The sequence below is a fragment of the Balaenoptera musculus genome, chromosome 5 (assembly GCF_009873245.2).
Source record: "Balaenoptera musculus isolate JJ_BM4_2016_0621 chromosome 5, mBalMus1.pri.v3, whole genome shotgun sequence".
Classification (NCBI taxonomy): Eukaryota; Metazoa; Chordata; class Mammalia; order Artiodactyla; family Balaenopteridae; genus Balaenoptera; species Balaenoptera musculus.
The window spans coordinates 104,249,801-104,371,696 of NC_045789.1; the positions used below are offsets into that span (position 1 = coordinate 104,249,801).

The 121,896-nt window shown below is 50.2% G+C and overlaps 1 protein-coding gene across 2 annotated transcripts; it reads right to left on the reverse strand.

Moving 5' to 3' along the window:
- Positions 1-19,347: 19,347 nt before the first annotated feature.
- Positions 19,348-111,843, reverse strand: JAKMIP1 (janus kinase and microtubule interacting protein 1). Of its 2 annotated transcripts, none has more exons than XM_036853030.1 (13): positions 111,550-111,843; positions 62,365-62,629; positions 54,439-54,933; positions 46,142-46,351; positions 45,226-45,345; positions 42,023-42,169; positions 40,932-41,072; positions 39,210-39,269; positions 27,445-27,573; positions 26,150-26,278; positions 24,691-24,774; positions 21,571-21,633; positions 19,348-19,730 (listed from the first exon to the last, which is right to left on the reverse strand). In XM_036853030.1, the coding sequence occupies exons 2-13, from the start codon at positions 62,491-62,493 to the stop codon at positions 19,557-19,559; spliced, it is 1,881 nt and encodes a 626-aa protein (XP_036708925.1). In that variant the 5' UTR covers positions 62,494-62,629; positions 111,550-111,843; the 3' UTR covers positions 19,348-19,556. The 2 variants fall into 2 exon arrangements, with proteins under 2 accessions (XP_036708925.1, XP_036708926.1); XM_036853031.1 differs by having other exon boundaries at positions 19,392-19,730; positions 46,229-46,351; positions 111,550-111,626.
- Positions 111,844-121,896: the final 10,053 nt, after the last annotated feature.

A 121,896-nucleotide genomic window follows, 5' to 3' on the forward strand; every position in this document is an offset into this window, starting at 1 on the left:
GACTCCAGCAGGGGTCTTGTTACTGTGAGTGACAGAACCTGCAGCGGAGGCCAGGCTGGGTGGGAAAGGCCCAGGGCAGCGGGTAGGAGCTGACACCTGTCCAGGGCTTAATTCATGGCAGGTTCTCGTCCAAATGCTTCACAGAAATTCTCCATTGACCTCAACCCTTGAGATGTGTGCTGGCAGTGTCCCCATTCTGCAGATGAGGACACCCACCCAAGGCTCACAGAGCTGAGTACCTTGTCTCGGGTTACACTGGGCGGGGCCGGGGGAATTTGAATCCAGACCTGTCTGACTCAAGACCCTGTGCTACTAACGCCACATCATAGCTCTCCATTCGTAGCTTTAAAATGCTGTTTTTTATGTTCCTGGAGGGGAAAAAAATCACTGTGATGCATGTTTGAAATTCTCAGGCTCCTAACGCCCTTCTCCCATGTGGAAATGTGGCTTCTTCAAAATTATTTTTTTTTAATGCCAGATTTCTGGAGACTCTATCAAATTCAGGACAAACACTTGCCAAAGACAAATAGTAAACCTCAGGGAATTAGTATGACGTGAACTCAGAACTGGCCCCTAGTGGAATGGCCACTGCTTCCTAAAGGCGGGTTGGCCTTAATCAAGTTGTTTTGGCCCCTGGGCCTCTGTTTCCCATCAATTAAACTGGGTCGAACACTTAGATAGCCAAGAGTTTTACAAGCCATGTGATACTCTACAAACTGGGGTTTTAACAATGCTCATTACAACTATTGTTTCGGGTTGACGGGTCTCTTTTAAAAATCCTGTATGTGGTGGGAACTGCTTTTGAAAACTACAGCTGATGAACAATGTAAACATTTTCTCCAGCATAGTAAACCTGTTCCCACCTCAGGGCCTTTGTGCTTGCTGTTCTCTCTTCAAATAGCTGAATGGCTCACCTCTCACATCATTTTAGCCTCAAGTCTCACCGTTTCTGATATCTACGTGCATGTTGCTTGTTTCCCCTCAGTGAGATATGAAAAGACACCCTCCAGGAAAGCAGGGACTTTGCCCACTGCTCCATCTCCAGTGGCCAGACCTGTGCCCAGCTCATGATTGGTGCCCAGTGATAAGCTGTTGAATGAAAGCTCAAGACAGGAGGGTCTCTCTGTCCCCAGCATCATGCTATCATGGGGCTTGTTGTAAGGGAAGTCTCTCTACCCAGGCATCACCTGGATGAACCAAATCCAGCCCATTCCTTTAAAGGAAACACCCAGTAAAACAGATGTACTCTGAACTCTAAGCGTCTTTTGCGAAGGCACTGAGATGCTGGCTGGGGCTCCCGCTTCTTGCTGCTCTTACACGTGTGATGCTGGGCTGGGAGAGGGGGGAGCAAGAATCCGTGAACGTCATGGCATCATCGGTTACATCTGTGCCACACTGGGAGAGTTTGGCCAAGCATTTCTGCCTACAGGGTGACACAGGACCCTTAAGACAAAGCCTGGAGCTGGAGCTGCTCCAAACCACCCACGAAGAACAGGAGGCCAGGAGGGTGTAGCCCTGCTGACAGTTCCGGAGCTGAGCCCAGAGAAGGGAGGAGGTGGAACCTTTCCCCTGGATTCTGTGGCATGATGTGATGGAGGAGGGGCTCACCTGAGCTGAGTCAGGGAAGAAGGCATGAGAACTCATTTCCTTACAAAGCCAACAACGTATCGGGAACCCTGCTATGGACTGAATTGTGACCCCTCTAAATTCTTATGTTGAAGCCCTAATGAGGTCATAGGTGGGGCCCTAATCTGGTAGGATTGGTGGTCTTATAAGAAAAGGACAATCTCTCTCCCTCCCATCTTTGCCCCAATCTGCCCCCTGCATCCCCCTTGCCATGTGGGGTCACAGAGAGAAGGTGGCCGTCTGCAAACCAGGAAGAGAGCCTTCACCAGCAACCCAATCAGCCAGGCCTTGATTTTGGATATCCAGCCTCTGTTGTTTAAGCCATGCAGTCTGTAGTATTTTGTTATGGCAGCCCAAGTAAACTAATACAGACATTTACACCCCTCTCTAATTCACAGCCACGTATCTCTCAGACTAACTAGCATTTAACAACTTAACTTGCACAGAAATCTCCTGGCAATCTTGTAGACACAGAATCCTATTCAGTAGGTCTGGGGTGGGCCCTGAGAGTCTGCATTTCTAAGAGCTCCCAGGAGATGCTCCACGGACCACACTTTGAGTAGCCAGGGTGGACAGGACAGAACGCGGCCTCGGGTGTCAACATCCACGTTTGTAATTATATAAAGAGAGTCCTCCTTCTACTAGACACCTCCCAGGCACTAGGCACTCACTAACTGCTTTGCATGTCCTATCTCATTAATGCCTCAGAGTGATATATCATCTGTCATTGGTATTGGCTGACAGATGCATATCAGTGTATATTAATGAGAGTGAGGGCAGCCTTCATTTTCAGTGGGAGGAAGAGTATCTACCATTTACCCTCAGCAGAATTCTCAACTGATTTGAAAATGTTCCAGAGATAAAGGAAAACAGCTAGCAGACCTGGGTCAAGCTCTTAGTCAACTTTCCCCATGCTTAGGTACATGCAATTTACTACATAGGCCAAGAGAAATATAAAAGGAAGTGATTGGTCCCATATGGTCCCAAAACACTTGTATTTTAAATGATTTTCTTCTTTAAGGGAGCCTAGTCCTCAATCGGCCACACAGCCAGCATGGCTTGCTTTCTGCTTTTTTTTTTTTTTTTAATCACCTGAGTCCCTTTTTCTCTTAGTATGTGGGACATGGTGCTTTTCAGGGAGTCACGGCCACATGCGGCATTGCCCTTTGTCTTTAGGGTGTGCTCACTGGCCCATCCATCATACGTTCTGGACTTAGGCTGTAACCAGCACCTTCGTGAGATCTGGGTCCTCAGGTGGGCAATGACTTTTTGGTTCAAATGCACAAATGCTCTGCTTTGAGCTGGATTTGCTGAACACGAAATCAACCCCTTCATTCACACTCAGTTGGCAAGTCCTGCAAACGACACCCAGTGCTGGGCATTAGCTAAGCCAGCACCCAGCTCCTAGCCTGGTCTGGCCCTGGTCCTGCTACACCTACTCACAGTCTACACTTGGCAATAATAACGCTGCCTGCACTTACTGAGAGCACTTTCCATGTAATAGTTCACTTAAACCTTACAGCATCCCAGTGAGTAGGCATTATTACCATCTCAGGAAAGTGAGACCCAGAGAGGTTAAGTCACTTGTCCAAAGCCACACAGCCAATAAGTGGGAAAACAGGGTGCAAAGCCAGGCTGTCTGGTCCCAGGGTCTGTTTTTTCAACCACTGCTACCCCATCTGACCACCCCTGCTCTGCTGCTGTCTGAAACACTGCTCCCCCAATGGCCACATGGTTTCTTCCTATTTACCTTCAAAACCTGGCTCAGCTGGGCCCTCCATTGGGACCTTCACAGCTTGCCCTGGGAAGGGACCTCCCGCACCCCCGGCACTTTGTGTGCACTGACTGAAGAGCCCCAGTCACGCTAGATGCTTGGGATCTGTCCCGCTGGGGTGCGGTCACCTCAGGGGACTTTTCACTAGCGATGTGACCATAACAGAGATGGTTCAGTGACAGTGTCCTTGTCACACCCCCTCCATGCTTTTCCCTTCTCTCCCCTCCATCTCCATCCTCTCCCTCCTGGTGTCCCCAGCATTCCTAGCATGTGCCAGACATCATACTGGCTCAGGAGCTATGCCCATCAGAGCCAGGTCACTCAGGAGCTGGCGAGCAGATCACATTGGCACAGAGGGGGCAGTGCGGGAGCCCAGGCGGAGGATCGCGGGGGATGCCCAAAGTCCTTTCACCCAAATCAAGTGTGGAATGAAGAGTTCGCCGTCATAACCTCCAGTTACCCTTTCCCCCTTCATCACGGCTCTTTCACTCCACAACCCACTGCAGTCGGCTGTGCCCCCCACACCCCTTCCTCAAACCCACCAGGGATCTTTGCTTCTCAGTCCTAATGGGGGCTTCCGCTGCTTCGGACACAGCTCTCTACCTGCTCCTTCTTTCAATTCTCTGTCTCTGTCTCTCTCCTTCTGTGACATCGACCCCCACTGGTTATCTAGATCCTTCCTCACAGACAGGATTCTTTATGAGCTGTGTGACCTTTAGGCACATGAGTTAACCTTCCTGAGCCTCAGTTTTCTCATCAGGAAAATGGACATAATCATCCCACCCACAGGTGTGCCGTGAGGTAAAGGATCTAAAACAGTGAGCGCCCAATGAATGCCAGAGCTACTGCTGCCTCCTCATCTTCGTCCCCCTCACGAGTCCTGGGAAGCTGGTCCCCGTGCGCTCGGCAGCACATGACGTTCGCATAGGACCCCAAATACATCTCGGAATACATTTAGGTTTTCAGAGGTAACAACTAATACAGCTTCCAGGTCCAGTCCTCAAAGTAGCCGTCATCACGAGATCAGCCCCAAAGCAAACCGTCCAGCCCGCACCTCCTGGTTACAAGAACCTGAGTTTAAACAGAACACAAATGCTGGAGGAAGAGGGGACGCCTTGCTTTGGTTTGTGTTACCATTTAGCAGGGGTGGGGACTGTGTTGTTTAAGTGTGTGATTAGAAACAGTTGGCGGTATAGTGGGCCCGGGAGCCCCGCGTCTCCCCATGACCGAGGATTCACCTGTGGGCTATGAGGGCGTCCATGGGAAGACCTCCCTGCTTCACGGAAACTTGATTTCCTGCCAGCTCTCCATCGAATGTGCCCGTCAGAGGTGTCAGTGTGCCGACAGGGGACAGGAGGGGTGGAGAAGCGGGGATGGTGGCCAGTGGCGCCCAGCTGGGCCCCTGCCCCTACCTGCTGGGCCTGCTGCAGCAGCTCCATGCGTTCCCGCAGGATCTGGCTGTCAAACTCCCGGCTCTGCCGCAGGATCTGCCTGCGCAGCTTCTCCACGGCGGCCTGCAGGTCCTCCCGCTGGCCCTCGCTCAGCGCCTCGCTGGCCCGCCGCCCGGGCTCCTGCTGCAGCGCATCGTACAGCGTGGCCTCCAGCTCCTGGATTTTCTGAGCGGCCCAAATCACACAGACAGTGGGAGGTCACAGGTGGGTGGACGGGAACCCCTAGGACACTGCAGCCGAGCGAGGCCCAGCTGGGGGGTCTTGGGCAGGGAGGGGGGGCGTGCAGGGGCCGAGCAGAGCGGCCAGCGGCCTCGGGGGTGGGCATGGGGGCGGGGGAGCCCCTTTCAGCCCTGTGCACACGGTTTTGAGAACACTTCTTAACTCTATTCAATCAAGACACCCTGCTCTGTACAGGAGGGGACTAGGGCAATAAGAAGAAATAGTCATAACCGCCCCTTAAGATGTGTGATTCAAAGAGAGGTTTGACTCGACTGGGCTTTATTTTTGTCTTTGGCTTCCAATTTACTGCCTCCAGCTTGGGAACAAATCTCCCCTTTTATCTCGAGTAGCGTGGAAAATGTGTCCCAAATTGCACGCACTTGGCATTCAGCTGCCTAGTTAGAAAAGCAATTTCAACCCCAAGCAAATGGGGACAGTGTCCTCATTGCTCTCTCCTCCCCCTGAAAAGCAAGACACCCCTGGTTAGCAAAGCACATGAGAGATTAGTAGCCAGTGGAGGAGATCCTTGGGAAAGCTCAGAGTTTTCATCATGAGAGGGAAGTTATTTCTTTTCAGCCTCACGGCGAGACACTTTAATACATTTACCTTATGGGAATATCTAGGGACAAAAGAGAGAAGTATCTCCTTGTCTGCCATCCTAAATCCCCACCCACGTCCCTTGCTAGGAACAGCTCTTTCTCTTCCAGAGATGCTAGAGACCAATCACCCGTTTTAATGGAAATTGCTGTGAAGACGCAGGAGGAGGGTTGAAGCAGTGGGTCAACACGGGCGGCCCTCTGTGCCTGTGGCCACCTGCTCCTGCAGCCTCCCCAGCTTCAGCGTGGCTGTGCTAACCGCCCCCAAGGGAATTCCAGGCCCATCAGACCGAGCTTAGCCAGCAGGCATCAAATTCCCCTCTCCTGACCCCAGTTGTCGCCCCTGGGAAACTAGAAGGTGGGAATCTGTCCACTGACACAGCCAAGGGGCCCACGTGGAGCGGAAGCTTGCCTGTGCCTGCTGGCTGCCCCCTCCCCCTTCGGCAGCTGAGCTCCTAGGAGACCCGCATGTGGCCAGCTTCCAGCCAGGACCCCACCACCCAATTCTGGAAGCTCCACTGTGGCCCTGCACCATCCCACTCAGCTCAACGACAAAGGAACACAGGTGTGACTCTGGCACCTGTCGTCCTCCCTTCTGCCTGCGGCCGCGGCACTGCCACCCTCTGGAGCATGTTTCTTCCCTGACTGTTCAGGTCAGCCTAGCGCTGATCACAACTCCAATCTCGTCATGTGCCTGAAATCCCACTCGAGGCTTTGGAATATTCTTTGGGTAAGAATGTCGTTTCTACCCAGTGGCAGGATCAGCACGCCCGGGGGCCTCCTCTGTAGAACCTGGACTCAGGGTCCCCCAGGGCCTTTCTGCACATGGCACTTAGAGAGCCAAAGGCGGACACCAAGTTTTCCAAAGTGCGTTGGGAAACACCAGTCTTGCAAGATGTCCCTTGAAAGAGGGCCCCAAGAGCCACTGAACTTGGACACGGCTTGCTCTGTTCCTCTTGAAGTCTCAGCCCATCCTTTAGGACCCAAGAAGTCCTCAGAGTTTTCCAAACTTACTCTCCTGCAGCCTCTCCCTCCTTTTTTGGCTGTAAGTTTCTATGTTATCTCCTGAAATCGTATTCCTCAGAACCTTCTGGGGAAGGCCAGGGAAGGACAGAGATGGTGTATAGTGCAGCGGCAAAGGGTGCTTGCAAAAGGACGGAGAATGGGCAGAATCAAGGAAAACCCAAAAAAGGGAAAGAGGGAAGAAAAGGGTGAGTATGCTTTCATTTCTAAATTGCCCGTAACAGCGCGTGCCCAGAAGTAAGAACTGGATGGGAAAATGCCACTTCCTGACGAGGCTCAAACCGCCCTGACCTTCTCCATCTGCTGCCCCCTGCCCTGGGGATTCAAGCCTCAGAGCCTGGACATGAAGGGTCGAGGGTCACAGTGATGTGGACCAGCCTTCAAGTCCAGAATCTCCCACCTGTGCTAAGCCCAGCGTCCTACTCTCTGTCTTCATGGAGACGGGGATTTTTAGTTATTGATTCTGCATCTCTTAGGTACAAACCCACTTTGTAAAATGATGTTAGCTACAAATGATCTGAGCAAAGCCTTGCTCCAGGCTTTATATGCTCACTGCTTCTTCCTGCAAGAGCGGTGCTGAACTCCAAGTGCACTCTACTGTGGGGACATCCTGGAAATGCCCCCTCAAAGCCATAGGAACCTGAGCACGGTCCCACCTCATGTTCATCACCGGGAAGTCCAGAACCAGTTCTGTGACCCAGGCACAATGTTGCACAGGACCTCACAAGTAATTCTTGTTCTGATGATCACCCACCCTCCACTCATTGCTTTACCTTTGTTCCTTTGTGACTGTCTCTTTTTGCTATTTATGGGAAAACTTGCTCTGGGCTTTAAGCATAAATAAATATTAATAAGAAAAACTAATAAGCAGAAAGTTTCTTTTCCTTCATCTCAAATGATTACTAGAACTGAATAAGTATGCCTAAAGAAACCATCAAGCTAACTAAATGTTTTTGAAAAATCACGACTGATTTGGAAAAAGTGACAATTTATCTGTATGGTCATTCGGGCTGAAACCAGTCGAAATGTGGAGATGGCATTGGTATCGCGCCACGCAGCATTTCAAGGACCCCAAATGTGCCGTCAGCCCCCAAAGGAAGAGCAGCCTGTAACGCTGAGTCTGAAGAATCAGAACATCCAACCCACTTCCGGTCCTACCAGGTAAGCCTGGTCGAGGGCTTGCTTCCTGTAGTCTAGCTCCTCCTCCAGGTAGCCCTTCTGCCTGCTGAACAGGTCCTGAAAAAGAGGAGGTCCCCAAGGTCAAAATCAATGTGAGAACCCATCACCGGGCAGCTCTTCAGAGCCAACCTACTCACACTTGCTGGACAGTGACGGTCCCACCGAGCTGGGGACCTGCCAGGTGCTTGGGTGAGAAGGGATGTCAGGTCTGCCCTGCTTGCTCCTGCGTGAATCCCCAGCAGGAGCCTCGCTGGCCCAGGAGCCTTGATCAAGCCTGTCCCAACTCCTCCCAGCTTCCTTCCTCTCAGGTGCCTGACCTGGTTCCCACGCCCCGGGCTACAGGAATCCTTCTCGATTCCTCTTGTCACATCCTGGTGGACCCTGGATGCAGCTGGTTCTCAGATATGGCTCTTCCTCCCCACACCAATGGCATCACCCACCTCCTGATTACTCTCACTGCTGCACGCACCCTCCCCACTCTCCGGTCACTCAGTCCCTGAAAGCGTGATCTCTCCAAAACCCAAATCTTTTCTATATTACTGATTGGAGGGTTTCAGGGTTAGAGCTCAGCAGTTGCAGCCACTTGATTTTATAGAGGAGGAAACAGAGGGCCAGAGAGGACCAGTGCCTTGCCCTAGATGCCACAGTTCACTGGTGACAGAGGTGGGACTAGACACCCAGGCCTGGTGATTCAGCCCGAGGCTCTTCCCACCCAACACGCTGCTTCCAGGCCTTAGGCTCTTCCTTCCTCCTTCCCCTCTCATTTCTACCTAGAAAACTCGATTTGGTCTTTGAAGGCTCAAGAACCATCTCTTCTGGGAAGTCTTCTCTGACATCCCCAGGCTGGGTAAGATGGATCCCGCTGTACACTCACGGCACCTGGTGAAGAGCTGGCATCACTGTTTATCAGGTACCGCGTGTGCCAAGCACTGCGTGAAAACGGGCCATGTGTCCAGTATCTCTCATCCCTATGGCCCAGCGAGGCGGAGATAGGAAACCCCATTAGCAATGAGGAAGCAAAGTCCAGTGTGTCTCTCCCAAACTCATGTCCAAGAAGGGGCAAGTGAAGCCTGGAGCGCCATCTCGGTGTCCCTGAGCCCCTGGTCCAGGTGCCTCCATACCACCAAAGTGCCTCTCCTAATGTTCCCACACTACACAGCCGCTGCCAGCTCCCACGCACACATCCCCAAGGGCTTGCAGGCTAGACAAGGCAGGGACCCCGCTATTCATTACTGAACCCCTAATCCTGGCATAGTGTCCAGGATAGCAGAGGCTCCAAAAATATGTATCAAGTGAATAACTGAGTGAATGGATGATACTTACACAGAAAAGCAATGAGAGCAAAAGGAAAGTTTAGAAATGCATGCAAATCAATACAAAACACATGCAAAGCCTTACTGGGAAGCGGATTATCTGAGCTCTGTCAACCCCCCTCCCTCCTAGAGGGTTGCATCTTTTACCTTCTCTTTCTCCAAGTCTAGCATCTTCTGGGTCAGGGCCGCCTCCGTTCCCTCTATTTGCTTCAGCCACTGGAAAACAGCAGGGACAGAAGGCGCAGCTAGTGAGAACAAGAGCCCATTGGGGGCCGTCCTCCAAGAGGAGGCTCCTGGCCTGGAGGGGTCCCCATCATGTCCCAAGGTGGTCCTCGAAATGGAATTTCAAAGTCCATCCTGATGTTTCAACTTTGACAGATGTTAGCTCAGGGATCATGGGTACACACACGTGCGTACGGGCATGCAGGTGGGTGTGGGGTGTGAGCGCCCGCAAGCCTGCAAGTAGGGGAGGTTGTGGGTGTGCGTGGTGGATGCACGTGGGAGGCTGCGAGTCTGTGCCCTGGGATCCCCGCAGCCAGGCGGGCGAGCCTCTCTGGGTTCTACCCTGCCGAGCGCAGTGCTGGCAGCTTCACGCCTGGGACCTCGTCCGGCCCCCTCACGACCACCCCGTGGAGAAGGCAGCGTCTCCCCATTTCGCAGGTGAAGACATGGCAGCTGAGTTAAGTCACTTGTCCAAGGTCACACAGGTGAGAAGTGGGGATTCTGAACCCAGCCTGCGGGACTGCACCCCTGGAGCCACTGGGGCGTGTCTGAGCAGCCGGGGGCACCGCGGGATGCAGGCGTGAAAGGGGGTCTGGCCATGCAGGGTGTGAGGGCCTGAGAGCACGGGCGGGGGCACCTGCCACGGGCTGGTGATGGGGGTCCGTCTGCCTGTTCTCAGGTCTGGGCTGGGGGTGAGCAGGAGGCAGGCAACAGTTCCTCAGGTGTAGGCACGTGGGGGTCTCTTTACGAGGAGCCCACCTGAGAGACAGGGGGAGGTCCACACACCTGGCTAACGCCCTGTGGGGATGCTTTAGGTTTTAGGGGTGTCTGGGGGTGTCAGTTTGACAACATGTGTAAATGTGTACATTCAACCTCCTCGTTGCTAAAGCCAACGGACGACCTCCCTGGCGTGGGCCTGCCTGCCGCCCACCTGTGGACGCGCCCCTTTCCGACGGCCCAGACCCTTTGTCCTCCTCCTCTGGCTGCGGCTGCCCATCCTGGACTCTTGACGCCCTCAAAGTCCCCACCCTTGGCTGTCCCCTCTCCTCAGCACTCCCCCGGGGGTTCCACCCTCCCCTATGCTCTCTCCCTCTCTAAAATGTCCCCCTCCAGCCCAGATCTGCCCCACACACCCCGATGCCTCAAGCTCCCTGAGAAAGGGCTTCCCTCGAATGGGAAGAGCCCCAGCTCACCTTGACTGGGAAACTGGGAGCAGCCACGCCTCCTCCCCCTTCACTCCCCAAATGTTGGTTCTACTCCCTCCCATTTCAAAACCCCACCCACCACACTCCACGACCACCACCCAGCGCAGGCCCCCTCTCAGCCCCCAGGCTCACGTCGGACCCCAAATACCCTTCTGCCCACCAGCCAGCGTGTTCTCTCAAAAGCACTTAGCATCTCTCACGGACCTTCCCTGCTCCCACTGAAAGCCTCCCCAAGGAGATCCCATCGCTCCTGACAATGGCTGGGGGACCAGCCACGCCTTCCCTCACCTCAGGGCCTTTGCACATGCTGCTCTCTCTGCCTGGAACAGCACCACCTCTGCCATTCCCAGCTTCAGCCCCAGACCTTTATACCTACTCAGCTTCTGGACCTGAGTTAGCTGTCGCCTCCTCCAGGAAGCCTGCCCTGCTTCCTGAGTCTGTGGGGCCTGGTGCCCTCCATGGATCCCCTGTCACAGCACTCACCTGACAGACTGCTGTTTCCCTTTTCCCACGACATGGGATGTGTTCTGTTAAATTTCCTTACTCTGCACAGGGCCTGGCATGAGGCAAGCACTTAATAGACGTTTGCTTAGGGAAGGAGGATGCAGGGGTCTGGAGGTCTGTGGGGTGTGTGCTGGTTGCATAGTGGGAACAAGCCTAGATAAAGCTCTGCCCACAGAGCCTCCCCGCTAAAGTCCATGTTAGCATGGCCCCCAAGAGTGGCCCCAGAGCTAGCGGCAGAAGCAGGCACCCAATGCAGCATTGCTTTAGATGTTGCTGAGCCCGTGTGCAATGTCTTAGAAACAGGTAAGCATATTTTTGACAAGGAATGAAAAATATTTCGTTTTTTACTATCCTAATGCAAGCAGTCATAAAATGAATAAAATAAAATGGAAAAAAAATCCAGTTTTGAATCACTACAAGCTGCTCTTAGGTTTTGTAGAACACAATGTCCAGTTTTTTCTTATTGTTAAAAAACAAAGATTTGACAGGCATATTATGCACATAAAGAAAAAACTTGACAGGTCCTCTTCAGCCACTGGGAGAGTAAAGTGAGAACAGAAAATGCTGGCCCTGGGCCTCCTGGGCGTGTGAGGGCACAGATTTCTTATCGGAGTCCGGCCAGATGTCTATGGGGCCTCGCTCCAGGGTGAGAACCTGGGGAGTGGGGACAGGGTGCCTGCCTGCCCCCCAAACCCTCAGGGAGAAGTGAGTCAGCCCACCGGGCGCGGGAAGAGGACTCTCGCGGGAGGTGTGGCTGGTGCACCTCCGCCCCAACCGGCACTTTGCCCACAGGTGCAGGACCCTGATCTCAGAGCGGGGGAGTGGGGGACCTCCCCCCTCTAACACTCAACCCTCCCTTCAGAGAAGGGTCCCAAGGCCTTGACGCTGGGCCAACTATTAGAAAGCTTGCCTGTGGCCTAAGCTGCATTTTCTCATCTGTTGTTACCAGTGAGAGCATGGATTTTTTAAAACTTCCATCTTTCTGATTGATTTTGAACTCGAGGCAGAAGAGGCATGACTTGTGATCACTTGTAAGTCCCCCTGACGCCCCATGTTCTCTGCTCAGCATGTGTGGTGTGTGTTTTGGGTTGAGGCAGCAAGGCGACGTCCCCAATCTTGGACTCCGCTAACCAGAGGCGGGTCTGGAGGGCGCTGAGATGGGCCGGCATGTGTTTCTCTGAACCTTCCAGACAGAGCAGGGCTTCCCCGGGTGGTGATGGGAGGAGGGCAAGCGCCCAGGGCAAGATGCCATTTGCAGCAAGAATGCCAAGGGACATGCAAACTAGCTTGAGTCGCGCTTCACTTACAGGCTATGAAAGGAGCCTTGTGCCCCTAAGTAGAAGCTTGAAGTGGACCTCAGTACTGCCAGTCAGATACCAGTGCTGAATGGCAATTTTTTAAATGAGGTATAACTTGGTTGAGGGGGGTTGACTGAGGACGTCACAGGGGCCTCTGAGCCACACTGCGAGATTTTCTTCAGCACCCATCAGCCCCGGGGTGACCAACTCATCCCCGTTTGCCTGGAAGTGTCCCCGTTTCGGCACTGAAAGTCCCATGTGTCCTGGGGAAAGCGGATGGTCGGACACCCTGACTGTCCTGTAGGTGCTCCCAGGGGAGTCCCGTTGGCCCACTTTTCTTCCGGGGGTGCACCAAGCACCAAGTTCTCTCCATGGGGGGAGACACAGCACCTCCCAAACACTGGGCCTTCAATCACAGACATGCGGCGGAGCTAGTGTCCCTAAGGATATGAGGCAACACCAGTCTAAGTCCAGTCCCCACAGACTGTCCCAAATGGGGAACTGGGCCTCGCTCACCTGGTCCAGAGTTGGGCCTCTAAAGGCCAGCGCCGGGCACCGCCTCTCCTGCCACCACCCTTGTGGATTTCGGGAGGAGCTGGCAGGCCAGGGCAGCTGGCACAGCTCTCTGCGTTTAGGGTGCAGAGCGTAGCGCCAGCCAGCCAGCTTGGCGGGGCTGTGTGGTCACTGGCAGACAGGCAGCAGCCGGCAGGGGCTGGTACAGGTGGGCACGGGGTGGGCGACAGGGTGAAAGCAGACAGCAGCCGCATGCCAGGCAGGCCCCGTGTCCTCTGTGTCCAGGGGCCCGTGCTGCTAGCCTCGCACGATTGTTGAGGAGAAGAGGAGCCCTGAAAGCCCGAGCTGGGGCCAAGGCCGGGGGTCTGGAGCCTGGTGGGGAGGAGGGTGTCGGGAAGGGCCCGGGGGTCTGGAGCCTGGCGGGGAGGAGGGTGTCGGGGAGGGCCCGGGGGTCTGGAGCCTGGTGGGGAGGAGACTGTCGGGAAGGGCCCGGGGGTCTGGAGCCTGGCGGGGAGGAGGGTGTCGGGGAGGGCCCGGGGGTCTGGAGCCTGGCGGGGAGGAGGGTGTCGGGGAGGGCCCGGGGGTCTGGAACCTGGCGGGGAGGAGGGTGTCGGGGAGGGCCCGGGGGTCTGGAACCTGGCGGGGAGGAGAGTGTCGGGAGGGGCCCGGGGCGGGAGAACTTGGTAACTGGCAGAGGGCTGGGAACTCCCGACAGTCTGCCGCCCTCCAGGAGGCTCTGGGGGTAGGAGAGAGGGAGAGCCCCCTCCCCAGGCCCACTGCCCCAGCCCCACCCCAAGTCCCTGGCAGTTCCTGCTCTTTGCTCACTGACCACAACCATCGATCAAACACCTCTCAGTCCCCAGCCTTGCCCCAGGTGCTTGGCAGCGAGGCTTGGTCCCACTTAAAAGTGCCGTGCCCTGGAGTCCTGACACTAACTCTGCAAGGCTCGCGGCCCAGAGGGATGAAGGCGCTGGCCTGCAGCAGCCCCTGCAGTTGGCGGGTTGGCGGGGGCTAAGAGCCAGCCCAGGAGGGGCCTCCGGGGGATAAGGAAGGAGGCCTGGGTCTGGCATCGCCACATCCTCCGGGCGTGCTGGGCGCCCGGAGGCTCATTCTCAGTGAACGTTGGAGTGAACGAGGAATAAACTGAAAATGTCTGCTGGGCTCTCTGTGTGACCCCCTGGAGGCTACACTGTTGCATTTGGCTCTCCTGGTGGGAGGGATGTTTACTGAATGCACACTTACCATCACCTGTATCTGAGGGGCCACCAGCCAGCCAGGTATGAGTCATCCTCATCCCCCCACCCACCTGGGGACACAGACTCAGCCAGGTGACAGAAGCAGTGATGTGGGCATCGCCACTTACCACCTGTGTGACCTCAGCAAGGGTTTGCCATAAGTCTGTTACCAACATCTAGTGCCCTGTACACGGGGAAGGATGGACAGGTGCTCAGGGAAGAAAACTATATTTTAAATGCCCTTCCAAAGATTCTGGAAGGAATCCTGATTAAGATCATTAAGACTTCATCATTATAAAAATAGCATTTTAAAGTTTAACTCATGTGCTTTAAAAGAAAAAGATCTATAGACCAGACTACATTAACAAGTTGGGTATGCCTGAAACACCCTAAATTAATGGAAAAGGCAAACCAGGATGTATTTTTAATAAATACGGCAATAAGTTATTATATTTAGTATGTAAAGCATATAGATAAGTCAGTAAGAAAAACCATAGTTATGACCAAATACGTATTAAATAAGTGAATAGATGAATGCATGATTGAATTAATGTATGAATGAGTAAGTAACAAACAAGGGCAATGGAATGTAATTACGATTCACAAGAAAGAAGAAAATGGATAATACACAAAAAATCCATTATCACTAGCACTCAAATAAATGAAAATTAAAATAATGACATCATATAATTTCTGCCTATCCTATCAGCAGAGTTCTTTCTTAGTGGTGATATGCCTTGTTGAACAAGAAACCGGCAGCGGTAACACTCAGGTAGAGGGGAATTGGTACCACTTTTCTGGAAACCATTTGACAGCATGAAAGCTCTTAAAAACTCTCTTACCCATCAGCCCAGTGATTCCACTTCTAGAATCTACCCTGTAGAAGTGTTTTAAAATGTAAATAGAAACTTATGGGTAAAGACGCTCATTGCTGCATGATGGTAAATAGAAAAAAGAGCAGAAATGCCCTCAATATCTTAACAGCGAAAGAATCATTACTGAGGGTGTGGCTATAGGTGGAATGATGCAGGGCCGTTCATTCTCATGGTGGAAGCTTATGAAGCAGGATTAAAAACTCGGGTATGATCTTGACCAAGTTTTTTAAAAGGGCGTGGGAAAAAACTGGAAGGAAATAGACCAACTGTCGCAGATGGTTTCCTTGAAGGGGGTTTTGATTTCCTTCCACGGTCTCTAAGTTTTCTACCATAAGCATGAGTGATTTTCAATCAGAAAACAAAAAGGCATGCACGTGCGCATGCAGACACAGACGGACCAGAACCATGCTTCCAGAACAAAGCGAGACGCCAATGTACAGTTTCTTGTATGGTGCCGGGAAGCTCAGACAAGGTGTATGGACAGAAATGCCGCTGGGCTCTACCTTTTCACACAGGGCAAGCACAGTTCCAGCCTGGATTATTGCAACCTGTTCTTCATTTCTCAAATTCTAAAACACAAAAATGGGCAAGGGCATTTTACACTGATCTCACATCACGTGCAGACAGTCAGCCCTACACAACTCTGACAGCGGCCTCCCCAGGGTCAGCCCCACTCACTGACGGGACCAGATGTGACATATCTGAGGACCGGCCCTCGGGGTGGGAATGTCTCATGTAGCGGCACTGAGCCTTTCAGAAATAGGGCCTTGCTCAAGCTAATCTTTTAAGAAGGCAGAAGTCTCACTTTCTGATTTCAGAAATCTCGAGTGATTCCACTTTCTTTCTGGACATTCATTTTTAGGTTTTCTTCCCCCTCATCACTCACAGGCTATCAGGATGATCTAACTTCAGAACCCCACTTCTGATGGATGTGGACCCAGCCACCCACGCAGGAATGTGGCCATACAAAAGCCTTACATTGTACTTAGGAGATCTCTTAAATTAGGAAGAAATTAAAACGAAACGAAACAAAAGCCACACAGAGTACACCCGAATCAAAACAAGAACACGAAACCGGAAACCGATCGCTCATAGTTACCCCATTATCGCCAAGGATATCTAATTTCTTCATAAGTTCAGAAATATTCACATCCTGGAAAAGATGTCCAACGTTCATTTTGTGTGAGCTACAAAGACCATCCACACCAATCTCTAGGGCCTCAGCCCTCAGTCCTTGATAAGACACCTCTCCCTTTCTCGTCTCTAAGAGTCTAAGGCCGGGCGGAGAGTTACTCTTGGCAGTTCCTTCAGGGAGGGAGGGAGGGCTGGTAACTGCTGCGTATTGGCTGAGTTTTACGCCAGCACAAACACCGCTTTCTAGAAAGGTTCATGGAATCCTGTGGGTCAGAAGGACCCCCTCTGTGCCCGCGGGCCTAGCGGGACTCCAGGGTCACGGCAAACACTGAGCTGCTAGAACGACCACAGCTACTGTCTCTAGAATACTCAGCACGCTCTGGGCACTGCACTGAGCCCTTCATGTTCACTATCTAATTTAACTGTCACACCCACTTCACTGTGTGGGTGTTGCCACTCAGCTCTCCTAGATGAAGAGACTGAGGGTCAGAGAGGTTCCAGGCCAGAGCTGGGAAGTGGCCAAGATGGGGTTTGCCTTCAAGGCTGCATCCCAAGGCTCTGCTCTTTTAACATGAGTACAAGTAGAGTAACATTTGGTGACCCGCTGGAATAATGAACTCTGACTTTCAAAATATAGTGGAGGGACGGGGGTATCTTGTCAAAATCATTTCAACCCCTGGCACCGGCACACGATCCCCTTTCCAGCTGAGCCTAGCATTTGAGCAGGCTGTGGCCGTAGTAGAGCGGGGGCACCCCCCAGGCACGCTACCTTAACTCCTTCCTGGTGACAGAACAGCTGGAGGGCGCTGCTGTTGTTCTCGGGGAAGGTGGTGATTTGGAGGTTAAATGCTGGCGACCTCCGCTCTCTCTCCTGGGGAAAAGATTTGGTTTAAAAACAGAACTTTATTGGATTATTTACCACTTGCCATTTTCCCACGTTACTCAGCAAAAACCAACGAATTCCAGTTGGCAAAGGTGTTACTAGAAAGCACGCATTCAGGCTACAATCTTGATGGAGACTCTGTGTCCTGTCTGCACCACAGTGGATCTCCTGTGGACACGGGGTTACTTCTTAACCTAATCAGCTGGGAAGAAGTGGTTAGCAGAGCGCCATGAGTTAACCTGCTGATGGAAGCTCAGGAAGTCACACTATCATCATTAAATACTCGGTAAGAACAAGCGCGTGAAATTTCAACAGAAATCATCGTTATCTCACTTCATCCTCACACAACCCCACGAGGCAGCCATGACTGCTTCCGTTTTGTGGACAAAGAGGAGACTGGGGAGGTAAAGACCCACCGAGGTCCCACACGAGTGAGTGGCAGGGCCAGGACCCAGACCCTGGCCTCACATCTTTTTCAATGTAATCTGCTGACTTTGTTCACAATTTTTTTTTGAACCGCACTAACACTCCGATGATCGTTCTACCTCTGCCTTAGATTAACAGTCAAATCTCAACTACTCAGGAAGGAGAGCAAGCATTTTCCCAGAAGCAGTACATTAATCATGTGTAAAGTGACAAGTTTTTAAAAAGGACAGGAGAAGCCCAATTACTTACAGAGATAAAGTACAGCAGCAGAACAGTACTCTGGTCTCAAATGTGTTTTCTACACAGAGCTGCCTTTAAACCCTGAGCAATGGACAGGTCAGCCAGCAGAGAAGGCCTTTCCCAAATGATACCTTGAAATCAAACTGCTTTTATTTTCTCAAAATTATGGTAAGTAAGCTTGCTTTGGACCATGCCTGCAGAACCTAGCTACAGAACCAATGGGCTTCTTTAGCCATTCAACTAAGAAATGTAGCCAAGATGAGCACCAGATGGCAGGTCTTAAGCAGATGCTCTAAAGGAGAGAGGAAGGGTGGGGCCATTAATTCAATTAATTTCCACGAAGCCCCAATCTGCCTAACCTGGTTTGAATCAGTTTAGATAGAAAACCTTATTTCCCTTATTAGACAAGAACAACACAATTCACAATGGTTCCGTGCTACAGATGCCTTTTCTACCTGTAATGCTTACTTAAATGGGGTCTCCACAGAAAAGGTGACAAAAGAAAGCTCATGTTTTATATGAACAGAAGTCAGAAGACTGGTTTCCAATGCCTCCAAAGGATGGTGGAGACACTCAAAGAAAGTTCTAGTAAAGTGATCGATGCTTATGGAATTCTCATAAGAAGGACACAGAGCAAAGAGCCGTGAAAGGTTTTCTAACAGTGGCAGTAGTATTAACCATGACCTTTCCTAACTTCTACTTCTGCCGCATGAACGAAGGAAGGACTCAGTTCAGGTTCAAGCAAGAGCTGAGTTGCACGGCAACACTTGGTTCTGAGACATTCAGGCCACGGTCCATGTCAGCACAACAAAGAACAAGATGGGAAGTTCCAGGGCAAGCAGAATTTTAACTGAGGCCGGGAGGAGAAAACAAAATCAGAGAAACACCAACATTGCCAAGGAGCTCGCTTTTACTGAGGGTTCTGGACATGCAAAGGCTTCAGCGGAGGGAGAGCAGAGCCGTGTCACCACAGATGCTTAGAGAAAACAAGTCACAAACTCAGGTGATGTCTCACAGGTCGATGAGTTTTAAATGGAAACAAACAAAAAAGGAGTATGAAGTGGTAGCAAGGCAATACAGTAACACACCCGAGGCAAGGTTCCAGTTGGAAGCAATAATCCCATCAATATCCCTCACACTGGATCCAACTCCGTGTATTTGGGAAGTCACTGAAGGTTTGGGACACGATTTCTACCTGTGAACAACATTCAATCTCTCTTCACGCTAAAGAGTCATTCTGAGTTGCCGTTTGAGTTACAAACAACAATTGTGTTAGTCCAATACTGCTTGCAACGTCTGTATTCACTACATCAAGGAGTTGGAACAACGTTATAAGCTTTCTCAACCACCTATGCAAATACCTCCTTTCACCCTGTTAACTTACCTTGTGTTTACCTTGGCAAATAGAAAATGGGCCAGACTAGCAGTAAACACAGTATAGAGTCAGCTGCGGGCCAGGTCAGACCCCGCTCTCTCAAAAGGTGAGATTCATGCATGCAAGGTCACTTAAAAAGGTGTGTTATTAATTGCAACAGTGCTTCTGTCCGGGTTTGCAGAATGCATACCAGGTGACTATGCATGCAAGAAGGAAGTAGTTATGGAAATGAAACACAAATAAAAAAGGCAAAATATTGCAAAAACAAATTATTTTATTAAGTGCAAAAACAAGCCGTAGGCAATAAATATATTAGCTCTGGTACATGTCCAAAGACTTCGGTGAGCATTCTCTCCAGAACATATTAAGGCAGTGAAATTATTCTGAACATACAGATTTAAAAAAAAAAGAAAAGAAAACAAGTGTCACACGTCCCCTTACACATGCTTGAAAACATCTGGGACTTTACATGAATTTCAGTTTGGGCTCAAAGAGAATGTCTGCTCCGTTTGAGAGTTTACAACAGATAGAGTCTCTTACTTCGAGTTCTAGCACTCTGAATTCTAACAGCTCGTTCTGATCCTTTGCGTCTTGCATTTCGTTCTTCAGCTGGTTCTCTTCCATTTCCAGTCTGTAAATCTAGAGCAGAAACACCTGTGGGTTAACGGGTGGGAGAACCACTGTCTCTCACCAGGGGCCGTGAGAATGTGTCCCCCGATCACAGACCCCCTCGGTGTTGGCCTGAGGACACAGGGGCTGTCACCAGGGACAGGGTGGGAAGGGGAGGCTTTCAGCGAGTGGGTGAGGCAGGCCTTTTCTGCTCCGGGAGCTGGGGATGGCACAGACGGAGGCCGCGCCTGCTGCGCCCCTGCGGCCCCGAGCCTGGCCCAGCATGGGGGCCAGATATTTGCTGAATACACGAATGGTGGGGAAACTGAGGCATGGAGCAATTAAGTCCCTTCCCCAAGGTCAGTCGTGGGGGAAGCAAGAGTGATCCCCGAGCTTGTCTGAGTTCCTTCCGACCCGGCCCCCCACTCAGCCCACCCAGAGTCCGGCCAGTTGCAGCAGGAAGGCACCCTGTACTCCCCAGAGGGCCCCTATGAGGAGCCCGAATGGTAGCAGATCTCCCCAAAGCACAGTCTGGGAAGGGGCCGGCCTGGGTCCCAACACCCCTGGGAGACCCTGGGCCAGCCACGTAGCTGTCGGTACCTTAGAGGCAAACAGCTGCCCCCCACTAGGCTGCCTGCAGTGAGACTAAGACAATGCATGGAAACGAGGGCCCCGGTGGGTCACGGTCACCTTTACTCCCTCCTGTCTCTACTGGGGTGGTACCGCCCCACCCCCGGGAGACATTTCGAAACAGTGTGAGAGCTTTCCGTGCCTCCCAGAATATAGCGAGCAGGACCAAGGATACAAAATCTCTCCCAACGCACGGGGCTGCCTCGCAGGACAATACCAGTCCTGTCCCAATGCCCCAGATGCTGTGGAGAGACACGGGACAATGAATGGCCACACAGCGGGCCAGTGCAGAGCTGGGACAGGGCCGCGGCCCCCCACCCAAGGGGGCAAGGCTGGGCTCGTCCAGTTGGGGCATTCTAGGATGCTTAGAAGCTACGGCCTAACCCAGGTCCAATTCCACTAGTACGGGAGGCGCAGAACAAGCAAATCTATCGGGACAGAAAGTAGGTTGCCAGGGACTGCAGGGTGAGAGATGGGGAGTGACTACAAATGAGCACGAGGGGTCTTTACAGGAGGCCGAAAATGTTCTAAAAATTGCATGGTGGCGGGACTTCCCCGGCGGTCCAGTGGTTAAGAATCCACACTTCCACTACAGGGGGCACGGGTTTGATCCCTGGTTGGGGAACTAAGATCCTGCATGCCGTGCAGCACAGCCAAAAATTTTTAAAAGAGATAAAAATGGCATTGTGGGGATGGTTGCATGACTCAGTAAATTTACTTAAAAAAAAAAAAATCACTAATTGTTCACAAATAAGAAAAAAATAAAGCTAAGGTCTTGTCCCAAAGCTATAGATCTACTCGCCAAGCTGACTCCTTGAGAGAGCTCTGGCAAGTTCCTTGACCAGAAAGTTCCATGACCAGAGAGGGAAGGCCAAGCTCAGCTCTGCCAGCGCCACGGCCTCCGGTGCATGAACTGGACCATGACCGCCGAGGGCCTGCTCACCAACCAGTGCCTCAGGCCCCTGCACGGGGAGCAGGCAGGGGAGGAGGTCTGGAACCCAAGGCAATGGCAGAGGTGGCCTGGAAGCCCAGCATCAGAAGCATGCGTGGCCCCCATCATGTCTGCAGGGTGCTCTAAACCAGCTCTGTGGACCCCGCCCCAGAGAACAGAACCAGGACCAGAGGCCGGGAGCCCCCAGGAGGGGCGTGGGTCAGACTCCCGCGGCCAGAGCAGGCCTCTGAAGTCCATGGGGGCTCCATGATCCCCTGCGGCGGGGGTCAGGGTGTTTGTGCCACATACCTTTTCCAGCAAGTCTTGGTTTGTTCTGATGAGCAGCTGCTTCTCTTCAACCCATTTGGAATCCTAAGGAAAAGTACTAAATATGTTCATATTCATTGAAGCAAACAGTTAAATAACAAATAAAGTGGCAGTGGGAAAGGTCACTTCATAGGAAACTTTCTATGAAAACGTCAGAGAAAAGGACAGCAGTTAGAACGATCGCATCATCCCTCAAAACCTGAAAAAGAGAACCAGCAGGTCTGTGGCGCATCCCTCCTCCACCTCTCACATTCCTTGAAGCACAGGGAGCTCGTCTGTATCACTGACAGAAAAGCACCTGCACAGCGACTGAGCCGGCCCCAGAAGACCCTCCCCTGGCTTGTTCTCTGCGGCCCGCGGGCCAGCGTCCAGGCCGCGCCCCAAGGGTCTGCCCACACTCAACACACCTGGAGTCGTTATGGTAACACATTTCTGCTCATCCTAGACCCTCTGCCCATGACGCCCTAACCATGTCTCTTTGCCTGGACAAGTCCCGTCCAGGCAAGTTCCAGGAGCACAAGGCGCTAAGTCTGTCTTTACACCAGCATCCTGAGTGCCTAGCATGGTGCTTGGCACACAGCCAGTGCTCAATAAATGCCAGGGGATGGATGAAGGAGTACACAAGGGAACTTCCTTCCTCCCTTCCTTCTACCCAACACTATCACCCTGTGCCGTCCCTGGGTTGACACACTTGTAGGTCCCACGAGGCTGAATCCCTGTGAGGACAGAGCCAGTTCCATTCATGTTTTTTCCTGTGGGAGGTTGTTGGCAACGTCCCTCCCATCTCTGTGCCCCTTTGCAACGTGACTCTGCAGCTCCTTCCGTGGAGAGATGCATCTCTTCCTGCAACCTCGAGGCTGGGCATGCCTGCAGCATGCTTTGGTGACTGGGATATTAGTGAATGTGATGCAGACAGAGGCGTGGCATGTACTTGTGCTTTGGGGCCTGCCTTTTCTTCCTGCCCCCAGACCACCAGGTAAAGGAGCCAGGGTAGCTTCCTTAAGGATGAGAAACCATAAGAATCTGGCCAACAGCTGGCACCAATGCAAAGACAGGACAGAGAGGCCACTTGGGGCCATCTATCCCCAATCAATCTACCAACAATGAAGCCTCTAGAATGACCCCAGGTGAGACCAGCAGCAGAACCACCAGCTGAGCCCAACCCAAACTGCTGACCCATAAAATTGTAGCCAAATAAAATTTTTGTTATTGTAAACAACTAAGTTTTGGGGTGATTTGTTAGGTGGGATAGTTATCCCACACACCAAGCACAGAGCCTGGCGCAGGGCAAGGGCTCGGTAAGTGCTCACCATATGAATGGCCATGTGCTCTGTCCCAAACTGGCCTCTTCATTTAGCAGGAACTGAGGGCAGAGCGGGCCCACTAACAGGGCCTAGCACCCTCAGGTAGGAGGTTAACTTATTCGTAGACTGTGGTCAGGTAAGTTACAACCTGTGAGCTCAGCCTGGAAGAGGGAAGCTGAGGTCAACGGCAGGTTAGGACAGGAGTCTGAAAACAGCTTCACCTCTCACCTGGACTCCACCCGGCTGCTGCTGAGTCTCCCTACCCCCCTTCCCCTATGTGTTAAGTACTATTATTAGCCCCATTTTAAAGATGAGAAACCTGAGGCACAAGAGACCACGTAACTTGCCCAAGGCTGTGCAACAGGTCAGTGGTGGGGCTGGAATGTGGTGGGTTTGCTGCAGCGAGTGCCCTGCACTGCACTCCTGCCTCCGCGGAGGATTCTGGACCATGGTTACGTGACCAGCTCCCGAGGGCCGGCTGCTACCCTGTGCCCAGTCAGTTCTGCATAAATGCTGCCACGGTGAACTGCTCTGTGCAGGCTTGAGTTCTGGTTACTAGCCAGCTGCCTCCATTTGAATCTCAGTCACAACCTGAGCCCTCGTCCCACTGACTGGACACCAGAGTCAGTTCTAAGCCATCTGCTCTGTAGCTCTTCCTGAGCCCCCGTTAACCCTCCTGGAGTCTCTTACAACCCCTTCCCTTACACCCACCTCCCCACTCCCTGTGTCCCACCGTAGGGCCTCTAGTAGCCCGTGCCAGACCTCCTCAGGTCACCTCCTGCCCTGGGGTTGGGGCAGTGGTGCCACCACACACTCCACCTGCCCACACACTCCTTGGCACCCTCACAAGAGGCAGGAAACGTGCCTGTTTAGGCTGAGGCGTTGAACAGCCTCTCCTGGCCCCTGTCGAGGAGGATGTGCTGTGGATAGGCCAGTACAAGATGGCACTGCCTCCAGTGCTGGATCCCTGAGTGACCACATGGAGCGACAGGACAGGGTGTCCTCTGCCTACAGGAGGACAGGCAGCGCGTCAAGCAGGACAGAAACCTTGTGGTAAGCCACTGAGAAGTCCCGGTTATCTCTTTCCACAGAGAGCCTTCTGACGTGGAGAGCATGGCCCACCCGTACTGACCCCCGGGTTGGTGTTGCTTTTAGATGCTACCCTCTGAGGGGCTGGACCTCCACCCAGAGCCCCTCAGGGTCCCCCCACCCCAGGGGATGGGTCTGGGCCCAGGTTTTGCCTCTCTACTGTGTCCTGCTGTCAACATATGCAATGAATTCAAATTCAGAGAATTCAGGCCTAACCAAATTCAGAGAAAGCGCAAACGGAGGTGACTCTAATCTGAGAAGCTCGGGGCCCAGATCTTTATGTGGCAGTCACAGCATGGAATCCCGAGGCCGCCTCTGCCTGCCATCACTCAGAGCTAGCTGCAGGTACCAGTTCTTTTCCACAACTGAATCTTTATAGGCAATGCCAGCTTTTCTTCCAGATTCAAGTCAGAAAAGATTTTGGTGACCACTTTACTTTTGGAATTGTCTCCTATTCTTGTGCATTTGACAAACAAACAAAGAAAAAGCCAAGTCAGGATCTCATAACGTGTCTGATTTTTAAAAACTTGGTAAAGAGGCACGTGAGCTGGGATATTCTCGCCTGGGCTCTGCTAGTGTTTTTTTCTCTTGTCTCCGCAGTGAACGATGCAGATCCACAGAATAGTCCCCTTGGCACCAAGGCCCCAGGGGCACCACCAAGGGAACAGAAATGTAAACAGCCACAGAGCACGTGACCATTTCTGCTTACCTGTCCCTTCTCAACCAGTAACTTCTCCAGATCTTCGATTTTGGCCTGACACCTCAGCAGATCAGCTTGGAGCTGTTCCCGAGTCTGGAATGAAAAAGACCAGGAAGTGAGCACGTCACCCTAGATGGTGACAGGAGAGTGGAAAGGACCAGGCTGCAGGATCCAGTCCTAAGAAACGGGTCCTTTTTTAGGAGCACACGTGCAAACTGGCCTGCCTTGTTCCTCTGTCACCTACAGGTATGACGTGTGTAAGAACTGCAAGGCCTTGAGAGGCCGTCAGTGCTACCCCCTCAGTTTAGAAATGTCTGCAGACTGGAGAAGGGGCCAGTTTCTTCACTCACGTCAGGTCCCAGCCCAGCTGACCAAGTGCAGTGGCTGCATCACGAATGCCAGCAACACTTTCACGCTTGCTTAGCCCATCTCGTGGGCCTTTGCCACCTAGAACAAGGGCTGAATTCCAAAATACCCCAAGGACCAGGCAGGTACTATAAAGAAGGGAGTCAACTGGGTGTGGGGTAATAGGGAGTGGTGGGGACTGTGGCAAACCGGAGGCACATGTCCCATCTCAGGGGGACTGCCACTCAGTGGTTGTGGCCAAATGGGACTACGTGGAACGGGAAGCCCCGTTCTGCCAGGTGTTCTGAGCTCTCGAGAGAAGCCAGGAATTGGGATTTCTATGTGAAATCTCCTGACTTTTAAATGCTGCAAGTAGATGAAATTTTTAATGAAAACCACGATTCAGCCCAAACCACTTCCGGCAGTATACCTCCTCCAATCTATCGGTTACAGGCGGAATGCTACTGTAGCACTAGAAGCTTCCTTCTGCCAGCCTCACTTGCCACCTCCCACCTCACGGGGCTGTTGTGGGAATGAAACGGGGACGTGCTGGGGTGAAACGTTGCCCCAGCGGGTGTGCTCCCTGGGAGTCCCCCTCGCCTTCAGAAGGAATGGCCAGCAGACCCTGGTCTGTGTGACTCCTGAAGGTGGGGTGATGGCCAGTGAGTGGACGTTACTAGAAGGCAGAGCTCAGCCCAGCACGAAGGCTGGCGTGGCCGACCTGGGTGTCCAGCAGAGCGCCGTGTGGGCTGGGACACCCCAACCGTCTCTGCCTGGGCTCCTTACGGACATTCTTGAGGGCTCCTCAGCCAGGAGGGAGGGAAGTCTGTTTAACAGTGAGCCTGATTTCATCATTGAGTCTTAAATTCTGAAACCGTTCTTGCCAATGGACGGCGCACACGACACGTATGAGACGGCAGCGTTTCTTCGGCGAGTTCCACTGTCACACTGAGGATGGGCAGATAGTTCCCGTTCGGTTTGCTAAACACTGGAATGTTGCCATGGCGGAGGCTGTTAGGCGTCCCCATCCCCGCTCAGCACCCCTGCGGAATCCCGATGCCGGAAAGGGCACGAGCCACCCGGCCTCTGCCCAGCCGCTCGCCGCCCCGCCCGCCGCACCTACCCGGGCCTCTCGCTCGGCGTCCAGCGTCCCCCCCACCTGCTCCTGAAGCAGGGCGTAGGCTCGCTGCAGGGCCTGGTACTCCCTGGTCAGCTGGCAGAACCTCAGGTCAGCCTCTTCTCGGGTTGTAGTCTTAACATCATGGAAAAGAAAAGCACAAGGAAGTGCGTGACTTGACGTGAACTGCGGTGCCAGGGTCAAGTCAGGCAAAGCGCATGTCCAGATCTCACGACTGCTGCCAACAGTTACATAATGACCCGGTCACTGCCACAACCTAACTGGAACTCTGGAGTGAAGGGCTCGGGGAGAAGACGCCTCCTCTGCCGTCAGCGCCCTTCCCAGGAGCTCCCTGAGCCCCGGGAATCACTGAGTCATGTGCAGGCGAGCAAGGGTGAGCCCGCCCCGACTGCACGGGTGAGCATCTACGTTGTAAAGGGCGCCCCTCCCACCCAGCACGAGGAGCCCTCCTCATTCTGGGAGTTTCTCCTAAGGAAACCACCACTCAAAGGGCATCGCTGCAGTTGTGAGAAACTGGAATCCGTGTAACACCTCTCATCGGGGCCTGTTAGCTTGGATGCACATGCAGATGCGTGAGGATGTGCTCGTGACAGAGCGTGATGTGCAACACGGTGTTTGGTGCCGAAAGAGGCCTGTTACACATTCTTGGTGAAAAGAGCAAATCAAAAAGCACGTGTCTGACGTGATCATGTTTCATGGGGTTTCCTGAGTGAATGCCACCAGGTGGGGGAGAGTGAAGCTGTTCTTCCCTCCTTTGTGGCTCCAGCTCACCAGAGCCACGGTCACGGACGCGGCTGTGCACAGATGGAGGGTCAGGAAAGTGTGAGGGCGCTGAGCCACGATGAGAGGCTCCAGGTGGCTTTCACTCTGCTCTTTACCCTTCTCAGTGCTGCTTGGATCCTCTCCTACAATGATATGCCATCTTCACATATATGGGTGGCGTGTGTGTCTGTGTGTGTGCACGCATGTGCGTGTGTGAGCCCAGGGGGATGAGGAACAGACCGCCACTCGGCGGTTTTAATGACAAAGGGTAAGCAACAACGCAGTGGCCACAGATCTCCTGTGTGAGAGCCGTGCTGGGGAAGCGAGGGGTCCCCACGTGCTGCCGGCGCCCCCATCACCATCCTCGGAACCTGTGACAGTGGGGACCACGTTTCCTGGACGCTGGGCTGTGATCACACAGGTCCTGCGGGGTTCACGCCTCACAGCGAGGGAGCGATGCCTGCAGCGACCAGAGCCGCGGGGCGCCCCACAAGCACCCCAGGGTGAGGGCCACTTACGTCGTCCAAGTCCTCCTCGGGCGTGGCCGGAGCCCTGTCCGTCCTGTCTGTGTTGCAGGACGTCTCTGACAATGTTTCCGAGTCCACAGACTCCTCGTCAAATCCAAAAAATGTTTCCACAACATGCTTCTGTAAAAGGCAATTTGCATGACGTGAGGAGGGGACTCAGAATCACCTGGATCCTCCATCCCGTGTTCCCCGGGGCAGAGGGGGCTACGATGGGCATCTGGGCCAACAGGGCATCCCAGGAGGTGGGTGGTAGGGTCTGTCTGTGATTGCCGGGGGAGAAAGGGGGAGCCAAAGGTGGTCAGAGGGTGGAGGGTTGCCGCAGAGCGTGCTGGCCCAACCCTGGCTCCAGGCTCATGAGCTGATGGCCTTTTGCAAGTCAGCCACTTGGCCCTTCTGAGCCCCAGCTACTTCCTCCATCGGACAGACGTGGGACCCCCCACCTCACCTGTGGGCACAAAGTGAGGCCACCAAGCACCGTGCCCAGGGCAGTAACAGTGAGCAGCATCCTTGCTGTACTGAGGAGGGGAGGGGAGGGGGAGCCACGTGAGATGTGGTGCTCTAGACCAGGCACAGGGAAAGGTGGTGAGGCAGAGCGTCCTCGGGTGGACCCTGGGACTCTGGCTGGACGAGTGTGGGCCCCAGGTCCTCACCAGACGTTCCCCGTGAGGCAATTTTAGTTTGACTGTTTGTCATGGAAAACTTGGAACACTTACAAACTGAGAAGGAAGAGTGTAACAGACCCACATACACCCAGTATTCAGATTCAGAGGCAATTTAAAATGCTCTGTGTGCTGGCCTCCCGGTTACCCTGCCCAGCACTTCTGCCACCCCAGATATCACAGGAGATGGGGCTTCATTCACTCATTCATTCATTCATTCAGCAAACACCTGACTGAGCGCCTTCTATGGGTCAGACACTAGGTTGGGCCTGGGGGCTGCAACTAGACCAAAACCAGGCCTGGTCCCTACCACAAAGAGCTTCTGTCCCCTGGGGCCGCAGATGTCAACTCACAATTACCAGATCAACATCCCTCGTCCTAGAAACGCTGGCACTTTTTTTCCCCAAAATAGCTCCTGAGAGGGACTTTTATTTGTTTTTACAATCAATGAATGCTCTTGACCATGAAGAAAGAACTATAACGAAATCCAGAGCCAAGCCCAGGCTCCTACCCGTTCATCTGAACCGGCTCCTCCCAGATCCGCCCCGCCCCCACCCCGTGACACACAGAGGGAGGGGTCAGGGCGCTCCCCGCGTGCGCAGGGCACCTCCCACTCTGTTGGAGCTAATGCTTGTGTACAATCTCACGTGCCCAGATGTAAGAAAAATGTGGCCGGTGCCACCATCAGTAACGTGATTAGGAAATAATTCAGAATCAGGAAGGGAGAAGAAGGGGGGCTCCTGTGTCATCTTGTACGGTTAGTGTCTGTCATGAGGCTTTGCTGTAGGCACCTGACCACCGCTGTCACCCACAATGGCTTTGTATTTGGCATTCATGTTTCTGCAAACTGCTTTCACCCTGTGCTCCTTTTTGTTTATTTAATACAGGAGGGGCACGTACTGCCCCGTGAACTCCCAAATAATCTCAACAGCTCCATGGGTGGCTAGTGGACACCCCCAAACCAACTGTTCCCACAGTCTAACGTGCTTGTCACCAGCAGCTCCATACTTTTAGTTCCTCAGGCCAAAAACCTAGGTTCCCCCCCCGCCCCGCCCCCCATGTTCCACGCCTCTGGGAGAAATCCTGTTGGCTCCATCTTCAGCCCAGAATCCAATCCTCCAGGAACCAGCGCCTCCCTCCTGGCCCCAGCCACCATCATCTCTCACTGAAATTTTAAAAACTGCCTCCTACTGTCCTTCCGGCTCCTGCCTTTGTCCCATAACCTGGTGGTCAGATGAACTATTTTGAAACAAGAGTCAGGTAGTGTTGGTCCTTTGCTCAAAGCCCACTGGCTCTGCACCACACCTCAGTAAAAGCCAACATCCACACTGCAGTCCACAGGCCCTGCAGGACCTGCCTCCTACTCTGCTCTGGCCTCATCCCCTTCACCACTGGGCTCCAGCCACACTGCCAAGCACACCCCTGTACCTTCCACATGCCTGCTCCAGGGCCTTTGCACTGCCTAGATGCTCTTCTCCAGAACGCACAAGGCTCTCTCCCTCCCTTCCCTCAAGTCTTCGCACAAATGTGACATTAAAAAAGACCTCCCTGACCACCACATCAAAGTCCTGACTAACCTATCCCCACCCCAGCCTCTGTTCTCCTTCCTTTATTTTTCTCCACAGTGCTCATCACTACCTAACATAAGACATATTTTGCTTATGTGTCTATTAGCTGTCTTTCTCCTCTAGAATATAAGCCCTATGAGGACAGGGATTTTGCTCCATGAGGACGAGGATTTGGGCTCTCTGTTCCCCACTGTAGCCCAGGACCTGACACACTCAAGAAATACCGGTTGTTCAATGAGTATCTGCAATGAACTCAATGCCAAACAAACTTGTTTACCCACAAATAGTGTCGGGTTTGCACGTGACCTCCCTTCCCTCATTCATGCATCCAGCATCAGCTGGGCCTCCACCTGACTGTGCACCCCAGGTGCGTCCACCAGGTAGGAATGTGAGGCCCTATTAGGCTCCTGTCTGAGGGGAGGTTGGAGGAGACAATCCTACACTCAAATCCCCCCTGCCCCTGGGTTGAGAAACCCCACCTGAGTTCAAGTGTCAACGATGTTCCAGATGTTCCATCTCCAGGGAGCTGTGGCTATGACATCTGATGGCGGATGCATTTACAGCGCTCAGCTCCTCTGTGCACACGCAGTTCACCTGAGCCCCAGGCTCCTTATTTTTCTGGGCAGCCACTCAGCTGACCTCATTTCTTGTAAACACTGCTAACTGCTAGGCCTCTGGGGACAGGCCTGTTGTGCTGAGTGGCAGTGAGCCGTGATGCGGGGAGGGCCCTGCCTGGCACACCAATGGAGCCCCAGGAAACATCAAGCCTCACAGTCTCTGCACGACCAGGATGCAATGCTGAGTGGTGGTCACTCACCGCAGGCGTCATGGGCCATTCTGGGAGGCGATGACTCAATGTTCCATCACCTAGGATAACCTGCTTTTCGAAAACTTGCGGGACTGCGAGTTAAGTACTCAATTACTGAGCCCTAATACAGTGTATTAACTACAGACGCTGCAGCTGTGCATTTAACGCAGACCTGCCCAGACCCAAGTGGAGCCCCCTGAAGTATCATGTGGCCCCAGAGACCAAGAACCCTAGGAAGCATGCTGCAGTGAGGCAAGGAGGAAGCAGCTCTGAGGGTGGGGATCAAACACAAAAGGACATTCAAATTATACCCCTATAATCAGAAAGGAGACGAATCCACAAATACACAGCACACACAATTTCCAGGGCAGCAGTGAGCTGACTATGACCCGAGCCCCACCTTGTATAACATATGGGTGAGGTTAGTTAGTTTCCTCCGAGGGTTAGTTTTTTTAAGTGACTGTATTATATGGGAAGCCAGAATGTATTATGTATATTTATGCCTTTATTAATTAAAAAACCAAGATAGAAAAAGACATTTTAATGTTTCAAGTGAAAATCTGGTGGCTGTCTTCTTGGGAGACAAAGCAACCCTGCCTTCCACTGCATTTTCGTATACACAAAATAACACACCAGTCTCCGAGGAATGAGAGGAAAATCACCTGCAAATACTGTTTCCTCAAATGCTCGGCTCATAATGGGCTTTTAAAAAAAGTCAAGCATGAAAGAAACCGTCGATTTTTCGGAGCCTCCATTGTTCAAAGATTCCCTGGGAATTTCTTAAGAAAAGACACTTCAGGAGCATAAAATTTCCATCTTTGCCCATTCCAAGTGCATTTTCTATATAGAAGGGGCCCACTCCTGCAGACTTCTACTTTCTTTACCACCAAAGTCTTGCATTGCTGACACCTTTTTACTAACTAATCCAAATGCTTGAAATGCAGTTTGGGCAAAAAATGACAGAAAAATAAACATTTCTTCTCCATTTACATGCTGAATAGACGCTCATTCTTAGCAGATCACATGGGATGGAGAGGAAAAGGGGAGGCACCTCCCAAATAAACAACCCCTCAACTGACTCCAGCCTCTCTCAGCCTCCTCTCTCCTCATCTGTGTCATTCCCAACAATCGTGGTCATAGGAAGGAGCTCCCCAATCATAGCCACTTACTTTCGCATGGCCACAACCAATCCCCCAAAGCTGGCCACTTACCTTCATGCTTATAGGTCATCTCCTGGCAGCCAGAAAAGTACAGGCACACCAGGGCACAGAGACAGAGGAAAAAGGAGAAGTATAGCACAAAGAGGATATACTCCATGGCGGGGAGGGGCTGCAGGACCCGCTAGCCCATGTGTGTCGAGGGAACCGAAAGCCACATCATTGCCATCAATTTCCAGGCCTCTCTCAAGTCCTAGGAGGAAGCACCGATTCTTCCCCAGAGCATTCTCCTTCCCTCGACCACACAAGCCCACTGTCTTCCTTCTCTACTGCAGAGTTCTGAGAATGAAGATACTCCGGAAGATGCACCTTTATTAAAAGGGATGCCAGCTCTGGGGCAGATCCGTGGGCTGAGGGGAGCTGGTTTCCAGGGGCTGGGCCTGGGCGTGTCAGTCACAGAGGACGGCCTCCAGGCTGGCTTATTCTCTGGGGGCTTTCCTCCCAGACCCCAGGTTCCCTGAGCCGCCCTGCTGTCGGGGCCATTCCATGGGCCCGGGTCCCTGGATGATCGCCAGGGCCCCCGGGAACAGCGCTAGCAACCGTGAAGCCGAGAGAGGCTTCTTCAGGACCAGAGCCCAAAACGGGGAGGCTTGGGAAATTTCTCTGTTGATCCCCGTCCACCCTGTACGCGCCCCGGACTAGTTAAACTCATGGACTCTCAGCAATTCTTCTGTAAGTATTTGTTCTTATCATTTATACGAACCGAAACAAACCATCATCCAACAGAAAAACTGCAACTAGAGAGGTCTTCAGTTTCCCACCCGTGTGGCACCTACGAGGGCCTTGTGTTTCTTGCAGAAGCTTCTCTAGGCATAAGATCAAAAGAAAAAAACCCTCCTAGTGGAGGGTTTAAAAAAGGGCATATTTTACCATTAAAAAGTAAAACTTCTGTAATTTGAAAGGTAGTAAAGCAACATTAAAAGGTAGTAAAGCAACATTAATTCACAAAAGAAAAAATACACATAGGCAAGTTCATATATATTTTAACTTCAATAATGTGTGATACTCTGCTCCTTTCAAAGTAGCCATAGTATGAGCTACGTAACCATGTCATACTATGCAACTTAGTGCTAAGTCTTTAAGTCATCTTTCCAAATGAGCTGCCACCCAGGCAGAGTTGGGACTGGTTCAGGCATGGGCCTGTGACCAGGCTGAGCTAAGGAGCACCAGCCCTGGGACTTTTGCTGGAACCACTGAGGAGAGACATCCTCTGACCACAAAGGTTGCTAGACAGGTATAATGCCAGCCTGAAGCTGCTAAAGCTGTTTGGGCCACCACATGGGAGAGCCTGCTTGAGAAAGAGGCCAGCCCAGAGGGAAGTACACTTGAAAGATGGAGATAGACAGGTACCTGGCAATATCGTGTGAGCATCTGGATCCAGCCGTGCCTGAAACCAGTCTAAACTTCTCAGTTATATAAATATTTTTCTTTGTTTAAATGACTTTGAGTTTTTGACGCTAGCAACAGAAAAAATCTGGGCTAATGGGGAAGAGGGAGATAATCCTAGAAATCAAGTCATCTGCAAACTGTTGAGTTCTGCGATAAGCCTGAAGACCGATTTCTCTCTGAGCTGCTCTACACATGAACCATCAAGAAAAACGGAAGACAACCTTTGCCTTGCAAGCGGATTCCTGGCTCTGTGGACACCATGACACGCGTCTAGTGGGGCTGCCTCCTGGACCTACTTAGACCCACTTTTGCTGGAAGCTCCTCAAGAGCGGAGGCACCCCTCTGCACCCATCACCTGACGCTGTGCTGGGCCCAAGGCAGATGCGCCACGGATGATGGAGCAGTGGCGAGAGAGATGGGGGGATGGGAAGGGCTGAGAGCTGCACCGCCTTGGCCTTCACCACCTAGCCCACTGTGGACGCGAGCCACCGCAGGCCTTGGGCAGGAGGCAAGCGGGACCAGGTCCCAGAAGAAATGGGGAACCATGGAGGGTTTCTAAGAAGAAGGTGGCAGGGTCAGACTCGTGCCGCAAAAAGATCGTTCTGACAGCTCTCGGGGGAGGAAGATGCTGGAAGCAGGGGAGCAGCCAGGGAGCTGTGGCAATAACCCCAGGACAGCAGACGAGGGCCCAGAGGAAGGTGGTGGAGACAGATGAGGAAGCAGAGGCCTAGACGGGAGGGTCTGGAATCAGGGAGCTTTGCCTCAAGCCCCTCAGCACTGGGTCTGGGGTCCCCTCCTAACACCAGGCAGGAGGCCAGGAGCTGCAGACCCGCCTTCCAGCTGGCTCCTCTCTGAAGACTGAGTCTCACCCCCATGCTCACTCCCAGTGTTGGGGTTTCCTGCCCTGCTAGAATATATTGCCTAGAACCACCATCACTTCCTGTCTATGCCAAAGTCTTCGGGTACAGCCTGGATGTCCCCATGGGCGTTGCTATGCGGGATGAGGTGCCCTGGGCAGGCCCTGCAGCCAGGTCAGGCCCCCAGCTCTGCTTTCTCTCCTCCCTCCATTGCCCAGCAACCTGCAATGCTGTGCCAGGTCGGGACAGTGCAGACTGCGTGTGCGGCTAGCTACTCAGCTGCCCTGCGTCTTCAAAATCGTCCCCATGTTTTATCTCCAGGACCCAAATCTTTTCCCGAGTCCTTTACCAAACGGCCCCAAAAACCCAGTAGGCGGCACCTGGAGCAGCTCCTGGGGGCCTCATGTACTCCTGATGTAGAGCTCAGCCACCTGCCTGACCAGGTTTTGGCGGAGGGAACAAGCGACAGGGGTGCTGCCCAGCCTGGAAGGGACAAGCCCTTGTCCCTTCCAGGGAACGAAACACCCAGCGAAAGCCCTCGGCTGCACGTTGCCACGCGGGGAGCCTCACAGACCAGCAGGACTGAAAGGAAGAATAGCTCACTGAGTCAATGTGATCGAGCCCCACTGTGTGGGCCGGGTGCTGTGCTGGGAGCTGCTCATAACTGGACGAACGAGGCAGGATCCAGCCCTCTCGACACTCAGAGGCTGATGACAGAGCCACGGGGAAGGGTTGTACAGGAACAAAGTCAAGTGGAAACAACCAGAAAGGGGAAAAAAGATTCCTATGGCTACTTAAAAATGGGAAATGTATTCACATGATGGAAAGTGCCTGGCATCCAGCCAGGCTAAGGTATGGCACCCTGGCTTCTGTGCCAGAGCAGCTGCTGGCACCCTGGTACTTCCCTCCACAAGGCCGCAGGCTTGGCCTTGGAGGCACAAGGTCAAGTTTGGATAGGCCCTAGGTGTCCTATCAGAATGGATGCAGGAGCCACTGACCAGGAGTGACCTAACAGAAGCTCCCCAGGTGTGAAGTGTGTCCTGGTGACAGCAGACCCCTGGTCCATTTGGGAGAGGGGACCACAGGACAGATCCTTGAACCCAAGGAAGGGCCTATTCTCAGGTGGTGCTTTGATGTTTCCCAACCTCCCCTCAAGGGATGGCTGCTGTCTACAGGGCATCGAGATGTCACCTCACTGCTACCTGAGACTGTCTCTCTCTAAAAGATGGTGACGTGAATTAGAGTGAGGGGAGGGGCAGGGCCTGGGAACCTGCATCTAAAAGGCCCTCCAGAAGAAAGCTACTGATTTAAGATGAAGGGAGAAAAAGAAATTATAATTTATTGATCCCTGACGACACAACAGACATGGAACCAGAAGCTTCATTTAATCTCATGGATGTGATGTTCATTGTAAGAACCAGGAAACCGAGGTTCCCAGAATTCAAGGCCACACAGCTAGGAGCCGGTGTGACCCTCACGCTGTTCCAGGCTACGGTTTCTGAGCCTCAACCAAGATCCCAGCCCCACTTTCAAGGTGCGTGAGCAAACTGTACTAATTTTAGCCATTCTTCATGCGCCCAGCTCTCTCCTAAGACACAGCTCTTCGCTGCCAGGCCGCACGGGCTGACCCCCTACCACCCGCCACTCCATGGCGGGGCTCTGATTCCAGTTAGGCCCTGATCAGACCTTCCGCAGAGCAAGTCCCCCTCCCTGGCCAGGGCCCAAGGAACCGCTCAGGGTCCCTTCTCCTGCAACCTCCACCCAGGGTTGAACTAGCAGGGTCCCCGGGCAGGGACAGCCAACACCAGTCTTGTCCCCAGAAGCCCCATGAGACAGGTCAGCAGCCCTCGGGGACAGGATGGCCCCTGGAAGATGAGGGCTGGCATCACTGCTCTGCCCTCAGCACTTCTGCAGCAACTGGGCTGTGGGTGTGGAATTAGAGGAGCCCCTTCAGGGGAACTGCAGAGTCCAGGGAGGCTTGCAACAGTCAGAGAGCAGGGATGGCTGTCAGACTTCCAGAAAATTCTGGAAACTTCAATGCGTTCACCGTGACACTGTGTCATGCAAGGACCCGGACAAAGTGATAAAGTGCGTGGATGCATAAGGGACAGAGAGTGCTATGGAGGCATTTAAGGAGAGAAAAGAAAGTACTGAATCCCTGCGGCCTGTGGAGAGAAGGAAGGGAAGTTGCCCAGCTTGAGAGGCAGCCCTGCGGAATTAAAAAACTAACCGGGTCCCCGATGGACCCAGATATACATCCTATCCAGCCCCGGACAAGCTGGGATTGAGTAGACGCATAAGGGAAACAGCTGTACAGTGAACCTTGAGAAAAAGAAAGATGCTGGTGGGTCATAGTAAGTGGGAAAGACCCTGAATCAGGTCAGGAAATTTTCCACAGAAGTTCCCAAACTCCACCTTCCAGTGGCATAAAACTATTGCAATTACAGTGACCAAACATCCGCATCCTGAGAAGACCCAGCGTCAGGCAAATGTATTTTTTCCAGTAAAAGCAATTTGTTTATTGAGTCAACAACTATTTAGGGCCACCCACTCTGTGCCAGGCAGCGACCAGGACATGGTGAACAGGACACAGATGCTGCCCTCCTTGCCTGCTGTACATGCAAGCCTAGCAAATCCTAAGCCCATTCTAGGCCTTTGTAAACTTTCTTCCCATAGACACATTCAGAAACAGGAGAAGGGGAAACATAATCTTTTCTTATTCCAGGCATTCTGATAAGGTTTGAAAAATATAGTTACAGCCCAAACCCAAAGTGGGTTTCCTGAAAACCTTTCTGGGGTATATGAGGCCACAGCATATCCAGTTCATGCAACAAACTGAACACCTTTAGATCGTTGCTTTTTAAACATATGTCCTGTGGTGAAAATGGCATTGGTGTATATTACTGGCAACTGTGCAAAATGACGCAACCCTTCTATAAAGCAGGGGTGGGGGGCTGGGGGCGAATGTTCTTGACTGAAGCCTTCGCACCCTCTGACCCACATTTCGACTTCTGGGAATCTACCCACGGGAACGATCCAGACTATGGACACAGTTTTCTGGACAAAAGGAGTTCGTTGTGGCGACATTTACAGAAGCAGGAAGTCCAGGAAGATGGAAAGGGTGGTCACCTAATGAGATGTTTAACACTCAGGGAATCCAGCAGAACTGGCCCGTGAAGAGTGGTCCGCTAAGCATAGACACATTTATTGCAGCATTATTCACAACCATGAAGAGGTGGAAGCAAACATGCCCGGCAGACACAGGACAGTAAACAAATTTATAGCCCATCCACTCAATGGATTATGTAGCCATGAACATTCATATTTATGATGACAGCATCATAACATGGATAAATGCTTTATAGTATAGTAGTAAGTAAAAACCCAGGGTGCAAAACTGTATTCTACAATTATAGTTACATTATTTAAAAAAATGGAAGCAGAGTGAGGATGGGGGGAGCGGAGACTGCACTAAAATGCCAACACTGATTGCACTGGGGAGGTACTGCTGTGATGGACCACTTGTCTCCCAGATAGTTGACAATGTGGTTACACTACTTCCATAATAAAACATATATATTTAAAAATAACCAAGTTCTGCTGAACCACTTCCCTTTTCTAAGTTTCTAATGTCAGTGCATAGAGATTTGCACCTCGTTCAACTTCACTTGGTGGCACGAGCTTGGGCCTTGGAGCCCAAGACTAGAGTCTGAAGGTCAGCATTGTCAATTACTTTATCTCTTTGACTCATTTCTAAATTTTATATCTATATACTTCCTGTAACTTTAAAATGAAAAAAAAAATAACACCAATCTCACAGGGTTGCTATGAAGATTAAATGAGATGGTATAAATAACCACTTCTCCATGTGTCCAAATTCGGTCCACAGGTATATTTTATTTGGCCCACAGAGTGTACTATAAACAATTTGCACCAATATTTACAACCCTTAGATTTTACATAAAGGTGTTACGGGTTGAACTGCGTCCCCCCAAAAAGATATGTTAAAGTCCTAATCCCCCAGTACTTCAGAATGTGACTTCACTTGGAAATAAGGTCATTGCAATAATATGAGGGCACACTGGAGTGGCATGGACCCCTATGTGACTGGTGTCCTTATAAGAAGATAGCCACGTGATACAGAGACATACAGGGAAAATGGCACATGACAACAAAAGTAGAGTTTGTGGTTATGCAGCTTTAAGACAAGGAAAGCCAAAGATTGCCAGTAAATCACCAGAAGCTAAGATGAGGCAAGAAAGGATTCCCCTACAGCTTTCAGAGGGAGCATGGCACTACTAACACCTTGATTTTAGATTTTTAGACTCCAAAACCTTGAGATAACACATTTCTATTGTTCTAAGCTACCCAGTTTGTGGTACTTTGTTACAGAAGCCCTAGGAAACTAATGCATAAGGAGTCCCACTTCTCTTGAATGAGTGGAATATCTGATACCACCTGGCTCACTTTCTTATAGCAGCTAATATTCTGGGCCCAGTTTTCCACAGTCCCCACCACTACCTACTGTCACCCTGACACCAAAGCCATATATCTGTGATCATTCAGTAAGACATCTGCACTGTTGTTTTCTTTATAGGAAGGAAATATTTCTCTACAACCATATCTCTACCAAAAGATAAACCATGAGGGCCATCTGGTTCAATAAAAAGGAGAACAGGCCCACATCTTCATGGAAGTGAAAAATGTTTACGGGTATTAATGCAAACTAAGTCCTTTTAAAATACCAATTTGCTCTTTTACTTTCCAGCTTGGTCCCTGTGGGCATCTGAGTTTTCCAAACCCAGCTCTGCTCTCCTCACTGGACATTTGGACACCATCTCCATAAAATGGGCAAAACCACATTTTCCAAAAAGAACGCATTCTGTATCATTCCAAAAAAGCCCAAAGCTCCTGATTTTTCAAAACAGGATATAGATGTTATAAACCAAGACTAAGTATCTTTTAAATCCTTCAAAAGATCTAAGTATTTATGTTTTTAATTTTGGGTGAGCATCCCCTGACGCCTAAATACAGAATTCATCTGTAAATTTTCCATGAATAAATTACAATAAGCAGGCCCACGTTGCTTTGAGAGGTAGTTATAACAGGTTTTTCACCATCGAATATGCAGAGATGTGAGTGTGTCTGCCTTTAGGGCCCCTCTGTGGATTGCTCACTTCTCCCCCATGCCTGGACCATCCGCCCTGCAGACCCTGGCATGGAGCCAAAGCAGGGCAGCTGCGCCATCGCACGCTCACCTTGGGTGGCTTCAGGCCCTTCCCACGATGTCTTCTGGAGCGCAAGAGCCGTTCTCTCTCCTAGAAGGAAACACAACTGTTGGGATTTTCAGCCAGTCTCACATCACATCCACCAACCCAGCTGACTTCAGAGGGCATAACTTACAATGCTGCTGTGCCTACCTGTCTGCACCAGGCCTGGGTCAGTCCAGGTTCTGAGCACCCAAGGCATGGCTGCTTCTCAGAACTGACAGCTACAGAGCCACACCGTTAACTGGACTTGGACCATCCCAGAAAAAATGCCAAGATTTGCCAGTCCTGCCTGTCTGCCTCTGAGGCTGTAAGCTATAAAACTTTAGGCAGTGTTGACTAGACATCAGCTGTCAGTGATCCCAGCAGAAAATAAAAAACCTTGCAGCTTTGATCTCAGACAGAGCTGGGGCCAAATCCCCATGGGGCCTCCTCCTGGTCAGGTGACACACCTCATTTCTGATTCTCAGGTTCTTCCTTTGCTATATGGGCTGGAACCTGCCCTTCCGAGACTGTGGGTGCCTGTGTTTCTTGTCAGTAGAAATGGCACCCACCGAGTAGTAGCAGGAGTAGCAGCATTCTGCCCCAGATAAAACCAGTACATTCTCTCCTTCCTAATCAAATGTTCCTATTCTCTTTGGCTGCCAGGAAACCCAGAGACAAATCTGGTGCTTGGCTACAGCCCACATGGTCCACCCATGTGTCCCTCCTGATCTTAACTGATGCTGCTATCTTCATTTTCTCTAGTCTTATCTGTTAATCTTCCTCTTTCAACTCTATCATTGTTTTGTTGGATGTGTTTTTTTCATCTTATGTGGCATAAAGACTTTCGTGTAATGAAGCAAAGATGAATGGAAGGATAACTGATTAGATGACGGTTGGAATGAAGGTGGGATGGAGGGAAGAAGGGATGCGTGGAAGAAGGGGAGGATGGGAAGATGGATGGAGGGATGGGAGGGAGGATGGATGGGTGAGTGGAAAGAAGGAAGGAGTAGAGATAGAGAGATAGGCAAACAAAGTTAATTGGACAATTACAGTCAAAGCCTTTTCTAGAATTTTGATCACTGGCTTTTCTACTTTTTGAAGATCCACTAATGGAAGCATCACATACCCCCTTGGGCAAGCAGAACACACTTTGCTTCTAAGATGCAACTAAAGCTCACTATAGATGCTCCCTTCCTGGTTCCTAAGCTCCTTCCACAAAGAGATGCAGAATTCTCTGGATGTAACTCTCACTCCACCTACTTAAGACATACTCACAACCCCCTTAATGATCCCCCCCCCCCCCACACACACACACACAGTCTTAACAAGTCCTTCAAATTCTGCTCTGATTATAAGGTTCCAGTTTTCAAGTTCACAGTCTGCAACAACTAGGCTAAAAGAAAAAAAAATAGATTTCTTGGGGACAGATCATGCCCACTCTGATGCCCACTCTAAAAACTGATGTTGCTTCTCAATGGCAGCAAACTAAGGATAAGATTTGAGAAAAAGAGTAGCCATGAAAACGGCTCCCAGATACCAGTGATGTCGTATAAACGAAGTGGAGGCTGCTTTCTGGAAGAACAAAGCAGCAAGGTGCCCATCACCAGGAGGAGCTCTGTGAGATCCCACCCCGCCAGCAGCATCGCCCTGCAGCCCTGATGCCATCCCCAAGGCCTGGGTCTCATGGCGCCCCACGGAGGGCTGTCACTCATGCTCATGCAGACTTACCAGCGAGAGATCGTCGATGACATGCTGCTGCTCCAGCACCTGCAGCCGCAGGAACTCGATTTCCTGCTCGTCCCTTGTCAAACTGAGGTCATTCAAGGACGTGTGCCTCTTCAGGGACGCCTGTGCCGACAGCTTCTCTTTCTGCAGCCAAGGGAAGAGAGGGCACTGCAGGGCCACTCACCCACAACACTTGATAGGAACCCACCGTGCGCGTCAGGGCATGGAGTGTGGGCTTGGGGATACGGGATGGAAGAATGGAGGGAGGGATGAGAGCCCCCTGGTCGTCAGGCTGGAGGAGTGGACAGCTGCAGACCGGAGCCAGGCCCGAGGTGTGGCTGACTGTGCCCGATGCTGACAGAAAGGGCTGGGTGGGCACTGGGGCGGGGAGAGGTGGGTGTCTGCACCAAGCCTGGAAAGCTTGGTCGCTGGGGAAAGAGAGCACGGAACACATGGTAACGACACACACTCACACCTGGACCTGCCAGGGCATGGGAGAAGGGTGTTCTGTCTCCCGGAGCCTCAGTCTTCTCAGCTGTAAAATGGGCATGACTGACACTAGTTTGGACAATGAACCTCAGAGTATTCCTTAAACCATCAACTGCAAGACACCACCCTGACCACAAAGACCAGTCATTCTTGTTGGAGCAAATAAAAGGCCCAAATTCAAAGCACTTAGAGCAAAATTGTAATCGTTCACATACTGAGCTTCCTCAGTGCACCAGGTTTTCTGTGAGAACGTTTTATGCCATCATTCCATCCTCTCTCTAAACCCACAGCACTGATATTTTCATTCCCATTTCACAGATGAGGAAGCTGAGAGAATGAGGGCTGGGCCTAAGGACCCTGGGTGGAGACGGCAGAGCGGAGGCGCAGACCCACTGTCTGACTGCCCCGGGCTCTCCGTCAGGCACAGACACCCACGGTGCTGTGAATTGTGGAGAACAGAGGCAGGAGGGACGGGTGCAGACTGAGACTGCTCGGCAGGCTTCCTGGATGAGGCGGGTAGGAGGTGGCCCCACAGAATGTGTACGGTGAGGGCCAGGAGCTGGAGGAGCCCGGGCAGAGACAAGGACTCCGAGACGATGACTTACCATCTCCACATTTTCCCGCGTGAGATTCTTGATCTTCTCCTCCATCCTCTGGATGCTCTGCAGCAAGTCCTCATTCTTCTTGTTCATTCGCTTGTTCTTCTCCACCAGGGGCTTCAGCTGGACCTCGGTCTCACGGGATCGTTTCAGCTGTGGTCACACAGAGAGGGCAGCAGCTGTAAGACCCAACCTCAGAGGCCAGTGGAGATCCCCCCTGGCCTGGAGCTGCCACTGCTTGGGACCACATTTCCTGGGTGGTGCAAACACCACGAAGAGCCCACAGACACCTGGCTTCCAAATGCAGGTTCCCACCTGAGCCTCAGAGGGCCTCGGGCAGGGCAAGAGGAGGGGGTGCAGCCCAACACGGAGGCCCAGAGATCTCCCTCAGGTCGTCCCCGCCGGCAAGTGGCCTGAGCCTCGTCCACACTTCCTTTACCTCCGGGCATGACCCCCAGAGGTCATAGGTCACATGCATAAAGGTCAATCCAGCTACCTAGCTCCTCCTGGCCACCATTCCTCCCCAGGTAGAGACCTAGCCTAAAGCACAACACTTTTCAGACAACAGACAATCCCTTGGCCCTGCTCTGTGCCAGCCTCAATGCTCAGGGCTCCGTCCAGCCCTGGAGCCGCGCCCTGAGTCCTCCGAGCACAGCCCCTATGACTGACGGGGTGTCCTTCCAGTCTCTCTCATCCCATCAGCATCTGGGGAGCCCCGCTGGGGCCCGGGCCCTGTGCTGGGAGCTGGGTCAAAGGGATGACACGACAGGGTGACCGTCCAACAGACGGGAGAAGAGGACAAAGACGGTGACAGAGGTAAGAACACAGTGAGACAGGCGCCGGTGGACACGCCAGGCCGGGAAACCACACATCCAGGGGTTCAGAACGGGCAAGAAGACGGCGCGTCACTGAGTGCAGTGGGAGCGCGGAGCTTGGGGGATGGGCAGAGAAGGGGCGGGCATGCTGAGGTCTGACGTAGGGAGCTGAGAGCTCTGCCATTTGTTTCCACCTGCAGCCGCACTCCTGCCGCGCCCAGGGCTTTGAGGCAGGAGCACTCTGTGGTCAGCACGGCCTTCTAGAACAATCCACCACTCTGACTGCTGTGTGGAGGCCAGTCCAGCGAGACAGAGACATGAGAGATGACGGGGAGGGGGAGGGCGAGCTGGGACCGGGAGGCTGCTCCATTAGAGGCACCCACTCTTCCTCCTGAGTACAGTGTCCTCCGTGACACACACACTAGCTGCATGACCACGGCCGAGTTGTCAGCCTCAGTTCCCTCTTCTGTAAGATGGGAATAATGGTAGTATCTGCCTCAGAGACTTGTTATGAGAACTAAATGCATAGTGATAGTCTTCGCAGGGTTATTTTAATGGATGAAAATTATAAACAATTTAAAATATTTATCAATATCACGACAATCACAAGAACCACTGCATCTATCGAGTACTCGCCATGTGTCCAAAACGATGTTCGGCCCTCCCAGGCATCCCCTCTCATTTAACCCTCACCATCACCCTAGGAGGGGGCCCATCCCCATCCCCATTTCACAGACAAAGAACCTGGCTACAAAGAGGTGGGTGATGTACCACACAGAAAGTGCCAGAACCAAGAACCAAACACAAGGGACTGACTGCAGACCCCTGCTTTTCGTTACCAGGCTGTGAAAGTTAAAACACTGATGGTAGCCATTGAAATATAACATGTACCTTGACTCATACATTGTACCTCTAGAAATCTATCCTGCAGAAATAAAGGTTCAAGTCGGTAAAGACAGAAATGTATCTTCTGTGAGGCATTGTTTACAACAGCAAAGAAACCTGAAACAGCCTAAATCTTCACCAGTAGAGGAATGGTTGAATAAACCATGGTTTGTCTACACAACAGAGTATGATGCAGCTGTTACAAAGACAAAGGTAGATCTTCATGCATTGCTGGGGAGCGCTGTAATTGATACAGCAAGTGAAAAAAGCAAGTTGCAGAACAATATTACATAGGGAAAATATCCCGTTTGTAACCACAAAACAATAAAAAAAAGGCTCTTCGTGGGTGTCAAAATATTTGCATAAGCATTAAAAACATGTAAGAATCACCTCAAACTGTTAACAGAAGTTACCTCATGATTTTAAGATCCCGGTGCTGGCCAGCTTATTGATTCTTACTTTAAACACTTCAGAAGGTCTGAATTGTTTCAAGCAAGCTATTTTTTTTTCTAATCCACTTAGTAAACTATTTTGCCTCTCATGAGGGATTTTTTTTTTTAAGCTCATGAATATTTAAGTGAAAAGTGGAGACATAATATTAGATGTACAGTCTGATGAAAACTATATAAAAATATGCCTTTAAAAATACTGGAAGGAAATGAATTTATTCTGATCCTGTTAAAATTGTGAAGAGGTGACACTTATTAACACTTTTCATCTCCCATGTTTTTCAAATATATTGATACACTTACTTTCATAATAAAATTTAGAATAAAGAGAAATATTACGAGACGTTTGTCAAGACATTTGTACGTGTTGACTACCACTACATAAAAATTAGGTTAATTGTTTATCCAGCGAATTTAAACATATTCAAGAAATTGCTATTTTTACTAGAGATTTATTTTTTTTAACCAGAAGTTCACATTCACTACTTTTAAAATTAGAAATATGTGAACTTTTATGCAAAAGAAAGTAAATAGATAAGCAAAAAGTAAAAATTATCCATAATCACACCACCTAAAACAACTTCCAATATCCAGGATGATGACAATGTATTTTTGTTCTGTAAACTGCTTTTATCATTTAATTCATTGTGAACAAATTTCTATGGCAAATAAATGTGACCTATAACATCATTCTTAATGACTGCATGCAATTCATTGCATAAATGTTCCATCATTATTTTGATCAATACTTAGGTGGGGTTTGGTTTTGTTTTGGTTCGGTTTTGGTTGCTACTATAAACAACACTGCAATGAAAACCCTCTCCATACCCCTCACTGAACTTCTCTGATTGTCAGCTCAGGATAAATTCCTGCAGAATCAAGGGCACTAACAGGTTTCTTCAACAAGCGTGTGTTAGATTTTTAATCAGGAAGAAATTAGAAGGAAAGTAGAGAAAACCAGATGGCCTGTGCATTAACTTCCTGTTTAGGGTGTGGATTGTGGCCCCAGGGCTGCTTTCCTGCATCCCAAGGCACCGTCTGTCTCTTGGGGGCTGATTACCAGTTCATTCCTCTCGTCTGCCAAGAGGGTATTTCTGTCTTCCAGCTTCCGTATCACCGAATTCAGTTCGGCAATTTTTAGCTGAAATCGCCGCACATCTCGCTCGTCCATATGCTGATCCTAAAAAAGAAGCAAGACACAAACATACTTTGAAAAAGCTTAACTGACTCAAGGCGCTCTGTGGACCCTTGTGGAAAACTCTGACGACAAAGGTGAGCTCCTCACTAGGAGGACCATGCGCCATGTTGGGGCTCCCCCAAGTCAAGCAACATGTGGAAAGACTTCATCTCAAAGGCGACAAGACCTCAAACCCGCCAGAGGCTCCCTGACACCTGAACGTGGTATCTGGGGACCTTCCCGTCCGAGCCCCTGCCCGCCAAGCATCTCTGACAGAGGCACAATCATAGACGTTCCAGGACGCTCCTCGAGGGCAGGCACTGTGCCCACCTCACTCACCACTGAGACGCCAGCACCTCATGTGGTGTCTGCACACAGCACGCTCAACAGACACTTGAGTATTTAGTGAATGAATGAATGAGTGAATGAATGAATGCATGCAGCTTTGGCCTCCTCTGTGCCTGTGAAGTACCAAGCTGTGGCCCCAGGTGCCCTCTCTGCTGGCTGAGCGCTCCTCATGGGCAGAGCTCTGCCTTTAAGCCATGTCCTGTCCTGACTGGGTCCCTTTCTGAGCTCTCACTGTATACTCGGCACTCATGTTTTCACTCCTTTTCAACTGAGCTCCACGTTTGGGGAGGAAGGGGTAAGGGAGGGAAGGAAGGATGCGCAGATGGATGGGAGGGAGGGGGGAGGGGTGGGGGAAAGGCAGGCAGGCAAGTTCGCCAGAAGAATGACCAGTAGGAGGAAGGACAGGTAGGTGGTCAGCTCTGAGGCCCCAGTGCTTGCATGAGCCCCTCACCTGGACACCCATGAGCTCGGCCATGTCCCCTATGCCAGGTGGGAGCTCTCTCTTTGGACTACCGTGGTACCGCTCAGCCTCTCTGACCTGAACCAACTGCTCATCCAAAGCCTCTTTCTGAAGAAGCAGCTTCTGGGTCTGCCCAGTCTGCACGCCGAGTTCCTTCTCCAAGGCCAGAATCACACGATCTTTTCCCTTGATCTCATCCATCTGGAAAGAGAAAGAATAAGCATTCAATTGTAGGGGTTCATGACCAGGGAAAGCTCTCTCTTGCTGCTCTCAGGCCCAGGGAAAGGTTCAGCAGGTCCATGGACCTGGGGCAGCTGAACTCAGCAACACAGGACAGAGAGACACCGTAGTGAACACCCCAGGCCCTGCTCCGCCGTCACCACCCCCAGCGCAGAGGAGCACAGAGCTGTGGGTTCAACGACCTATATGGTCAGCCAGACACTTACCCTCGAAACTGATCAGTGCTCGTGTCTCTCTCACCTTAATGAAATAAAGTCAAATCCTGACCCGCCAGGGCCCTCCAGCCTTCACCCCCTTGCCCTCCAGCAGCTCAGCTTCTTCACAGAGTTGGTCGTCCTCCTCTCTCCCACTCCTGTCTGGCCACGTCCCCACCCCTCCAGTAAACAGCTCTTGCTAACGTCTCCAACACTCTCCTGGCCCGCAAACTCACTGAACAATTTTCCATCCTCTCTCCTTCTCACCCCATCTGACACTGTCGCCCACTCCAGCTACGTGAACTGCTCCCACCCTCCCGCCCTCTGTGGGGCTTCACTGTTTCCATCTTCTTCTCGCCTTGCCCTGGTCACCATCGAAATCTGTAGTTCCCAAGGCTTGGCCCTCTTCCCAGTCTGTATCCTCTCCTCAGCCAGCTGCATCCTCACCTAACATGCTAACTCCCGTGTGCAGCTGACACTCCGACCTCCTCCCTCCGCCCTGACGTCTCTCAGGGTCCCACAGTCAGAGAGCTGACTGGATGCTTCTGGGGCCTCCAAAGCGCCTCAGCCTCCCCACATTCGAGCCTCAGCGTGAGCCCCAGCTCCCCCAGCCCAGCCTCGTCCCACATTCCCTAGAGGAAACCAAGCAGAAAGAAGCTTACGGAGGAGGGAGCTTCTGCCACGGGCCATACACTTCGACTGTTTCTGGACACAAAGCCAACAGCTGGGAAACTGCCCCAGTAAGGGTGTTATACTGGGGTGCCCCTCCCCCAAATCCATGTCCTTCCTACAACCTGAGAATGTGACCTCATTTGGAAATAGGGTCTTTGCGGATATAATTAGTTAAGATGAGGTCACAGTAGAGTCGGGTGGGCCCTAACGACTGGTGTCCTTATAAGAGGAGGGACACACAGACACATAGGGAGAAAACGGAGGCAGAGACTGGGGTGATGCGGTCACAAGCCAAGGAACGCCTGGAGCCACCAGAAGCTGGAAGAAGCAGGAAGGATCCTCCCCTATAGCCTTCAGAAAACATGGTCCTGCAACACCTTGATTTCAGACCTCTAGCTTCCAAAACTGTGAGTGAATAAATTTCTGTTGTTTAAGCCACCCAGTTGATGGTACTCTGTAACAGCAGCCCTAGGAAACTAATACAGGTGTTAAAAGAGAAAATTTCCCAAGTACTAGAGTTTCATTAATTGACAAAAATCATAAGAGTTTCAGCTACAGTGATTACTATCATCATGGGATTTAGGAATAAATTCTATTTGAGATAGGGTACGTTAAAAAGTTCTGAAAAGAATACAAATGCTTTAGTAAGGATGGTTTCAACGAAATCTGGATAAAGTCTATATGATGTGGCTTTATTTAACACATACCTGTGAGTGCCCGCCATGAGCGGGCCTGTATGTAAGGCAATGTAACGTGGATACTACCTTGATTACCCAACGTAAAGGTTAAAGCCAACTGATATAAAACAACTTGGCGCAGAGGAAAAAGCACTGTGCATGGAGTGCAAAAGTATGAACTGGAGACTAATCCCCCACTGGCAAGCTGTGCGACCTCTGGCAAGTCACTCAACCTCTCTAAGCTTCAGGCTCCTCACCTGTAAAATGGGGATGTAGGAACATCCACCTGGAAGGGGAGCTGTGAGGACTGAAGGGGACAGCAGAGACAGGCAGGCTGCTTAGGAGCAAGGCCACTGGGCCCAGACTGCCTGGGTTCTAGCCCTGATGCCACCACTTATTGGCTCCGTCACCTTGGTTTAGTTACTTGATTTCTTCCTAAGCCTCAGCTTTCCATCTGTGAAATGGGGATAATAATAGGGATGTTTTGAGGTTGAAATACATTAACACATAAAAACTGCCTGGCACGCAGTAGGCATAAAATAAACACTAGCTCTAATTATAATTGTTGCATGCGCATAGTAGGTCTCAATAAATAGTAGTTCCTGTCTTTCCTAGACGTTTGTTTCCATTAGGTGTGCAAATATTGAGGAAATGAATGAATGAATACTGCAGTGGTTTGAATTGTGGTCCCTAAAAAGACATGTCCACATCCTAACTTCAGATACCTGTGAATGGGACCTTGTTTGGGAAAACGGTCTTTGCAGGTGTAATTAAGCATCTTAAGATGAGGAAATTGTCCTGGATTAACTGGGTGGGTCCTAAATCCAATAACAAGTGTCTTCATAGGAGGAAGAGAAGACACAGACCGAAGAAGAAAAACATAGAGGGGAGGCCATTGTTGACTTAGAAAAAAAGGCACAATGTGAGAGTTGCGAGTTAAAGTTTTATTTGGGGCAAAATGAGGACCGCAGCCCAGGAGACAGCGTTTCAGGCAACTCTGAGAAACTGCTCGGAGGAGGCAAGGGGAGGAGCCATGATGTATAGGAGTTTTTGCGACAAAGGCAAAGTAGTAGGGAACATCAAAAGATTATTGTTAATTAAAGAAAACCAGATATCTCAAGTTAAGGAATTTAGCGCTTTTCTATGTATGGGAAGATGTAAGAGTCTGGGCTCACTGAAATCATTCCTTTGATATGCACCTCAGCTATGTGGGGCCAGTATCCTGTATTTTCACACCCTGAGTTTCCTTAGGGCTCACCACTGCAGGGAGTGGCTGCAGTCTGATGGCTGCTAGATGGCAGGTATTCTGAAACTCTTACTTCTGAATCGTACACCTCGCATTCAGACACAGATCGCTACAGCAGAGAATGCTAGTTAGGAGCCCTGCCCTGAGGGCAGACAGAAGCTGACTCAAATCCCCGCCCCTACCTGCTGTGTGACTCTGGGCAGACTGGGCCACCCCTCTTAGCCTCAGCCTCGGTAATGTGGGGACACTGAGAACACCCCGTCCAACTGGGGGAAGACTTCAACCACGGGAAGAATTTAGCACAGAGCCTGGCATCTTACAAGCACACAGTCAATGTTAGCGGCCACTATTAATCTACTTTAGCTCCTGCTTAACAGAAGGCTATCTGATTTAAACAGCAGACCATGAAAAACTTATAAAATACAGTTTACAGAAGGCAGCAAATGGTACCCCCAACCTCCAGACTGAGGTTTTCAAGCAAAGTCCCAGAGCTCTGACAAGCTCTTTGAGTGGCCTTTCTTCAGAAGAAAAAAGGATACTCCCCTTCCCTCTGTATCCCCAGCCACCTCCCCGTGACAGTTTCCCGGAACTCCAGCCAAGGGTGTGCCCAGCGCAGCTCCTCCTTCAGCAGCTGCAGAAGGTGCCCGCTGCTCCCCCTGGTGACGGTCACCCGCAGCTCCCTGCTCTTCAGAGCCGGAGGTGGGAGCACCTCCCCGCTGTAGGGAAGAACACTTAATGATGCAGAAAACACTGCTGCCACTGCAGAGTTCAATCCAGAAGCAATGTGAACCACGTGAAAGGAGTTCATTAATTGAAACCACTTAAACATGCTTTCATTAATTCAACAAATACTGAATTGAGTGCCATCAGCAGGTGCTGGGAAACACTGATGAGCAAAACAGATCAGAGTCCCCGCCCTCAGAGCTTCCATTCCAGAGGGGAGGGTAGCTGAAAACAGAATAAAAAAGTCAACACGGAGTAGATCAGAGCATGATTAATGCTAGGAGAAACAGATAAATCGAGGGGAATCAGTGGTGCCGGTTGGGGAGGTGTTACAAGTTAACAGGTAGGGCTCCAGTCCGTCCCCCTCAGCATCCCAGCTGCACACTCCTGGCTTTGCACTGGAGCCCAGAAGCGCTGCCTCCACCACTGCATTACACTAGTTCCTCCCACAAGAAAGAACAGCATCTTAAGCAAGACATCTCTGGAAATCCAAATTCTCAGCCTGGAAGAGCACCGATTCCCCATTTATCCTAGGAAATGAGCAGAGGGCTTACACCCCATCATGTGGGAAAGGTTCCCAGAAAACAGCCTCCACTAGTGGAGACGGCATCCAGGAATGGATGGATGATGTGGAATAGATTCTGGAGCCAACATTTTCTAGGTTGTCACATTTCCCCAGCCAGAGTCCTGAGGTTCCACAGGTCAGGAGACCTGCCAGCTCACACAGCTACACAGGCACTCTCACTATTTGTCGACTCTGGTCTGGCCCCCAGGCTGGGCTCTTAGTGATCTTGCCCCCTGCCCTGAGGACCTGAGGAAGTGTAAACCTCTGACAGTGAGCTTCTCAAGCTTCCCCAAACCCCATCACCTGAGTGTGCTGGACATTCCTGGGTTGCCTCCCGGCATCCGTTTCCCCTTCTCCCACACTCCCACTCTCACCATGTGGTTCAGGAGAGGGGTGGGGCTGAAGTCACTCCAAGTTCCCAGGGCAGGCCCTGATTGGCTCACATCACCTGCATGCCTCCGCCACCTAACAGTAACTGGTTCAGGGATGGATACATGACCCAATCAGAGCCAACAGACCTGAAGAGGGTGTTGCTAGGACCCTCCTGTTTCTCCTTAGGAGCTAAGAAAGAGCTTCTCTCACACCCCAGTGTTCATTGCAGCACTATTTACAATAGCTAGGACACGGAAGCAACCTAAATGTCCTTTGACAGAGGTATGGATAAAGAAGATGTGGTACATATATACAATGGAATATTATTTAGCCATTAAAAGGAATGAAATAATGCCATTTGCAGTGACATGGATGGATCTAGAGATTGTCATACTGAGTGACGTAAGTCAGACAGAGAAAGACAAATATATGATATCACTTATATGTGGAATCTAAAAAAAATGGTACAAATGATCTTATTTACAAAACAGAAATAGAGTCACAGATGTAGAAAACAAACTTATGGTTACCAAGGGGGAAAGGGGGGGAGGGATAAATTGGGAGATTGGGATTGACATATACACACTCCTATATATAAAATAGATAACTAATAACAACCTGCTGTATAGCACAGAGAACCCTGCTCAATACTCTGTAATGACCTATATGGGAAAATAATCTAAAAATTAGTGGATATATGTATATGTATAACAGCTTCACTTTGCTGTACAGCAGAAACTAACACAACATTGTAAATCAACTGGGCTGTTTCCTGTGAGGATGTGGGGTCTGGCACAGTGGTGGCATCTCACCAGCACATTGAGAGCTCAGAGCCTGAGAAAGATGCATCAGGGGACACAGCAGAGCCTGAGAAACCTGGGTCCGGGGTGACATCATTAGTGCCACTGGAGCTATGCCCGAGGCTAGTCCTGCTACTTCAGTCATGAGAGCCGACAGACTCATGGTTTAAGCTAGTTTGAGGTGGAATTTCTGTCACTTGCAACCATAAGATTCTAGTTGACATACAGTTAGGGAAAAAACAACAGTCTGGATGATGGCTATCACTTTTTACTTACAGGCTAGTGTGAGCTCGGGACTACATTTGTACTTAAGAGACACTCTCTCTCTCAGTCTTCAAAAGACCCTCAAAGTAGACATTATTTACTCCATCTTACAGATAAGCTTGAGGCCCTGAGAGGTGAATGTGCCCACACACTAGTCAGAAGTAGATCCATGATTCAGACTCAGGTCAGCCCCTGCAAAGCCCTCACTATGCCCTCTCTCAGCCCCAGAGGCACAGAATCTCATCATTTCTCAGCAGTCACATCCATCAGGACACTCGCCTCAGTGAAAACCTCAGTTTAGCCAGCTCCCAACAAACCCACCAATTTGTGAATAATTCTGTTAGTTCCACTTCATTTGCAAAGTTTGGAGCATCAGAGAATGAAAAAGAAGCTGCTACCCCAAGATCCATTCTCGTCCCCTCCTTGGTACCTGTAGTTGGATGAATGGTGTCCCCCTCAAATTTCATGTCTATTAGGAAAATCAGAATGTGATCCTATTAGAAATAGGGTCTTTACAGATGTAACTAAGATGAAATCATAACAGATTGGGGTGGGCCCTAGATCCAGTAACTGGTGTCCTTATAAGAAGATGACAAGACACAGCCACGTGGGGAAGAGAAGGCCATGTGGAGGCAGAGACTGGAGTAATGCAGCTGCAAGCCGAGGAACACCAAGGATTCCCGGCAACCACCCAAGCCTGGAAGAGGCAAACAAAGGATTCTTCCCTGGAGCCTTCAGAGGGGCACAGCCCTGCTGACACCTTGTTTTCAGACTTCTAGACTCCAGAACTGTGAGAGAATAAATTCCTGTTGTTTTAAGCCATGGAGTTTGTTACAGCAGCCCTAGGAAATGAACAGAGTGACACACCAGGATTTGTTAGGAGCTGCCATGCATTTCCCAGCTCCCCTTGCAGCTGGGTGAGGCTGAGTGAGTAACTTCCAGCCAAAGAGATGGAAGTGGAGGTATATGGAACCTCCAGAAAGAAAAGTGCTCTTAAATGAAGACCATACCCTCCTTCATCTGCCCTCCTATTGCCAACCTGGGATGCAGATGTGATGGCTGGCACTCCATGGCATGAGGGGCCATGAGGACCATGGCCACACCCTAGAGCCCCTTCTGAGGGGAAAGGTAAGAGGCCCTGGGGCCTACACTACTCTGTGGAGCACTTTACAGACTTTGTATATGAAAGAGAAATAACTTCCAGATTTTAAGCCCCTGTGTATTGGGGGGAGTCTTCTCAGACCTAATCCTAACTGGTCTAAAGAATGTGTCCAATAGCCCCACGTTGACCATAATTGCCTTTTCTTCTTGACTGTTTCTTAAGAGGCATGTTAAATGTGTAAGTGGAAGCCTGGAAGCCTTCTTGCATTTCTAATCCAATCAGCTGACAAAGAAACAAAACGCAGGCCACTTTCTGAACACATTGCCAAGAGGCCTGTCTGACGAGGGACATTTATCAAATGTGTGGACAACTGGAGAAATGGACATTTATTCTTTTCACTCTATTCTCCTAAGTGGCTCCCACACATTGAGACTACCTGAGCTGGGGATATTTCTGTTTGGCACCGAAATGGAAACAGACACCAAGTCCTTGGTTCGTTTCAAATTAAGCTCAATCTGTCTCTTGTGCAAATACTTGTTTTTTCCCCATTTTATTTACCTTAAATATACATTTCCTGTAACAGAGGAACATATTTTACATGCCTTCTATTACACAAACTATAAGCTGCTGATAGATGCTTTAGTTAACTTAATTCTCATAATGTTGTAACAGATATGTGATTGTTCCTCCTTTTGTAGGTGAGGCACCAGAGGCTTAGAGACCATAAGCAACTTGATTGGGCTCACACAGCTAACAAGTGAGGGAGTCTGGATTCACACCCAGAAGAGACTTTCTCCAAAGCCTTTCTCTTCCTATTATGTGATAACACCGCTCCTACACACACAAAGAGAAAAGCGGCTGGGGAATACTTCTGAGAACTTAGTATCGGTATGTGCTTAGATTTTCTATACATTAGACATTTAAAATCAGTGCATCTCTTCTGCCATTCTTGGTACTGGCTTGTTAAGCTGCGAACTGACGCTCTGTCACTGATTGGTGACCAGTCTAGGGGTGGACAGCTGAGCCAGGACTCCAAAAGGACACCTGGTCCTTCTGCCTCCAGTCCTGAAATTCCATAGGTGTCTTCCACAGACAGGAGAGGCCTGCCAAAGCTTCCATTCCACGCCCAGGATGGCAGGGGCTTTGCTGGAACCCCAGGGTCTAGAACCATGCCTGGAGCACAGTGGGTCCCCAGAACTCGGCATTTACTGCTCCGTGAGGGAGGACTGGGGCACTTGCTTGTGGAGAGAACACGGCTCATACATCATGGACGGACGGGCTCCGAGTGTGTGGAAGGAGGGCTTGCATGTGTGCAGGGAAGACAGGGTGCTTGTACGTAAGAGCAGGGTGCGTGTGTGCAGGGAGGATGGGCTGCGTGTGCGGAAGGTCAGGTACGCACTCGAGCCAGTGAGGGGAGAGGGTAGCGCACTTACCAGCCGGCGGATGTCGCGCTCACACTCGCGCTTGATGCGGTGCACCTCGTCCTGGTGCGCCTGGTAGGCAGCGCGCAGGTCGGCCGCCTTGGTCTTGTCGGCCTGCATGCAGTTGCTGAGCGCCTCCTCCGCCTGCTTGCGTGCCGCCTTGAGCTCCAGGATCTCCTGCTGCAGCCGCAGGCGCTCGCCGTCGAAGGCCCTGCGCGCCTCTTCGCGCGCCTCGGCCAGCAGCGCCGTCTTCACCTTGTCAGCCGCACCGTCGCGCAGCACGTTCAGCGTGGCCTGCAGCCGCTGCAGCTCGCCCTCCTTGATCTTGGCCGTGCGCGCTGCCTCCTGCTCGTGCTGGCGGATGAGCACCTCGCGCAGCGCCTGCAGCTCCTTGGTCTTCTCCTCGTGCAGCTTAGCCCTGAGCTCCGAGATGTAGGCCGTGTGTCGCCGCTGCTCCTGCTCGCGCTCCAGCTTGGTCTCCTGCAGCCGCTCGCGCAGCTTGCCCACCTGCAGCCGCGGGGGGAGAGCCAGTCAGGGTCAGGGCTGGGGGAGCCGGCCAGGCCCGCCACCACCTCCCTGTGTCCCTTCGTGTGTGACAGACCCCTGAGACCCTCCCCCGGACCCCACACTCCAATTCCCCCTCCCGCCACCTCCATCAGTCCCACCCAGAGTCTTCCCTACTATTTTGTCGAGATCTTCCCAGCCGTGGAAAAACATCTGAGGGTGCTGGAGAGGAGAGTAAGGCTTTGACATCCCTTCCAATTTGGAGATTTACGAGGAAGGACAATTTATCAGTCACAAAATATGCCCCACAGAAATCATCTGTCTCATCAGAGCAGAACAGATTGTCAACCAGAAACACACTTCCAGTGCCCTTGCCCTGAACTCTGGAGTCAGAGGAGGCCGAGCAGGTGGACGTAGAGAGGGGCAGGGGTGGAGGTGCCCTCACTGCTGAGTGGCTCTCCTGCCCGGGCTGGGGGCTTCTGTGCCCCCCCCCCCACATGAAGCTCTCACAGCGCCAGGAAGGAGGTAACTGCTTCGCCACAAGGCAGCCGAGCATCAGAGATGCACCGGTGACCTGCCTGGGATGAGGGGCTGCCAAGGGGCAGAGCCAGTCTTCACCCCCAGGCGCCTGACCCCAGGGCCAGTGCTCTGCAGGTGCCAGGCTGCTATCCCCACCAGAAGGTATTCGTCTATTCAGCAAACAAAACATTATTTGTAAAATATGCCAAGGGAGTGTCTTCTTCAAACACTCCAAAAGGCTTTATTCGATCTCTTTATTTCAAATATCACACAATTACACATATTGCACAGGAACCCATTCGTTTTCTAAATTACAGCGATCTCCGAAGAACAGAAACCAATGTGTCTTTCATGGATAAGCTGCTTCCAAGGTGGCAACATTTCCCCCAGACCAGTCTATAGAACACCAACAGGCTGAAATTAATTTTAGGTGAGGAGTTTCATGATGTCACTCAGGTTGATAAATCCTTACTCATAACAGCAGGGAAAGGAGCAAATAAACCCAGCCAGGCAAAGATACAAGATCAATGTCTCCTTACATCAAACATGCATAATCACAGAAATAAAACAGGGACCGGACCTGTCAGAGGGCTCATCTCACCCAAGAGCTAGAATTGGCCTCTTCCTAAGGGACTGAGTGCCAGGAAGCCAGAACTTTAAACATTTAACGTGATCTCCCCAGGGAGGAACTAAATGCTTCTGGCATTCTCCTTCTAAGGAGGCAACACTGTTCTAACTTTCTGGGATGCTGACAGTGATTTGAAGTCGAAGGGATGGGATCTTGTCGGAATCCGAATCCGCACTGACGAGTGCATTTCCCTCTGCAAATTACTTAACCTCGAGATGGTTAATGTTATGTGTCAACTGGGCAGGGCTGTGGTACCAGGTCATTTGGCCAAACACCAGTCTAGATGTTGCTGTGAAGGAATTTTTAAGGATGTGATTAACATTTAAATCAGTAGACCTGGAGTAAAGCAGATGAGCCTCTATAATGTGGGTGGGCCTCACCAAGTCAGTTGAAGGCCTTCAGAGAAAAGACTGAGGTCCCCAATGAGGAAGGAATTCTGCCTCATTACTGTGCGATCAATGCTCCCTCGAATTTCCAGCCTATCTGCCCCGCAGATTTCAGATTTGTCAGCCTCCATGACCATGTGAGCCACCTTCTTGAAAAAAACCAAATCCCTCTCCATCTCGCTCTCCTACTGGTTCTTTTTCTCTCTGAAGAACCCTGACTATACAAACCTCCCAGAGCTTCCTGATCCTTCCCTGTGAAACAAGGCTATCAACAGCTGCCCCTTAAAGACTGTTCGGAGGAGGAAAGCTGAAAGCGGATGAGCGGATAAAGGGAAGTTTGGTCCCAGGTAGTAAAGGAAGGAGGAATGTGGCCAGCGTGAGCAGAGGTGTGTGCAGGGCAGCCTGGGGGAGGCCGGGCCTGTCCCTGGGAGGGGCCAAGGGGGCCAGCTGAGATGGGCCAGGTGACACCCGTGTGTAGGGCAGGGAGGCTAACGGTGGATGGGCTGCGGGAGAAGGCCCTGCTGGGTCCCACCAGCTCTGCCTAGAAAAGCTGAGGGCCGAGCCCAGGCGCCATGACCCAGGTGTGGCACAGTGAGGCGGGGGTGGCCCCCGGTGGGCACAGAGCACGCCCTCCTTACTCCACTGAGTTGAGCAGGTCTACGAAAGTCATGTGCCACTTGACTCGCCGCCAGATGCCACCAAGCTGTGCCCCGCCCCCAAGTCCAGAGGTGCAGCAGGAGAGAGAGGCCCTTACCAGCCTTGCCTCAGCATCTGGGCTCTAAATGTGGCAAGAGCAAGGTGACCAAGAAAGGGCAGGCATCTAGGTGGGAGGGGCTGGCCTGGAGAACTCTGAGCCAGCACCGCCAGCGCCCCAGTGGGCACAGTGAAGTCAGCCTCCACTTGGCTCCTTCCCCCACTCCTCATCCCATCTGTCAGCGCTGGGTCTCCACATCCAGGCCTCGACCACTTTTCCCCGTTCCCTGCGACCACCCTGGTCCAAGCCCGCGGCAGCATGGCAGTCACCTTCTCACCCATCGCCCTGCCTCTGCCCCCGCACACTCGCCCTTTAGTCCTTCCCAGCGGCCAGCACAGGCCTCTGAACACACACGTTAGAAGGTTTCCCTCTACTGCCTTCTGAATCCACAGGGTGCAGGTTAACCGTTCTGAAACCACTAGAGTGCTGAATAACTAAGTAAATGGGTGGTGGGGTCAGGCCCTCCCTGCTGGAGGGAGGACAGATGAGCAAGGGGAGGAGGTCAGAGGATCCAGGTGGTAGTGGATTAGACTGGGGACATCAGTAAGAACTCATGTTTAACTTAATATACATATAGATGTTATATTTAGAAATATTTTAGATATGTATACATACACGGTTAGTATACACGCATACACTTCCTTGCTCTGTCAGCTAAGCCTAGAAGCAATGACATGTCAGCAGTGGTGAGCACACCCAGTGCCCAGATCTTGGTTTCTCATGCCATTCTCTAATAAGTGGGACCAGGGCTCCTTGGAGAAATGAGTGGCTCTAGGACTGGGGCAGGGAATATACAAGACGAACCTGGAGCACCTTACAGGACTGGAAGGTAAGGGTGCACCCAAGAATAAATTAATAAATAAATGCCACAATGATGGGGTGCAAAGGAACACAGGGGTCAACTGAAAGAGATCCCCGTGGCCAAAGCTAGAACAGTTTGAGCAACAAAATAAAGTAGTATTGGATTATAAGCCAAAGTGTAAAATAAGTGTTCATAGTGATATAAATGACTGAATTGATACATGTAAAAATACGAAAGAAAACAAAAAAACCCTCGAGGGCTCTGTGGCATCCAGCATACAAGCCCAAGTCCTCCCCGGCCCACAGGACTGACCCCGGCTGATGGCTCTCCGGTCCTCCTCCCTGACCACCCAGCTCAAGCCACATCCCCAGCTGCTGCACCTCAGACATGCAGGCACCTTCCCGCCTGCGGCCTTTTCCCAAGCTGGCCCTTCTGCCTGGAATGCTCCCAGCCAGGCCTCTGCAGGACCTGCCCTCCCATCCCCTGCAGCACCCCTTTGCTGACCACCTCCCAAAAAAGCCACCCCTGCTGCAACCCCACGACTCTCCACCTGCTTCTCCTGCTTTACTTTCTTGGCACTTTTCACTATGGAATAAATATTACATGTTAATCTCCTGGCCTTCGTTCCCTACCTCCCCCATTAGATACTAGCTCCAGGAGAGGATCTCCAGGGCAACCCAGCTTCTGGGACAGAGCATGGCACACAGTAGGTGCTCAATAACTAGCCACGGACTGAGCACAGGAAAGAACGAAAGGATGATGGGCCTGGCAGTTTTGTAAATAATGAATGACAGCATCCACTCCCTGGGGCATGAGGGTGGCCGCGGTGCTGGGGCACTGGCCTTTCCCCAGATGGGTCCTGGCTCCTAGGCTAGCTGGTCCCTCTGCCTGGTCCCTGTGCCTTCACCTTCCCTCCATTCTCCAGGAGGCCCGGAAGGCTTCCCCGACTGGGTCAGGGCCTCCGCTGGGCTCCCAGAGCCCTGCATTATTCCCTCCATCACCACACAAATCACACCCGAATTCCAACTCTCCCGGCCTACCCACTGCAGCCAGAAGCCCCTGGAGGGCAATGAAGCCCGATTCACTTCTGTAGCTGGACTAGTCCCTGGCCCAGTGCAGATCCAGACCAGGGTGGGCTGCTCACTGCAAGAACAAATGAATCACCAGCTGGTGAGTGGTGGGCAGCAGCCGGAACCTCCATGGCCTGGCTTGGGCCCATGTGCTGACCACTGCCCTCTCTGCCCCCACCCACTCCAGGCCATGGGCCTCAACAAGTCAGGGACTCTGCCCCAGTGGCCTTGGCACCCTGATTGGCGCTGAGGATGCTCCCAGGTGATGCCGGACACTTGGGATGGTGTGAACCCCGCTCCCTTTTGTGCCAGCTAGCAAAACCCTTCAGAGCCAGCTCCAGACCACCTCTGCAAAGCTTTCTCAGGCCACTCTGACCATTGCATGGTTTCCTAAAATCTCTGGTGCAACATGCCAAGTACTGTCATCCGGCTAGCTCCCTGAGGATCTGAGCACCCAGCCTGCCTGAAGGCAGGCCATTTCTGAGTCACTTCCAAACGCCCAGCCCAGGCCCAGAGCACAGGCACGGGGCGGGGGGCTGGGGGCTTGATGAATGTGTGGATGAACCAACAGGTACGTTCCCCACATGCCCTCGCCCTGCAGTGTTCAGTGGGGACTCCTCTGCTAAAGTAACAACGCTGTAAACGCAACACCAGCAACAGTTATCATGAGAGCATACAGAAACAGCAGTTAAATGCAGTCATAAAGTTTATACTTATGTTTCTCATACCAGCCAGTAAGCACATTGCTGAATTCTCTGAGAACAGAAACTCTCCCAGTGGCGGCCTGGATAAGCCCCCCGGCAGGGCCACGAGGTGGCTGGACTGAGCAAACGGGCAGCCAGGGCACGGAGAGGCCGGAGGTGCGTGGGGAGGCACAGACTGGGTTTCTTGTAGGCCTGGCTTCCAACCCAGTGCCAACACCTGTGACTGTGCGGACCTGCTGTGATGGGCTGAACTGTGTCCCCCCAAATTCCTGAATGGCCGTCCTAACCCCCAGACCCTCAGAATGTGACTGTATTTGGAGACAGTCTTAAAAGAGGTTACTAAGTTGAATGAGGTCATGGGGGCGGGTCCTGATTCAATACAACTGGTGCCCTGACAAGAAGAGATTAGGACACAGACGCACACAGAGAAGAGCATGTGAGGACACAGGGAGAGGGCGGCCGTCTACAAGCCAAGGAGAGAGGCCTCAGGAAAAAACCAACCCTGCCCACACCTCAGACTCCCAGCCTCCAGGACTGTGAGGAAATAAGTCTCTGTTGTTGAACCCCTACCCCAGTCTGTGGTACTTTGTTACGGCAGCCCAGCCACCTCTCCTCTCCAACCCTCAGTTTGCTCACCTATAAAGTGGGGAAAGCCACATCTGACCTCACAGGTCACTATGAGGGTCAGGAGGCCCTCTAAGGTACCTGGTGTGGCCTGTGTAGCAGACGCATAAGTGTCTGCCAACCGCTGAGTAACTACATGTGACAGGCAGTGCCCAGGCCCCGGATATGACTCTCTCATTCATTTCTTAAACAACCCAGGGAAGCAGACACATCAGATGTCCCCATTTAACAGATAGGGAAACTGAGGCATAAGGCAGCTACCTGGCTTGCCCCAAGGCCTCAAGGCGAGTTAGGTGGTGGAGGTGGGACGGAGACCTGGCCGAATGATGGTGGCTGTGCGGCTTTCCCCATAACCACAGCTGCTGCTGCTACTTCCTGGTCAGCCCCTCCAGGCCCAGCTGTGCAGCTGACCACCCAGGGGATCCTGGCGGGCAAATCCTTCCTGAGCGGGACAGGATGTGGACAGGCCGGCACCACCAGCAACTGTGCTGAAAGACCCTGGCTGCACTGGCCCCGGAACTCTGAGCGTCTGGGGCTGGGAGGCAGCACGTGTGTCCCCAGGCTCCAGGAGCCCAGTCTTCATCGCCCCAGGTCGGGGACTCTGCCTCTGCTCTCCACGTAGCTGTCCTGAGCTGGGGTCAGAGCCAAGGACCAAGCCCCAGCCCCCTCCCCATCCAGGAGCTGGACCCCGCTCCGCCCTGCAGCTGCTGCCAGAGTCCCAGCTCTCAACCAGACACCTGCTGCCATCCCCCAAGCAGTCCCTCCCCGCCCTCAGGTGCTATGGGCAGGGCCGGAGGGTACCTTCACGGCTTGGGGTATAAGGCCAGCCCCTCAGTCGGGCCCCCCACGAGCAAGCCCAAACACCATCCTCCTTCTCTCCTCACACGAATGGCGGCTCCACCCTGCTAGCAGAGCACCTCCACCCCACCTGCTTTTGCCCTCAAACCACCCAGGTCAGAACCACACCAACAAAGAGGACTGCGGCAGCACCCAGGCACCGGATGGGCTTTTCTTGCTTACATTACCTAAGATCTTTAAGACAACCTTAAACTGGGTGGTTATCATGATCCCATGTTACACGTGAGAAAACGGAGGTTCAGAGACTTTATGTCACTCATCTAAGATCGTGAAGCCAGTCAGGGGTCAAGGTGAGGTCTGAAGCCAGGTCTGCATGATTAGAAAGCCTGGGGTCCTCCCACTGTGACTGGCTGCCCATCACGCCAACAGTCTGATTGGCACCCAACGGGGCATCGTACTGACTGGCTCCAAAGCTCATACCTGCCTTACGAGAGCAAAACAGCTCCCATCACAGAGCCAGGCTCCAAATCAAGCCCTTTATGTCAGGGGTCCCCAACCCCCAGGCCGTGGACCGGTACCGGTACCGGTCCGCAGCCTGTTAGGAACCGGGCCGCACAGCACGAGGTGAGCGGCGGGCGAGCGAAGCTTCACCTGTCGCTCCCCGTTGCTCCCCACCGCTCGCATTACCACCTGAACCATCCCCCGACCCTATCCATGCAAAACCTGTCTTCCACGAAACGGGTCCCTGGTGCCAGAAAGGTTGGGGACCACTGTTTGACGTATTGATATATGTATTTACATCCTTACTCCTGCCCACCGGCCCATCAGGTGGTACTGTTAGGATCCCATCTTGCAGGTGAGGGAAATTACGGTATGGAGAGTGAAGTAACTTGTCCGAGATCAGAGCCAAATGTCGGGGAGGGTGGGGGGGATGGGGTAGCGGACAGGATTCGCATCCAGGTGGTCTCTGTACCACCACTGATGTTACACCCATTTTAAAGAGAGGCAAGCTGAGGCTCAGAGAGGTGGAGTGCCCAACCCCACCCCAGTCCTGGGACACACCCTTCACACTTACCTCAGGGGCAATTTGTCCACCGGGAATTCACAGCCCACCCCTCACTTGAGCCAGGAGGCCCTTGTCCCTCCCACCTTGCTCTTTTCCTGCTGGAACTCGATCTGAATGCTGGTCAACTTGGCCCGCAGCTCCTCATTGGCCATCTGCACCGCGTCCATCTCCACCTCAGGCTTCTCGCCCTTGCTCCGGCCTTTCTTAGACATGCTTCCTCTCAGGTTGAGATGCTGAGATCCTGTGTTCACTCCCGCCAGCCAGCAGGCACCGCTCCCAGCTCCGCCGTGCTAATCAGTCTCACAGGGCTCAGCTCCTCCTCTGCGTAAACCACCATCACTTGGGATCCTGGGGGAGGAAGGAAGCCAGGTCAGCAGAGAGAGAGGGGCTGGTGCCCCCTTGCCTGGGGCACTCAAACACGATGGCAGCCAGCGTTTGCTGATGCCTCCCTCCCTGATCCGGGCACCTGCTCACCCCGAAGATGCCCCACCATTCACAACACTGACCTAGGGCTTCTCCAACAGGGGCTGCATCAGAATCACTTGCAAGCTTGTTAAGACGGAGTCCTGGGCCCACCCCCAGGAATCTGATTTGCATGTCTCCCAAGCTCCCAGGTGAGGCTCCCAGGTGACCACCTCTCATTGAGTAGCTCTGTCTGGTCCAGTCCTGGCCCCATCAAGGTGAGACTACGCCACCTAAGCAACTATAGACCTCGGTCTGCAAGTGTGACTGAGCCTCAGTCACCTTGGTGCTTGATTCAAAGGCAGGATTCTGGGGGAGCACAGAGCTCAAAGCTTGAGGCCTGTGGGGAGGGGGCCAGGGGACCTGGATGTCTCATCCACACACCCAGGTGATTCAGGAGCAGGGTCTAAGGACCGCACTCTGAAAACTGGGCTTTCAGACTCCCTAAAGGTTAGTGGTTCCCTCCCCACCCCAAGGACTAGCACAGCACTGGTTGCCCAGAACTGCTAGCTCTGGGCCCAGTTTTGGTGCCCAAGCCAGCCTGGGGGTGTAGCACAGCCCCTGGAGGAGGTGACAGCCAAGCATGGTGCTCTGCGGTCCTCCAGGCCTCTGTGCCTGCCTGGCCAGGCCTGAGCTGGTCACGCGGCCAACGGGATGCCCTGATAAGCTAACGGCCCCTCCAGCACCCACATTTCCCTGGGGGACCCCAGACCTTCCATTTGGTAGGGCTGCCCTCACAGCCCACACGGTGTCAAAGCCAAAGCCATTAAAATCAGGCCCGAGTGACAGCCAGTAGCACTGTGTATTGGATGCTACACGTCTGTCACCCCACAGAACACGGCACAGCACAGTGTTGACAAAGGAGCCCAAGAGCCTCAGCAAGGAGATGTGACTGCTCAATGCCACACCACGGGCAGAGCAGAGCCGAGAAGGTGCATTCCAGAAGCCATACTCAGCACTGGCCCTGCGCTAGCCCTGGGATGCGATGGAGGACCAGACAGGCTCCCAGCCATCATAGAACTTTCTAGCCAGGGAGACAACTACGGAAATGAATACATAAAGTAACTCTGGATTGTGACTGGCGTTGGAAAGAAATAGTAAACAGGGTATTTGAGACCTCTATCAAATATTACCCAAGTCACTGGCAGAGGGAGACAAGGGGAGTAAACTGCCAGACCACATGGGGCCTGGAGACCATGGACAGAGTCAAGGCCAGGTACAGAATGTGCAGCCCAGTGCAAAATGGAAATGCAAGGGTCTTGTTTCAAAAACTGTTCAGTGTTTCATGACCATGACACTGAGCATTAAACCAAGAGTGAAGGCCTCTGACGGCCTCTACAACCACACCATGCACCGGTGACGCTGGTCCTGGACAGAACTTAAGCGCAACTCCGAGGATGCTTGGTTGGGCAGCAGGTCCCAAGCAACAGGGGTCAGCTTCTGGCTGATGAGGACTACAGTGGGCTGAATGGTGGTCCCCAAAAGACACGTTCACATCCTATTCCCCGGAACCTGGGAATATGCCCTTATTTGGAAAAAGGGTCTTTGCAGATGTAATCAAGTTAAAGATCCCAAGATGAGATCATCCACGATGAGGTGAGTCTTAAATTCAATGACATGTGCCCTTGAAAGAGACACAGAGGAGAGAACACGCAGAAGGGAAGGCCATGTGAAGAGAGAGGGGGGACTGGAGTGATGCAGCTGGAAGAGGTCGGGGCGGGGGCGTCTTCTCCCAGAGCCTCCAGAGTGAGCAGCTCCCCGCCGACACTACTGACACCGCCAGATTTTGGACTCTGGCCTCCAAAACTGTAAGAAAGTAAATTTCTGTTGTTTTAAGCCACTCCATTTGTGGAAATTCTTTATGGCAGACACCGGAAAGGAATACACTGGGCATGGAGGGAAAAACGCTCATGGGACACATTCAGCACTTTGTTTAATGACTTAAGATAGCCAGCTTCTCAGCACTGAGCCCTGCTTCTTTCCCTGCTTCCTTTCACATCAGTAATAAGCCAGCTCACACCACACCACAGGCAAATCTCCTGTCCCTCACTCAGAGCCTACTATCTCATGATTTACACACAGTGCTAGCAAGCTGAGCTGTCTGTTCTCCCAGCCCAGAGCAGAGGGAAGCCAGAAACTGGCAGACGGTGTTCTGCAAAAGGCAAACACGCAGACAGGAGAATGAAAAGAGAGCAAAGATTTTTCTAGAAAGCAAAGATTTTTCTACCATACCTTCCGCCCCAAAAAATAAGAGAGTAAAATAATAATTACCTTTATTACCTTCAGTATTACCTTTAATACTTGAAAAGCCTGCAAGGCCTAAAATATTAACATTCTTAGGACACCTCATTCTCCAATTACAGCAAATCAATAAGGTGCTCACTGTCCAGACTCTTTTTATACAGTGTTGGTGCAAGACAGTCAGTGGGAGTTAAAAAAAAACGTTCATGAGATGTAATAAATAAAGTCAACTGAGTCGAGTTTTCCTAACACACATTCTAGGCTCCGGGGCTCAGGGCTATAAAGAGGACCCGGAAGGAGGAGCAGGGCTCAGTCGCTCAGCCCAGCGCTGCCACCAACCTCTGTGCTCTCCTCACCCAGGACTTCCGAGCCATGGAGTGGAGCGGGCCGTGCAGGGCTGGTGTGGGCGACAGGGCTGGCACCAGGGCTAACCCCAGAGCAGGCTGCCCGCAGCCACGGGGCTGGGGCCTCTGCGTCCCGTGACAGACCCCAGCAGCCCGAGGTGGCACATCTTAGAAATGATGACAGAACAGCACATCTGGCGGCGCTCGGCTCCCTGGGCCCTGTTCCAAGCTCTCTGTGTGGCGGCTCGGTCCTCACCTTGACCCCGGGGCTCCTGACCATCAGTGTCCGGCCACCAAGCCTTGTTGCCACCAGTTCTCAGAGGTGTCCCCTCCTCCCAAGGCTCTGGCCATCCCTCCGGCCTGACTGTGGCCTCCCCCGTCTCCTGGCCTGCACACTGTCTGCCCCCACAGGCTCCCTGGGCAGTGGGATGACCCTCCCCGCCTCTCCCTGCTGACAACCTGCAGGGGACAGTGCCCATGGCCACAGAAAGCAGCCCTCTGTGCTGCGCCCTGATCCACTGCCCGGCCTGAGCCAGTGGTGGTCCCCGTGCGCCACACCTGCCGTCCCCTGCGGTCCTCAGCCCGTGCCTCTCCCTGCCTGACAGGGCCACCTCCTAACTGTGCCCAGCACTCGACTCCGGCCACACCTCCTCCGGCAGCCCTCTCCGCCCCACAGGCAGGGTCAGGGTGTCCTTGCAGCCCAAGCCCCACCAGATTGACTCTCAGCCACCATCCAGGACCACGAGTCCAGCAGGGCTGGGGCCACCACAGGAGACAGCATCACTTTACCGATGGGGAAACTGAGGCCCAGACAGATCAGAGGCCTGCCTGGGGTCACAGGGAGGGGGGGCCCAGTGGGGAGAGGAGAACTCACCACTCCCCTGAGCCCACCTGGCAGTCGGCAGAGCTTGCCTTGAGCTGCAGAGGCTGTGGGGTGGGCACCACCCCACACGGACCCCACGGGCCTGGCCCCAGCTCACTGAGGTGCCCTCGGCTCCCATGATCCCCACCGCTGGGCCAATGATGTCATTCATCACAGCAGCTAGGCTCCCCCACCTGGGCTGGCTAACCCCTCACCTAGGACCCTCTCATCCCAGGGGCCACTGGAGCCAAGACCCTGACAAGCTCCTCCCTACACCGAGGGCCACCTGTTCCCACTGAGCTGGGACTCAAGCCACTTGCTGCCAAGTCTCCCAGCCGCGGACTCACAACCACGGGGCCTGCACTGTGCTGACCTCCTTTTCTAGTTCAGGTTATAAATTTTGCACCCAACAAACATCTGAGGGTCCCTCTAGTGACAGGGAGGGGTGGCTTCTGTTAATGTCCTACATACATCACACACCACACAAACACACACACACCACAATGCACACGTCATACAGAAGCACACCACAATGCACACATCATACAGAAGCACACACAGAATGCACACACCACACATACACACCACAGAGAAGCGAGTACACATACGCACTGCTAAGGACTGAATGTCTCTCTCCAAAATTCGTATGTCGAAATTCTAATGTCCGATGCGATGGTATTAAGAGCTGTGCCTTTGGGAAAAAGTTAGATCGTGAGGGTGGAGTCCTCATGAATGGGATTAGTGCCTTTATAGTCTCTGCCTTGTGAGGACTCAGCAAGAAGGCAGCTGCCTACAAGCCAGGAAGAGGGCTCTCATAAGAACCTGAGCATCCTGGCACCTTGATCTTGGACTTCTAGCCTCTGCAACTGTGAGAAATAAATGCCTGTTGTTTAAGCCATGCAGTCTATGGAATTCGGTTATAGCAGCCCAAGCTGACGAAGACACATACACACCACACCACAGGCATCAAACACCACACACTCACACCACACACACAGATGCACACCAAACACCACAAACTCACCACACACATACCCTCCAAACACAACACACATCCCATACACAACACACACACTAGTTCAGCATTTCCAACAAGGATGGGGAAACCCCGAATGTCCAAGGAAAGCATTTCTGAGATGCGCAGAACTGCCTCTCCAGCCTCCATGTCGGAATTCCCAAAAAGGGGTCCTGAGCATCTTGTGAAGGCTCCTTGGAGCCTCCGATGACTCGGGAAGGCCTGGGTGCTTCAGAATTCCTGTTATCAACAACAAAGGGAAGCACAGAATCGGCAGGCTCTGAGCAGGTGGGCTAACAGCAGGCCCACACAGGCTGATGGGATCATCATTCCCATCGTTCCACGGAGGGTACTGGGCTCAGAGGGGTTCAGAGCCGCCCAAGTCACTGCAGGCGAGCCCCACCCGAGTCTGGTTTACCAGCTGCCCGCCATGACCCACCTCACCCCGGCCAAACCACAGAGTGACCCCAGGGGCAGGCAGGGCAAAGGTTGCTCTCCCGATTAAGAGATGAGGAAATTGAGGCACACACACACACACACACACACACACACACTAAAAAGCTACACATCTGGGTTTGCTGAAAAGCTGGTTCTTCTGGAAGAAAGCGGGTAAGCAGAGGAGAAAGGGGGTGTGGGCTGTGCCCTGGGGGTAGCAGGGCAGAGACTGCGGGCCCTGGCAGGGGAAGCTCGGTGGCCAGCCTCGGACTCCCACCGGCCAGGTCACTAGCACGACCCCACCGGCACACTGGTAAGGGCCAACTGGGACAATGGCTATGACAGTACTTGGAAGGCCATGAAGTGGCCCAGAAACAGGGCTCTTCACTGTGTGATGAAAAAATAACGCAAACAAAGACAAGGTCAGTGGGCAGGGACCCTGGGACCCAGAGGCCCCACAGGTCACCTCCTCCCTGACATTCCCCTGCAGGAGCCGCCACACGTGGCCTTCCAGCCTCTCTTGAAAGTCCTTCCAGGGACACGAAGATGTCACCACAATGGGAACGTCTGCTCTCCAGGGCATCCCTACTTTAGAAAGCACTTCCTATTTTCAAGCCAAAAACACACAGACACACAAATAAAAAGGGCCTCCTTAGGACTTCTGCTGTTAGTGCCTTCCAGCACCTGGAAGCTGCCCCAAACAAGCCCACTCCGCCGCCACACAGAAGGCCCTTAGAGACTGAAGATGCCCATCACACTCCCCCACCCTCCTCTCCTCCAGGGGACGAGGCATAAGAAGAGCGAGGCACATGCCCTCATCAGGCACCACGGTCAGCCTTTTACAGGACAAATCCAGCTAAGCCTCCCAATGACTATGATGCAGGTGCCATTGTTACCCCCATCTTGTGGATGGAGGAATCGAGGCCCAAAACAGTAAGTAAGCTGCCTGCGGTCGCGCAGTTAGAAAAGAGGCAGGCAGACATGGATGCAAATCCCAGTGTCACTCTGGTCTGCGGTCTGTGATCTGAGGTCCCTGGGCCTCGGTCTTCCCATCTGTGAAGTGGAGCTGTCACTATTGAGAAGGTCCTAGACAGTAGGTACTCAGCAAGGGACATCTCTCCATGGGGGCAGGGCCGGCCGGCACCGGTTTCCTGTGGGTGTGTTTTTCCAAACGTGTGGACATAGCACTCTACACCCCGGAGCCAGGCACTGCGGCTGGTGTGGTGGATGGAGCTCAGAGGGACAGAGAAAGAGGAGGGGGTGAAGGGAAGCCCGGGGCCTGGGAGTTTGTCCCCACAGTGGGGAACCCAGCTGGTGGCAAACTTGCTTCCTCAAGTGGAGAGAAAAGAATGGACTCATCTACTGGACAAACCCCAGCTCAGGCGGACACACAGGCATGGGCCGCTCCTCCCACCATTGACTTTGCTGCCTACCCCTCACGGGCAACACCCAAACCCACGGTGCCACCTGTCAGATTCCCTCTAGCGTCCTTCCCTTTCCCCGCACCTGCCACCTGCAGCCTGGTGGACTACCAAGCAGTCTCCCTGGCCCCCCTACTCCAGTCACCCACCTACAGCCACCAAGAGGAAGCCTCCTGAAGCAGAAGTCAGCCCACATTGCACCCCTGCCTAGAAAATAATCAACACAACAACAGTAATAATCAAACAACATGTCAACCTGCTGTGGTCCCACTGCCTCAGGGGAAAGTCCGCACATCACCGAGGATGCCTTGCGAGGCCCCTGCCATCTCGCCCCATTGCCGCGTCTCCTTGTCTGCTTGCCCTGCCGGATTCTCAGCTACTCTGAAACCATCTTACTCACTTGACTCTCCAGTATCAAGCAAAGTGCCTGCCCAGAGCAGGTGCTTGGTGACATCAGGACCCCTCCCGGACGTCTGCTGACCTGTAAAAGCATCACATACGCTTCTTTCATACCCAGCCCATGGGTGTCTTTACAATTACAAAGTTCAGGCAGAAGGACACAAGAGATCCTTCAAGGGACGCAGGATTCCTGAGTCCTTGGTAAAAATAATCCCCCAACCATGACGCCGAGCATCACTACGTGAGAACTGACTTCTGTGTGGACAGAGATGCGAGTGCCCGGGATAGTGGGTCTGGCTCACTTGCAAGCTGGCCCCCTTGCTGTGCCAGATGGGTACCCCATAGTCAAATATGGCCCTCAGCAAAATGACAAGATATGAGCATCAAAGACTTTGGCCTTGCCCTTGGGTAGCTGGTTGCAGAGAGGAGCTCAGCCTAATGAACACGTCATTCCCTCATTTGTTCAGCGCAAGCTCACCGCTCACTTCCTGTATGCAGGCCCCGTGCTGGGCACTGGACCACGGTACCGAGTAGCCCCGCCCCACCCCACCCCCACCTCGGGATGCTGACGGCCTCTCCAGCCCAACGCTCCCTCCTCTCAGACTCCTGCTCCCTTGCTCTTTTCAGTATCTCCATATGCAGCTGAGGAGGAGACCTGCCCTTTGCACCTTAAAACTGCTGTAAGAAGGGTGTAGTGAGATTTCTCCAAGGACCACCACTCTTCAATCCCTAGAAAAATATTAGGAGGTCAGAACACCCCCTCCTTTTGATGGCAGCATCACCTGCCATCGTCCCCTGCCATTGTCACCCCAGTCACAGAATCAGCATTGTCACCTCTGAGGTCAAGACCATACGAATGGCTGGAGCTGACACAAGCAACAGCTGGACACTGAGGACACCCCTTCAACAGGAGCAGGAGAGCCCAGGGATCTCCGGACAGCCTCCATCACCTGGTCCTAGCATGTCCATCTTGATATGTCCCAAAGAAGTAAAGTACAGCCGAGTTCAGGGACAGGAGACCTCTCTGAACTTGCAGACTCTGAAACACCAGCACTCAGGGTCAAGGACCCACAGAGGCCACACCTGAACTCATGGATGCCAGCTCCCCTTCCCTGCCAAAAAAACCAGAGAAACCCAAATAGGGCAATACTGTGCAGTTACCTGCCCCATGGCCACTTTGGCAAAGTTCTGCCCAGTGAAAAGGAGGGGATCCCTACACAGGAGGAAGGAAGGGAGGAAAAATGGAAGAAAAAAACAAGGGAGGGAGGGAAGGAAAAAGGGAAGGAAGGAGGGAGGGAGGGAGGGAGAACACAGAAAGAATGGAATCAAACTTCTAGTTTCTGGTCTGGTGTGTAAGGAACTTGGGAGTCGTCACTCTCATTTATACAAGACAAGAGCTGAACAAACTGAAAATCAGTAACTTTTCTTATATCCGTCAGAGAACCGAGGTCATGAGGCAAACCACTGCAGACAGGCAGATACAGAGAACAACATACCACAGCAGAAACCCAGGAGTAGAAACCTCTGTGGGAACCGGTTCAGATTCCTTTTACCAAATACTTCCTGGCCAGCTTTCAACAACAACAACAAGTTACAAGGTATACTAAAAGGCAAAAACAAACAGACAAACAAAAAACAACCAAACAGAAAAACAGTTTGAAAAGACAGAACAAGCATCAGAACCAGACTAAGATATAGCAGTGATATTGGAATTATAAGACTGAAACCTTAAATAACTCTGATCAATACGCTAAGGGCACTAATGGAAAAAGTAGACAACATGCAAGAACAGATGGCTAATGTCAGCAGACATGGAAGTTCTAAGAAAGGACCAAAAAATGCTGGAGATCAAAAACACTGTAACAGAAATGAAGAATGCCTTTGATGGGCTCATTAGTAGACTGGGCATGGCTGAAGAATCAGTGAGTTTGAAGATACATCAATACAAACTTTCCAAAGTGAACAGCAAATTAAAAAAAAACAACTCTGAGATAAACAGAATAGAATATCCCAGAACTGTGGGATAATTACAAAAGCTGTAACATATGCATAATGAGAGGAGAAGAGAGAAGAAAGAGAGAAAAGAACGCAAGAAATATTTGAAGCAATAATTGAATGTTTGAAGTCCCACTCCTACCTGGACTTGAACCCAAACCTTTGAAAGCCCAGTCCACGGGTTCCTTCACAAAGCACTGTCCAGTAGAACTGCTAGCTCGCACAGAAATTCTTACAAACGTTTTCAAATCATCATCTAACACCGTGATAGAGACTGGTGTCCTGGGAATTAAGAAATAGTGGGAGGGGGAAAATTCCACGGTGAATGGACCATTCCTTCAATGCTTATGGAAGTGCTCTGGTTTCCTGCAGGCATCTATGAATCCATATTTTGGTCTGTTTAAACCCAAATAACCGTGAGAATATTTAAGCACTTTTGGAAAGATCCTATTTCAGCACCCCAGTGATAATATCTCCCTCCAGGAGCAGGAATGAGGGAAGCACCAATTAGGGACCTATTAGAACGTGCTAAGTGTCTGCACAGAGTCATCTCACTAACCCTCTCGAGCTCTTGACAGGGAGGCTCATCTGGCATACTTTGCACATTAGACAACTGAGGCACAGAGAGGCTGAGCCACTGCCCATGCTCACACAGCCAGAAAGGGCCCCTGCCATCCCCACCCCACCCCTACTCTTAGCCCTTTCTTGCTTGCTTTTCTTACTTTTGATGAAACTTAGTACTAGTTAAGAGCCAAGTTAAGGTAAAGCATCTAGATTTCTAAGAAATGGCCAGCCCAGGAAAAAACAAACAAGTCAGGTCTGCTCCCCCTCCACTCTGGTCAGCTGACCAGAACCCACATGGCAGCAGGTCCTCTGCACCCAGAAAGCTCTGTTCTGTGAACAGCCTGCAGAAACCAAACAACAGTGACAAACCATGTAGCCACTCAGCATTTAAACAGTTTTGTATTGAAACTCCATAACAAGCTCATGGAATTCAGTTGACTACCCATTTTACAGCTGAGGAAACTGAGGCTCAAGGAGGTGAAATGGGAGCCTCGATCCCACTGGGCCTGACTCCACAGCCTGCCCCCTCCGGCCTCCTCTGCTCCACTCTGTGGCCCTTCTCCTCTCCCAAAGGAGGGATAACTGCTTCTCCCCCCACCTCCCACCCGACTCCACACTTTCAGAGTAAGGGGCTGTTTGTCACCTTGCCTGGTGGCACTCCCCATCTTATGCCCCAGAACACAGCCCGTGCAGCCCCGCCTCTTCCACGCTCCTCCATGTGAACAGACAGGTGCTTTGCATGCATTCTCGGTGCCCGTCCCGCGGGCTCACCCATCTCTGCTGAGAGACAGCGTGTTGTTGCTGTTCTCCTAACAGGACCCAGAGCAGTTTAGGCTGCACTTCTTGAGACTTCGCTGGGATTCAGGAAATGCACAAGGCTCTGCCCTGTGGAGCCATCACTGACACACAGCTGCTCCAGTTCCTGCAAAGTTGACTCACACTCCGGGAAACAGCACATGCTGCATGTCAAGTACGAACCCTCCAAGTCCTTTGCTCCAGGACATCAGTGATTCATTCAAAGATTAGAGGCAGAAGCTCTTCAAAACTCTCTTTAGAGGTCTGGCCATACTCTCTCATACCCTGAGGAAATGACCCCACAGGGGGAGAAACGTGCCACCGTCAACTGCGGAGGCTGGCAAGCTGAAATCTACACTTCTCAGCTCCATCGGGGCTAGCGTTTCACATGGGACTCACACTCCATCCTTCATTCAATTCATTCAATCGTTCATAAACACAAGGTTTGACTCCAGGATAAATGGGCAACCAGGTGCTGGTGCCAGGCGCCCATCTGCTGGCGTGGGCCTGGTGGACATGGGATGCTCTGGTGCTCCTGGGGTCTGGCCACCTCTCTGCTTGCAGCTGTAGCCCTGGGACAGTGGCTTCCAACCCCCCAGCTCCCCAGAGGGCAACTCTGGGGTGGTACCCTGAGGCCCAGCCCAAACCCCACTCCTCCACCTTCCAAGCATGCTGTCAGCACCTGCTTCCCTGTGCAACACCCCTCTGTTTAAAGGAACCCAAGAGAGTGGCTTCTGTTATCTGCAACTGAACACAGATTAAAATGGGGGTGCCCCAGAAACATGAGTTGAAATGAAAGGGGGGACACACAATGTTAAATCACACAGCACAAAACCCAATACTTTGTTCATGCTCAGCACAAACAGACCCTACCTCACCTACACTCCACTGATGGAATTTCTCATTCCAGAAGCTCAGAAATGGCAGTGGAGTGGAGGGTTCTCAGGGGCTGACTCTGGCATCAGACTGAGCTAACTACCCCTCATTAGCTGTGTGTCTCTGGGCAGGTTACCTGTCCTCTCTGGCCTTCAGTTTCTCCACCTGGGAAAATGACAAAAATAATAACACCTACCTCACAGGGTTGGGTTGTTGTGAGTACAGCATGAGTTGCATTAACTTGTTAAGTCATAATTTAATTATTAATTAATGTTATTAATATTAATGAGTACATATAATTAATTAATAAGTATTACATGTTCATTATGGAAAATGTGAACAAGACAGATAAAGGTGAGATTAAAAATCACTTATGGGCTTCCCTGGTGGTGCAGTGGTTGAGGATCTGCCTGCCAATGCAGGGGACACGGGTTCGAGCCCTGGTCTGGGAAGATCCCACATGCCGCGGAGCAACTAGGCCCGTGAGCCACAATTACTGAGCCTGCGCATCTGGAGCCCGTGCTCCGCAACAAGAGAGGCCGTGATAATGAGAGGCCCGCGCACCGCGATGAAGAGTAGCCCCCACTTGCCACAACTGGAGAAAGCCCTCGCACAGAAACGAAGACCCAACACAGCCATAAATAAATAAATAAATAAACCCAAAGTTAAAAAACAAAAAAACTGTCAAATACTAAAAATAAATATTATAAAAATCTAAAAAAAAAAAAAAAAAAATGCTGCATTCAGAGAAACGGCCACCCCAGAGGGAGAGGGGACCAGAAGCAGAGCCAAGCAGGAAACCAGGTGGATGCAGAAGAGAAGCAAAGCGGTGAAAGTGCAAAGGCTACGTTTGGGAGAGCTACTCCTAATTCTCTGTCCTCTGCCTGCATTTTTTTAGCCCACTAAGTTATTTTAATAACTCGGTCGCTTTCACATCAAAACCTTTTGCAAGAAAAGCCCTCCAAGATGTCGCATCCACATTCGCAGAAGGGATTTACCACAAAGAGTGCAAAGAGAGACTGGTAGCCTTCCAAGTCCCAGTATTGCGACGAGCTAAATAATTGAAGGGAAGCCTTCTGTGCCCTTAGCAACTAGGCAAGGAGTTTGTCAGATGTTTACAGCCCTTTAAAAAATAGAAATAGAAAATGAATGGGGAGGTGGATTGCAGCCTAGAAAAAGGCCCTATTGAAAAGGTAGACGGGGAACCTTAGCATGACTTCAAGAGCCCTGCCATGCCGGGTCCATCGTGTGCAGGAACCACTGCCCGACTCTGCAGCCCGGCAACTGGAGCCCCTTCCAACTCAGCCCCCAGCTGCCTCCTTCTCAATTTACTGATTATGAGCCCCATCCCAACACCCCATACCCAGCCGCAATGATCTACTGACATCACCCCAAACATTCAGCTACACCTTTGCATGTGCCGGTTCATCAGCCAGGACAGCCCTTCCTTCCTTCTCCACCTGGAAAACTCCTATTCATTCATCAAAGGCCCAGGAATGATGGCCAAATTCAACCATCACCTCCCACAGAAGTCTCCCCTCATAGAATCTCTCCCTCCACAGAGCAGCACAGAGCACACGGGACAGGGCAGGGTGGTGGTGGGGTGTTCCATGGGGTTGGGGCCAAATTCTAAAGAGCCTTCCTTCCTTGTCCAGTGTGTAAGGAATTTACAGTTCATCCTCAGGCAGTGTGGGAAGTCAGGGAGGAGACATGAGCAGAGAAACACTTCCAGACGAGCGTGGTAGAAAATTTCTGGTGACAATGTGGGAGACAGGCTGAAACTGGATCCGTGATGACGAAGTGAGTCTCCAGCATCAAATCGTATATGCTTGACTGCTTGTATCCAGAGCTTCCTTCCAGAGTCACTGCTGTGCCCACACACCGTGCAGAGAAAGCAGGGCCCCTCCCCTACCTGCCAGGCAGTATCACAACCAGCACCACAGCTAATATGCACATAACACAGCCTGGTTACCATTTATCAGTCCCGCTCTAAGCACCTACATCGAATCCCTACAATAGCCCTAAAATGTAGGTACTATTATTGTCCCGTTTTAGGGATGAGAAAATATGGCAAGGTTCAGGAAGTTGCTCAAAAGCGCCCAGCTAACAAGTGGCAAAGGAACCCAGGTGGGCAGGCTGGGAGAACTACGGCAGACCCATACCTCACCCTTAGAATGTCAGCCCAAGTACCGCTGCCCAATTTACCCTAAAGAAACCACGGGAGAGTTGCGCAAGGATTTAGCTGCAGGGATATTCATGGATGTGTTGTTTACAACAGGAAAACAAGAAACGAACTAAGTATTTGCTAAACATCCAAATATTAGCAAACGTCCTGAACTACTGTGGAGCATTTACGCAGTGGAATGCTATGAAGTCGTTAACACGCTAATAGAGTCGTAAACTCTATTTCTCACATCTCAGTTTGAAGTCCTCCTGCCCCTGGAGCTCCCAGGGTGTGTGTGAAAATGTGGATTCCTGGGTCCCTCCTAGACCTCATGAAAGACAATGTCTGGAAGTGGGACCTGGTAATCAGAATCTTTGCATGTAGAGTTTTCTGCACAGTAATGTTTGAGAACCACTGCTGGGGATGAATATTTATGCCATGGAAAGGGTCAGCTCCGTGAGTAGTTCTGTTCGCCACAGGGTCCCCAGTGCCTAGAACAGTGCCTGGCACACGGCAGGTGCTCAAGAAATATTTGGTGACTGAATGAACACATCAATCAACAAACTATTCTGCAATGCTCTGCTGGCAGGTCTAAATGACTGACCAGTCTGTGTGCCTCTGAGGCGCAGGGCCTGTGAACATCTTGTTACCCTGCTGTGCCCAGCACAGAACCAGCCCTCGGATGCGGTCCACCAGCACATGAACACATAAACACATGAACACTGCCATTTGCATTGATTCTGAGCTGCATGTTCTTTCACTTTTTAACATTTCTGAAATCAGACTGTGTCTTGCAACCTAACCCTGTCATGGTTTAGCTGGCAGCGTTGTTTCTTCCCTTTCCTTAGTGGTACAAAGATAACGATGCCATCTCTCAATTGCTGTCATCTTAGATTAAAATACAGGAACTGAGTACATAATTCTGATTTTAAAAAATTAAAGTCAGATGCCAACACAGCTAACAGATTGCCGTGCATTCCCTTTCTCATGATTTGCAAAAATTAATCCAATGCCATCTGTCCTAAGCTTTTGGCTGCAGCCCCCAGTAGTCCTGGTCATTCAACCCTTTGCTGCTGAGATGCAAAACCAAGATCTGATGCAAATGACAGGCTTTTTCACCTGTCTTCACCTGGGAAACTTCCGAGAGCATCGGCTGGAGGGTTTCTCTACATTCTTGGAGGCCGCAGGATGTGCCAGAGGGTGCTTCTGGCCCAGACTCGGGTTCATCCCAGCCCCATCGCCCCTGGATGTTCGGCCTGGCACGCGGTCTGTCCACAACAGCTGTTGGTCCTCTTGTGACTTCTCAGCACTCAGAGGACCGGCACCCTCTGGCCAGTGCTCTACAGCCCTGCATTTCCTTTAACAGGTCCCATGGCTAGATGACAGTCGGACACCCTAGGCAGGTTACTCTCATCTGCAAGAAGGGGTTGGGGATGGGAATCCGGCCCACTACACAGGGTTGTTCTGAGAACCAAATGAGATTCATTTGAAAATTCTCTGAATAGCAGCAATTTCTATACAAGGTAATTCGTGACATTTAGGAGACACAAATGAGTAGAAATCCTCAAACTTTCAGGAAAACTTCAGCACCTACTTTCCATCGTTAACAGTTGCCTTTTTTTTGATTAAAATCCATCATTGCCCAGACCTTTTCGTGAGTCAGTGGCCCAAACCATCACAGCAGCTAAGAGCCAGAATCCCAGCACCGTCTCCCTGTGCTGCCTTGGACGCGTCACCTAAGCTCTCTGAGCCTCCATCTCCTCGTGTGTCAACTGGGGCTAACTGTCTAGTTTCCCCATTCCCTGTACAGTTAGATCCGCCTCTCTGTAAAGCACCAGGCACAGAGCCTCCCTCCCGCAGTGCGTCTGGTGAGGAGAGCAGTTCCCATGACGTCTTCATTTAGACCAACAGCACTGGGTTAGCTCAGCTTTCCTTCTATGGAGCGTTTTATTCCCCCAAAGCGCTAGAGCTAACTAAGCTTCCACGACCTCAGCAGAGTTACTTGGGCCACATTTCCAGGGCCAGAGGAACAGAGAACAGTGCAACACGGCAGAGCCCCCGCTGCAGGCTGGCTCCGCCCCCTCCCCTGTGTGGGACCCTGGCCAGGCTATTCTGCCCTCTTCGCACTGTCTCCAAGCCTCAGCAGAGTGAGGATGATAAGAAAGGACCACCTCACAGGGATGCTGTCAGAACAGCGGACAGATAACGGCCAGCACGGAGCGAGTGCTCCAGACATCCCAGCTTTCCCCACGCACGTTCCAGCTTCCCACAGCCTCGAACACGAAGCACGTGAAGGCCAAGAGCCTTCCAGCATGGGGACAGCAGCGGGGTGGTGGTGTCTGCCTGTCCGCCTGCTTCCAAGTAGGAATGTCAGAGATGCTGCGAATGAACGCAGGTCCACAAAGGCTTCGTGGTGGGTGAAGAAAGGCACCAGGGGTCGTGGTTTCTGAAGCCCCTGCCTAACTCGTGTGGCTGCCCCGGCACAGGGCCTGGCAGAGGAGGTGGCAAGCGAATGTCTGTAGGTGAAGTAAAGGTTTAGCGTTGGAGCCCCGGGTGAGATATGATTACGGAGAAAGAAGGTATAAGAACATTCCAGAGGGGCTGCGGTATAGGGGTGATCACCCGCAGAGGATCTTTTGGGCTCCTTCAGATAATAGTTGTCATTCTCAGACAGGAAGTCCACCTTTTTCAGTTAGCAAAGAAAAATCTGGTTTGAAAACTTCAAGCTGGGAGTTTGTGTCTCTCTCCTTAGGGGTAAAACGTGGGCTGCTCAACAGATCAGTGAGGTGGGAGAGACAGTCCAAAAACAGATCCAAGGACGGACACAGGAATTTAACACACAAAAATGGGGACAGAGAGCAGCTCGTCCAATACAACCGGATTGGGATAGAGGACTAGCCACTTGGGAACAAATAAAACTGGATATCTACCTAGATCCTTACAGTAAAACAACTTTCAAGTGGATTACAAATTGAAATAAAGACAAAGATCCATTGACAGATGCATGATAAAGAAGATGTGGTATGTATACACACACACACACACACACACACACACACACACACTGGAATACTACTCAGCCTTAAAAAAGAATGAAATAATGTCATTTGCAGCAACATGGACCTAGAGATGATGGACCTAGAGATTATCATACTAAGTGAAGTAAGTTGGACAGAGAAAGACAACTATCATATGATATCACTTATATGTGGAATCTAACAAAATGATACAAACGAGCTTATTTACAAAACAGAAACAGACTCACAGACATAGAAAACAAACTTATGGTTACCAAAGGGGAAAGGGGCGTATAAATTAGGAATTTGGGATTAACAGATACACACTAGTAAATATAAAACAGATAAACAGCAAGGTCCTACTGTACAGCAAAGGGAACTATATTCAGTATCTTGTAATAACCTATAATGGTAAAGAATCTGAAAGAATAGGTATGTGTGTGTATGTATATATATATATACATATACGTATGTAACTGAATCACTTTGATGTACACCTGAAACATTGTAAATCAACTATACTTCAATTTAAAAATACATTTGTTTAAAAAAAAACAAAGAAACACAAAACAAAGAAATCTCCTAAAAACAAGCATTAAAGGAGGCAACCAGTCTAAGCATCCACGGAAGGCACCAATGTTAAATTTCTGGAGGGGAAAAACTTCACAGAGCGAAAACATCAGACCAAAAGTTGGGAAAAAATATTTGTAACATATCAAAGACCACAGGTTAATATCCCTTTTAGTGAAGAGACTTTACAAATCAAAATTGCTTTAAGCAACACATCAATAGAAAAATTAGTGTAAATAATGAAGAAGCAATTCTCCAGAGAAGAAAAGCACGTGGCCAGTACACAGACCGCAAGATGCTCAGCCTCACTGTAATCAGAGGAATGAGAATAGGGGTGAGAACTCTCATTTATCACACTGGCAAAGATTTGCAATATCCATTGTTGGCAAGGTTCTGGGAAATTGCTATTCGCATTCATTCCTGGTGGGTGCAAACTGACGCAACTCTTCTGGAGTGCCATTTGGCAATTTCTGTCAAAATTTTAAATATGGATTGCTTTCACTCAGTAGCTTCACTTCTAGAATCTTTCCTAAGGGAACAATCAGACAAGGGATGGGAATAATCCATAAAGATGGGAATAATAAGGGACTCGTTAAATAAATCATAATACGTCCAAGCCGCAGAGGCCATGGAAAGATTTCTGTATACCCGTGTGTGTGAAAAGCTGGTCACAAACGGGGTGACCCCGTTTCTCAGGGGAAAAAACCCACATTGAGACACTCGCTGACATCACAGCCCTAACGAGTAGGATAAGCCAAGAAAGTATTTCCATTTAGGGGCAAGGGAAGGAGGCTGTGTGAACAAAGAGGATTCTTAGAAAGAGAAGGTGGAAGGCTCCTATCAGGGGTGGGGAGGGAGAAAAGAACCAGGAAACGGAGTGGAGGTGGGCTAGGTTTAGGCCAAGAAAAAGAGAGGGAGAAGAAATTAGGCTGGAGAGAAGCCACAATGGCACTGAGAAGATGAAAGTCAAACGTCCAGTCTGAAATATACTAATGGGACTTTTAGAATTCCCCAAAGTAGTTGGATAGGGCTAAGTGACCCAAAAAATAGCTTTCTTTCCTATATACCAGCAATAACCAATTCGTGGATAAAACTGGAAGATGATTCCATTTATAACCGAAACAAAAGGAGTTAGGAATGAACAGCACAGACTGTCAGGAGAGAAAAGAAAACGGTATTTTTCTATAAAGGAGAGAGCAAGCTGAACTGAGAATCAGACAGGGTCACCCTCAAGCCCGCACTCCCAAATCAACACCCCCTTCTTCTCTGGCCCTGGACCCCTTATCATCCCCATTTTTTCCCAAACCTCCCTCTTTTCTCCCAGCTGCTGCAGTGTCACCTCCCTCCAGGGCTCCTCACTGTCAGCTTTATATACTCGGGTCATTCCCATTAAAATAAACAGACTTCTCTCTGTCCCCAACACCCCTAACCTCTGCCTCTCTCTGCTTTGCCACAGTCACTGAGGCTGTCATCTGGATTGCCTCCTCACTTCCTGCAGACTGTGAGCTTCTTGAGGGCAGGAACTGGGTCTAAGTCATCTTAGTCTCTATCCCTCAGCACGGGGTGCACGTGGGATACCCCGGTGGCGGGGTTAAAGGGGTGGGAGAGTGGATGGATGGATGGATGTCTGGATGCCTGGATGCATGGATAAACAGAGGGATAAAGAAAAACTGCTCAGTTCAACTCAGAACTTCAATAGAGGATTTAGAGCCCAAGCAGAGTTTGGTCCAGGGGATCCATAAGATTCCTTCCAACCTGAGCTTCTAGGACTTTATGGAACAGTCCCCTGATGCCTGGGGCTGGCCTCAATTCTTGGGCTTGGCTTAGAAGGAAAATTCTCAGAGGAAACACCACTCAAAGGAGGGAAACAATCATTTCTCAAACTGGAGGAGTCTTTTCCATTGAGGAATTTTGCTTTTAGGACAACTTTTAAAAATAAACAAGATGTAAAAGAATAAAATGCTCAGGAATAAATTTAGCAAAAGAAGTAAAAAACTGAAAAATACAAAATATTGTTGAAAGAAATTAAAGATGACCTTAATAAATGGAAAGGCATCCTATGTTCATGGATCAGAAGAGTTAATATGGTTAAGACCAAATTTACCTACTGATTCAACACAATTCTTATCAAAATTCCAGCTGACTTCTTTAAGAAGCTGATCCTAAAATTCATATTGAAGTTCACATTTCAACATGAACAACCTTGAAAACAAACAAACAAAAAGTTTGAGGACACAGACTTCCTGATTTCAAAACTCACCACAAAGCCACAGTGATCAAGATAGTATGATACTGGCATAAGGACAGACATATAAATAAATGGAACAGCATTGAGAATTCAAAAATAAATGTTTACATTATGGTCATTTGATTTTTAACAAGAGTACCAAGCCAAGTTGATGAAGAAAGAATAGGTTTTTCAGCTAATGGTGCTTGGGCAATTAGATATCCACAAGCAAAAGAATGAAGCTGCACACCTACTTCACACCATATACAAAAATTAACTCAAAATGGATCAAAAAACTAAATGCAATAACTAAAACTATAAAACTCTTAGAAGAAAACATAGGAATAAATCTTCATGACCTTGGATCAGGCAATGGTTTCTTAGATAAGATACCCAAAGCACAAATGGCAAAGAAAAAATAGATAAATTGGACTTGACCAAAATTTTTAAATTCGAAGGATACTGTAGTGGTTTGAATAGTGTCCTTCAAAAATTCATGTCCACCAGAACCTCAGAATGTGTCCTTATTTGGTAATAGGGTATGTGCAGACATAATTAGTTAAGGATCTCAAGATGAGATCATCCTGGATCTAGTGTCTTTATAAGAAGAGAAGAGGACACCAGAAAGGCAAGCAGGGAAGAGGCCGTGTGAAAACAGTGGTAGAGATTGGAGTGATGTGGCCACAAGCCAAGGAATGCCTGGGGCCACCAGAAGCTGGAAGAGCCAGGACGAGACTTCAGAGAGAACATGACCCTGCTGACACCTTGATTTCAGACTTCTGGCCTCCAGAACTGTGAGAGGATAGATTTCTGTTGTTTTAAGACAATACCACCCAGTTTGTGGTTATACAGCAGCCCCAGGAAACTAATACATATAGCACAAAGAAAATGAAAAGAAAACCCACAGTAGAAAATATCTGCAAGTCATATATCCAATAAGGGGCCTATATCCAGAATATATAAAGAACTCTTATAATTCAACAATGAAAAGACAAACAACCTCATTTTTAAATAGGCAAAGGATTTAAATAGATATTTTTCCAAAGAAAATATATACAAATGGCCAATAGGCAGATGAAAAGATGCACAACGTCACTAGTCATTAAGGAAAATCAAAACCACAATGAGACAGCACTTTAAACCCACTAGAGAATAAATATCTGTTTTAAGCTACTCAGCTTGTGGTACTTTGTTACAGCAGCCCTGGGAAACTCTGTGTATGTGTGCACACATATATACATGATGTTTTCCCTTTTTTTTTAATTTAAGTATAGTTGATTTACAATATTGTGTTAGTTTCAGGTGTACAGAAAAGTGATTCAGTTATATATATATATATATATTTCAGATTCTTTTCCATTACAGGTTATTACAAGATACTGAACATAGTTCCCTGTGCTATACAGTAAATCCTGTTATCTGTTTTATATACAGTAGTGTGTATCTATTAATTCCATACTCCTAACTTATCCCTCCCCGCTTTCTCCTTTGGTAACCATAAATATGTTTTCTATGTCTGTGAATCTATTTCTGTTTTGTAAGTAAATTCATTTGTATTATTTTTTAGATTCCACATACAAGTGATACCATGACATTTGCCTTTCTCTGTCTAACTTACTTCACTCAGTATGACAATCTCTAGGTCCTTCCACATTGCTGCAAATGGCAATATTTCATTCTTTTTTATGGCTGAGTAGTATTCCATTGTATATATGTACCACATCTTCTTTATCCATTCATCTGTTGATGGACATTTAGGTTGCTTCCATGTCTTGGCTACTGTAAATAGTGCTGCAATGAACATTGGGGTGCATGTATCTTTTTTGAATTATGGTTTTCTCCGGATATATGCCCAGGAGTGGGATTGCTGGATCATATGGTAACTCTATTTTCAGTTTTTTAAGGAACCTCCATACTGTTCTCCATAGTGGCAGCACCAATTTACATTCCCATCAACAGTGTAGGAGGGTCTCCTTTTCTCTATACCTTCTCCAGCATTTATTTGTAGATTTTTTTTTTTTTTGGCCATGTCGCACAGCATATGGGATCTTAATTCCCCGACCAGGGATTGAATCCATGCCCCCTGCATTGGAAGCTTGGAGTCTTAACCACTGGACCACCAGGGAAGTCCCTATTTGTAGACTTTTTGATGATGGCCATTCTGACCAGTGTGAGGTGGTACCTCATTGTAGTTTTGATTTGCACTTCTCTAACAATTAGCATTGTTAAGCATATATGATTTATTTTTAAACTGACTTTTAGCCATTAGGCAAGTGAACCAAACAAAACTCTCAAGGCTGAGAGGAGCCATGTCGATGCCCAGAGCCTGCAAAGGACAGCTGTGACCAGATCTGACCAGAGACATTAAACCATTAACCATGGCCTCAGAGAGGCAGCCTCAGAGGGGGTGTCAGGGGAGGAAGGGCACAGAAAGTGAGGCCAGGGGTTGACAAAGCACATGGGAGGCAGTGGTCAGAGTGCTGAGAGCCACAGCCTGAGGGACAAAGCAGACAGTGAGCGAGACCCAGAGCCAGTTCATGGCATAGAGAATCCCCACAGATCCCGCAAATGGATCTCGCTTACACGACCGACTGCTAATGTCACAGTGCAATACAAGAAGCTCTAGGTCCTGAAGAACCAGAGCCTTTCCTTAGAGATGGTAGGAATACAGCATAGAACTGTCTCATGCGTTTCAGACCCATGTCCCCAACTGCCATCTGTACCTCCCCTGGCTGACCCCCAGATGCCTCATACTAAGCAGCCCAGAACTGGGCTCCCCATCTCCCTCCTTCACATCTGTGCTTCTACCATGTTCCTCAGCCCAGAGAAGGCCCCACCAGCCCCCCAGGCCAGAAATCTGGGTGTGCTTCTTAGCTACTAGCTAATAATAGCCACCAGATTATTATAACATCAGTGGTTTTCAAACTGCTGTGCACCAAAAGCCCTGGAGGGCTAATGAAGGTCACAGAGGCCCAGCTCCTAAAGTCCCCCTGTGATTCTCCCGCCCCCCACGTTGGAGAGCCGCTGTACTTGATAAACAGTTATACCCACATATATGCAGCTACTGATGTTGAGGGGGACTCCCGGGTGTCGGGTGCTGTGCAAGCTGCTTATAAACGTTATTTCTCAGGCTACTCTTTGGAGCAAATAATTTATTTCCCCCATTTTATAGATGAAGACAGAGTTCAAGAGAGGTTAAGTAAGTTCCGAGAGGTCACATAGCCCAGCGGGGAGCAGGAGAAGCGGAGTCTCTGTGTAGGTCTCTGACTTCAAGGTGCTTCACCTCACCAAGGTCAGGAATTAGAGGCTAGGAACGCAAGGCTGGCCCTCAGGACCTATTGCCGGCAGCACAGGAGCCTCGAGGGGCCAGGCACAAGCTCTAGGTCCGGGGCAGCTGTTCTCAGCCCCACTGCCCACCGGAAAAGTCTGGAGAATTTATTGTTCATGCCCCTGCCTGGCTCCACCTGGCCACAGAATCAGAACTCTCCAGGGGCAAGATGGTATTATATTCTCACCTCCCCAGGAAACGAGGGTTTAAAAAAAAAAAAAAAAAGGCTTGAGCCGCGGTTCTCAACATTGGCTGAGAATTCCCAGCGCGCAGGCCCCTCTCAGTACCAGTGACTCAGCATCTTGGAGTGGGGTTCGGCCCTCAGTGGTTTTTTAAGGTCCTCAGGTAATTCCAACGTGCAGCCCAAGTTGAAGTTGGTGGCTTCGGGCCCTGCCTGCTCCAGGTGTGGCCTCCAGGTCCAGAGCACTGGCTCCACCAAGTAGCTTGTTAGAAATGCAAGATTTCAGGCCCACCTCAGACCTGCTGAATCTGAAACTTGGGGGTGAGTTTAGCTAGTCTTCCAGGTGCCGTTGATGCTAGTTCAAGTGTGAGAATCTCTTGCCTAGGGCCTTGCAACTCAAAGTGGGTCCACAGGCTGGCAGCGTCAGCATCACTGGATCTTGTGAGAGACAGAGTCTCAGCTCTCCCCGCCCCCCACCAGACCCACTGAATCAGAACCTGCATTTTAACAAGATGCCCAGGTGACTTAAGCACACAGTAAAGAGTGAGAAGACCCTCCCTTCTTCTCCTCTCCCTGCCCCTCCCCCCACTTTGGATTAGAAGCTCTCATCTCACCAGGGGTGACGCCCAGGTCCTGTTTAAGTTGATACTGTGCTGCACGCAGGCTACTCTAAGTAACAAGGTCAGAGTCACATGAGCCTGGGTTACAAGCTGACTCAGCCACTGAGAGCAGGGCTGGGTGACAGTTTAATGCAGTGCTTCTCAAACTTTAACGTGCATGAGAATGACAAGCTCCTTGAATGCCCCTTAGCTGGCCCCTCCCCAGTAATGCTGATCCCATGAGTTGGGGCCCATGAGTCAGCATTTCCACAGAGCTCCCGGGTGATGTGATGCTGGAGATCCCAGGATCATACTTGGGTAACCCTGATTTAGTGTGGGCTCTGAAGCCAATCTATCAGGGTTTGAATCCAACTTTAGCACGCACTAACTGTGTGGCCCTGTGCCTCAATCGTCTCACCTGGCAAATGGGCCTAGCGATGGTTACAACCTCACAGATTGTTATGAGCAGGCAATAGATTCAGACAACTAAAGTGCTTACAAGAGTGCCTAGTACAGACAGGCCCATAATTTTAAGTTTTACTACACCACCACCAACACCGCAGCCACCACCATCCCTGCCATCGGCCCCTCCACCACCATCCCCAATACCACATCAGCTTCACCACCACCATCACCTTCCCCACCACCACCATCAATACCATCACCACTGCCGCCACCACCATCACCATCACCATCGTTCACCACCACCAACACAACACCACCATCACCCTCAACACCACCAGCACCACTACCACCAACGCCCATCACCACAACCACCCTCACACCACCACCACCACCAATACCACCACCATCACCAATATCATCAGCATCACTGCCCTCCCCTACCACCGCACCACCCTATCACCATCACCACCCTCCCCACCGCCAATACCGTCACCATCGCCACCACCAGCACCGTCATCACCATTACCATCCTCACCACCACCACCTCCATCACCATCACCACAATTACCACCAACACCATTATCAGTCAGTACCACCACCGCCACCACCACCAATACCGTCACCATCACCACCCTCCCCACCACCAATACCGTCACCATCAACACCACCAGCACCATCATCACCATCACCACCCTCCCCACCACCCCACCAGCACCACCACTGGGTATTCTCAGTACAGTCCCAGCCATCAAAGAACGTCAGCCTGTGTGGACAGGCAGACAAGAAACTGAGAGCGAGAGAGAAGGATATAGAACCTGCTGTCATGTAGACCAACTCAATTCACTTCAGCACTTGTTCAGAACCAAATGCCATGGGAATGAATACAAAATAGTGACGGGTGTGGGAAGACAGAAGAGGAATCTTTACATGCTCTGCACGTTGTTGGATAAACCTCAAAAACCACCTAGACTAGGTGAGGTTAGGACTGTGCTTCTTTCATCTCCAACTGTCGACTCCCAGTACGGCGCCTGGCATGTCATCAGGAATGAGTCCACAAGACCTGACTTTTCCAAAGTCACTTTCCCACTCAGCTTATGCCTCCATTAAACAGGGAAAATGCTAATTTCAAAGCTGCTGAAGTGTATATTCCTACAAAGCTATGAAGACATTTAATAGTCAAGCACTATTAATATTGAATAACTATTTAATAATTTAATAATCAAAACTAACAGAAAAGCCGAATTTCTCATTTCTAACAAGCTCCCCAATTGACACTGACCATGACCACTCTTTCCAGGACACATCCCACACCATTCCACCAGGGAATTCCCAGCACACTCTCTTCCAGTAACCTAAATTGTCTAAAATGTTGGTCCAGTGCTCTAATGTCTACAGTTCCGCCATCAGATGAGCCAGGGCCCCTCCAGCCTGAACTGGCGGGCAAGCTTGGGACAGCTGCCCAGAGCAAGGGGTGCTCTTCTCTGCACTGCCCAAGCACACTGGCTGAGAAGCCAGCCCCTCAGCTTTACATCCTGCTGAAATTTTTAACATCCTCCAGCTTGCAGTGACCTGGTCCCTTGGCACCAATTGGACGATCTGCAGATAAGATTAATAAATCCCAGCTGCAGAAAGCAGTGCCTCTAATGAGGAAGCAGTCGGGATCATGGCAAGATAACAAGACCAGGCCAGGCTCACGTCTAAATCCTGTGCTGCTCCAGCCCTGGCCTGGGCTTCTTCCTGTTGCCCCCGAGACTCCCATTGGGCCAAGCCTGTACAGGGCTTGGGGTGGAAGAGAGGACCCAGCCCTGGTCCCGCCCTTGGTCGCTCATGGCCATCCCACCAGCCTGGCCCACATAGGGCATTAATGCCAGGACAGAATCAGCCAGGGCATGGGAGCCTCAGGGCGGCAGTGACCATGTTCCCCAAAGTGACTTTCCAACCCCAGATGCCCAGGGGCCTGGGACTCTCTTCCCAGGAGCTAGGAATGTTTGAACGAGAAGGCTTCTCTTACCTGCAAGGCTCTCCTCATGTGGCTTCCTCGCCCTGCCCATCTGTTCACTCTACAAACACTGACTGTACATCTCCTGGGCTCCTGGCTCGAGTGCAGACGATGAAATGGAAACAGCTGTTGCCTCTGCATTACCCACGATCTGGCAGGGGAGGCGGCCGTTAATCAGATGACTGCAATGAAGTAAGGTCAGCGCTCAGAGTCTGGGGGGCTTTCTGGAGGAGGTGGCCCCTAAGTTATGTCTTCAAGGAGAGGCAGGAAGCCCAGGTTAACAAAGGATAAAAAATGAAAAGAAGACACCAAGCCCTACTAGATGTGTGTGCACGTTTCTATGTGTTCCCACGAGCACGGGAGAAAGTTCTGGGGGTTCCACCTACCACTGGTTACCCCACACTGGATGGAGAAAAATAGAGTCTATTCATTTCTTTATTCTCTTCTCTGTTTGAATAATTAAAATAACAAATACTACTTTAGTAATTTTGGAAGGCAACACAACTTTTTAAAAAATGTAAGGGAAGGAGGGAAATGAAAATTTTAGGGAAAGTTGACCCAAAAGCAAAGATTCTGAAAATCTAATGAATTCTCTGTAGAGGGAAGAATGAATTTTGTCAAAAGGCTGTGCCTCTGTTTCAAGACTGGCCCCCAAGGGTCTGATCAGACTCGAACTGTGGGGTGAGCAGTTCTCTCCACCTAGATGCAACTGAGACACAGAAGAGGCCAGAGACACCAGGCAGGACAGGTGGACACAGCCGAGCCTCACCATGCCTCTCCAGCTAGGAGTATTTTTCACAAACTTTTCAATTTGCAAAGTTTCGAAACTACAGAAAAGTCCCAAGAATACTATAATGAACTCCTCATACCTTCACCTAGACTCACCAATTGTTCACACTTTCCCACAGCTACTTTATAAAGATACATTTCTATATATAAATGTCTATTTTTATGAATCATTTGAAAGTATATTGCAGACATCATGACATCTCACACTCAATGCTGTGGCTTTCATCCCTTACCGCCAAAGACATCATGAAATCATAACACAATTATCAAAACGAGGAAATTTTATCATTGATACATTTCATATTCCAATGTCACCAACTGTTGCAATGATGTCCTATGTAGCAAAATGATTATTTTTCTTCACCCAGCACTTATTAAAGAGCACTTGTTTGAAGGATGCAGCTGTGTCTCTGTGAGAGGTACTCCAAACCACAAACAAACTTTCCCAAACTATCAAGTGGAAAAGTAAAACGTAACAATCAAGAATAATAAACATCATTAGGTACAGAATAATCTTTGACAATAGGGCAGGGCAGCTGGAAGGGGTTCTGGGCACAGCGATAAAGGAGGATCAGTCTCAAATCACCCCTCAGCTGATGCCAGCCCTGGTCCTTAGCTCTGTGTCTAAGAAAACACAAACCACATGCTCTCAGGCAGGACAGTGGGGTCCTTCTGTCCTTGGGCTCTGGCAGCGTGGGCCCGTGGGCCATGGTGCAGAAAAGCAGGGGACCTGGGCTCCCACCTCTCAACTGCTGAGTCACTCTGGAGAAGTCACACGGCCGCTGTGGGCCTCAGTTTCCCCATCTGTAGGGATGGGATTTGGCCACTTCCTCCCCCCCTGCCCCACTCCATGCAGCCCCAACTGCCCCACGTCCATGGCCACCCTGAGCGCCGCGGAGTTCTGATCCAGGGCCTCTTGAGCCGGGAGTCTACCACTACTTTTCTGAGAGTCAGAAATAGTAAAATATATTCGTAGACTGCCCTTGGCTCTCCACTGGCCTCGGGGAAAACCAAACTCCTTGGCTTGGATAAAGCCCTTCCTCATCTGTTCCCCACCTCCCCCTTACCACAGATCCCCTCGGACTCCCCTCACCCGCCATCCCAACCAACGTCAGAAAGCAGCAGCCCTGACCAGCAATGGCATTCTCTAGGGGATGGACTGCTAAGGCCATGGAGTCCCAGAGAGGTTGACAAACCTGCCCTAGTTCAACAGCTCAGGAGTGATAGAACCAAGGCACAAAGAAGTGAGCTCCAAGCCAGATCCCTTCATCCCACATGAAAGGCAAAATGTTTCATCGATACAGATCTCTACATGCACACTGCCTCTGGACAATGCTGGAAAGGACATTAAAACAGTGGTTCAGAGGGTGCTGGGAATATAGGTGGATGCTGGTGTTTTTTTTTTTCTTTATGCAATACTTCCATTAATTTTGTATAGTTTAAAATTTTCTCAGTGGAAAAATAAAAGTGACTAGAAATCAGCAGGCACTAAGTGATGAAGAATTCCACAAGCATCTCACTGTCACTATCGCTGATATGCTATGCACAGGAGATAAAACTGGTGTCCTGATTTCAGCTGGGAACTCACCCCAGTGTGGCTGGCACAGGTAGGATTTCCCCCTGAGCTCTGCCCAGGCAGGTGGACGCTGCCCTAGCCCATGACCCTACCCACATCTGCAGCATGCCTGCCTATCCTGGGCTCTCTCTGCACCTGGAAAAGACTTCAGGTTTTTTTTCCAATTGAAGCAATAGATGCCTCATGGCTCCCTTTAAAGAGCTTAAGAGAGTAACCATATATTTATTTAATGATCATTTTGAATCCCATCAAGACCCATTATCCTCTCTGCACTTCAGCTTCTTCATCCATATAAGAGATAATAATACTGGCATCCACAGGGCTGTAACTGAAACTCCTAACAGTGGAGGAGGTACCCTGCTCAGTAGACAGGCAGCACCATTACCACTTACTGAGAATCTACTAAGTGCCAGATACTTTCCCAGGCACTAAAGGTACAGAGATGAACAAGACACAGTGCTGCCCTGGAGTGATTACAAGCCTTTCCTGTAGGAGGAAGCACAATAAATCCCTAAAGGGCTAGTACTTGACCTTGAGCACAGCAAGGAGCCACTGGTTAAGGTTTATGCCTGGGAGGACAAGGTCAGACACCCATGCATTTCAGACCACTTGCTCAGGGTCAACACGGAGGGCTGCCTGGAGGGGGCCCCTGGAGGCACAGTGCTGAGGCTGTGTCCTCACCTGGTAGGGGACGAAGAAGCCTGAGGTGAGCCATGGATGTGAATATTTCAGGAGGCAAAACGGATAGGATTTATAGTCCAAGTGAACGGGACAAAGAAGACTTCCTAAAGCTTGAATTAAGCTGTATTTTACATTTTAATCTATTTTTAAATCTCTTCCAACGTTTACCAAGCTCCTTATTCCTACCACAGGGCTGCTTTTCTGCAGAATGTGAAGCAGCACTGTTTCACCTCACCCTTGGCTCCCCACTGCCCTCAGGGTGAAAACCAAGGTGGGGGGGATGGGGGAGGGAGGTCAGGAGATTAAGGGAGATAATACCTCCATGTTTACAAATAGGGAAATGGAGGCTCTCAGAGGCAGATGGACTGGCCTAAGGTTCCACCGAACATGCAAGAAGACTGGGATTTGAACACAGGTCTGTCAGGCCCCAGGGCTTGCTTCACGGCATCACCCAGCAGGTGAACCTCCTAGCAGCACTGATAGCCTGGGTGGCCAGAAAGAGTTGGAGTCTTTCAAAATGGCGGGCAGGGCACAGCCCTTGTTGTCGTGAACAGGGACACCTACCTGGACATCCACTGGCATCCTGAAACCAGGAAGGGAGCTCAGGAAGAGAGACAGTGTTGGTAGTCAGATGTCAGGCTTCCCCAAGAGAAAAATATTTAGCAAACATTGATGTAGAGAAGGAGTGAGCCCCAGACTTAGAAGGGATGTTGAGAAAGGCCATCTGGTCCCACCTCCCCATTGTACAGATGGGACATAGAGCCCAGAGAAAGTGTGTCTAATGCAAATGTACACAGGGAGGCAGGATTTGAACCCAATCCTCTGCTCTCCTTACCCTGACCTCATACTTAGCCTGGCAAAGGTGTATAAGCCACATCACCACCCGCTCCAGGAAGTCCTCCATGACTGCCAAGGCTCCTGCCCCTGAAAACCTGGGCCTCCCAAAAATGCCTGGACTTCACTGTCAGACCCAGAGTCGAATCCTGGCTCCATCCCTTATTTCCTGTAGGACCTAAATCAAGTCATGTCACCTGAACGAAAGAAAATCCTGCCTCCTGAGAATGTTGTAAGGATTACATGAATTAGGAAGACCCCTGCAGAATCTAGACTTCCATGGATGGGCCCAGAGAACAGCCATACAATAACAGCTGCGTTCCCCTTAACGTCAGTGCCACAGACTCTGCTCCCCTCCAATGCCACTACCTACGTCAGAGCCACCATCTTCTCTGCGGCCTGGGAAGCACCTGACCCCGTCCTGCCGCCGGGCCTCTCACACGCTGCAGGCCATCCCTCGTCCCTCTGCCTGGTCTCCTCTCCTCTCCCCCCCTGCCAAGCCTCCTCAACTCCAAAGGCAAGTTTGTGCAGTAAAGCCCTGACGTCAATCCGAAGCCGCCAACTCCAACTCCCGCCCCTTCCACTTCTGGCCAGTCCTGCGTCACTTCCTGCCACGGACTTTTAAAGTGGAGCCTGACTCTTCCCCTTCCGCTTCTGGTCCCCAGCCCACCTCCTTAGCCACGCCCACAGCCTGCTTCCTGTCTCCGCCCCAGAGGAACCACGCCGTGGGGAAGTCTTCAGCGTGGACTGCTCCTTTTAAAAAGAAGGGCAGGCTACAAAGTTGGTTCAGTATGACCCCAGTAAAATACAAAACTAGCATATATGTTCAGAGGGCAAAAAAAAAAAAAAAAGATTAGAGGTGCCTTTCAAACAGTTTTTGCTTTTTTTCATGAAATGAAATCTTGTTGGACAGTCCACATGAAGCCGCTCTTGGAAGGACCCACAACCAAACCTCAGCCTCTTATGCCACCTTTGCTGAGCCCACCCAGAAAGCGCCAGCGTGGGTGGAGAGAGGTCAAGTCTCTCGTCCTGAGGCTCCACCGCTCACTAACTCTGACTGTTCAATGACTGTGTAACCTCCCAGGGCCTCCTGTACCCTCCTACCTTCTTACATGGTGGTTGAGGGGCCCAGAGAGGAGCAGAAAGCACCTGCCCAGGGGGCACTCAGTAAATACCACTGCTGAGAGGCAGACTGGATAGAGCTGGACAGGAAGGCAGAGGCCAAGGGGGGGGGGGGTCGCTGGCTGTGGTCTCCTGGGAGACCCTGCCCCATCTACCACCACCTGCCTCCTCCACCTTCCGGAAACCCTCAGGTGCCATCAATGGGATAATGCCGCAAACCCACAGGAAAGCAGGCCTCTCACCCACACACACAGCCACCTCCTCTGCAAAAGGTGACCCTACCCATTCTGCCAGCCAGAGAACAAGAGAAAGGAAGTGGCCCAGGGTGGCCCCGAGTCAGGCTGCATGGGACTCTTGGGGCAGGACTCCTTCCTCTGGGCCCTAAAAGCAGCAGCTAAACCAAGAGCTGCCACTCATAAGAGCCTACTCTATGCCAGGCAATGTGCTGGGCCTACCCATCTCAATCCATCCTCAAAACGTCCTTGTGAAACAAGTAACAGTATTATCCCCATTTGACAGATAAGGAAACTGAGGCTCAAAAAGGTGAAGTCACCTGCCCAAGGTCCATGGCTTGTAAGTGGCAAAGCCAGGACTGAACCTAGGTATGTCTGACTCTAAGGCCACTTCCCAGGTGCCCAAAGAACTGTCAATTTTGTTTTCTAACCTCAGGACCCAGCACCATGCCTGGAATGCTCTTAGAAGGCACCCAAAAACATTTTTAGGAATGAACAGCCAGGCTCCTTCCTGCACATCATGCCATCACCTTCCAAGAACAAAGCATATTGACAGCAAATCAAATGTCACTGAATGAGTGACATTTATAAAACACTAAAACATATAAAACAGTAAAACTTTCTCAATCATGAAAAACTTCCAATATCATCAGAAAACCACCTACTTCAATTCCCCACCAAACACACCCACAAACACAATCTGATAAAATTGCTACTCGTGTGCAGGACCCACATAACAAAATTCTCATCAAATAGAGGAATGATAGTTGTTTATCAATAGTTACAAAAACATGATGAAACTTCCTTTAGAATATTCTGTGCATGTGAAGTCTTCTTTTTTCTGTAGCTTTTCACTGTAAAATCTTACCAGGTGCTGAACAGGAGAGAAACTTTGAGGTGGGGATGAGCAATGGGAACAATAACTGTGCTGCAGGAAAAACAAAGCATCGTGGCAGCACCCATACTCCTCTTCCATCAGACAGAATTCAATACAATTCAACAAACATGCACCAAGTTAACAGTAATAACAGTCCCTGCTTATATAGCAGTCTCTCTGTACTAGAAACTGTTCCAAACTTTCCAGATTCTTCATTATTCTACAGCCCTATGACATGGGTGTTATTAGTGCCCCATTTTAGTGTTCAGGCAGGAAAGAGTACCTTGGCCAAGGTGACCCAGATAGCAAGTAGGGGTGGGAGGTTGTCTGGCTCCCACCAGGTGGTCTGGCTTCAATGTCCATGTTCTTACCTCCTGTGCTATGTAGCTTCCAGGTGCCAGCTATTATGCTAGGATGTGAAGATAGAGCCACTAGGGTGGCCCAGGCACTGCCTCATCCACAAAATGCCAAAGTAAATACATTTATAAGACTAACTAAGCCTCAGCCATTCTGCATACCTGGGGGTAGATTGCTGCTACCCCTTAGGCAGCCAAAACGCATCAGGTCCTTACACACGTAATCCTGGTGCTCACGAGGTCCTGGAGAGGCACATGTTATTTTCCTCATCTTATAGGGACAAAATTTCAGTTGAAAGTAAGTAAAGGACTTGCTCGAGTCCCCATCTGAATACAAAGCCTTTGCTTTCTGCTACTACGTGCTGACTCTTCGCAAACCCCCTGCACCATTTTGTAATCTCCCCTTTACTGATGTGCAAGGGCCCCTTAAGAAGTCCCAGACAAAAAACAAAAAAAAAAACAAAAAAAAAAAAAAAAAAAAAAAGAAGTCCCAGAAAAGGCCTCAGCCATTAGGCTGTTTCTGTCCCACCTTTCCTGAGATGAGTCACATAATCACACCACTGAGAACAAGCAGTGTGACTCGTGACTTTCAAGCCAAGAGCAACTTCTTTTGTGGTTTCCACATCCTTTCTACACCTGACACTCAATGTCGTCTGATATGCCTGGGGCACTCCTCAACAGACACTTAACGAATGACTCCAGAACTGGAGGACAGGGGAAAGGGTGGCAAGGCTGAAGCAAGCAGGGAGAGACAAGGGGCTCAAATCGGAACACTAATTACAGGGCTCGGGTGCTCGGACCAAGATGAACTTACTGCCAGGTTATTCACTACCAGGTTACTACCACCATTGGGAAGGAAGATGGTTAAGGATGACTTCATCAGGTGCAGACATTTGCCGAATCCCTCGAATGTGCTGGCCCAGCGCTGGGTGTCCCAGTGTTTCCCCCACATGCGTGAGGAGTTCCCGTCAAGTCAGGGAGGCAGGCAAGGAAACAGAGTGCAGCAAACCCAGGTGATAAGTGCAGACCAGGGCTGTGGGTCCCAGTAGAGTGTGAAAAAAGAGACATCTGAAGTGGGCCCTGGCAGGGGTGAAATGTGAACATGCAGACAAGGGAATAGGGGTCTAAGGAAGGTTGAATGGCGTTTAGGCAGGGAGAGCAGCAGAAGCACATTCAATCAACATCCCGGTGCCTGCCCATACCAGGCCCTGTGCTGTGCACAGGGACTTCAGACACGAATCCCAGCCAGGCGGGAAGAAAAACTGTGAAAGACAACAGCCCCACAGTATGGCCAAAGCTGGGACAGAAAGATGTGCAAGGCCTGGGGAGTCAGGGAAGTACCCGAGGATATGAGCCTGAGCCACCTCTAGAGGCGGCAGAAAGGGCGTGCTAGAGAGAGGGTACAGATGTGCAAAGACAGGAGGAACGGAGGGCAAGTTCAAGGAAGGCAGACTCTTCCATACCGTAGGGGAGAGTGTTATGGACTGAATGTCTGTGCCCCCCCCCCAAATTCATATGCTGAAACCCCAATCCCCAATGTGATGGTATTTGGAGATGAGGCTTTCGGGAGGTGATTACGCCCTCATGACGGGATTAGCGTCCTTATAAGAAGACACACAAGAGAGCTTACTTCCTCTCTCTGTCCACCTCATGAGCGCACAGTGAGAAGGCAACCATCTGCACGCCAGGAAGAGAACTCTCACCAGAAACAGAATCAGCCGCCACCTTGAGCTTATACCTCCCAGCTCTAGAACCGTGAGAAATAAATTTCTGTTGTGTAATCTGCCCAGTCTATGGTATTTTTTGTTATAGCAGCCAAAGCAGACTAAGATCATTGGTAAAAGCAAGAGCATCGAGAGATGAGGTCACAGATGTGGTGACAAGGAGTGTGTGCTTCATTCCAGGACAGGCAGAGCCCATCAAGCAGAGGGGTGACACAGCCAGGTGTGGTTTCTGAAAGATATCAGCCTTTCTTGGTATGACTGTTTGTCTTCCCAAATACTCCCAATAACTCAAGAGCCATCCTGAGGAAGGAGTGGGTGGGCAGAACCTTCAGACTGTCCTCGGAGAGCACCGGACCCTCAAGGTCTGTTCACAGAGACCTGGGGTGAAGCAAGTGCTGGTCCTAATGCAGCTCTTTCTCCAGCCCGGCTCAGCTCAGTCAGTGACAGTCCTGGAGGCTCCTACTTCCCAGGGCCCAGTCTTAGGAACATGAGGACACTTGGAGGTTGAGACAGAACCAATGGGATACTGATGGGCAGAGGACAACACAGAGACACAGGTGTCTGCGAAGGGATGGTGGCCAGTACCTAAAACAGAGCAGAACCCTCAGAACTTTGGGGCACTGGGAGATGGTGACCAGGCCTGGATTTCAAACCACATTCCATGGAGCCCTGGTCCTCCCTGAAGATGCTCAGGGGTATCAGAGATCAGGGTTCTGGAGCAGCAAATGTTTGGTTCTATTTTTTATAGGTAGAATCATTTTAAACTACAAACACGGCATACAAGCTCAAATGAGCTGCACACCAAATGTCAACCCTCTGTAGACGCCACTGCATGGACCTGGGTTGCCAGGTGAATGCTCAGCTTTATACAGGTCTTGGGGTTGAGACTCTCCTGTCATCTCCAGCAAAATGGATCCTGAAACTAGAAGACGGGTTGTTGACAAAAACCTTACCGATTGCAAATGTGGTAGGTAAAGATTCCCAGAACAGAATATTTTCACAACCACAACAAAGCCCAATTAACACTCAGGGTGCCATGCTATTAAGAATACTACTGTCACCCCAAACTTTTCATTTTGTAAGTTACATTCATCAAAGCAACCTCACTGTTCTCACGGACTGACGTGACGTGAAGCCCTATAAGTTTAGAGTCATAAAATAAATGTGACAATCAACTATTGCCAAACTGCTACACCCCGACCCAGTATTTCTGACTCAGCAGCTCAGGGTGGGGCCTGAGAATGTGCACTACTAAAATGTTCCCAGGTGACGTTGATGCTGCTGGTCCAGGACCCTACTTGGAGAACCACTGCTCTAATCTGCTCGTTACAAACTCTGCTTATTGTGACTCATTAGGGCAGGTGGTCCCACATGCCCGGATAGGTAGGTCCTCCTAAGACAGCAAGGATGGGGAAGGCAAAGGAACAGGCATTCCAGGGAGTGGGGCAGCATACGCAAACACATGGAATCTGGAAACAGTGGGTAAGGAAGTCAGTAGTTCATCCACTGAAGTCAGTAGTTCAGTGGGTAAGGAAGTCAGTAGTCAGTTGTATCAGGCTTACAAGGGTGGAACTGAACATCAGCTATGGACCAGGCCCTGTCTTTGCTGCTATTGATTTCTCATTTCATTGCATTGTGGTCAGAGAACATACTTTGTATTATTTCTATCCTTTCAAGTTTATCGAGGTTGTTTTATGGCTGAGCATATGGTCTATCCTGGAGAACGATCCACGTGCCCTTGAGAAGAATATATATTCTTGGTGAGGACATGGAGAAAAGGGAACCTCTGTGCACTGTTGGGTGGGAATGTAAATTGGTGCAGCCACTATAGAAAATAGTATGGAGGGTCCTCAAAAAATTAAAAATAGAACTACCACATGATCCAGCATTTCCACCTCTGGGTATTTACCCAGAGAAAATGAAAACACTAACTTGAAAAGATAAACACACCCCCATGTTCATTGCAGCATTATTTACAATGGCCAAGAAATTAAAAGAACCTAAGTGTCCATCAGTGGATGAATGGATAAAGAAAATATGAAATAGATAGATATAAAATGGAGTATTATTCAGCCACAAAAAAAGAATGAAATCTTGCTGTTTGTGAGACATGGATGGACCTTGAGGGCATTATGCCAAGTGAAATAAATCAGACAGAGAAAGAAAAATACCACATGATCTCACTTATATGTGGAATCTTAAAAAACAACAACAAAAACCAAACTCATAGATACAGAGAACAGATTGGTGGCTGCCAGAGGTGGGGGACAGGAGAGTAGGCAAAATGGGTTAAGGAGGTCACCAAGCGCAAACTTCCAGTTATAAAATACACAGTTCATGGGGATGCAATATACAACATGGTGACTATAGTTAATAATACCATATTGTATATTTGAAACTTGCTAAGAGAGTAGATCTTAAAAGTTTTCATCACAAGAAAAAATTTTTGGTAACTATATGTGGCAATGGACGTTAACTAGACTTATTTTGGTGATCATTTCACAATGTATACAAATATCAAATTATTATGTTATACACCTGAAACTAATATAATGGTTTATATCAATTATACCTCAATTCTACATATATATATGTATATATATATTCTTATGTTGGTGGAGTATTCTATAGGTGTCTGTTAAGTCTGGTTGGTTTACAGTGTCCTTCAAGTTTTCTATTTCCTTGTTGATCTTCTGTCTAGTTGTTCTATCCATTATTGAAAGTAGGGTATTGAAGTATCCAAATATTATTGCTGAATTATTTACTTCTTCCTTCTTTTAGATCAGTTTTTGCTTCAAATATTGATATTTTGGTGTTCTGTTGTTAGATGCATGTGTGTTTATAATTGTTATATCTTCCTAATGGATTGACCCTTTTATCATTGTAAAATGTTATTAAATGTCATTATAGAATGTCCTTCTTTATCTCTATTTTTTATTTTAAATCTATCTGGTATGATATCAGTATAGTCACTCTAGCTTTCTTATGGTTGCTCTTTGCATGATGTATCTTTTTCCATCCTTTTACTTTCAATCTATTTGTATCTTTGAGCCTAAAGAAGTATGTCACCTGTAGACAGCATATAGTTAGATCATTTTTAATATACGCTACTGCCTTTTGATTGGGTTGGGGTTTTTAAAAATATTTATTTATTTATTTATTTATTTATTTATTTATTTATTTTGGGCTGCATTGTGTCTTAGTTGCGGTACACGGGATCTTCGTTGCGGTACGCAGGCTTCTCTTTAGTTGTAGTGCACGGGCTCCAGAGCACGTGGGCTCTGTAGTTGCGGCGCGCAGGCTCAGTAGTTGTGGCATGCAGGCTTAGTTGCCCCACGGCATGTGGGATCTCACTTCCCTGTCCAGGGGTCGAACCTGCATCCCCTGCATTGGAAGGCAGGTTTTTAACCACTGGACGACCAGGGAAGTCCCTGATTGGGTTGTTTAATCCATTCACATTTAATGTTATTACTGATATAGTTGAGTTTACATCTGCCATTTTACTTTTTGTTTTCTACATGTCTCATGTCAGTTTACTTCCTCTATTCCTCCTTTACTGTGTTCTTTTGCATTAAATGAATCAGGCATATGTCACAGCAAGAACTTCAAAGAGCTTATTCTTTTTAATTCAGAAAACAAAATCACCTCTCCAGCAATTTTTAGTTTCTTAAATGGTTCATTTTCTAATCAATCATGGTTTTTTTCTCTCTGGTTCCGGTAAACAGGAGCAAATGAATTATTCACCCAATAGTCATAGAAAATCATCTATAATAATGTCCACTACCAGATTCCTGGGTTGGAGAATTTGAGGCTAGAGTTTGACCTTCCCACAAAGAGGAGGCATGGGGCCACTCACGGTGTTTTGAGGATCACCTTCATGACATGTGATGATAAGAAGTGTCATAACAGTTCAGTGCTTCAGACCAAGGTGCGAAAGGATGGTTGGAATTCACAACAGAGTCCATAGCATGGATATTTTCAAGTGCTGTGGCACTGCTTTCACAGACACCTGGCACAGATGCTAACAAAGATCTGGTGAGTGGAGGGCCTTTCTATACCAGCTACAATGAACAGGTGAGACACCACAAACTGATCAGCCCATGTCCCTTCCAGGGAGTGATTTAATACCCGCCCCCAATCTCCTTGTCACTTGACCTCTTAGTTTACCTACAAAGCCCTCTGTTCATCAACAAATATGAAGGGAAACTACAATCCAGGAGCTTGTGAATTGTGAAATCCCAAATTCACAATTTATGTTGTGAACACCTGAGGTTTGGGGCACCCAGCACCCCTCCCCCATCTTCTGACTGGAGCACTCCCAATTTCCGATATCCTATCCAGCAACAGGACTTGTTTGCGTATTTGGTATGAAGTGTCTTGCATTCACCTTTAGCCATGCCTATAGAAAGCTCAGGGGATCTGTAATGCCCAGGTGCTCATAAACTGGGCTCATCCTGGGTATCTGGTACGCTTCCAGGGAGAGATAGATACTAAAAGTAAAGTGCCCATTTGCCCAATAGTTTAAACAGATTAGGCACAATTTGGGGGCATCCGGGCCCTTGTTTAAAATAAGGTGTCTGGTTGGCAACCAGAACCTCTTCCAGCCCCGATCCTGAAAGCCTCCAAGACTTGCCGCAGAAACTCAATTACCGCCAGGCTTAATGAGCTCACTCACCCAGCTGCCCTGGCCCACAAAGCAGCCCCGCCAACTTCCAAAAAGAAGATGTGTCTTCCAAAGCGTATTCTGAGGTGCAGCTTGGGAGAAATGGAAAAATCAGAGCACTTTAACAAGAAATATGACCTGTGAACACAAAAACATGGTTTGGATTCTGAAGAACAGCTGTCTAACATTTTTTTTTTTTTTTTTTTTTTGCCCTTAACTAAAAGCAGGCTGCACTGCAAGGCCGTGAAATCCCCGTGTGCAGGGGAAGGGTAGCTTTACTGAGTTCTACAGAAGCTTCACAAATGTCACCTCTGGGCTGATAGAACCACCAGGGGTGTTTCAACCACGAGTACTGAGGGGTCGGAGGTTTGGAGAATTGATGTCACTAGAGGAGGCTGCTACAGAGAAAGGAGTGGGGCTCATTGAGGGCAGAGTGGACCTGATGCAAACAACAGAGAGAAGAACCTACGGCACCCGGTTACGGTCCCTCCCAACACTGACATTATAGGGATACGAAACATGTTCATTTTTCCTTTCTTGGCCCAGAAGTGAAAACAATTCAGTCATAATACTACAAACAGCAAATATTAAGGCTAAAGGCCAAAAGCGACTGACCACCTACTGTGCCCCTCACCCTGTGCTGGGTTCTGGGAATCCCACCGTGAACCAGGCAGCATCCCTACTTTTCCGGAACCTTCTGTCTAGTGGGGGCATCTGACAAGTCACTGGCAGCTGGAATACAGAATCCAGGGCAGTGACAGAGGGATGCTCGGAGCAACGGGAGCGCTGGGGACATAGCTGACCTGGCCTGTGACGTGGAAGGATTGTTAAGGAACGTTTCCTGGAGGAAATAAGGCTGATGATGGACCTTAAGCACCCGTGGAGGATGGTCACTGGGTGAATGGGGGCAGGAAAGGCTAATGGGCAGATCTGCCAGAGGGAACAGCATGTGCAAAGGCCTGGCTCAGCCAGGAATGGCAGGCAGATGGTACAGCTGGAGGCATGCTCGACTGAAGGCCTGGGAGGAGAGAGGCGGGAGCGGCCACCCCGCCCTGGCGAGATCAGGAGAGCACCGGAAGCCTCTTTAGCCCGCCTCTCTGCCTCCAGGCTGTTCCTATCTTAATCCAGCCCTGGTGACTTCATCCACTGCATCTTCACTTGTAGAGTAAGCAAACAGGTCTCTCCTAGGGCTCCGCCATCCAAGCTGGGCCATGGAACGTGCAGGGTTTCACAGGTGGGGGGTGAGTGAGGGAGGTATTCCAGGCAGAGGGAGCTGGCAAGCAAGGGTCTGGAAGAAGGGACAGTGCTTAGGAGGCGGGTACAATTCACCAAGGGAAATATGGGAATTGAGTTGGGAGCAGGCCATGGGGGCCCTGAACACAGGCTAAGTTGGCTGTACTCTTTTCATAAGTAATCAGCAACTGGAGTAGCCAGAGGTCTGACCCCCATCACTGCCATTTCTACCTGGGCAATCTCGGGTAAGTCACTCATCCTTCACCAGTGAGGTGGTAGGGCCCAGCAGGGGCTGGAGAGGAAGACTCGCTGTTGCCCTCAATAACCCACTTCCACGTACATGTCAGCATGATCCACTCCTCAGTCCCCACCTGAGCAGCAGCGGAAGGCCAGCAACTCGCAGGCAGGTGTGCGCGTGGAAGATGAGGAGGACAACATTCGCCGACCCCTGCAAAACCTGGACAAAGCCCTTCACGGGCATCTCTCCACGTGGAACACACGGCACCCTGGGTTGGGGAGAGGGGTGTGACCCCCCCAGGACACCAGAACTCCCAGGGGTGATGTGCTTTGTCTCCCTCGTGGCTCCTGGCTGGGTGGGGAGTGGAGTTCAACCCAGACTCCCTCCCACGTCTGGCAGAAAGCAGTGGGGATATGGTCTGGGGCAGAGGAGATGCGCAAAACAGGGAGGTGGCCTTGCCACGCCCTGAGAATCAGCTTCCCTCGACCAATCAGCTCTGGCCATTGGGCAGCCCTGCCCACTGCTCTGAGAAGCATGGAGAGATCTCCGCCTTCAGAGGCCATGGGAAATGAACATGCAAACTCTTCAGAGGACAGAAAAATTCTGGTGCGGTTATTCTATGCAGAGGGAGTAAAAAGGCTAGAGCCACTGAGCGGAGGCGACTCAGAAGAGTGTCCCAACGCTCTTCATCCTAATCATGTTGCCGCCAGTTACAGAGAGCCTACCACGCACCAGGCTAAACGTGGATCCACGCCTGTTCCCCTCACAGGGTCTGCCCTCAGGGCTCCCGGCGAGAGACCCAGCTCTCATCGCCCTGTGATCGTTTACCAAGTCTCCTTACTCATATTCTCCAGGTGACAGTCACAGTCTTAGTGATGGGATTTGTGTTTTATTTGTGGGTCTCCCCTCTCTCAGAATGAAAGCTGCCATGGGCAGGGACCTTGCCGCGCCTGGTCTTCCTGGGGCTCTAGTTCCTTCCGGGGGCACACAGGAGGCTCTCAAATGTGCACTGTCACTCTTTGTTACCAGACTGAGAGCCTTGTTTACAGAGGAGGAAACTGAAGCATGGAGAAAACGTAACTCACTGGCCCAGGGCCACACACTTCACAGAAGGCAGAGCCATCATCCTCTGGGCCTGGTCCCTGCCCCTGAGGAGCATAGCGTCTAGAGCAGCACTGCCCCCCAAAATACAATGTGAACCCCAGGTACAATTTAAAATTTTCCAGCAGCCACATTAAAAAAAAAGTAAAAATAAACAAGCGAAACTAATTTCAATGATACATTTCATTTAGCCGGACGTATCCACAACAGTTTTGTTTCAACAAGTCATCAATGTTAAAGTTATTACTGAGATCTTTCTCATTCTCTTTTTCCTACAGAGTCTTTGAAATCCAGTGCGCGCTTTCCATTCCCCAGGGCAAGTGAGCATGTGACTTAGGAGGCCCATTCACAATCATTATGACCACTACTTCTGGAACCACCTGTGTCAGCAGCGCCAGCTGACAAATACCTACTGTACACCAACATGCTCTGGGCCGTCTGCACAGTTATTTCTGACCTTCACACCAACCCCAAGAGCTAGGGACACTGAACTTTCTCCATACTGAACGGAAGGAAAAAGTGAAGCTTGGAAAGATTAAGTAACACGCTCCAGATCACCGAGCTACCAAGGTGGAGTTAGGAAATTAACTCACATCTGACTCTAAGCAGTAACAACAATTATTTCTTGGGCACCTACTGCATGCCAACATCCTGTGCTGAGAGGTAGAAAACATGCCAGTCGAGGTTCCTGCCCTCACGGTGCTTTCATTCTAGCTCAGGAGGAATGATCACAAATGGGGAAACAAAACGCATTTCAGATCATGATGATTTCAGAAGAAACGGGGTGCCAAAGGGGAGAATAACAGTGGAGGGGGAAGGCAGGCATCTACCTGAGAAGGGCAGGGAAGACCTCTCCAAAGAGGGGAAATTTAAGCTGAGACATGAAGGGTGAGAAGAAGCCAGTTCTGGCGAGGGCAGGAGATGAACAGGCCAGGGAGCAAGCAGCAGACACAACACTCTGGGCAGGAGAGTCCAGTACATTCCAGGAACCATCAGAAAGGCTCCCTATGCTGTGCCAGCTGCCTCTCTGGGCCACTGGGTTGGCCCCTGGCCGGCCCTCCTGCCTCAGGGTGCTCCCACACTCTGGCTTGGAAAATGAGAAATCTACAAACCGTTCTCCGGATGTCAAGAACAAGTCAAGGCTGGAGGTTCCCAGCACAGAACCTGGCAAGGAGGGCACATTCATAGCCATCTGATGAGGGGCTGAACGGATGAATCAGTGAGCAGTGGGAGGAGAGAGTGGAAGCACCACAACAGAAGCCTGGTAGCCAAGGCCCCAAAAAGAAAGCTTTAACACTTTAAGCTATGCTTCAAACACTCTGCGCAATAGCCAAAAGGTAGAAACCACCCAAGAGTCCATCAACAAATGAACGGATAACAAAATGTGGTCCATCCTTACAATGGAATATTATTCAGCCTCAAAAAGGACTGAAGTACAGATACATGCTACGACCTGGATGAACCTTGAGGATATTATGCTGAATGAAAGAAGCCAGACACAAAAGGCCACATATTATATAAGCCCACGTATATGAAATTCCAGAATAGGGAAATCACACAGACAGAAGGCGGATGGGTGGTTGCCAGGGGCTGAGGGAGGGGGAGGGGGAGTGAGTGTTCCACGAGGAGGGAGTTTTCCTTGGGGATGATGAAAGTGTTTTAAAGCTAGACAGAGGTGTTGGCTGTACAACACTGTGAATGTACTAAATGCCACTGAATTGTATACTTTAAAATGGTTAATCTTACGTTGTGTGAATTTCAGCTCAATTTAAAAAAAAAGGGGAAGGGGAGGAAAAAAGAATTGTTTCAACAGAAGGGTCAGGTCATGATCCTGTTAAATAAAATAAAACCCCATGTCTCAGAAAGCAGATAGGAGTGATCAGCCTCCAGAAGTACCAGAATAGAAAAGGAAAAGAGAGAAGACGGACTTTCCAATGTTAAAAGAAGCAGAAAGCTATTGATACTTCACCAGATCACTCTCACCTCCACTATCGACGCCTGTGATCCTCACGGTCTTCCCATCCTCCATAGGAAGCAGGACACTCCTCAGTGGTGTGTCCCACCCCTGCCAGCCCTAAGGAAGGGACGAGGGGCCAGTCCAGGGTTCCTGAATCAAAATGCAGCCGAGATGGAGGCTTGGGGGCCAGCAGGCTGAGCCAGCGCATCCCCTGACCTGGCACACACAAGGGCATTACTGCCACAATGGGCAGCCCTTGGCAGCCCCGGGATGGCCACAACAGAACCTCCTTTCATTCCCTAAAGTGGCCCTTCAGCCAAGTCTGGGCCACAGGGGAGAAAGTACAGCAGGAAACCTGCCTCCCCACAGCACATGGGTCCTCTGAGGTCCAGTTGGGGGCTTTGGGACACATGACGGGTCCTGAGGATGATTCCAAGACCTGGAAAGGATAAAGGGGACACCACAAGCCACACAGAGAGGACAGACTGACCTAACGACTGATTAAGGGTGCGGCTGTTCCAGGGAATGGCATCACAGCGACTGTCCACCGCACAAGGCTGGGCCTTCACCTCTGTTCTTTATTTCATCCTTACACCCACGTGGACGGCAAGGATGGGGATTGGGGTTACTCCCATTTCGCAAATGAGGACACTGAGCAGTGGAGGGTTCAAAGGGTACAGACAATCATCCACGGTCAGCATAGATGATCATCCACGGTCAGCATACGGCAGAGCTGGCGTTCAAACCCAAGGCCGCCATCAACGCCTCCTGTGTTAAATTATGATGCTGCTGATGTTTGCTTTTTTCTACCAAACTCCCACAAGGCAGGATGGAGTCACGGTTAAGAACATGGGCTGCCAGGTTGGGATGACGGAAAAGTTCTGGAGATGGATGGCGATGATTGTTGCACAACAATGCAAATGTACTTAATGCCACTGAACTATACCCTTAGAAATGGTTAGTATTAAATATTATATATATTTGAAACAAAAATATTTTAAGAATTGGTCAGATACTAGGACATTAAGAAATTATCAACAAATTTTAAAAAATAGATATCATACAGACCACATTCTCTGAACATGGTAAGATTCTGTTAGAGGCTAATAAAAAACATAAATTCTTCCCCTGCTGGAAAAAATCCCTGCTTCCCCAGTTACCAGTTCTGTGACCCTGGGTAGGCTTCACAGCCTCTCTGTGCCCACCTGTAGAATGGGAAATGCAGGGCTTCTCCCTCTGGGGTTGTGTTCAGGATTGAATGAACTCAAACCAGGGAGAGAGCACAGACCTGAGGGTGGCAAACTTCTGTAAAGGGCCACGTAGTAAATGTTTCTGGCTTTACTGGTGTCTTCTCCAACTGCCCAACTCTGCCAATACAGGGTAGAAGCAGCCACAGACAGTAGGTACACAAATGGACATGGCTGGGTACCAGTAAAACTTTCTTTACAAAATCAAGCGGCGGGCCAATGAGCAGTAGCTTGCGGACACCCTGGCACTTGGTAAGTGCTCAGCCAATGTTAACTGTTACAATTAAGAAAAACAGCATTTATCTCAATTCACTTCTGTAGACCAATGAGAGGTACAGTACTCCTTGTTGCGGTTCTGAAAATAAAGACTATCACCAAAGACGAGAACAGAGCCGCTGTCCCCACTGGGGAGCTGGCGCCTCCCTCACTCTGAGCACCCCTGCGCCCTCTCTCTGCTGCTCTCAGGTTGATTCAGAACCAGCATGTTAATTACCTCCTGGGCTGCTCTCTGCAAACACTCTTGCCCTTCCCACCTCCCACAGGAGGGGCTCCTGCCCCCTGCCCTTCACACCATGAGGCCCCCAGGACCCCCTTCCTTGTCCTTGCCCCTCCCTGCTGGCCCATGGTCCCTGGGCTGTCCGTCTGGCTTTGGAAAGGCATAAGCAAAGAAAACATTTTCAGAAGGCATTCAGGGCTAGAGTGACAAGCCAAGGTCCCACTGCTGGCCAGCCTTGGGGTTTTTTTCTGAGCCTCAGGCTACGGCAACACCAATAGCTACTACTGGCTTTAAGGTAACATGTTTCTATTAAAAGCACTGAGAAGGCTCCTCTGATTGATTTCTCTCACTAGCCCTGTAGGAAGGTTTTCTTTCCATTACTGGAATCAGCATGCTTCATGGAGCAACATCTAAGCTCTGGAGCGAGAGAAACACCCCCCCCACACCCCCACACCCCACACACACACTGCTTAATTCCACCTCCACCTCCACCTCCAGACGCAGCCCCTGCTTGTCAGGGGCTCACATAATCTTTACCCTTCCTGGTGCTGTGCAGTTTAAATGAGATAATTCATGGCAGGAGTGGGAGTTTAAGCAACAATAGAGAGCTATTTTCCCTATGTGAACATCACAGGAAAAGGAACTGGGCGCAGAGAGGTTAAGTGACTTGCCCAAAGTCACACAGCCGGTAGGTGTGAGGTGGTTCTCAATGCAGCTCCTCTAACCCAGCCCTGTTCCCTCACAGCCCACCTCACCTAGCTGGTGGCCACTGCTCATGACAATTAGTTCCATTAAGAGTTTTCCTTAAAATAGATAACCAACAAGGACCTACTGCATAGCACAGGGAACTATAGTCAATAATACGTAATAACCTATAATGGAAAAGAATCTGAAATATATATATAACTGATTCACTTTGCTGTACACCTGAAACTAACACAACATTGTAAATCAACTATCTTCCAATAAAAACAAAAATTTTTAAACGAGTTTTCCTAAGAATTGGGTGGAAATTATTGTAACTGCTGCACGCCAACACTGAGCAGGGAGAAAGTCTAGATGAAAGAGGCATCAAAGGAACCGTTCTGGGACCAGTGGACTCTGAGTTCAGGATTGCTGCATGTAGCTCTCAGCACCTTCTCACACAAGTCTGCACAGTTGGGATTAGTCAACATGGCACCCACCCCTTTCATCTTTCATTCCTGCTTATTGAATATTTAGCTTATTGGCGTGACGTTGTTAGCTTGCGAAGGACAAAGAGGGCCTCTAACCAGGCCATTTGCTCTGTGACAAAGCTAAAGGATTTATTTTTTTCAAATCACTTATGACACCCTCCTTCCTTGTCATGACCACTTATTTAAGTGCCTCCAATGCCCAGAGACCACACTTCGGATCTCACACCAACTCAGCCAAAGACAGACCACCGCCCTCATTTGTACAGGATATGGAGGTTCAGAGAGGTTAATCCTCTTGCCCAAGATCACACAGCCATAAGGAACAGGCACAGGTGAGTCCAGCTTCAGAAGCCCTGCAGGTTGACCCAACGACAGTGGGGAAGGAGGCTGACAGAGAAGAACCAGGATACACCGCAGTCACCCCCAATCTCTCTGAGGAAGGCACCCCATTTTAGTTAGAAAGCCCAGGTGGGAAGCACTTGCCCAGTCACAGATGAGTAAGGGGCAGGGCCCGAAGGGGAACCCAGGCAGTCTGGCTCTACAGACTGGAGAGAGGGAGAGCTCGTCCTCGGGGAGGTAAACAAATAGCCATAGCACACAGCAGCAATCACTGCTGGTTTATGCCTTCCTCAGAAACTGTTCCTTCTGTCGCTCCTCTCCAGCCCCAACTTGCTCTGTGCTAAGACAGCGGGCTCCATCGTGCCTCCTCCTCATGAAGCCTTCAGGTCGGGGGAAGGGAGCTGTCATGCTCTCTCCCTCTGTGCCTGTCTCTCTTCCAGCGCTGGCAGTACCAGTGCCAGTGTGAAGGCCTCCCCAGGAAAATGGAGCCCCCCCAAAGAGGGGCTGCCTCTCAGACTTCACTGTGCCCCTAGTCTCTAGTGGGCAAGGTCTGCTTAAGGAAAAATGACACAAATACTATACCACGTACAGATATAAGGTTCTGGGAGAGAACTACACAATCTGTTTGGCAGAGTCAAGAAACACCGCAGAGAAGTAACATGAGAGCTGGGCCTTGTCATATGAATAGGAGTTCTCCAGACAGATAAAGGAGGGGATCATTTCTGGGAGAAAACACAGCACGTGGGGAAAACCTAAGTGGGAAGATGCATCTGGGGACACAGAGTTGGCATGTGTGGCTGAGATTGTGGTGGGGAGAGGAAGAGGTGGGCCAGGGAAGCCGGGATGTGAGGAACTTGTGAGGTCATGGAGGCAGTGGGAGCCATGGATGGTTTGTGAAGGATGAAAATGGCAATGAGCTCATTTGTGGGACCCACACTCTGACCCTTTGAGGGGCTTCTTGCCGTGATAAGACTCAAGGCAAGAGTTGCCCCCAGACTCTGAGCAGAGATGTTCAGCATTACAGACCACATGCAGGCGTCTCAACAACAAAAACTGTGCAGCCATCCATAAACCTCCATCGAGTTGTACAAAACGAAAAGTTTGCTCAGACCAGCAGGTCTCTGGGAGTTGACAATGCCCTGCTGGGCAAGCATCCTGGGGGCAGGAAGTGGGGGGGTCCTGACCATCCCACCCCATCCCCAAACCTGTCCCTCTTCTTCGTACATCCGGGCTCATGGAAGAGCCAGCCACCTGCCCAAGGCCCTGGAGAAGAAGCCAACTCCATCCACAGCCTCGCCCAATACCAGGTCACCCTGAGTTGGGGGAAGCCCCCCCCCCCCCCACTTAGGCCGGATATTTACTCTGGGTGGATCCCTCTGCGAGGGGCTTAGGCTCCCCCGCCCTCCGCCAGAACCTCTTAGTCTGGTCTGGGAGGCGGAGGCCATCTGATAGGGCGGCAGTATGTCCAGCTCTGCCATGCAGGAAAGCTCAGGCGTGGCACGGGGCTCTCCCTGCCTTGCTCTAGAAGGAGCTGTCCAGTTAAAGGAGGGGAGTTCCCGCAGAGGGAAGAGCAAGAGCAAAAGCCAAGGAGAGTGTGCCTGTGAGTGTGCATGGAAGGGGTGTGGGGGGCGGAGGAGGACCAGGGTTAGATACAGTATCTCTGGAGCTTAGAGAGCTGGGCAGACGCTGGCGGAGAGCCCAGGCCGGCCAAGACTTCAGAAGAAGGGTAGACTAGAGTGTGTGGCGAGGGGAGGTGGTGGGGGGGGGGGTGTATGTGTGTGCGGGGGCGAGGGGGGTGTCTTTAGGCGAAAGGCTCCAGCCTGGGAAGCAGCCTCTATCAGGGATGACGAGGCCGGCTCAGGAGCCCGAAGCAAGGACGGTGGAGTGATGGAGCGATGGAGTCAGGCGGCTGGGGGCGAAGGCGCGGCAGGCCCGAGCGGCCGCTAGCCTGAACGCAGGGCGTCCGGCAAGGTGCCCGGCCCCGCGGGAGCCAATCTCTGTGCGCCATCTCCGGAGGCAGAGTACGCCCAGGGCGCGCCGGCCAGGCAGGAGGGTGGGTACCAGCCTTTCTTCGCATTTCTCCAGCCTCCTCCCCGGTGCCCACGTGGGCGGAGCAGCGTGGGGGTGTGCGTGGCAGGGGCCGCGGCAGCGTGTGCTGTGCGTGGGGTGGGGCGGCCTCGCCCTCCCCGCCGCCTGCCTCCACGGCGCGGCCCGGGGCTCCATCTCCTCTGTACCACCTCGGCAGAGATCCGTGGGACCCAGACCTACTCAGTGGGTGGGATCCAGGGAGAACCGGCCGGCCACGCCCCCCGCGCCACTCCCGGGAGGCACCCGGTGGATCCCCCTCCCCCTCCTTAGCTTGGAGACGGAATGGGGAGAGGAGTGGAAATGGGGGTGGCATAAGAAAGAGAGGGCTGGGGGCGGAAGAAGGAGAGGGTGTATGTAGGAAGGCGACGCAGAGTCCTCCGGCTGGGAGACTTCAGGGGGATTTGGAGGGGATTGGGGGATGGGAGCGGAAAGGTGCAGGACCTCGGAGGTGAGATGCAAGAGTGGCAGTGGGATCAAATGGGGGCGCGAAGGCTGGAGGAGGGGCGGGGAAGGTGGGAGATGGGGCGGGGCGGCACTGGTCACTGCGTCCCTTGCCAATGGGTCAGCCCATCGGTCGTGGAGTCCGCGGCTCCCCTTTGGCCATCGCGCGCCTCCCGCCCCCCGGCGCACCTGTACCCACCTGCTCGGTGCTCAGGCCCGAGCCGGGCAGCAGCAGCAGCGGGCGTAGCGAGCGCAGCCCCGCACCGCATCCTCCGGCCGCCCCCCTCCCCGCCCAGAGCTTACGCTGCCGCCGCCCCCGCCTTAAAAAGGACAAAACGGAACAGAAAAAGGATGCATGCAAAAAAAAAAAAAATCGTAAGAAGCAAATGAGGAAGACGGGCTGATGTGCGCGCGCGGCCCGGCGGGGCGGGGGTTGAGATGCAGCGACGCGGGTGACCGTGCTTAGGGCAGCCGGTCGGCGCGTGCCGCACACTCCCGGCTGCAGCTCCCGCGGCAGCCCGGCGCCCGGCTCGCAGCGCGGCCCCGCCCCTCACCCGGGGCGCCCCTCCGGTTGGTCCGTCCTCCTGCCAGTCAGAGGGGTGGGCCCAGCGTTTGCCCCGCCCCCGCCAGGGGCAGAGGCCGGGAGCTGTTCTGCCGCTGCGAGAGGAGTTTAGGGGAGGCCTGAGCGTGCGCAGTGGGCCCAGCGGCTCGTGCCAGGGAGGGGCTGGGGAACCTGCTGCTGAGCTCCACCAGCCTAGCCGCTCTGCCCAGTGCTGGGTAGAAGCTGACTCTGGCGGCTCCATCTAGAGCTAAGGGCCCCAGGAAGCTCGTTTCTGCCCTCAGGGGGCTCACACCCAGTTTGGAGAGAGTGTATTGATATTTATAACCTGAGACTGCGGCCATCCTGGGCCATCCGTGGTCCAGAAGACACAACCACAATGGTACTATGTTTCCCCCTTTGTATAGATAACAATCTGAAAGTCAGAGGTTAAAGGAAAATGTTGAAGGTAACACAACCAGCAAGTGGCAGAGCCAGGAGTCTTACTCCTGAGCCCAGAGGCTTCACTACTAGGCAAAACAGCATCACCGAACAATAGTAAAATGAACGATGTGATGTCCAGCTGAGGCTTGAAGGAAGGGTAGCATTTAGCTAGGCAAAGATTCATTCATTCAGTTTCGTTTCATAAATATTTATTGTACCAGGTACATATCCTCTGTACCGGTATGTGTCCTATGTACCAGATAGCCATTAAGATCTAGAGATACCACAGTGAAAAAACAGAAAGCAAACAGCTGCCCTCCTGAAGCTTACATTCTAGCAAAGAGAAGGGAGGAAAGCGCATCCACATAAAGGGAACAGCACATGTAAACCCCTTGACTGGAGGAAAATGTGGCATATTTGAGAATCTAAAAAAAAAGTGGGTGTCTCTGTGCCACAAAGAGGTAAGCGGGAGAGTGGGGAAAGCTGAAGATGGGAAGGTGGCCAGAGGCCAGAACATGTAAGCTCTCATAGGCTATGGGAAAGAATTTAGAATTTATCCTGAGACTGTCTCACCAGGGAAGGTGGTCTGTAGGAGCACTGTCAGATTCATATTTTTAAAATGTACGTGTCAGGATAAGCTATGTGAAGCCCCAGTAACAAACAAACCCAAATCTCACCATCTTGCTCATGCTACATATCCCACCTGGGCCAACAGGGGGCTCTGGTTGCTCTAGTGAATCAGGAGCCCAAGCTGATGGAGGCTCTATCTGAAACTGTGTATTGTACCCACAATATTTTTGGCAGTTTGAATGAAAGGTGGCAAATTGTACCGGCTTTTAAAGTTCCCACTTGGAAGAAACACATCACTTCCCCTCATGGCTCATTGGCCAAAGCAAGTCACATGGCCATTCCTGACTTGAATCAGGGTGAGAAGTGCAGACCTCCCGTGCTCCCAGTAGATGGGAAGAACTGGAATATCTGTGAACAGATCTGAGACTCTCATTAACAGATGCACTGGCTGCCTATGGACTGTGGACTGAAGAAGAAGGCAAGTGTGGATCAAAGAGGTGGGTGAGCGTGGCTTTGGTGGCAAGGGAAGAGGAGCATCAGAGAGGGTCAAGCATCAAATTGGCAAGACTTGCTCAAGGCTTAGACAGGAGGCACCCAGAGAGAAGAGGCATCAGGGATGGCCCTGGTGTTATGGGTTGACTTGCATTCCAAAAAAAATCAAACGTTGAGGGCTTAACTCCCATATCTCAGAATATGACCTTTTTTGGAAATAGGGTCATTGCATATTAATTAGTTAAGATGAGGTTGTACTGGAGTGAGGTGGGCCTTAATCTAATATGACTGGTGTCCTTATAAAAAGGGGAGATTTAGACACAGAGACACACAGGGAGAATGCTATGTGAACATGAAGGCAGAAATCAGAGTGATGCATCAGTAAGCCAATGAATGCCAAAGATTGCCAGCAAACCCCCAGAAGCTAGGAGAGAGCCCTGGAACAGACCTTTCCCTGGCACCTTCAGAGGGTGCATGGCCATGCTGATACCTTGATCTCAGACTTCTAGCTTCCAGAACTGAAAAATAATAAATTTCTCTTGTTTAAGCCACTCAGTTTGGAGTACGTTGATACATGCATATTTCAATAGTTAGGGATTATATTTGGCTGTGAGTAATCAAAGTGCCAACTATACAGTGGCCTAAACAAATTATTTTTTTCTCACTCAACGAGAAACCCAAAGGTAAGCCATTGCTTCTTTTATCCGTTTTCACTGCTTCATCCTCAGCATACAATTTTCTTCCTCATTATATCCTCATGGTGGCAAGATGGTCGCCCTTACTGCAGCATCTCATCACTATTCCAGTCAAGAAGAAAGGGAAGGGACTTCCCTGGGGGTCCAGTGGTAAAGAATCCACCTTCTAATTCAGGGGACATGGATTCGATCCCTGGTCAGGGAACTAAGATCCCACATGCCAGGGGGCAACTAAGCCCATGTGCCACAACTACTGAGCTCACGTGCCTCAACAAGAGAGCCTGTGTGCCACAAACTACAGAGCCCACGCACTCTGGAACCCGTGAGCCACAACTACAGAGCCCACCCGCCCTGGAGCCTGCATGCCACAACTAGAGAAGAGAAAAACCACATGCCACAACTAGAGAGAAGTCTGCACGCTGCAAGGAAGAGCCCGCGTGCCGCAACAAAAGATCCTGCATGCCGCAACGAAGACCTGATGCAGCCAAAAATAAATAAATAAATAAATAATCTTTAAGGAAAAAAAAGAAAGGGAAGGGCAAAAGGCATAACTCAACTGAGTTGGCTCCCTTTAACCACTTTCCTGGAAAGTCTTCCCAGAGACCTCTGTTCTTGAACCAGGTCAGTGTCACATGGCCACCCCTGGCTTCATAGAAATTTAAAAAACAAAAAAGTAAGGAGGGTTCATTGTTGCCTGAGACAAAATCAGGGTTCTGTTGGCGAGGAAGAGGGGAGAATGGATTTTGAGCGGGCAACTAGCAGGGGTGGACCAGGTTTCACAGGACCTGGAGCTTCCAGAATTTGGGAGGTCCTCTTTAAGAAAAAGAAATTTTAAAATTACAATACAAAATTAAGTACAAAAGTGAATATGTATTTAGAATAATTTTAAACATCACAACAAATGTTTAAACGTTTCAAGTTGTCAGATATCACAAGCATTAAAAAAATCCAGAAAAATGATATAATAACTTTTAATTAACTGATATCCACCTTTATAATATCTTTCTCTACTTTTTTTGGCTTTTTCATCTTTTTGGATTGTCTCTTCATAGGACAATAATTTCACAATATTTTTTTCTATGGAGAAAATAGAAAGTAATTCAGAGTGCTCCTCTAATGATGGATTTTTTAAAAAAATATTTATTTACTTATTTATTTATTTGGCTGCTCCGGGTCTTAGTTGCAGCACATGGGATCTTCGTTGCAGCATGTGGGATCTTTTAGTTGCCGCATGCAGGATCTAGTTCCCTGACCAGGGATTGAACCCAGGCCCCCTGCACTGGGAGCACGGAGTCTTAACCACTGGACCACCAGGGAAGTCCCTAATGATGGATTTTTATAAAACGTTAATTAGAAAACTTTCTTTCAGCTTCATAACTCGTTATTAGTAGTCATGTACATTGTTGGGATTGTTGTCAAATTTGGGAAGACCTCTATCATTGTTTCATAAATGAACACTAGGATTTGGAAGACTTGCTTTTTTTTTCAGTTTCCTCATTGTGATTTTATTAATTTTGGGGACAAAAGGCAATTGTACAGATTCAAATAAGTCTTCTGGAAATTGTACAAATCTTCCAGAATATGACTCTGCCAGCAGTTCCAAAACCTTCGTGCCCCTCACAGGCACGTGCGGAAACATATAAAAAATGCAGATGCCCAGGCTCCTCTGCATCTCACTGAAGTGGGGCCTTGGAATAGCAGGGCCCAGGAATCGGTATTTTACTAAGTGCCCCCATGATTCCAATGTCTGCTGAGGCCTGAGAGGCCCTGGATTAGGTGATTCCAAGGTTGCTTTCTGACTCTGAAGGTTTGCAAATCCAGGTCTCCCCGTTGGAAAAATTACCTTTTAAACCTCGTTCCTCCTCTACCCATTTACTCAGGCATCAGGTGGCCCTGGATTGGCACAGTGTGGGGAAGGGCACACCTGGAAGCCATTGTACCTGCTCAGGGAGCAATAACTCGACCTACACAGATTGGCTGAGGACCATATATACATAGCCCACTAAACTCACATCAAGACATCCTCCACTCAACTTCCCTTCAGCTACATCCCCAAAATGCCTTCAGCCACCCCAGCACCTCCCAACATGAGGAGTATGATGATGGGAAGCCAGTGGGAAAGAGACGGTGGGTGTTATGGGCTGAACTGTGTCCCCCAAATTCACATGTTGTAGACCTAGCCCCCAGCACCTCGAACTCTGGCTGTATTTAAAGACAAGGTCTTTAATGAGCTAATTAAGGTAAATGAGGTCTTTAGGGTGTTTCCTAATCCGACATGACTGGTGTCCTTGTAAGACGAGGAGATTAAGACACAGACACACACAACAGGAAGGCCACGTGAGGACACAGGGAGGAGACGGCCATCTGCAAGCCAAGGAGAGAGGCCTCAGAGGAAACCAACCTTGCCCGCACCTTGATCATGGACTTATGGCCTCCAGAATCGTGAGAAAATAAGTTCTGTGCCATATAGTCTATGGTACTTTGCAAAGTTGTCAAAACTATGTGACCACCTGAACCCATAGCTCAGGCCCTCCGCAGTCTTGGAGGTGCCTGCAGCTTTACCCTCCTTACTTTGCAGGGAATCCACGCCTACTGCCACTGTGTGCTCACTGCACACCCTCAGGACAAGCCTACAAGTCAGGTAGCATCACTACTTCCTCACTAGGGATGAGGGGGCCCCAGGGCCCAGACACAGGAAGCAGTAGCGTGGGGGCCAAGAGCCCATCCCTCTCCTCCAAAGCGGCCTCCCTGGCACATGGGACTTGTGGTGTGTGACCCAGGCCTGGACATCACAGGGAGGTAGGTTTCAGCTCAGCATCATGAGGACAAAGGCTCTCATCAGAGATGCTGCTCCGAGAAGTTGTAGCTCCCTTGGCTGTGAAGGCCGTGAACTCATGAGAGCGTTGGAGAGGGGATTCTGCCAGAGTGAACCTGAGGCTCGTGCCCGCCACTGCAGGAGCCTGGCTGCCTGCATTGGATCCCGACTCTGTCACTTACTAGCTGGTGACCTTAGGCAAGTTATTGCCCTTTTACTTTCCTCAGTTTCCCCATCTGTAAAGTGGAGCTTATAATGGTAATAACCTCCGAGCTTTGGGTGGGGATTAAATGAGTTAATATATATGAATTTCTATTGGTTTCCTAGGGCTGCCATACCGCACACCTGCTAGATGGTCTGGGATGTGAATCCTGGGTCCACCATCTGGTCCCTAGGTTACCTTGAACCTCAGTTCCCTCATCTGAGTAATGGGAAGAACAGAACCTACTTCACAGGCTGCTTTGGCTATTTAAATAGATTCCGATCAAGACACACCTAAGACAGGGTCGGGGCTATTAAATGTACTCGGTAACACTGCTGGTAAACATAGCTGAAAAGCTTACCTCCTTCCATCCCTGCAGGGCAGGTGCTGTGATTCCCATTTTCTAGATGAGACAGTGGAAACTCAGAGAGGCCAAGTCACTCTGACAAAAAGGATCTGGAAATTACAGCCAGGTCTCTATGGCCCCAAGGCCATGCTCTCCATCAGTTCACTTTCAAATGCAAAGGATGGGGATGATGGGGAGTGAGAACAGCTGTATGATTCCATTTATATAACTTTATCAAAATGACAAAACTCTAGAGATAGAGAACTGATTAGTGGTTGCCAGGAGTCGGGGAGGTGGCTGTGACTATAAAGGGTTAGCAGGAGGGGTCCTCGTCTGGAACTGTTCTGTATCTTGACCGTGGTGGTGGCACACAGAGCTACACATGTGATAAAGTTGCATAGGACTAAACACGCACACGCACATGCACACACACACACACGAGTCCATATAAAACCAGGGAAATCTGAATAAGGTGGATGGTTGGTATCAACATTGATTGTCTGGTTTGTGATGCTGTGCTATAGTTTTGCAAAGGGTTACCAGTGGGGGTAATTGGGTGACGAGTATAATGAGTCGCTGTGTATTTTTTCTTACAACTGCATGTGAATTTACAATTATCTCAAAATAAAAAGTTTTTTTAAAAGACAGTGGTGACCGTTAAGATAGCTGACCAAGGCTCTTGCACCGGACAGCGTTCTTCCCTGGGGCAGGGAGATGGCACGGGGGTGGGGGGTGGGGGGGCGGATTGTCCTCCAGAAACAGGGTGGAGCAGCCTGGACGCGGGTGGGGCAGGCAGAACGCCCAAGTTCTCTACCACCTCCAGCGTGGAGGCGTCCAGCCTCCTCAGCAGCAAGGTCCCTGTGCCAGGACAGGCTTCTTTCATCTCCCGTCCACCTTCCGATGAAAACGGTTTTCTGTGGGCTATTTCTGGTTCTATGAATAATACATGCTCATTGTAAAGAATTCAAACAGTACAGGCAGATATAAAAAGGAAAACAAAGGTCACCTTGAATCTTGCTGCACAGGATAACCCCCATGGGCCCTGGGGTGACCAGGCCTTCATGCATCTCCTCCAGTGCAGATACATACAAATGATTTACATGAATGGACTCCTTTTACGCACCACATTTTTATTATGGGTGTTTGAAAGTATATACTATATACATACACGCATACACGCCTACATACACACACACATACAGGGGTTTGGGGGGTCATTGTTTTACAAAATGAGTCCATCCTAATCACATTTATCTGCTTCTTACTTTTCATGCTCATCGACACCTGGCGAAAATCCCTACTAGCATCTAGAGGGAACTAGATTCATGCTTTTGAAAGGTTGAAAGGCTGATGGCTTCCATGAAGTAGGCATCCTCTTTGTCCTTGTCAGCTAAGGACAGTGGACGGTAAATACTCTTGCACGCATGTCCTCACATATCATTCTACAAATGGATCCCCAGGCATGGAATTGCTGGTTTGAACTTTTATTTTAGTAGATGTTGAGAGGTCAACTTCCCGAGACTCTGTGACACCTCACCCTTCTACCTCAATGTGTTTATTTCCCATCCTCAACCGATGCTGATGCTACAGCGTGCTGTAATTGTTGCCATTCTGACGGATGTAAAGTGATATGTCCTTGTTATCCTAGTTTGCGTTTCTCTGTCCATTGGGAAATTTGGCAGAATTTGAATATATACATAACTTTAGATTTGCTCTTTTGATAACTGTTCATACTCCTTGCCCATTTTTAGTTAGGGTTTTTTCCTTTGTCAGTTTTTAAGATTGCTCAGTAGAGCAGTTACCTCTCTGCCTGTCATGACTGTTCAGGCACTTTTTCCAGATCCAGCCTTCATCTCTCAAGTTCTTCACGTGTGGCATCTTTGCCACACAACAATGAACTTTTTATATAGTCAAATATGTAAACGTCTCTCACTTTCTTTTTCTTTCTTTACATAGTTTCTGAGTTTTTTTTTTTGTGGTTAGAAAGTCTCCAAGACACCTAGACTGCACAGGCAGTTTCCTAGATTTTCTTGCATGTACAAAAAACTTGGTTTCACAGACAGAACCTCTATTCGAGAGTATATACCATAGGAACGGAATTGCTAGGTCATGAATATCTTCACCTTAACAAGATAACTGCCAAATAGTTTTCCAAAATGTTCATGCTAATTAATTTTCCAACCAACAGTCTGCAAGAAATCCAGTTCCTCCTCATCTTTGCCAACATGTACTATTGGCTGGATGTTAAGTTGTTGCCAATCTGGTGAGAGTAAAGTGGAGTCTCAGAGTCAATGAATTGTGAATTTCTCTGACAGCAACTCTTTGTGTATTTCTGGCTACTCATATTTTGTATCAATGAACGTGCCTTTCCATGCATCTTGCCTATTTTTCTATTGGGTTGTCTTTTTCATATTATTTTCAGGGATTGTTTATATTTTCTATATACTAATGTTTTGCTGGGCCTGTGTTTTGCACACACCTTCTTTCAGTTAAGGGCTTGTCATTTCTTATTACTTTGGTTTCCTTTGGGTGAATAAAAATATTAATTTTAATATAGTTGTTTTTTCAATATTTTCATTTATGATTTCTGCTTTTTCCATTTTGTTTAAGAAGTTCTTCCATATCTTGAAGCACTAAAAATATTCTCCCATATTCCCTTCTAAATGTTTTAAAGTTTTACTTTTTAGTTTTAAGAATTAATGCCCCTGGAACTGGGTTTTGTGTGCACTGTGCGGTAGAGGTCCTATTTCATTTTCTTCCCTCATGGGAAGAGCCAATTGTCCCATCATCACTTATTTAAAACTCCATCCTTCCTCACAGTGAACTGCAATGCCACCTGTGATATATATCAAGTTTCCATGTATTCATGGTCTGCTTATTTTGTCCCATTTGTCTATCTGTCTAACTCTGTGTCAATATCACACAGTCATAATTACTTTAACTTTATAGTAAGTCTTAATATCTGTCACTTGTTCTGTCTTAATATCTGTCACTTCCCCCCCTCACTTGTTCATCTTTTTTAGGAGCATTTAAGCTATTCTTAGCCCTTTGCTCTTCCATATACATTTTGGAATTAGCTTTGCAAATTTTGCGAAGAACCTTATGGGGATTTTATTCGGAACTGCATTAAATCTATCACACAATTTGGAGAGATATGACATCTTATATCAAGTCCTTCTATTGATGAATCCCACTATTTATTTGGGTCTTCTTAAACATCTTTCAATATGGAATTGTAATTTGCTCTGTTAAAGTCTTGCATATCTGTCAATAAATGTATTTCTCATTTTGTTTTGCTATTGTAAATGGTATCTTTTTTAAAAAAATTATTTATTTATTTTGGCTGTGCTGGGTCTTAGTTGCGGCACGTGGGATCTTTGCTGCGACATGTTTAGTTGTGGCATGTGGGATCTTTTTAGTTGTGGCATGCGTGCTATTAGTTGCAGCATGCTGACTCTTACTTGCGGCATGCATGTGGGATCTAGTTCCCCACCCAGGGATCGAACCCGGGCCCCCTACATTGGGAGTGTGCAGTCTTATCCACTGGATGACCAGGGAAGTCCTTGTAAATGGTATCTTAAAATGATAAATGTTCTTTATATAAGTTGAGGATTCTCTATGTGTTCATTAAATAAAGCTGACTATAGTTGTGTTGTTCAGATCTTCTCTATCCTTATCAGCTTTTAACTCTTTGGCTTATAAATTATTAAGTGGTATGTTGACACTTCACACTCATTTGGATGGCTACTATCAAAAAAACAGAAAATAACAGGTGTTGGAGAAGATGTGAAGAAACTGGAACCCTTGTGCACTGTTGGTGGGAATGTAAAACGGTGCAGCCATGTGGGAAATGGTATGGTGATTCCTCAAAAAATTAAACACAGAATTACCACATAATTCAGTAACTTCACATTTGGGTATATACCCAAAAGAAGTGAAAGCAGGACCTTGAACAGATATTTGTACACTCATGTTCATAGCAGCATTAATCACAATAGCCAAATAGTGGAAGCAACCCCAGTATCCATCAACAGATAAATGGTTAAATAATGTGTGATACACACACATACACACACCCCCCAGAATAGTATTGACTCTCAATAAAAGAAGGAAATTTTGACATATGCTACAACGTGGATGACATTATGCTAAGTGAGGTAAGCCAGTCATGAAAGGACAAATACCGTGTGATTGCACTTATATGCGGTCCCTACAGTAGTCAAGTTCATAGAGACGGAAAGTAGAATGGTGGTTATCAGGGACTGGGGGAGAATGAAAAATGGGAAGTTATTGTTTAATGGGGACAAAGCTTCAGTTTGGGGTGACGAAAAAGTTCTGGACATGGATGGTGGTGATGGCTGTACAATGTCAATGTGAATGTTCTTAATATCACTGAACTGTACTGTTAAAATGGTAAACTTTATGTTATGTATATTTCACCACA

Excerpts from the sequence above, each read along its gene's own strand:
- JAKMIP1 (XM_036853030.1), bottom strand. The coding sequence starts at position 62,493 with ATGTCTAAGAAAGGCCGGAGCAAGGGCGAGAAGCCTGAGGTGGAGATG. Across the intron at positions 54,934-62,364 it reads TCCAGCAGGAAAAGAGCAAG|GTGGGCAAGCTGCGCGAGCG; the intron begins GTGGGAGGGACA and ends CCGCGGCTGCAG. Across the intron at positions 26,279-27,444 it reads CCGAGGAGGACTTGGACGAC|ACTACAACCCGAGAAGAGGC; the intron begins GTAAGTGGCCCT and ends CATGATGTTAAG.